The sequence below is a fragment of the Nesoenas mayeri genome, assembly GCF_963082525.1.
Source record: "Nesoenas mayeri genome assembly, chromosome: 27".
Classification (NCBI taxonomy): domain Eukaryota; kingdom Metazoa; phylum Chordata; class Aves; order Columbiformes; family Columbidae; genus Nesoenas; species Nesoenas mayeri.
This window is the reverse complement of record NC_137555.1, coordinates 3,745,986-3,886,646: the sequence shown is the minus strand read 5'-3', so window position 1 is coordinate 3,886,646 and position 140,661 is coordinate 3,745,986. Positions and strand designations below refer to the sequence as shown.

Below are 140,661 nucleotides of genomic sequence, written 5' to 3'. Positions count from 1 at the left end.
TTAGAAAGTTAAATTCCGGTGCAATAAAATACTGAACATGAGCGCTTAGCCCGTGAAGTCAGCCAAGGCTGATCACTCACCCTCGCGATGCCAGGCAGGTTGTGACGCTGGAAAAGCCCTCCCTTGATTCACACCTGCAACTGAACAGCCACAGGATGCTTCCAGAACACACTCTGATACCATCATCACTGAATAGCTTTGAGCTGGCAGCTCCCGAAGGAAGCAAAATGCCACTACGTACGCATGAGATGGCCCTGAGTGTCCGCTCCGGAAGCCAGTTGGTACCCTAGAAATCCCTTGCGTCCAGCCGTGTCTGCAGACAGACATAACAGAGAAAGTCTCGGGAAATATTTCAGTGGATATCTTCAGAATATTAAATTCTAAATGCTCACTGGTTCAAGCAACAGACCTGAGGGATTGCCGTGACGCTCCCGGACAAGAGCTGGTTGAGGAGTTGCAAGGCCATCGGCTACAGGCACATCTGGAATCAAACACATTCCGTTAGATCTTGTCATCTGCTTCTTTCTCAGTGACCTGCGGTGACTGGATGGGAGGTCAGGTAATGATGTGGGACCCAGACGTGGGTGGAGGTTTCCAAAGCTGCAGAGGGTCCATGATGACCTGCTTGCTGGCACCTGGCAGCTCTCAAAATACTGTTTCCAGGCCATGTGCAGCACCCCTCAAGGGCTGGATGGACAAACACACGGATCCTCGGGGATTTCTTACTGGAAATCTTTGTGCTGGGTGCCCACCCCGCCCTCCTGCCTACCAGTTTCCCGTTGCCTGTACGGCGCTGCCCCGACCTCCTGGACTTGCAGAGCCAGGAGGAGGAGGATAAGGAGTGAGGCGACCCCCCACCCCTGCATTGTGGCACTGCCACGAGCTCTGCCACAAATACTGCTGCTGCTGTGGCCACTGCAGCTGCTGCAAATAACTGCTGCTGCTGTGACCACTGCCGCTGCTACAGCAAATGATGCTGCTGCTGTGACCGCTGCTGCTGCAAATGCTGCTGCTGCTTTGGCCACTGCCGCCGCTGCTGTAAATGCTGGCGCTTCCGCTGCTGCCGCTTTCCACAGCACTACACACCAGGGTGTGACACAGAGCGGCTCTGTGACCTCACAGCCCAAGCTGCAGCCCAGGATACCAGGGGCCTTCTGAGCTGCCAGCTCACAATGTGGACTCACTTCCAAATATTCATCCCTCAGGTCTATTCCATGGTCTCAAAAGCCGTGCAGATGGAATGGTTGGAGTCCCTGAGCAGACCAAGAGCCTGCAAGCGCAATGGTCGTGTTGAGATATCTGGAATATATCTGTGATCTTAAATCTGGGCAGTTTTATTACATGGGCTTTACAGTAGTCATGAATTTTCCTTTCTTCACACCTCATTAGAGTATCATATAGATTTATAAATGCCATATTTCAAATGGAGTACAACTTTTAGGAGTTGATGCTCCTTAGTTCATTTACAAGCCATAGGGTGGAATGTCCCATTGTACACAAACGTCTTCATTGCTCTGGCATCCTTAAAAATGGTCTTTTCTTGTGTTGGTAGGTTGGGACTTAAGTCAGACAATACCAGATCCCGTGACCCAAAGGCCTTAGGAAGCAAGGCTGCAAAGTGTCGTATAGATCAGTGTCACGGTATAGATCCACTTCATCCCTGCTTCTTAGAAAGAAATTATTTAAGTATTTTCTGTTAAGCTCAGGAGTTCCGAACTGAAACTTGGGAGGCAAAGGCATGGGAACCTCGGGTGAGGCAGCGGATGTTTTACAGTGTCTTGAGTTTGCACTTGGACACTGGCAGAGGACATGAACTGGAGCTGTCTCGGGCTCCTGCTGCTTGTGCTGCCAGGTTGTACCCATATTTCCAGGTCGTGCGTGCGTTTCCAGGTTGTGCCTCTGTTTCCAGGTCCTGCCTCTGTTTCCAGGTTGTGCCTGTGCACAGTTTGCACAGAGTTTGCTGGCACTTGACGTTGGCTGGGGCTGAAATAATGGCTTCAATGTGCAAATCACCAGTTTCCCCTGCAAACACTTGTCTGTGTCTCCCATCACATATCCCAGGATAAAGCTCTAATGATTGCAAACATGCAGCCTTTTATGAGCTGGTTCAGAGCAAGAGTGCTTTGGACAGGCCTGGTCTGACACCTGAAATGTGTCTCTGGTCGAAGAACGTCCTTCAGTAACATAGGATTAATGACCAAAATCAAAGTGTTACTGTCCAAAGTCATAACTATGTAATTGAGCCTCCAGAACACATCATTGCAAACCTATAGAAAATATCCCATATCACCCAGGAGAAATCCTTGCTGTATCACTATTTTTTGCCTTTTCAAATAGGAATTAGTGATTATTTTTCCTGAGCTGTCCCCAGGATGCTCTGCTCTCTGCTGAGAGCATGCAGGGCAGGACCCGGCTGCTTTTGTGGTGCAGCGTTCAGCTCCAGTCGCACTGTGTGGATTGTATCTGTCCTCAGCCAGGTGTACAGCAGGTTTCAGAGGAGGAACAAGACAAGTCCAGGGTGAAGTGAGCAATCAGGGTCCTCATTTGGTTGTGTTTAGGGCAATCAGGAGAAAATGTGCAGTTAGACCTGTCTGCGTTGCTTCCTCTTAGGATTTCAATGCTCTCCAGGCTGAACTTTGTAGAGTTTTAGCTGCTTGTAGGGTTAAACAGAGCAAGCAGCTCTTCCTCACCCACAGAAGACTCCTCCTCATGTCTCAAGGTGAAGAGAAAACCTCTCGGAGCAACACATTGTTTTATTCAACACATCTCAAATGTCAAGGATCAGGGGAGTGGTGTACACGGAATGGCGCAGTCCAAACGCGGCTGCAGGCGCCTGGGGCTTGATCAGCTCTGTAATAAATTTTGACTCGAAATTAACTTGAATAACAGAAATTTATTCCCGATGGAGTTCAACGCAATAAGCAAAACCAGCGCTGGGGACACGCAGAGTCTCGGCTCCTCCAGTGGCGCGCGCGGGAAAAACGCCTTCCGAACTTTTTGTAGGGCCGACAGTTCCGGGTTCGTTGCTCAGGGTGCTACGTCACTCGTTCTTTCTGCGCATGTGTCCTCTGTTGCCAGTCGGTTAATCTCCTATCTTCTCACCTACCCCTGCCCCCCCCCCAACCTTTAGAGGATCGAACATTTAAGGCAATTGCATAATAAAGGGAAGGGGCTTCCCGTGTTGCACAATAACCCCTGAGCGTTTCCTTTTAAGAAGTTTTAATGAACAAACATCTCTAACTCTTAGAATTGTTTATTACAAGCTCCACCTGGAAGAGGTAAAGGAGAAAAAGCTGACCATGGGCACTTGTCATCGCTTGTCTGGGTATGGCCATGGGCAGCTCCTCCTTGACCGTCTTGTCTCGGAGCTGAGTTCAGGTTCCCATGGTGTACCCGGGAGCTCTGGTTTTGAAAAAGTCCAGCTCGATCTTCGGGAGCGCTGCAGGGCCCGGGGTCTGCAAGAGAGTCAGGGGAGCTGCTGGGTGAAAATGGCCGGTGTTTGTTCTTACCTGCACCCGGCACAGGATGCACCAGTTCAGCGAGCTGGGCAAAGGATTTTGGAACCACACAGCCCTTCTAGTGCAAGTTGGTGGAGGCATGGGCAGTGATTTTTCTCTTTGTGTGTTTTTGCGACCCCTGGATGTGACTCTCACCTTGGCAAGATCAGCATCGTAGCGATCCCACTGACTCCTGCTCTTCATGGAGTGACACGGACAGGCAGACGTGTGCGCCGTGTTGGGGCCCAGCACCCTGGGAAAGGTGTAGGTGCCGGGACCCGGACTGAGATTGGTTTTCACGCCCTGGTTCCAGAAGCCCATGGATTGCTCAGGCGGGCACTTAAAGACATGTCTGTTGGATTTCTCCGGGCTGTAATCGCCTAGGGCAGAGGACAACAGCACAAAAGCGGTGAAGTTCTGACATTTTTCTCAAGCCAAGGAGGCAGTTTCAACAAGAGCTGCTCTCCCTAACAGCTGCAGAAGTGCCAGCTGCTGGAAAACTTCGACAGCTCGTTGAAAGGGTGAGCTGAGCCTTTTGTACCCATCTATCTTTTGTACCCATCTATCTTTTGTACCACTATGGCAGGGAAAGGTGAAAACATATTTGCCTTGTCTGAACAAACAGCTGGAGAAATGTTACTCACTGGGTCCTGGTGTGATCTCTGTCTTTATCCTGGGAAGTCCAGTGGTGGCATAGGCTGGAGCCACGTACTTCCCAGTCCTGGTCATGGATGGCTCCACGTAATAGCGAGGGCCTGGGGAGCAGCTGCCTTCCACAGGAGCTTTTGCCCCTCTGCAGGTGTACGTGGGGGCTTTGACTTTGGTGGGGTTGTGGTTGATGTAACCTAGGAAGAAAAGGAAAGTGGGTTTGTAAATGATTTTACCATGGGTGTGCTCAACGTGCCACACACCACTATGATCTTTGTCTTACCCATTGTCCCCTGGACTGAGTATTTGGGTCCAGGGCTGGTGAACTGGGCCGTGATGAGGCCCCGTGGGCGATGAGGTCTCCAAGTGCCCACGAAAGCTCCGTCCATGTTGGGAGCTGCTTCAAAAGCCTGAGGAAGAAGCAGAATTGTGTCTTGGTTTGTGTCTTAGTAGTTCTGAATTACTGTTCAAATGATTGTGCTGTACATTACTAGTAAACCTTGCCATGGAACTTTGTTAAGTCACACTTTTCTGACATCATATTAAAACCACTTCGGTTAATATCTTTGACAGTGGTTCTTTAAATGATCTCAGTCACCTGTTGGTGACATCTTGGTCCTGTACCAAGTGATTCCTGTCTCACCCAAGAATACAAACACTCTTGTTAGAAGAACAGATTTTATGATGAGGGTCCAGAGCAGTTGTGGATTCCCCACCACTGGATTTGTTCAAAGCCTGGGGATGCAAATCCCACTGGTCACAGGGGAGCTCATGGCCAATGCTGAACCATGGCAGGGAAGCAGGAGTCTCAGGACTTCATCTGTCTCAGCCGCGGCAGTCGAAAGGGATGAGGACGACAATGTCTGCATCTGCTTCATCTCTGCGGCACAGAGCGTGGCGAGCAGTGAGGGCAGCCAGAGATCTGGCAAGAGAGGTTGTGGTGGCAGCAGCCAGAGGACCCTGGGGACAGCCTGGGATCGTCCTGGAAATGCTCTGTGACATCGGGAAGCTGTGCGATGGCATCAGCTGGTGATGCGGGACTGGGGACGTCCAGCCTGCAGGGCCAGACCTTCCTGAGATCTGCTTGTCCTGTCTCCATGTGTATTTTCAGGGTGCACATGAGACAGATTTTGAACATCAGCAGAGACTGGGGGAGCTTTCCAAAGCACCTGGTTTTTACACTGTCTTTACACTCAGTGACAGAGGTGACAAGTGACACAGCGGTCACACAGCACCGCTGGGTACCAGAGGCTTTGCCTGCTGAGGCAAACTAATATTTCCAGATTCGTTACTCTAAGATTGTTGGAGGGGGATTTGGGCTTCAATAGCAGAGGAAAAGCATTTCCACTACAGAACCTCAGCCGCCACATCTCTGATTGTCCATGTCAGGGACCCACAAACACTGTGTTGCAAAAAATGTGACAGCTATAAAAAGTATCGTATCCTCCCCAAATCATTGTTTCCCTCGCACCCTCCGATTACCACAGGAATAATCTTGCTCTAATGACCAAATCCAACTCTCAGCACAGGTGTCTGGATTCTCAGTGCCCTGTGATTCCCAAGATGCAAACTCAGTATTTTCCTTTGCAGTCTGTTCAGTAACTGTGATTACCCCAAAACATGCGTCACTTGGAGATGGGGAACCTGCAAACAGCTCTGATGTAGCGCTGTTTGGTTAAATGAATATTCGGATCTCCCGCAGTTGGTTTTCCCTGGTTTAAGGCACAAATACGTGCACATGTGGCCAGCAGGAGGGAGCAGAGCTGCACAGAGTGAAAGACGCAGCTTTACTGACTGCATTTCACATAATCCTACAAGATTTAAAAATAAATACCATCTGCATCATGGATGTATTTTTATTGCTGCGAGAAGTTTCTTTGGTGTGTAAGTAGATGATGTTTCCTTTGCTTTCACTCATGTACGTTTGGTATTAAAACACACATACTAGTGCTAAAATGTCTCTTTCCAGTTTCTGCTGCAAAGGGAGATAGAGAAATGCCAATACCAAGGCAGAGCAGGGCATGATGAAAGCTGAAGGGTTCTGTTAGGACAGAATCTAGTGACTATCAATAAAGTGAAAATCCTTCCTCAGCTTTGATTCTTGCCTCTTTCTGCCATATTTAGCCTCAGCCTGAGTAGAAGGAGAGCTGAGAGTCCCAGTATTGCCGTCTCTTCAGGTTCGCCAGAGTCTTTGCTGCCATGTCTCTGCTCACCAATCTCCTTTTGAGTCCCCTTCTATTCCTCAGCAGTCTAAATTTGAATCCATTGAAATCTGAATCATTATTATCATTGTGAAATGTCATGAGAGCCCCGTCAGTGCAAGAAACCTGCCAGAATGTGATATGACAATTAAATTCCTGTGGTCTGTAAGCAGCAGACACTTTGCTTCGTTGGTTAGTGCTGGAATATGGGATTTCCTTCTGACAGACCATTCAATGCTCAGAAACTCATTTTGATCCTTATTGTGAATGTATGAGATTTAATCACCAACTATGCCGTTACAAAAGTTCCACTTTCCTGTGGGACCAGTACCCAGCATTCTGACACACGACATTTGACACTTGTCAAAACAAAATAATAAAATATAGTAGTAAATAGCATCAAAAGAATACGTCAAGTCTCCAGGAAGTTACTTTGAAGTAATGGTAACAAAGCCTCTGTGTTTCAGTGAAGCAGAATAGCGTTGAAAAATTAAGAAAATCAGCAGACTGACAGGAAACTACTTTATTTTGATGAAACTCTTTATTTCAATGAAAATGTTTCTGTTAGTGAATAAAGCTGAATAAAGCTCTTCACGCCTGCAGAAATTAGCATGGCCCATGATATAAACATAACTTGGACTTCCTTCATGAGTTTAAAATTTTCACACACAGACATATTTATTGATCTGGAATCTAAGAAAGGCAATTTCTCGGGTCTCTTGCTCCATACATTGCAATTACTGTCAGAAAGAAATGGCAGCTCATACAAAGAAATCGTGGCACGTGTTCAGCAGCACGTGGTTCAGCAGCACGTGGTTCAGCGGTAGTTTCCTGTCTTCTGTAAAGCTTTAATTGTTACTGTAGGACATGTGGTAAATTTAAGCTTTTGCTGGAATAAAAAAGCTGGGAGATGTATTAAGCATCACGATGTGTTATGAGATGGTAAAAGTGGGAATTGATGGACATGAGGTTGAAGTCATTTTGTGAAAAGCCCCAATGTTTCCTGTCTCTGCAGCTCTCCCTCCTGGCCCAGCTCCGCAGGCCGGTCCCACCAGGGTAGCTGTGTCCCCTCAGCCCTACGGAGGGTCCCCCGCCCAGCTCCCTGCCCGCTGGCACCACGGCATCCACTTCCCTGCCTGCCCTGACATGAAGTTCGGCGCAGAACTGGTGAGTTCCCAGACAATTGTGCTGCTCAACTGTGTTTATTGCTGTTACACGTTCCCAGCTGCCATGGCCTTGGCTTCGCGGCGCCTGCGGAGAGAAGAGGCTGCTGAGGCCCTGCCGTGGCCGCGATGGGCGGGGGTGCGAGGCTGCGGGGCAGTGCTGGGCACCCGTGGGGTGCGGGCACCCGGCTGCACGGGGGAGCTGCGGTCGGAGCTGCAGGGACACCCTGGCTGAGGTGAACATCTGGAATTTACAGCAGCACCCAACAGGGTGATTTCTGCGGGTAGGAACACGTCACTATTGTGCTTCTCACTTTCCATGGCACTGTCATCCCTCATTTTTCTTCCTGACCTTGCTCTGCCTATGATTGTTGCTGGGTCAGCTCTTGTCGAGGCAGGGTCACTTTAAGGTAAAACTTGGAAAAGGAAGAGTGGGTTTGGAAAAGAGCACCCAGGAGCTGAGCGGCAGGTTAAGCCATCTTTCAGCAGGAACCTCAGTGGAGTGTGGCCAGTAATTAAGCGGGCACTTCAGAATACCCTGCCTCTAAATGTTTCAAGGCTAATGGCCGCCATCTGATACAGGAGTTTGGCAACACCCCCTGCCCAACAACTCACTTTTGTATTCTCCTCTTGCACAGCCAGCATGCACAAAACAGCACTATCCCAAACAGGATGGAGCCCAAGACCCCCACGACAGCTTCTAAGCAGTGGTTCTTGTAGGTCGCGGTGTCAGTAGTATTGTTCTTATTCTTGACGCTCCAACCTGGATGAACAATTCTGTACTTTATTTTTCCTGCACACTACGGGTGATCTCACGTGAGATCTTACAGCAGTTTGATCAACTGTCCCTTGGAGTGAGACAGACAAAAACCGTCCCTGTGTTGGTCAATGCCACCCCCAGCTCTCCCTCCCCGGGGGACCCACACCCCAGGAGGACAGAGTCCGGCCCATGGGGAGACACCTGAACCTCGCTCCCCGCTTTGCCTTTGCTCCAGCACGGGCACTGCTTGCACGCCCCCAGCCTTCAGGCCTTGTCTCCCACTTCTGGCCCTGCAAGGCTGCTCTATACCTGGAATCTTGTCAAGGAGGCCGTTGATTCCAGCCTGGCGGGCCTCCCCAGGGTTGGGCAGCTCTGCCAAGAATCAGAGAAAGGTAAAGCCTCAGCAGAGGATGCAGGAGTTCGGGGCAGGTTCCTCCGAAGCCGTGCTCGATCTCTCAGTGCATCCCTTTGGACCTGAGTGCACAGGAGGGATCCCCTCTCTTGTGCCTGGGGGGGCACTCAAGGCAAGAGTTTGGCTGCTGAAGAGTCTGCAGACACAGGGGTTTTGGTTCATGACACGAGATGACCAAAGGACAGCAATTACCTGGCATGCCTGGTGATTTCATTGTCCAAGTCCCTTCATCGTAGATCGGCACTACCTGATCGCCTCTCTTCTGAATCGCCACGGTCTCCCCAGTGTCATGGCTCAGATCTTTAGAAAGAAATGGAGTCGGTTTAATGAGAAGTAACCTCTTCAAGAACCAATATCTTCAGGAGGCAATATTTCTCAAAATACATTGATAACACTCAGAAATAAAGTCAGAGCATTTGAGGGTGCCAGTTCAGCTGGAGAAAATGCCTTTCTGAGAACCACTTCAGCTGAAGGACGATATATACCCACCATGTATAACTTTGTCCAGGTCCTTGAGGACTTTGTTAAGGACTGAGGGATGCCGGGAAGCTTTTCGTCTTTCTGCCTTTGGCTTTGCTTTTTGATGACCTTAACGGACAGTATAAAGTTAAATTCCTGAGAATTAAAATACTGAACTGGAGTGCTTAGCGCGTGAAGTCCCCCAAGGCTGAGCACTCACCTTTGTGGCGCCAGGTGAGCTGCGAGGCTGGAAAAGCCCTCCCGGTGTTCACACCTGCACCTGAACACCCACGAGAATTTTCCATCACACACTGTGATGCACACCATCATTGCTGAATAGCTTTGAGCTGGCAGCTCCCCAAAGAGGTTAAAAGCCACGACGTACCCAGGAGGCGGCCCTGAGTGTCCGCTCCGGAAGCCAATTGGTACCCGAGAAATCCCTTGCGTCCAGCTGTGTCTGCAGACAGACATAACAGAGAAGCTCAGTGACCTGCAGTGACTGGAGCGGGGGTCAGATGGGACTCAGACGTGGGTGGAGGTTTCCAAGCTGCCGAGGGGCAGGGGGGACCTGCTTGCTGGCCCCTGGCATCCCTCAAAATAATGTTTCCAGGCCGTGTGCAGCACCCCTAAAGGACTGGATGGACAAACACGTGGATCCTCGGGCATTTCTTACTGGGAGATCTCTGGGCTGGGTGCCCACACCCAGCTACCCAACTACTGAACAGGAGTGCTTAGCCCGTGAAGTCAGCCAAGGCTGAGCACTCACCCTTGCGATGCCAGGCGACCTGCGATGCCGGAAAAGCCCTCCCTTGATTCACGCCTGCAACTGAACAGCCACAAGATGTTTCCAGAACACACTCTGGTACCGTCATCACTGAATAGCTTTGAGCTGGCAGCTCCCGAAAGAAGCAAAAACCCATGACGTACCCATGAGACGGTCCTGAGTGTCCGCTCCGGAAGCCAGTTGGTACCCTAGAAATCCCTTGCGTCCAGCCGTGTCTGCAGACAGACATAACAGAGAAGCTCCCAGGAAATATTTCAATGGACGTCTTCAGAATATTAAACCCTAAATGCTCACTCATTCAAGCAACAGACCTGAGGGATTGCCGTGATGCTTCTGGACAAGAGCCGGCTGAGGAGTGACGAGGCCATCGGCTACAGGCACATCTGGAATCAAGCACATTCCATTAGATCTTGTCATCTGCTTCTTTCTCAGTGACCTGCGGTGACTGGATGGGGGGTCAGATGGGACTCAGACGTGGGTGGAGGTTTCCAAAGCTGCCGAGGGGGGGGGGGTGACCTGCTTGCTGGCCCCTGGCATCTCTCAAAATACTGTTCCCAGGCTGTGTGCAACACCCCTAAAGGACTGGATGGACAAACACATGGATCCTTGGGCATTTCTTACTGGGAGATCTCTGGGCTTGGGTGCCCACACCCAACTACCCAACTACTGAACAGGAGTGCTTAGCCTGTGAAGTCAGCCAAGGCTGAGCACTCACCCTTGCGATGCCAGGCGACCTGCGATGCTGGAAAAGCCCTCCCTTGATTCACGCCTACAACTGAACAGCCACAAGATGTTTCCAGCACACACTCTGGTACCGTCATCACTGAATAGCTTTGAGCTGGCAGCTCCCGAAAGAAGCAAAAACCCATGACGTACCCATGAGACGGTCCTGAGTGTCCGCTCCGGAAGCCAGTTGGTACCCTAGAAATCCCTTGCCTCCAGCCGTGTCTGCAGACAGACATAACAGAGAAAGTCCCAGGAAATATTTAAGTGGGTATCTTCAGAATATTGAACCCTAAATGTTCACTCATTCAAGAACAGACCTGAGGGATTGCCGTGATGCTCCCGGACAAGAGCCGGCTGAGGAGTTGCGAGGCCATCGGCTACAGGCACATCTGGAATCAAACACATTCCATTAGATCTTGTCATCTGCTTCTTTCTCAGTGACCTGCGGTGACTGGAGGGGAGGTCAGGTAATGATGTGGGACCCAGACGTGGGTGGAGGTTTCCAAAGCTGCAGAGGGTCCATGATGACCTGCTTCTGGCACCTGGTAGCTCTCAAAATACTGTTTCCAGGCCATGTGCAGCACCCCTCAAGGGCTGGATGGACAAACACACGGATCCTCGGGGATTTCTTACTGGAAATCTTTGTGCTGGGTGCCCACCCCCGCCCTCCTGCCTACCAGTTTCTCGTTGCCTGCACGGCGCTGCCCCGACCTCCTGGGCTTGCAGAGCCAGGAGGAGGAGGATAAGGAGTGAGGCGACCCCCCACCCCTGCATTGTGGCACTGCCACGAGCTCTGCCACAAATACTGCTGCTGCTGTGGCCACTGCAGCTGCTGCAAATAACTGCTGCTGCTGTGACCACTGCCGCTGCTACTGTAAATGATGCTGCTGCTGTGACCGCTGCTGCTGCAAATGCTGCTGCTGCTTTGGCCACTGCCGCCGCTGCTGTAAATGCTGGCGCTTCCGCTGCTGCCGCTGCAAATGCTGCTGCCGCTGCAGATGCTGCCGCCGCCGCTGCTGCCGCTGCCAGCACTGCCGGAGCGGTGTCCGTGCACAGCACTACACACCAGGGTGTGACACAGAGCGGCTCTGTGACCTCACAGCCCAAGCTGCAGCCCTGGATACCAGGGGCCTTCTGAGCTGCCAGCTCACAATGTCGACTCGCTTCCAAATATTCATCCCCCAGGGCTATTCCATGGTCTCAGAAGCCGTGCAGATGATGGAATGGTTGGAGTCCCTGAGCAGACCAAGAGCCTGCAAGCGCAATGGTCACGTTGAGATATTTGGAATATATCTGTGATCTTAAATCTGGGCAGTTTTATTACATGGGCTTTACAGTAGTCATGAGTTTTCCTTTCTTCACGCCTCATTAGAGTATCATATAGATTTATAGATGCCATATTTCAAATGGAGTAAAACTTATAAGAATTGATACTCCTTAGTTCATATTCCAGCCATAGAGTAGAATGTCCCATGGTACACAAATGTCTTCATTGCTCTGGCATCCTTAAAAATGCTCTTTTCTTGTGTTGGTAGGTTGGGACTTAAGTCAGACAATACCAGATGCAGTGACCCAAAGGCCTTGTTAAGCAGGGCAGCATAGTGTGGTATAGATCAGTGTACCATCTGATGAATTTATTGCTTTTCCCAAGGAACGAGCATCAGGACGAGAGGAAACGGTCTCAGGTTGTGGCAGGGGAGGCTGAGGTTGGATCTTGGGAACAATTTCTTCCCCAAAGTGCTGTCGGGCTTTGGAACAGGCTGGCCAGGGCAGTGGTGGAGTCACCATCCCTGGAGGGGTTGAGCAGCCCAAAAGTGAAAGTCCCTCCTCAGCTTTGATTCTTGCCTCTTTCTGTCATGTTCAGCCTCAGCCTGAGTAGAAGGGGTGCAGATGGTGTATAAGAGGTTTCCAAGAACTTATGTAACAACAAAAGGAAGGAGTTGAGCAGCAACAAACTCCTGTCTGTCTCCTGTGCAAGGACTGGTGTGTGCTAATGCAGGGAAATCAGCTGCTTTGGCCTGAGATTGGCCAAAGTGATCTCTGTCACCTCAACTGCTGCAGAATAAACCTCTGGGGATGGGTGGGAGGGGAAGAGAAACTGCGGGATGTTGCACGGCTGGTGTTCTGAGAGAGAGATTTGTATTCACTGGGTAACCCAGGGCATCCTGTCATTTTCGTTAGAACAGAGGAAATACAGGACTCCACTCTAGGAACACACCAGCTCTCTAAGTCCTACCAATTAGACTCCTTTTCCCTAAGCAAGGTCTGAACTCTGCAGATCTTATTTGTGATGGCCACACTCTGATGCTCGCCCACCTCTGTGGTTGTGCCCTGTGTCAAGATCAGGCTTTTGAACGAGCATTTGAAGGGCTCAAAAGGGGTAGGTACAATCAAACTACGTTTCTGGATGTGCTCATGATGATGGAGGGTACAGCAATGAGAAAGTAGCCAGAGTTAATCCATGCTAAGGCACTTTATTGAAAGTTGTGGTCAACAATTGACCTGTTTCAGCATTAGAATCGTCAGGAAGGGAACTCTTGGCAGAGGAGTGTCAGGGCAGAACAGCATCGGGGTTGGCTTTGTGCAGCAGCGATCGAGCATCCCTACGTGTTTCCAGAAAGGTGAGATTTTCAGACCTTGATGTTGACGTTGGTACGGCAGTAGTTCAGCTGCACAAGGTTCAGGACATTGAGTCTAGTGCAGGCTCCTTCGTTGTAGATGGGTTGGAGTTCTTCAAAAAAAAAGAAAAGCAAAAGCAAATGCCATGAGATAAGGTGTTAAGTGATCTGTGCGCTCTTTGGCAGCCCTTAATACCTGGCACATTGCACTTGTGTTCTAAGCAAATTGAGCCTTCTCAAGTACCAAGGCAATGACGAAAGAAAAATGAACATAAGGGGCTGGAAATGCTGCTGTCTCCAAATGCAACAGCCTGCACCTGATCTGTGGAGCATCTTTGTCGTACAGGGTTTGCAGACAATCAGCCTGCAGTAAGGCTCCGGCTTATACCGGTTAGTTGCAGAGATAATTCATGTGCTTGTACTCACCAGGAACTGGAGAAGCCACTATGGTTGTGGACTCTCTGCACGTGTTGAAGATGTCAGGTCCGTAAATCCTGAGGTCAGGGACAACTCTCTGGCCGAGGACGAATGTGATCACACGTGTCGGTTGTATTTGGCCCTTCAGATCCTGAACATCAAAGAACACAATGCAGCACGATCAGTGCCTTGGCCCATGGGTTGCCGTGCATGTTCCTGTGTCTGGACGGTGTCTCGATGTTTGGTGTTTTCCTCAGCAGTGTATTTACTGTGGGCTTTTCATCCCCTGGGTGACTCTGGGGCCCTTGGCAAGCGCTGAATTCAGCTCCTGCGGCAGATGTTCCTGAGGGAGTCCAGGTGCCGGGAGGCTAAAGAGAGCAACCTGCCAACTAACCCTGCTCAGGGAAAACCGTCCCCGTGGCCAATTCCCAAGCAACGTTGCTGTTCAGAACAACAGTCCTGCCGCTTGGAAAATCTCATCCTCTAACAAAGAAAAAGCACAGGGGCCATGGTAAAGACGTAGGCAGCCGGGATGTCGGGGATTGAGATTGGCTTTAAAATTAGGGTGGGATTTTATCCAAGGATTATCTACAGCGACACAAACCCATGAAAACGCCCCACAGCAAGCATCCTTTCTGATCTCACCTGGAAGCTCTGAACCACTGTGGGGAATGTCTCAAAGGTGGGCAGCACGTTTCTGTCCATTGTGGAAATGAGGCAAATTCCTTCGGACATCAGTTCGGTTGCAACAAAGCCCTGGAAAATAAAGTTATTCACAACTAGGAATTAAGTTTTTCAATAATTAAGAATGGAATTAAAATCGCATTCAAAAAGTCATAAATGCAGAGAGTTGTTTCCAACACACTGGGACTGAAAATGTTGAGACTAAAGAAACAAGTCCTGTATTTTAGTCAGCTTTGGCAGAGCTCGTCTCCCTGTGCATTTTCTGCACAAGCTTGCTCCTTGCCGCTCACCGTGTTGAAGTTCCAAATGGTTTTCCATGTCCCAAATTCGCTCCTTTGCTCGACAATGACCACACGCAATTCCCTGTTGATGCTCAGGATTTGGATGCCGCCATTAACCCTGATTTCCCTGGTGACTTGCTGGTTCTGAAACTAGAATACACAATGGAAAAACACTTTAGACTTGCAAGTTAGTCAGTTCTCTCCCTAAAGCTTTAGAAAATCACTGATATAGCAGAAGAAGTGTGGGTTCACTGTGAGCGCCTACAGTGACCGGAGACAAATGGTCATCTGGAGGTTTTAGAGGTTTATGCATGAAAGAAGGTTCCGATTTCTCTGTGCCCAAGGGATGGGACAGAAGCAAGGAAAGCTCCAGCAGCAGGGCCCAGAGAAACAGCGGCAACGTGTGTGAGAGCTGGTCCCTGTACTCACGTATTCAGCGAGGGCCGGAGTCAGCAAGAGTCCGAGCAGGACGGTGGTCACAACCTGAAAGGAAAAGCAAAACCAAGAGTGTAACTGCAGCTCTGGCTGACACAGCTGCTCAGGAGAATCCGAGGGCCTTTCTCCTTTTTCCTTGCTCCAGGTGTGCAAAAGCATTGACAAAAATGGACATGGCTTAGGCTTCCTGTAGATCGAATAATGTGCAGTTAAACCTTTAACAAAATCCTTACCTACTCGTCTGATTAGTTTAACGGGGTCTGAGTTGCTCAGTGTGGAGGACAAAACCCTCCCCAGAGAATTCCCTTTTCCTAGAGACACTTTGCTAAAGACACTTCAGAGAGAGAAAGGCAAGGGTGTGGAATCAAGGTTGGAGTTTATAAGGAAAAAAGCCGCATACTCACGGTGAGTTTCATCTTGACTGCAGAGCGGATGCTGGTGCAGGTTGAATGAGCAGCGGGAACCATCCACCTTATATATGTTTTCGGCATTAGGTGTGGAGCACTTAAGTGTTGAAATAATTCTGTCATTTGTATCTCTGTCTGCGTGTCACTGAAAATTGTTTCCTGCTGTAAGTACTTCATCAACGTGGGGATTGTACTTGTGCAGATTTTGGCCAGCCAGAGTCTGGTTGTTATCAGATAAGAATCCATTTGCAGTGGATTTTTTTTTAATAGGAACTTTCCGGCCTTTACTAATTACTTTTGAAAATTCACATCAAACTTTAGAGCAGACATAGACTACGGGTTTTTTTGAAAAAAAAAAGCCTTAGAGACAACAAAGTAAATAAAAGCCCTTGTACCTTCCAAAATGTGCTCTAAGGTACCATGTAGCCATAGAGTGCAGCGAAGTAAAGGTGCCAAATATAACATTGCCCCTGGAAATTATTTTACAATAAATAGGCAATTCAATCCTGTGGGTGTCTGTTACTTTAGGTGGCAACAGTAATGTTTTTCACCTTGCCCCAACTTATTTTCTGTGATGTCAATTGTTCTGGAAAGCCGCGCTTGTTCAGTTAGGGAGGGTGATGAATGCTTGGGCTTTTGTGTCCCGTTGGTCAGTTTCCTTTTGTGTGCGAACTGTGGCAGAGAATCACTGTAAAGGTTCCAGAATCACTTGCCAACAGCACATTATTTAGAGAAGAGTGTTTTTCTGTCTAAAGTCCGGCTCGCAGTCCCCGAGCGCGGCGCAGGGCAGGGGCAGCGGCGGCGGGAGACGCTGAGGGGCCGCCGGGCCCTGAGGGGAGAAAAACGGGCGGGACAAAGGGCGGGAAGAGGCGGCGGAGGCGGCGGCGGGGCCGGGGCTGCTGCGCCGCGGGGACCCGCAGGGCAGCCCCGCACGTATCGCGGTCCCGCTTCATTCGCTTACAGTAGTTTAAGTATTTTTGTTCGCAAAAGACTCTTGTTAGATGTCTTCTTGGTGTCTCGAATGAGAATATATCTTCTTCTGCTTAAAACAAAAAAAAATTCCCTCAGAGATCAGGCTGTCTCAGCATCCTGAATGTGAGACAAGCAGCGCAGGGGAACTGAGGAGAGAGTCCTGTGACTTTGTAATGCTAATAGTGGCTTTTGTGTTTAGTGGTAAAGCTTGGGCCTCCTCCTTGGTGAGCAGGATCTTTTCTTGCAAGGTGAGCAGCTCCACATTTCTGCGCCGTTAAGAATATCTATATATCTATGTGCAGACATGGAGAGTTGGAGAGTCCCAGTATTGCCGTCTCTTCAGGTTCACCGGAGTCTTTGCTGCCATGTCTCTGCTCACCAATCTCTTTTTGAGTCCCCTTCTATTCCTCAGCAGTCTAAATTTGAATCCATTGAAATCTGAGTCATTATTATCATTGTGAAATGTCATGAGAGCCCCGTCAGGGCAAGAAACCTGCCAGAATGTGATATGACAATTAAATTCCTGTGGTCTGTAAGCAGCAGACACTTTGCTTCGTTGGTTAGTGCTGGAATATGGGATTTCCTTCTGACAGACCATTCAATGCTCAGAAACTCATTTTGATCCTTATTGTGAATGTATGAGATTTAATCACCAACTATGCCGTTACAAAAGTTCCACTTTCCTGTGGGACCAGTACCCAGCACTCTGACACACGGCATTTGACACTTGTCAAAACAAAATAATAAAATACAGTAGTAAATAGCATCAAATTAATACGTCAAGTCTCCAGGAAGTTACTTTGAAGTAATGGTAACAAAGCCTCTGTGTTTCAGTGAAACAGAATAGCGTTGAAAAATTAAGAAAATCAGCAGACTGACAGGAAATTATTTTGATGAAACTTTATTTCAACAAAAATGTTTCAGTTAGTGAATAAAGCTGAATAAAGCAATCGACGCCTGCAGAAATTAGCATGGCCCGTGAATATAAACATAAATTGGACTTCCTCAATGAGTTTAAACTTTTCACACACAGACATACTAATTGATCTGGAATCTAAGAAAGGCAATTTCTCAGGTCTCTTGCTCCATACATTGCAATTACTGATAGAAAGAAATGGCAGTTCATACAAAGAAATCGTGGCACGTGTTCAGCAGCACGTGGTTCAGCAGCACGTGGTTCAGTGGTAGTTTCCTGTCTTCTGTAAAGCTTTAATTGTTACTGTAGGACATGTGGTAAATTTAAGCTTTTGCTGGAATAAAAAAGCTGGGAGATGTATTAAGCATCACGATGTGTTATGAGATGGTAAAAGTGGGAATTGATGGACATGAGGTTGAAGTCATTTTGTGAAAAGCCCCAATGTTTCCTGTCTCTGCAGCTCTCCCTCCTGGCCCAGCTCCGCAGGCCGGTCCCACCAGGGTAGCTGTGTCCCCCCAGCCCTACGGAGGGTCCCCCGCCCAGCTCCCTGCCCGCTGGCACCACGGCATCCAGCTCCCTGCCTGGCCTGACGTGAAGTTCGGCGCAGAACTGGTGAGTTCCCAGACAATTGTGCTGCTCAACTGTGTTTATTGCTGTTACACGTTCCCAGCTGCCATGGCCTTGGCTTCGCGGCGCCTGCGGAGAGAAGAGGCTGCTGAGGCCCTGCCGTGGCCGCGGTGGGCGGGGGTGCGAGGCTGCGGGGCAGCGCTGGGCGCCCGTGGGGTGCGGGCACCCGGCTGCACGGGGGAGCTGCGGTCGGAGCTGCAGGGACACCCTGGCTGAGGTGAACATCTGGGATTTACAGCAGCACCCAACAGGGTGATTTCTGCGGGTAGGAACACGTCACTATTGTGCTTCTCACTTTCCATGGCACTGTCATCCCTCATTTTTCTTCCTGACCTTGCTCTGCCTATGATTGTTGCTGGGTCAGCTCTTGTCGAGGCAGGGTCACTTTAAGGTAAAACTTGGAAAAGGAAGAGTGGGTTTGGAAAAGAGCACCCAGGAGCTGAGTGGCAGGTTAAGCCATCTTTCAGCAGGAACCTCAGTGGAGTGTGGCCAGTAACTAAGCGGGCACTTCAGAATACCCTGCCTCTAAATGTTTCAAGGCTAATGGCCGCCATCTGATACAGGAGTTTGGCAACACCCCCTGCTCAACAACTCACTTTTGTATTCTCCTCTTGCACAGCCAGCATGCACAAAACAGCACTATCCCAAACAGGATGGAGCCCAAGACCCCCACGACAGCTTCTAAGCAGTGGTTCTTGTAGGTCGCGATGTCAGTAGTATTGTTCTTATTCTTGACGCTCCAACCTGGATGAACAATTCTGTACCTTATTTTTCCTGCACACTACGGGTGATCTCACGTGAGATCTTATAGCAGTTTGTTCAACTGTCCCTTGGAGCGAGACAGACAAAAACCGTCCCTGTGTTGGTCAATGCCACCCCCAGCTCTCCCTCCCCGGGGGACCCACACCCCAGGAGGACAGAGTCCGGCCCATGGGGAGACACCTGAACCTCGCTCCCCCCTTTGCCTTTGCTCCAGCACGGGCACTGCTTGCACGCCCCCAGCCTTCAGGCCTTGTCTCCCACTTCTGGCCCTGCAAGGCTGCTCTGTACCTGGAATCTTGTCAAGGAGGCCGTTGATTCCAGCCTGGCGGGCCTCCCCAGGGTTGGGCAGCTCTGCCAAGAATCAGAGAAAGGTAAAGCCTCAGCAGAGGATGCAGGAGTTCGGGGCAGGTTCCTCCGAAGCCGTGCTCGATCTCTCAGTGCATCCCTTTGGACCTGAGTGCACAGGAGGGATCCCCTCCCTTGTGCCTGGGGGGGCACTCAAGGCAAGAGTTTGGCTGCTGAAGAGTCTGCAGACACAGGGGTTTTGGTTCATGACACGAGATGACCAAAGGACAGCAATTACCTGGCATGCCTGGTGATTTCATTGTCCAAGTCCCTTCATCGTAGATCGGCACTACCTGATCGCCTCTCTTCTGAATCGCCACGGTCTCCCCAGTGTCATGGCTCAGGTCTTTAGAAAGAAATGGAGTCGGTTTAATGAGAAGTAACCTCTTCAAGAACCAATATCTTCAGGAGGCAATATTTCTCAAAATACATTGATAACACTCAGAAATAAAGTCAGAGCATTTGAGGGTGCCAGTTCAGCTGGAGAAAATGCCTTTCTGAGAACCACTTCAGCTGAAGGACGATATATACCCACCATGTATAACTTTGTCCAGGTCCTTGAGGACTTTGTTAAGGACTGAGGGATGCCGGGAAGCTTTACGTCTTTCTGCCTTTGGCTTTGCTTTTTGATGACCTTAACGGACAGTATAAAGTTAAATTCCTGAGAATTAAAATACTGAACTGGAGTGCTTAGCGCGTGAAGTCCCCCAAGGCTGAGCACTCACCTTTGTGGCGCCAGGTGAGCTGCGAGGCTGGAAAAGCCCTCCCGGTGTTCAGACCTGCACCTGAACACCCACGAGAATTTTCCATCACACACTGTGATGCACACCATCATTGCTGAATAGCTTTGAGCTGGCAGCTCCCCAAAGAGGTTAAAAGCCACGACGTACCCAGGAGGCGGCCCTGAGTGTCCGCTCCGGAAGCCAATTGGTACCCGAGAAATCCCTTGCGTCCAGCCGTGTCTGCAGACAGACATAACAGAGAAGCTCAGTGACCTGCAGTGACTGGAGCGGGGGTCACATGGGACTCAGACGTGGGTGGAGGTTTCCAAGCTGCCGAGGGGCAGGGGGGACCTGCTTGCTGGCCCCTGGCATCCCTCAAAATAATGTTTCCAGGCCGTGTGCAGCACCCCTAAAGGACTGGATGGACCAACACGTGGATCCTCAGGCATTTCTTACTGGGAGATCTCTGGGCTGGGTGCCCACACCCAGCTACCCAACTACTGAACAGGAGTGCTTAGCCCGTGAAGTCAGCCAAGGCTGAGCACTCACCCTTGCGATGCCAGGCGACCTGCGATGCCGGAAAAGCCCTCCCTTGATTCATGCCTGCAACTGAACAGCCACAAGATGTTTCCAGAACACACTCTGGTAGCGTCATCACTGAATAGCTTTGAGCTGGCAGCTCCCGAAAGAAGCAAAAACCCATGACGTACCCATGAGACGGTCCTGAGTGTCCGCTCCGGAAGTCAGTTGGTACCCTAGAAATCCCTTGCGTCCAGCCGTGTCTGCAGACGGACATAACAGAGAAGCTCCCAGGAAATATTTCAATGGACGTCTTCAGAATATTAAACCCTAAATGCTCACTCATTCAAGCAACAGACCTGAGGGATTACCGTGATGCTTCTGGACAAGAGCCGGCTGAGGAGTGACGAGGCCATCGGCTACAGGCACATCTGGAATCAAGCACATTCCATTAGATCTTGTCATCTGCTTCTTTCTCAGTGACCTGCGGTGACTGGATGGGGGGTCAGATGGGACTCAGACGTGGGTGGAGGTTTCCAAAGCTGCCGAGGGGGGGGGTGACCTGCTTGCTGGCCCCTGGCATCTCTCAAAATACTGTTCCCAGGCTGTGTGCAACACCCCTAAAGGACTGGATGGACAAACACATGGATCCTTGGGCATTTCTTACTGGGAGATCTCTGGGCTTGGGTGCCCACACCCAACTACCCAACTACTGAACAGGAGTGCTTAGCCTGTGAAGTCAGCCAAGGCTGAGCACTCACCCTTGCGATGCCAGTCGAGCTGCGATGCCGGAAAAGCCCTCCCTTGATTCACGCCTACAACTGAACAGCCACAAGATGTTTCCAGAACACACTCTGGTACCGTCATCACTGAATAGCTTTGAGCTGGCAGCTCCCAAAAGAAGGAAAAACCCATGACGTACCCATGAGACGGTCCTGAGTGTCCGCTCCGGAAGTCAGTTGGTACCCTAGAAATCCCTTGCCTCCAGCCGTGTCTGCAGACAGACATAACAGAGAAAGTATCGGGAAATATTTAAGTGGGTATCTTCAGAATATTGAACCCTAAATGTTCACTCATTCAAGAACAGACCTGAGGGATTGCCGTGATGCTCTCGGACAAGAGCCGGCTGAGGAGTTGCGAGGCCATCGACTACAGGCACATCTGGAATCAAACACATTCCATTAGATCTTGTCATCTGCTTCTTTCTCAGTGACCTGCGGTGACTGGAGGGGAGGTCAGGTAATGATGTGGGACCCAGACGTGGGTGGAGGTTTCCAAAGCTGCAGAGGGTCCATGATGACCTGCTTCTGGCACCTGGTAGCTCTCAAAATACTGTTTCCAGGCCATGTGCAGCACCCCTCAAGGGCTGGATGGACAAACACACGGATCCTCGGGGATTTCTTACTGGAAATCTTTGTGCTGGGTGCCCACCCCCGCCCTCCTGCCTACCAGTTTCTCGTTGCCTGCACGGCGCTGCCCCGACCTCCTGGGCTTGCAGAGCCAGGAGGAGGAGGATAAGGAGTGAGGCGACCCCCCACCCCTGCATTGTGGCACTGCCACGAGCTCTGCCACAAATACTGCTGCTGCTGTGGCCACTGCAGCTGCTGCAAATAACTGCTGCTGCTGTGACCACTGCCGCTGCTACTGTAAATGATGCTGCTGCTGTGACCGCTGCTGCTGCAAATGCTGCTGCTGCTTTGGCCACTGCCGCCGCTGCTGTAAATGCTGGCGCTTCCGCTGCTGCCGCTGCAAATGCTGCTGCCGCTGCAGATGCTGCCGCCGCCGCTGCTGCCGCTGCCAGCACTGCCGGAGCGGTGTCCGTGCACAGCACTACACACCAGGGTGTGACACAGAGCGGCTCTGTGACCTCACAGCCCAAGCTGCAGCCCTGGATACCAGGGGCCTTCTGAGCTGCCAGCTCACAATGTCGACTCGCTTCCAAATATTCATCCCCCAGGGCTATTCCATGGTCTCAGAAGCCGTGCAGATGATGGAATGGTTGGAGTCCCTGAGCAGACCAAGAGCCTGCAAGCGCAATGGTCACGTTGAGATATTTGGAATATATCTGTGATCTTAAATCTGGGCAGTTTTATTACATGGGCTTTACAGTAGTCATGAGTTTTCCTTTCTTCACGCCTCATTAGAGTATCATATAGATTTATAGATGCCATATTTCAAATGGAGTAAAACTTATAAGAATTGATACTCCTTAGTTCATATTCCAGCCATAGAGTAGAATGTCCCATGGTACACAAATGTCTTCATTGCTCTGGCATCCTTAAAAATGCTCTTTTCTTGTGTTGGTAGGTTGGGACTTAAGTCAGACAATACCAGATGCAGTGACCCAAAGGCCTTGTTAAGCAGGGCAGCATAGTGTGGTATAGATCAGTGTACCATCTGATGAATTTATTGCTTTTCCCAAGGAACGAGCATCAGGACGAGAGGAAACGGTCTCAGGTTGTGGCAGGGGAGGCTGAGGTTGGATCTTGGGAACAATTTCTTCCCCAAAGTGCTGTCGGGCTTTGGAACAGGCTGGCCAGGGCAGTGGTGGAGTCACCATCCCTGGAGGGGTTGAGCAGCCCAAAAGTGAAAGTCCCTCCTCAGCTTTGATTCTTGCCTCTTTCTGTCATGTTCAGCCTCAGCCTGAGTAGAAGGGGTGCAGATGGTGTATAAGAGGTTTCCAAGAACTTGTGTAACAGCAAAAGGAAGGAGTTGAGCAGCAACAAACTCCTGTCTGTCTCCTCTACAGGGACTGGTGTGTGCTAATGCAGGGAATTCAGCTGCTTTGGCCTGAGATTGGCCAAAGTGAACTCTGCCTCCTCCCCAACTGCTGCAGAATAAACCTCTGGGGATGGGTGGGAGGGGAAGAGAAACTGCGGGATGTTGCACGGCTGGTGTTCTGAGAGACAGATTTGTATTCACTGGGTAACCCAGGGCATCCTGTCATTTTCGTTAGAACAGAGGAAATACAGGACTCCACTCTAGGAACACACCAACTCTCTAAGTCCTACCAATTAGACTCCTTTTCCCTAAGCAAGGTCTGAACTCTGCAGATCTTATTTGTGATGGCCACACTCTGATGCTCGCCCACCTCTGTGGTTGTGCCCTGTGTCAAGATCAGGCTTTTGAACGAGCATTTGAAGGGCTCAAAAGGGGTAGGTACAATCAAACTACGTTTCTGGATGTGCTCATGATGATGGAGGGTACAGCAATGAGAAAGTAGCCAGAGTTAATCCATGCTAAGGCACTTTATTGAAAGTTGTGGTCAACAATTGACCTGTTTCAGCATTAGAATCGTCAGGAAGGGAACTCTTGGCAGAGGAGATGTCAGGGCAGAACAGCATCGGGGTTGGCTTTGTGCAGCAGCGATCGAGCATCCCTACGTGTTTCCAGAAAGGTGAGATTTTCAGACCTTGATGTTGGCGTTGGTACGGCAGTAGTTCAGCTGCACAAGGTTCAGGACATTGAGTCTAGTGCAGGCTCCTTCGTTGTAGATGGGTTGGAGTTCTTTAAAAACAGAAAAGCAAATGCCATGAGATAAGGTGTTAAGTGATCTGTGTGCTCTTTGGCAGCCCTTAATATCTGGCACATTGCACTTGTGTTCTAAGCAAACTGAGCCTTCTCAAGTACCAAGGCAATGACGAAAGAAAAACCAACATGAGGGGCTGGAAATGCTGCTGTCTCCAAATGCAACAGCCTGCACCTGATCTGTGGAGCATCTTTGTCATACAGGGTTTGCAGACAATCAGCCTGCAGTAAGGCTCCGGCTTATACCGGTTAGTTACAGAGATAATTCATGTGCTTGTACTCACCAGGAACTGGAGAAGCCACTATGGTTGTGGACTCTCTGCACATGTTGAAGATGTCAGGTCCGTAAATCCTGAGGTCAGGGACAACTCTCTGGCCGAGGACGAATGTGATCACACGTGTTGGTTGTATTTGACCCTTCAGACCCTGAACATCAAAGAACACAATGCAGCATGATCAGTGCCTTGGCCCATGGGTTGCCGTGCATGTTCCTGTGTCTGGACGGTGTCTCGGTGTTTGGTGTTTTCCTCAGCAGTGCATTTACTGTGGGCTTTTCATCCCCTGGGTGACTCTGGGGCCCTTGGCAAGCGCTGAATTCAGCTCCTGCGGCAGATGTTCCTGAGGGAGTCCAGGTGCCGGGAGGCTAAAGAGAGCAACCTGCCAACTAACCCTGCTCAGGGAAGACCGTCCCTGTGGCCAATTCCCAAGCAACGTTGCTGTTCAGAACAACAGTCCTGCCGCTTGGAAAATCTCATCCTCTAACAAAGAAAAAGCACAGGGGCCATGGTAAAGACGTAGGCAGCCGGGATGTCGGGGATTGAGATTGGCTTTAAAATTAGGGTGGGATTTTATCCAAGGGTTATCTACAGCGACACAAACCCATGAAAACGCCCCACAGCAAGCATCCTTTCTGATCTCACCTGGAAGCCCTGAACCACTGTGGGGAATGTCTCAAAGGTGGGTATCAGGTTTCTGTTCATTGGAGAAATGAGGCAAATTCCTTCGGACATCAATTCGGTTGCAATAAAGCCCTGGAAAATAAAGTTATTCACAACTAGGAATTGAGCTTTCCAATAATTAAGAATGGAATTAAAATCGCATCCAAGAAGTCAAAAATGCAGAGAGTTGTTTCCAACACATTGGGACTGAAAATGTTGAGACTAAAGAAACAAGTCCTGTATTTTAGTCAGCTTTGGCAGAGCTCGTCTCCCTGTGCATTTTCTGCACAAGCTTGCTCCTTGCCGCTCACCGTGTTGAAGTTCCAAATGGTTTTCCATGTCCCAAATTCGCTCCTTTGCTCGACAATGACCACACGCAATTCCCTGTTGATGCTCAGGATTTGGATGCCGCCATTAACCCTGATTTCCCTGGTGACTTGCTGGTTCTGAAACTAGAACACACAATGGAAAAACACTTTAGACTTGCAAGTTAATCAGTTCTCTCCCCAAAGCTTTAGAAAATCACTGCTATAACAGAAGAAAAGTGGGTTCACTGTGAGCGCCTACAGTGACCAGAGACAGATGGTCGTCTGGAGGTTTTAGAGGTTTATGCATGAAAGAAGGTTCCGATTTCTCTGTGCCCAAGGGATGGGACAGAAGCAAGGAAAGCTCCAGCAGCAGGGCCCAGAGAAACAGCGGCAACGTGTGTGAGAGCTGGTCCCTGTACTCACGTATTCAGCGAGGGCCGGAGTCAGCAAGAGTCCGAGCAGGACGGTGGTCACAACCTGAAAGGAAAAGCAAAACCAAGAGTGTAACTGCAGCTCTGGCTGACACAGCTGCTCAGGAGAATCCGAGGGCCTTTCTCCTTTTTCCTTGCTCCAGGTGTGCAAAAGCGTTGACAAAAATGGACATGGCTTAGGCTTCCTGTAGATCGAATAATGTGCCGTTAAACCTTTAACAAAATTTTTACCTACTTGTCTGATTAGTTTAACGGGGTCTGAGTTGCTCACTGTGGAGGACAAAACCCTCCCCAGAGAATTCCCTTTTCCTAGAGACACTTTGCTAAAGACACTTCAGAGAGAGAAAGGCAAGGGTGTGGAATCAAGGTTGGAGTTTATAAGGAAAAAAGCCGCATACTCACGGTGAGTTTCATCTTGACTGCAGAGCGGATGCTGGTGCAGGTGGAATGAGCAGCGGGAACCATCCACCTTATATATGTTTTCGGCGTTAGGTGTGGAGCACTTAAGTGTTGAAATAATTCTGTCATTTGTATCTCTGTCTGCGTGTCACTGAAAATTGTTTCCTGCTGTAAGTACTTCATCAATGTGGGGATTGTACTTGTGCAGATTTTGGCCAGCCAGAGTCTGGTTGTTATCAGATAAGAATCCATTTGCAGTGGATTTTTTTTTTAATAGGAACTTTCCAGCATTTACTAATTACTTTTGAAAATTCACATCAAACTTTAGAGCAGACATAGACTATGGGTTTTTTTGAAAAAAAAAAGCCTTATAGACGACAAAGTAAATAAAAGCCCTTGTACCTTCCAAAATGTGCTCTAAGGTACCATGTAGCCATAGAGTGCAGCGAAGTAAAGGTGCCAAATATAACATTGCCTCTGCAAATTGTTTTACAATAAATAGGCAATTCAATCCTGTGGGTGTCTGTTACTTTAGGTGGCAACAATAATGTTTTTCACCTTGCCCCAACTTATTTTCTGTGATGTCAATTGTTCTGGAAAGCCGCGCTTGTTCAGTTAGGGAGGGTGATGAATGCTTGGGCTTTTGTGTCCCGTTGGTCAGTTTCCTTTTGTGTGCGAACTGTGGCAGAGAATCACTGTAAAGGTTCCAGAATCACTTGCCAACAGCACATTATTTAGAGAAGAGTGTTTTTCTGTCTAAAGTCCGGCTCGCAGTCCCCGAGCGCGGCGCAGGGCAGGGGCAGCGGCGGCGGGAGACGCTGAGGGGCCGCCGGGCCCTGAGGGGAGAAAAACGGGTGGGACAAAGGGCGGGAAGAGGCGGCGGAGGCGGCCGTGGCACCATGTGTATGATGGTCCAGCTTTATTAGTTTACAGTAATGGAAGTATTTTATTTTTTGTCTAAAGACTCTTCTTAGACCTCGTGTTGGTGTCTTGAATGAGAATATCTATTTATCTCTTTAAAAAAAAAAATTCCTCAGAGATCAGGTTGTCTCAGCATCCTGAATGTGAGAAAAGCAGCCGCAGAACGGAGGAGAAAGTCCTGTGACTTAGTAATGCTAATGGGTGGCCCTCAGAATTGAAATTACAATTGTAATTGAATGAGGAAGGGTGAAGAGCTGTCTTTTCCAGGCAGCCCAAGTTACTGACATGATCGTTGTAGATCATGGGAGTTGTGTTTAGTGGTAAAGCTCAGGTCTCCTTCTTGAGAAAGATCTTTTCTTGCACAGTGAGCAAGACATGGTTCATGTAACTTTTAATGAAATTAAAAAAGCTAGGAGATAAATTAAGCATCGCAATGCGTAATATGATAGTAAAATGGGGATTGATGGACATGCAATTGAATTAGTTTTGTGAAAAGCTGGACCTTGATGCAAATGTTTTCTGCCCTCCCCTCTGGAAATCTTTCACTGGATACTGCAGGGTTATGTTGGAAAAGGAGAGGAGATGTTCTGCAGAAACTCCCCAGCACGTCAGGCTGGAACTTTGTTTAAATACTGAACCATATGGTTGCTTTACATTGCAGGTGTTAAAATATTTTGTACGACATTTTGCTTCGGTTTTCAGGTCAACTAACTATTACAGAACCCAACTTTAGGCTCATCGTTTGACTCCTTGACATTTCCAACTCCACTTTTAATTGGTATGGGTATGCTTTTTTTGCTGCCTGTGTTAAACATTGATCAAGCATTGTGAACTAACATCTATATTCAACTCCAAACTGCATTTAATACACGTATTCTATGATTTGCAGCTTGATTTCTGGGTTGATCAGTGCAACAGTGCATCTGTCTATTTGTAATTGGCCATACTGCATTGCAGTGCTTATTTCGAAAATCACGCCGTGTAGTACCTGGCGTGCTACCAAGAAGTTAAAATATCTCAGCTACACATATTTCTGTAAATCTGGATTTCATATCATCTTACATATGGTTGTGCGGTAGATCCAGCACCGCTTGCTTTGAGTAGCGATGAATAATTGCTTAAAGTAGCATATGAAACATCTCACTGGGAAATTGTACAGGATGAAGTTTAAATGCCAAAATTGGGATTTTGCAAGAACACTAGTTTAGCAACCTGTCTTGGGAATTGTTTCCATGTTTTTAAAGGATTCATAAAAACACAGGGCAGACCAATGTAGGTTGATGATAAATTTTACTGAGACACAAGAGCCTCCTTCACAAGAGACATGTGAATGATTGAGAAAGTGATCAAGAGAAGATTATCAAGGAGAAAAGTCATGTTCATGGGTACAAAGCTCTAAGAATATTCTTCCTCAAAACTTCATCAGGAATAAATAATCACAGTAGTAGATGGGCAGTTTATTAATCTTAACTTTCAAGCAGGAAACATTTTGCTTTGAGAGGTTTGAACCTGAAAGAAAAGGAAAAACTGATTAGACTTGGACTGACACAATAAGAGAACAATGTTGCTTATATAGCCCTACTTCATGTTGGAAGCTGGTATTGTATATGCGGGAAGCTGCCTACAAAACTCAGACTGTCAACAGCTGAATCCCCAAACCTTCCAGCAAAAGCCTGGTCTGCAGTTGGGTGCAGCAGATGGACAGACCTGCTGCTTTTCTTTATGTACGCGTTTGCTGATTGCTGGAAAGTCATAGGGAAACCTCAGGATTTCAATAACAGTATTACAAACAGGGATGTATGATGTTTAAGTGAAGGTGAACAAGTTACTCTTTATTTTGTCACACAAAGCACTGTCACTGGATTACTCACCCACAGTTGGGTAAGCCAGGTAAGTGGGGATTCCTCTGCACAGGGCTTGGATGCGTTTTCCATATCGGCGCAAGCTTTGGAGTCTGTTTCTGGAGATAATGAAGCGATTCTCCCTGGGGAGATATTGGCGAGAACCTGGTCCCTAAGCATCAAAGAAACAAACACATGAAAGTGCATTTAGAAAAATAAAAACTGGCATTCAGTACCTGTACGTGCATCTTTGGGCATGGAGAAGGGGTTATTCAAGTGCAGCACAGCTTTTGAAAGCCTGAACTCAAGTGGCTCAGCCCTGCTGAGAATCGAGAATCTTGTCTTTGGTTCTTGGAGCCTTTTCTCCTCTTGGTGGATCAGGGGGGAGTACTTTGCACATGGAATTGTTTTCTCACTGTTTTGTTCACTGTCGTACCTTGTGTCCTTGAGGCGCTGCAGGAAACCGTCTATCATGTAAAAACCTCCTGCCCATTTTAGCAACGATGCAGGCGTGTTTTGAAAATACCTTGGTTGCAACGTAGCCCTGTTAACATACAAAAAGCTCATTGTTGCGGATAATATACAGCGAAAGATAAGTGGGTTGCCAGATAGAAAGACGGGCTAAAAAAAAAAACCAAAAGCTTTCTACAGTGCAAATAGTCATAGGGAAGGAAAATATTGTTTTTTCAATTATGCTGTCTAGGTAAATGTGTCATGGAGAATGATGAGGGATGTTGGGGACAGGGCAGGTGAATTGTGAATGGCCTTCCTCAGCAGTGCCACGTGTACGATACGTCATCCCGAGACTTGAGTCAGGTGAAGGAATTCACTGCTGGAGGTGCCTGCAGCACAGACAGCGCAGCAACAACAACGAAATGATTAAATGAGAACGCTTTCTGCATCTCCTCTAAAATCCTGTTAGGTTTTGTTGAAGTTTAGGGTTTTTATTTTAAACCATTTAATAGTTTTCCATTTCTGAGCCATGGTGGCCACCACTTACAGTCTTGACGTCCCAGGCAGATTTCCAGCCCTCCAAACCCTCCTCAGAGTCGACGCAGACCCCAGTGTCCATGACGTAGTGGAACGAGTTCTCACCATGGTGCTTCTTAAAGCTTTCCGTGTCATTCTGGTTTGTGAAGAAGTTGAAAGGAGGTGTAAGGATTGAGTTGTGCTCATTCCCCATAGTCTTTCACTGAAGAAATCAATAGTTGTAGTGCCCATGCTTTGCAAAATTATTGTTCTTCAAGAGGAGAGATAATTTCTGGCCACAGAGGGGAGGCTGGGAAGCCACTAGTGCTGTTGGGTCAAACCTCACATTCATGCTTTATCCAGCCCTGGTTTTCCTGTGCCTGCTGCATCCAGCTCAGCAAAACAGAGCAGCTTTAACAGTACGGCTCTATTCCCCTGCAGGCCTGTGAGACCAGGTGGAAAAGAACATGGTTTCATTTAAACTCGGGAGAATTCCCTTTAAAGTTAAGCACTAAATGGGATGTGCAGAGCCAGACTTGCAGAAAAATTTCTGGGAAAATAAAATGCTTCCTTTTTGCTCCTTCCCCAGCAGGACCTTGTAGGCAGAGGGTTATTTACAGTATTTCACTGTATGTTGTGGTCAGATCCTTCATGCTAATAGTATTGTTTCCCTGAACAGAACTATTTTCAGTGTTTATACCAACCTCAAGGCAAGCTTTGATTTCATATCTAGCAAGTGTCTCTTTCCCTTGATCTGTCAAGCACTGAAACATTTTCTGGGGTGTAATAATAACAACCAAAAAAAGGCAGTTTCTTGCTAGGTATCAGTCTTTAAAATCCAGCATCCCTTTCAGAAAAGCTTTTTCAGAGGCCACAGCTAGAGGTTCCTATGGCAGCAGCGTATGAACACACACAGCCCCGGACTTACCCTGTTAGCAAGGGCTGGAGCCAGGAGAACTCGCAGCAGAGAAGCCACCACAATCTGAAATGCACAGTTGAGATTCACAACATTGAATATTGTGACTGCTTGTCTTGCATCCACTTATTTGCTGTCATAACATTTTTATTTCCTGTTTAGCTTTGTGCACATGCTCAGTGGAGACTATTGATTTGCATCTGAGCCGTGAATGAGAGGACATTGCCCTTCCAACGTTCCACGGGTGCGTCCCACCCCGTAACACAGCACTTCTCTCTTGCACGTTTGAGTAGGCACACGGCGTGAGGTCCCTGCCAAAAGTGACATTTCACCCGTGCAGTAACGACCCATTTGTCATTTTTACTCCATAATCCCTACATCAATCAGTAATGGCTCACTAGGCGCCAAGAAAGACTCCAAATACTTTTCCAGCTGTCCACCTTCATGATTTTTATGAGAAAGTGATACAAGTACTTACAGTGAACCTCATTGTGATGGTAGGTGAGGCACGATCTGCTGGCAATTGGTGTGTACTCTTACTTTTTATATAGTAATATCGTAAAGTTAAATCTTGAAATGAGTTTATCTTATTGGCACGTGCGCTGTGTTCACAGAAGCGTGACGGGTTTCCTGGGGAAGTGCTCTGATAAGAGGAGGCTGGATACCGGCCTGATAGAATTCATTACATACAGGAAGAAAATAAAAGAAAAATAACTTGATATAACTTATTATTTATAACTTGTTATAAAAGACACTCCAGTGTCTTTTATAGTAGCTTCTAAATGAAAAAGAACCAGAGAATAGATGCCTACTAAAACCTGTAGCGATGCTTTGTGCCTACGTGGCAAAGGACTTGGCCTGATATTTTATCTAGAGCTGATGCTATCCTTTAAATCAACAGAGGTGGTAACCTTGCTGTGTTAAAAATGTTAAGTCAGTTTGCAGAAATTGTGAAGTTGGCTCTAAATCACAGAAATCACTGAGTTCTTTTGTTAGCCTTCCTTTCTGGGTTTGGTCAGTTGGGATCTGCTCTCCAGTCTTCAGGCGCGGCCTCTGTATCTTCATCAGAGCCGCTTTATGACAATAGTACCTGATTAGGGACTGAGGCTAATTCTAGGAAGGGAACATAAACTAGAGGTGACAAGAAATGAGGAAGGGAGGAGCAGAGCCAACGGGCGTTTTACATCAACTATTCTTTAAAATGTGGAATTTAATATTTCTCCATATTTGGTAATCATATACAGAGCATGAGAGCTTATTTGCCTTGTTTGCTGCAGCAACATTGCAAAACGTTTATTTTTTAAAATTGTCTAGTACAGATGTCTGGGTCTTTTTGCCCAGTTGTCCATTGCTGTTTAACTCTGGCTTTTTTCAGGGCTAGTCCTCTTCATAGGCCTGTCTTAAGAATGTATCTTTATGAGCTGATAATAGCAGCATCATTATTGTGACACTGAGAAAAGCAGCTCCAGAATAAGCTTTTTTAACAAGGGTGCTCACTCTGCATATATTCCTGAAGAGGAATATTATACTAAGTATGCAGGTGGAAATATATTGCTTGTAATGTGCTAAATAAAATACTGGAATAATGTAGGAAATAAAACAGTAGAAAATGTGGTGCAGGGAATAATTTGAGCATAATCTAAGGTAGCCATGCAGTTGATTTCCAAGTGCTGTTTAATTGCTGCCCAAACCTGCCCGGGAGCAGGGGTGCAGTCAGACGAGCTGTTGTCCCCTCTGCTTGGTGCTGTAGGAAACAGGGTTGTATAACAAGGCTGTGTGCTCCTCTGCAGCCGGCCCTCGCTTCTCAGTGCTGCAGGTCTATCATTTTGTTTGCCTTTAATTAAACCATTTCTGAGCACTTTCCTAGGCCTGGAGCAGCCTTGCAGCACCTTTGGTTCGGTTTGTTTGTGGTGTGTGTTGGTTTTGTTTGTTTGTTTTTATGTTCACTTATAGCTGGACGAAATTCAGCCCAGTCTACTCAACGGGACATCTCTTGTTAGTGGCGTCTTTCTCTCTAACTGAATTCAAAGGTGGTCTGCCTGGTTCCCACTGATCTTGAGTTTGGAGCGAATGTTGAGGAAATCATTAGGAGCTTTTGGTTTTCTGCATTTCTGAAAACTGGGTGGCTGAGCTTGACCTCCCGTCTCAAATGACAGCATTCAGTTAAAGCCACGTTCTAGGAACCAGAGCTAAAACTCCAAATGCTCTAGCGACTGAGTCCAACCCTCAGCACAGGTGTCTGGATTCTCATTTCCCTGTGACTCCCAAGATGCAAACTCAGTATTTTCCTTCACAGTCTGTTCAGTCTCATCAGATATTTACACAGCAGAAATTAACACCTTGGAGACATTAAGCTGTGTGAATCCTGAAACAGTTAAGGCTGAAGTAACAGTGATTATCTGGAAACACACATCTAACTTTGAGCAGGGGAACAGGCAAACAGCTCTGATGTAGCGCTGTTTGGTTAAATGAATATTCGGATCTCCTGCAGTTGGGTTTCCCTGGTTTAAGGCACAAGTACGTGCACATGTGGCCAGCAGGAGGGAGCAGAGCTGCATGGAGTGAAAGATGCAGCTTTACCAACTACATTTCACGTAATCCTTCAGGATTTAAAAATAAATCCCATCAGCATCAGAGCTGTATATCTGTTGCTGTGAGAAGTTTCATTGGTTTGTTAAGTAGGTGACATTTCTTTTTCTTTCACTCATGTACGTTTGGCATTAAAACACACATACTAGTGCTAAAATGTCTCTTTCCAGTCTCCGCTAGGAAGGGAGTTCAATAGAGAAATGCCAATACCAAGGCAGAGCAGGGCATGACGAGAGCTGAAGGGTTCTGTTAGGATAGAGTCTAGTGACTATCAATAAAGTGAAAATCCCTCAGCAGCTTTGATTCTTGCCTCTTTCTGTCATATTTAGTGTCAGCTTGAGCAAAAGGAGAACTGATGGTACGTAAGGGGATTTCAAGAATTTGTGTAACAGCAAAAGGAAGGAGTTGAGCAGCAACAAACTCCTGTCTGTCTCCTCTACAGGGACTGGTGTGTGCTAATGCAGGGAATTCAGCTGCTTTGGCCTGAGATTGGCCAAAGTGAACTCTGCCTCCTCCCCAACTGCTGCAGAATAAACCTCTGGGGATGGGTGGGAGGGGAAGAGAAACTGCGGGATGTTGCACGGCTGGTGTTCTGAGAGACAGATTTGTATTCACTGGGTAACCCAGGGCATCCTGCAATTTTTGCTACAACAGAGGAAATAATGATGATGTTAAAGTTTTGAGCTACAGGGACCTTGCCTTACTAAAGCTTTAGGCTTTAATGACCCTGGTGCTTTTTAAAATTGTCCTTTAATTCCCTCTAAACTTCTCTACTTTCAGATCCTTAGCATTGGCTTCGTACTCTCTGAATTGTTGATTCTTGTCTAGGACAGTGGCTTATTTGTGATGGCCACACTGTGACGCTCGCCCACCTCTGTGGTTGTGCCCTGTGTCAAGATCAAGATTTTGAAAGAGCATTTGAAGGGCTCAAAAGGGGTAGGTACAATCAAACTATGTTTCTGGATGTGCTCATAGATGATGGAGGGTACAATAATGAGAAAGTAGCCAGAGTTAATCCATGCTAAGGCGCTTTATTGAAAGTTGTGGTCAACAATTGACCTGTTTCAGCATTAGAATCATCAGGAAGGGAACTCTTGGCAGAGGAGTGTCAGGGCAGAACAGCATCGGGGTTGGCTTTGTGCAGCAGTGATCGGGCATCTGTATGTGGTTCCAGAAAGGTGAGATTTTCAGACCTTGATGTTAGCGTTGGTACGGCAGTAGTTCAGCTGCACAAGGTTCAGGACATTGAGTCTAGTGCAGGCTCCTTCGTTGTAGATGGGTTGGAGTTCTTTAAAAACAAGGAAACCAAAAACAAATACCATGAGATAAGGTGTTAAGTGATCTGTGCGCTCTTTGGCAGCCCTTAATACTTGGAACATTGCACTCGTGTTTTAATCAAATTGAGCCTTCTCAAGTACCAAAGCAATGATTAAAGAAAAACCAACATGAGGGGCTGTGTCTGAATGCAACAGCCTGCACCTGATCTGTGGAGCATCTTTGTCATACAGGGTTTGCAGACAATCAGCCTGCAGTAAGGCTCTGAGTACTTTGCTTCAGGGTTAACTCCTCTGAGTAAAACGTGGTTCCTTTACTTGTACTTTTAAATAATACTTTTTTTCCCCTCCACAATAAAATAAATTCCCTTGCAAGTGATCAAAGTATGCTTATGGCATCCACAGAAACGCAAGTTATTTGTAGTGGTTAATTGCAGAGATAATTAATTTGTACTCACCGGGAACTGGAGTAGCCACCACGCTTGTGACCTCTCTGCACATGTTGAAGATGTCAGGTCCGTAAATCCTGAGGTCAGGGACAAGTCTCTGGCTGAGGACGAATGTGATCACACGTGTCGGTTGTATTTGACCCTTCAGACCCTGCACATCAAAGAAGAGAATTCAGCAAGATCAGTGTCTTGGTCCATTTAATGCTGTGCATGTTCCTGTGTCTGGAAAAATGACTCAGTGTTTGGTCTTTTCCTCGGGAGTGTGTTCTATCCCAGGGTTCCTGAAATCCCAGTGCAATGTGCTGCCCTCTTGCTGGTGAGCAAGGAGTTGAGATGAGCTTCATGGACACAGAGATGGGCCTCACTACAAACCAGCCTGGAACTGCAGCGCGACGGGAATGGTTTTGCTCAGCCTGTACTGATGGAACTCTCCCCTCTTCCTTCCCCACCAGGCCTTCCTGCCCTTCAAAGCCTGGAGTTTTATAAGGACTCAGCTCCCAGACTTCAGGAGAAGCCAGTGTCTACAAAAGCTTATTATGCTGGATGCTGAGATAATTTTTACAATGTCTGTGCTAATTCTGTGGGCTGAACTCATGCTACTGTGGTGCAGAGTTCTTTTCAAAAAGGTTTCAAAGCTTCAAATCTCATTTGGGACCCCTCCTTACTGCATTAGTTGTTCTTCCTCAGCTGGAGCAAAGTGAGATTTTCAGAGTCCAAAATTATGTTAATCTAAATGGTTGGTTTAAAAGCTTATGAGAATTGCAAAGTCTCCGACATCAGTTTACTTTGAGTTGTTGTGGTAACAACTCCTTTATGGTCTTACCTGGAAGCCCTCAACCACTGAGGGGAATGTCTCAAAGGTGGGTATCAGGTTTCTGTTCATTGTGGAAATGAAGCAAGTTCTCTCTGGGAACACTTCAGTTGCAATAAAGCCCTGGAAAATAAAGTTATTGACAACTAAGAATTCAGTTTTTCAATAATTAAGATTGGAATTAAAATTGCATTCAAAAAGTCATAAATGCAGAGAGTTGTTACTGACACACTGGGACTGAAAATGTTGAGACTAAAGAAACAAGTCCTGTATTTTAGTCAGCTTTAGCAGAGCTCGTCTCCCTGTGCATTTTCTGCACAAGCTTGCTCCTTGCCGCTCACCGTGTTGAAGTTCCAAATGGTTTTCCATGTCCCAAATTCGCTCCTTTGCTCGACAATGACCACACGCAATTCCCTGTTGATGCTCAGGATTTGGATGCCGCCATTAACCCTGATTTCCCTGGTGACTTGCTGGTTCTGAAACTAGAACACACAATGGAAAAACACTTTAGACTTGCAAGTTAGTCAGTTCTCTCCCCAAAGCTTTAGAAAATCACTGCTATAACAGAAGAAAAGTGGGTTCACTGTGAGCGCCTACAGTGACCAGAGACAGATGGTCGTCTGGAGGTTTTAGAGGTTTATGCATGAAAGAAGGTTCCGATTTCTCTGTGCCCAAGGGATGGGACAGAAGCAAGGAAAGCTCCAGCAGCAGGGCCCAGAGAAACAGCGGCAACGTGTGTGAGAGCTGGTCCCTGTACTCACGTATTCAGCGAGGGCCGGAGTCAGCAAGAGTCCGAGCAGGACGGTGGTCACAACCTGAAAGGAAAAGCAAAACCAAGAGTGTAACTGCAGCTCTGGCTGACACAGCTGCTCAGGAGAATCCGAGGGCCTTTCTCCTTTTTCCTTGCTCCAGGTGTGCAAAAGCATTGACAAAAATGGACATGGCTTAGGCTTCCTGTAGATCAAATAATGTGCCGTTAAACCTTTAACAAAATCCTTACCTACTCGTCTGATTAGTTTAACGGGGTCTGAGTTGCTCACTGTGGAGGACAAAACCCTCCCCAGAGAATTCCCTTTTGCTAGAGACACTTTGCTAAAGACACTTCAGAGAGAGAAAGGCAAGGGTGTGGAATCAAAGTTGGAGTTTATAAGGAAAAAAGCCGCATACTCACGGTGAGTTTCATCTTGACTGCAGAGCGGATGCTGGTGCAGGTTGAATGAGCAGCGGGAACCATCCACCTTATATATGTTTTCAGCATTAGGTGTGGAGCACTTAAGTGTTGAAATAATTTTATTTTGTCATTTGTATCTCTGTCTGCGTGTCACTGAAAATTGTTTCCTGCTGTAAGTACTTCATCAATATGGGGATTGTACTTGTGCAGATTTTTGGCCAGAGTCAGGTCATTATCAGATAAGAATCCATTTGCAGTGGATTTTTTTTAAATAGGAACTTTCCGGCATTTACTAATTACTTTTGAAAATTCACATCAAACTTTAGACCAGAGATAGACTGGCGTTTAAAAAAAAAGATCTTACAGTAGACAAAATAAATAAGAGTCTTTGTGCCTTCCAAAATGTGCTCTGAGGTACCATGTAACCATAGAGTCCACTAAAATACATGGCCCGAATACAACATTGCCACTGGAAATTGTTTTACAATAAATAAGCAACTCAAGCCTTTTGGTATCTGGCAACAATAATGTTTTTCACCTTGCCTCAGCTGATTTTCTGTGATGTCAATTGTTCTTGAAAGCCGTGCTTGTTCAGTTAGGGAGGGTCATGAACACTTGGGCTTTTGTGTCAATTTCCTCAGTTTTCTTTTGTGTGCAAACTGACCCTGTGGCAGAGAATCACTGTAAAGATTCCAGAATTACTTGTGACCAGCACTTTGTTTTAAAAAAGAGGGTTTTTACTGTATAAAAATCATGGGTGGCGGGAGACACTGAGGGGCCGCTGGGCCCTGAGGGGAGAAGCGCAAGGGGCAGGAAAAATGGCGGGAAGAGGTGGCTTAGGCGACAGCAAGGGCTCCGCACATTTATGTAGCTCCAGCTTCATTAGTTTACAGTTGATGATGCATTTTTTTTCTCAAAAGACTCTTGCTAGGCCTCTTGTTGGTGTCTCGAATGAGAATATCTATTTTTCTGTTTAAAAAAAAAAAAATCCCTGAGAGATCAGGTTGTCTCAGCATCCAGAATGTGAGAAAAGCAGCAGCAGAGCTGAGGAGAAAGTCCTGTGACTTGTGGCCTGGCTGGCCCTCAGGATTTAGATGACAATTGTAATTAAAGGAGGGAAGGTGATGAGACAACTTGAGTTACTGAAGTGATCGTTCTAGATCATAAAGCTCAGGCCTTGTCCTTGTTGAGCAGGATCTTTTCTTGCAAGAAGAGCAAGACACGATTCATGTAAACTTCTAATGGAATAAAAAAAGCTGGGAAATGCATTAAGCGTCACAGAATCCCAGAATGTCAGGGGTTGGAAGGGACCTGGAAAGCTCATCCAGTGCAATCCCCCCATGGAGCAGGAACACCCAGATGAGGTTACACAGGAAGCTGCCACAATCTGAAATGCACAGCTGAGATTCACAACGCTGAACATTGTGGCTGCTTGTCTTGCATCCACTTATTTGCTGTCTTAAAATGATTTTGACTTCCTGTTGAAGTTTGTGTACATGCTCAGGGCTTTTCTGAAGTGAGGTCTAGCTGAAGCTTATTTCCAATATGCAGAAGAATTCTTTATTAATGAGCTTACACTAGATCATCAATTCATATAAATTAGTGTTAACCCCAGTGATTTACTTTGCACAGGTAAGAAGGTCACTGAAAAAACAGTGGGATTGAAAATATGTTCAGCCCCAGTTTAGTAAACTCCTTGGAAAAGGTGTTCTGAAGTATTTTGTATCAAGAGTGAACTCTTCAGCCTGAGGTTTTGATTTTAGATACAGAGCAGATCCAAGCAGTGCCCATGTTAGAATCTGGGTGTGCAGCTCTGTACTTGGAACACAGCAGAAAAGGGCCTTGAGTCCTCAGGGTAGATCTCATGCCTCTGAGTACAAGGCTAATACTACAAGAGTAGACACAACCAGTTTTGTAGATTCAAGTTAAATCTTGAAATGAGTTTATCTTATTGGCACGTGCACTGTGTTCACAGAAGCGTGACGGGTTTCCTGGGGAAGTGCTCTGATAAGAGGAGGCTTGGATACCGGCCTGATTGAACTTACCAGGACAAGTTTTCTTTCATCTTTCTAGTATGTAATTAATTCTGTGTAGTTTATAGTAACTTTTAAACAGAAAAAATAATCAGAATCGGCGAATAGACTCCTACTAAAACTTGTAGCAATGCTCTGTGCCTACGTGGCAAAGGACTCACCCTGGTATTTTATCCAGAGCTGATACCATCTCTTAAATCAACAGAAGTCATAATCTTGCTCTGTTAAAAATGTTAAGTCAGCTCCTTGAAACTGTGAGGTTGGTTCTAAATAATAGAAGTCATTGAGTTACAGAATCACAGAATGTTAGGGATTGGAAGGGACCTCAAAAGATCATCTAGTCTAGTTATTTAGCAAAACCTTTAGGTTTTTTTATTTTAATTGGCCAGTATAGATGTGTGAGTCTTTTTGCTCAGGAATATTGTCCATTGCTGTTTAATAACTGAGAGGTATCTCTAGATAGCCTGAGATAAAGTGGAGTTGTTTCTTAGCTGTGCCCGTTACAGTAGTACTTTCAGAGGTCATCATTTATAAGAGTGCTCAGTACTTTGTCTGTCCCTCTGTATACTAATTGTGCTCTTCACAGGTTTGAACACTGAAGTTCACAGAATCCCAGAATGCTGGTAAAGGCTGAGGGAGCTGGGGCTCTTTAGCTTGGAGAAGCCAGTTCGCTGAAGTGGATTCACCTCACTACCCGCTCATCCAGACCGCACTCCCTCAGTTTAGCTGTGAGGATGCTGTGGGAGACTGTGTCAAATGCCTCACTCAAGTCAAGGTAGATCATGTCCACTGCTCTGCCATCATCCATCCATCTTGTTATGTCCTCATAAAAGTCAATGAGGTTGGTGAAGCACGACTTCCCCTTGGTTGAAGCCATGTTGACTGCCCCTAATGACCCTCTTATCCCTGATGTGCCTTGAGATGGCACCCAGGATAAGTCGTTCCATCAGTTTCCCAGGGATGGAGGTGAGGCTGACCGGTCTAGAGTTACCCAGGTCTTCCTTCCTGCCCTTTTTGAAGACCGGAGTGACATTTGCTTTCCTCCAGTCCTCGGGCACCTCTCCCATTTCCCAAGACTTGGCAAAGATGATGGAGAGCGGTCCAGCAATGACCTCAGCCAGCTCCCTCAGCACCCACGGGTGCATCCCATCCGGACCCATGGATTTGTGGATGTCCAGATTGCCTAACTGCTCCCTAACCCAGTCCTCATCAATCCAGGCAAACTCCTCCACTGTCCTGCGTTCCTGTGGGGCCTCAGTGATATGGGGCTCCTCAGGACAGGCTCCGGCACAGTAGACAGAGACAAAGGCGGCATTCAGTAACTCTGCCTTCTCTGCATCTTCTGTCACCAGGGCACCCACCTCGTTCATCAGTGGCCTACATTGCCTCTGCTGTTAGTTTTATCTGCCACATATTGGAAAAAGCTCTTTCTGTTGTCCTTGACCCCTCTCGCCAGGTTTAATTCTAAGGAGGCCTTAGCTTTCCTAGTTGCCTCCCTGCACCCTCTGACAACAGCCTTAGATTCTCCCCAAGTGGCCAGCCCCTCCTTCTATGATCTATAAACTCTCCTCTTCCACTTGAGCTTACCCAGCAGTTCCCTGTTTAACCACGCAGGTCTCCTGGCTCCCTTCCTTGACTTCCTACGTGTCGGGATGCTCTGATCTCGTCCCCGGTAGAAACAGTCCCTGAACACTAACCAGCTATTTTGGGCCCCTTTACCTTCAAGCAGCCTTGCCCATGGGATTTCCCCCAGCAATTGCCTGAAAAGGCCAAAGTTTGCCCTGCTGAAATCCAGGGTTGCAATTCTGCTTGCTATCCTGCTCCTGCCACATGAGATCCTGAACTCCACCATCTCATGGTCGCTGCAACCAAGGCAGCCCTCAGCCTTTACCGCGTCAACCAGACCCTCCTTGTTAGTGAGGATGAGGTCCAGCAGTGCACCTCTCCTAGTCGGCTCCTCCAACCCTTTGCATCAGAAAGTTATCGTCAAGGCACTGGAGGAACCTCCTAGACTGTGGCTGGCCAGCTGAGTCATCCTTCCAACAGACATCAGGGAAGTTAAAATCTCCCACCACAACCAGGGCCTGTGATTGTGAGGCTGCTCTCAGTTGTTTGTAGAAGTCTCATCAGCTTCCTCAAAGTTTCCTTTTTGTTGCCAGAAAGGCAGGATGGGAACTCAGTGGCTTTATAAACTAATGTCTCTGCACTAACTTCTCCACTGTCAGCGATTGCTGAGCATCATCGTTGCAGCTGTTGTAGGAAAAGCCTGGGAATCTTGTTTTCCAATTCTCATTTATACCAGTTACCCCATCATTCTGCTCCGAAGTGATGTGGTGAGTGTGGAGGTGCCGCAATCTGCCAGCACTGAGTGGAGAGCTCTGCTTTTCATCTCTTTTGCACCCACTCTGCAATTTGCACGAGGTGCAAAATATGGTGAATGAAAGTGATAAATTATGAAGGGAAAATATTTACAGACCTCCTAATCGGCCAGGTTTATGGATGCCAAATGGAGACAGGTATGTCCTTAGCCTCCAAGATCCAAAATACACAGCAAAGTCTTATTTTGTATGTCACGAAATCCTCTCTGGAAACTTAATTAATCATCTAATTCTTAGGAAACTGCACGGTATAATGCTAATCCCTGCGGTGTCGTTAGCGATGAGTTGGCAAGCGCTTTGTCTGCTGCTTCGAACAACCGTAGCCAATTTGGCCATTACAGTAATGAGTCACGCTTGGGATCTTGAATCTCCAAATCTTCCATCAGCTTCTGATTTCTTGAGTAGTTTGTACGGCAAACACAGACAGCTGGAGCGTTTGACATTAAGAATGGCTTAACAAACTAATTATAGTGGTAGAAGCCAGGAAAAGGGGCAGGGAAAGGAGCTTTCACTCTGTGAGACCCTGTTCTTTTTCCAATACAAGTTTGTTTCATTTTTAAAGCTCTTCCATTTCCATCCTAAATTCTTGTACCACTGTACAGCAAACTCCCAAAAGCTGTTCCGGTTTTAACCCTTTTCTCAAATTAATTTTGTACACACATCCATGTTTTTCTAGGCCTTACTCTCCACTAAGAATACAACTGCTGAAATTATCTCTGGATTCATTCTTGAAACTTCGTTTATTATGTAACTACAGAATGTGATTAATTCTGTTTGACCTGTCCTTGTGCCACATATTTTTTATTTTCCTAGACTGTGCCGCCCCATCTTTATCTCGTGTGTGGTGTGAGCAGCTGAATGTGAATGGAAGCATAGAGAACTTTGTTGATTTTGTGAGGTGTTGCTTTATTCTTTACTTTTCTCCCACTACCTGCTCCCTCCCTGATAAAGTAAATACTTCTGAAAAGAAAGTACCTGAAAAAACCCCCATGAGTCACCAGGAGAGTTTGTTATGATTGTATAATCTCACCTTAACTTGCCTGAATCCATCTCCCTTACAAGTTAAAATTACCCGTGGGTGCTGAGGGAGATGTACTATCAGCAAGTTTGCTGATGGCACCAAGCTGGGAGGAGTGGCTGACACGCCAGAGGCTGTGCTGCCATCAGAGACCTGGACAGGCTGGAGAGCTGAGCAGGGAAACATTTAATGAAATAGAACAAGGGCAAGAGTAGAGTCTTGAATCTGGGCAGGAACAACCCCAGGTTCCAGTATAAGTTGGGGAATGACCTATTAGAGAGCAGCGTAGGGGAAAGGGACCTGGGGGTCCTGGGGACAGCAGGGTGACCATGAGCCAGCACTGGGCATTTGTGGCCAGGAAGCCAATGGTATCTGGGGTGGGTTAGAAGGGGGTGGTCAGTAGGCCAGAGAGGTTCTCCTGCCCCTCTGCTCTGCCCTGGGGAGACCACACCTGGAATCTTGTGTCCAGTTGTGGCCCCTCAGTTCCAGCAGGACAGGGAACTGCTGCAGAGAGTCCAGCGCAGGGCAACAAAGATGCTGCAGGGAGTGGAGCATCTCCCGGGTGAGGAAAGGCTGAGGGAGCTGGGGCTCTGGAGCTGGACAAGAGGACACTGAGGGGCGACCTCCTTAATGTTTCCAGATATCTAAAAGGGGAGTGTCAGGAGGATGGAGCCAGGCTCTTCTGGTGACAACCAGTGATAGGACAAGGGGCAATGGGTGCAAACTGGAACACAGGAGGTTCCACTTAAATATGAGAAGAAGCTTGTTCCTGGTGAGGATGGCAGAGCCTGGCCCAGGCTGCCCAGGGGGGTTGTGGAGTCTCCTTCTGTGCAGACATTCCAACCCGCCTGGACACCTTCCTGTGTAACCTCATCTGGCTGTTCCTGCTCCATGGGGGGATTGCACTGGATGAGCTTTCCAGGTCCCTTCCAACCCCTGACATTCTGGGATTCTGGGATTCCTGTTTGGTCGTTAGACTTAAACTGAAATGGTACAATTATTCTCTTCAATTGATGTTCAAGGTTCTTTAGTTTAAATGGTTCCAAGACAGCTCCAAATAATGGGTCAAATTCTTCTGGGAATTTTACTTACATAGATTAGAAGTAATTCTGTAGTTTAACCATGTTTCTTCAGGGTGAATTAGAATGTATTTGAAAATATTTGGCCTTATGACAATAACAAATTAAGTTCACTGTGACAATAAACGTTGTTGTGTTGTAACAATATATTACTTGTTCTGAACATTACTCAAATTCCATTTTCTGTTGGTTTCCCTAATATGACTGATCAAATCAATTTATCAAATGCTTTTTAGAAATTAATCCTGAATTTTTGGCCTTGTCTGATTGGATCAGCAACACTCAGTCCAATGTAAGCTGAAAAACATGAGGTTGTGGCTGTTGTTGTAATTCTCCTCCACTAAATAACTGTCCATTTCAGATATTGCTCTGCTCTTACCTGGGCCTAAACATATTAATGCTTAAGAAAGCAGAAGCTTATGCTTCTTGGGTGTTTTTTCAAAAGAAATGAGTATATGAAGACACAATGACTAGTAGAAAGTTAATTTAACCTTTAGTTTAAAAGCATTTGCAACACGCTAAAGCTTTTTGGGGTGCCTAAACCCTGTTAGACTCCTGCTATGAAAGGTTTGACTGCTGAAATCTACTCTATTTCTGACATATCTGTGATCTTAGAAACAAAGAATCTTTTGAGAAGAAGGGCCAGCACCAGCTTTCGGGAGGAGGGGAGCACCAATCTAATCTGTGTTTGTCACAACTTGATATCTGTTTATACGTATTCTGATACACTGCCTAGTAGCACAGCTTTGTTACACTTGAGATAACATTTTCCACGTGGGCTTAGGTGGAATAAAGCAAATGTGTGCGGTTTCCTTGTTGTTTTCCTTGAGGCCTGTTTGCTGAGAGAGATTTCCATACAATCTCTTTCACCTTTTTTCCGATGCGTGAGATTACAGGAATCACTTGGCTATTAGGTTGAGTTTTTGTTTTATTAGAAGGGAATAAACCTCAATTATTAGTTTCTAGTAGAAAGTAGAACGTGGTTTTTGTCAAGGTTCCGGCACTGGCTGATACAGAGTCACAGATGAGGAGTCCAGGCAAGGTCGTAGACATGGGAGAATAATTCCCATGGCAAAATCATGCAGTTATTATATTTTCACAAAATACAGAACAGTGGTAGCTATAAAGAAGGAATCTCCATCCTGCTCCTTTTGTTGTGTGACCTTGTGTGAACCACACGTCGTCTCAAGTTTCACGTCCCTCCTTTGCGTGCTGAGGAGGGTAGAGGTTGCTTGGCTTGTCTTGTGAAGCACAGTTGTTATTCCTACTTACACCACTCATTTCAGTGCGTGTGTTTTATATGTCAGGGTAACTGATGGAAAACAAGCAGCACTTCTTGTTAAGAGTTCGTGCATGTATTAGATGGAAGAACCAGCATGACGTAGATATTTCTTTCCAGCATTTGTCTGCAGATAATCGAGCTATTAGGGATTATATTTGAGAAAACAAAATGCAGTTTGTGTGAATGAATAGCATAGTTATCCCTGATGTCATTTAATTCTGGACAATATCCTGTTAAATATTTAAAAAAATGGAACCAGAAGAGTGGGAACTCCTCTAAAGTTTAAACCAGTAAATAACAGCCATTTGTGGAGTGATTGATTTTACAAAAGCTGACTTATTGAGTGCTTTTAACATATTGGGGTCAGGTTATCTGTGTCAAGCCAAAATTCAGATATGAGGCTTACGGTAGTGTGGCTTGGAGATATGGGCTTGCTTGAGTCATGAAGAAAAGTTCTGGGAAGTGTTTCCCACACCTCCAGCAAGATATAAAAGTTGAAGGTCTCTGGGCTTTTCTTGCATTCTTCCTTTCCGCAGCCTCTTGTTCTTATCTGAAAGAAAAATGAACGGATTTGTGAGTATATCCATTTTTTTTGCTGAATTTCTGTTATAAAAAGCTCTTTATTTTTAAAAAATAGAGAAGATGCTTGGGGAAGCGGTACAGTACTGGGACTAATATGATCTGTGTATTGTTTCTTTGGGTTGTTCAGTGGGAAACGTGCATTTCCTGGGTGTGCGGAATCCCCTTGTAGTTGGTGGCAGCATCGCTTGAGCAAAGAGTGTAGAGCTTGATTACAATTCAGAAGGGGGCTTTAGTTATAATTCAATAATTACAGTTGTAGAGGCAAATCAAGGAGAAAAAAACACTTTCAAAAAATACAAAAAGCGTAGTGGTTAAGTTATCGTTCTACTTTTTCAGTTACAGACAAAACAGCCGAATAGCAAGAATTTTACAATGAGAATTGTGATAGTTTTTAACTAATATACATGTTTAAGTGGGTGATTTTTCAACCTAATGCTACAGCTGCTTCCCTCAATTAATGAACGGGGTTATTTTTACAGCACTGCCCAGTGTTTCTGTTGAGTGACAATTCTTGTTCCTTTTGCAGGCTGCAGCCGTCGTTCTGCTGGGAGTCCTTTGGGCTCCGATTTCTGCATTGGAGGTAAGTACATTGATAAGCCTCCTAGTGCATGTACTCATTAAAAATATGTTAGATCCTGGGGCCAAGGGCAAATACAGGAAGAAAAGCTTATTGCCAAGTGTAGAGAAAAATAATATTTGCCAAAGGTGACAGTTATATCAGCCAAAGAGGCAGTTGTGTGCAGGTGCACGGTAAAAAGGAAATTTGAAGAGGGTCGGGCCATAGGTCCCCTTAGTTCAAGCTCAAATGTGGAGACTGTTGCTATCTCCTGACAGTCCCTATTGCCACACATAACAACTGGGCTGCTCCACGTTGTTTCTCCTTGGCCTGCAATGTCCCCTCCTCTCTCACTCTGACGAGCTCTTGGATAATTAATCTCCACTTCAAGGGCCTCCCGAGACTGCTAGAGGGCTCTTAAGGGATTTAGTGTTTACATAAAGCAATTGTACTTGTTTCTCTGAGAGAAAGCATTTGTTTATATTCCACCTTTTAGAAGTGCAAGCCAGATGATCAACAATGATTTTGTGTTTTGTTTGCCAAAGGGCTTTTCCCTGCTGGACCCTGTCAATGGCTACGTCACTGGAACTATGACCATTGACGGTGGGAATCGCGTTGTCGATGTCCATGTCCGTTCTGGCGTGTTCTCCTCTGATTCCATTTTTGACTACTCAACTGTAAGTACATCTAAGAATCTACCTAGGCTTTATCTCTAAGGGAGTTTTTAAACTCAGAAATTATTTTAGTATATTCTCACCATGAGTTGCCCTGAAATGCTGTTTCTTTGAAGACTCCATTGCCTTTCCATCTGTTTCACCCATATGATGGTGCAGTTTAAAAGACTTATAATGAAACCTGTGTTGGTGATTCATCAAAGTGAGAAGAATGCCACTGACCTCAATGCGAGAGAGTTGAGAACAGGATAGTAAATGCAGCAGGAAAGATTTTTCCAGTGTTCTGGACTGACATTACTGTGCTCATGCTGCTTCTGTTCCCCAAAGGCAACAGTGTAAATGCAGAGTCATTCCACAGTAGTAGCATGTGTAGCCACTTCATCTTTCTTCTAGATTGTCCTAAACAGTGGAGAATCAACTAATATTAGTGGTAGCCATTTTAAATTAATTAACTCTCTATATTTATTTCTTTTTAATCACAGGGGTATGTTGCAACAAGGTTATTTTCACGGAACGCCTGCTTTATCATGAAACTAGATAAGGACCGCATCCCAGAGCTGGAAAGACTCGGCCGCGTGGCTTTTGAGAGACAGGTGACTTTGTAGCGAAACCTGTACTGTATCCAAGGAACAGCTTGTTCTGAGCAATATCTCTTACTGACAACATAGAACCTCAAGGGTATATCATATAGAACATTGTTTTAAGATTATTAAATGCAATTACGGCATCCTCTGCAGTTTTGTAGTGGGTTGTCATTGTGACTGAAACTGTAAGATCCCTTGTCCCTGGAATTAGCATCATTTAACTGTTTTGAAGTGCTCGCAGTGTGAGTTCAAACAGGCTTTTCCTTTCTTTCATTGTCATGTGGATATTTTGAGCTTGACAGAACTTGAAATTATTTTGTTTGCAGAACAGAATTTAGAAATCAGTTCGTTTTGACCAGACCTTAAGTTGCCTATTCAGGCAAAGGTTTCATGCAGGTGACTGGAAATATTCTCTGCAGTTGAACTTGAGTTCTGACCTGATTTCTGACAGCCTAACAGTAGTGAAGTTACAGCAAAATGTACTTCTAATTAACATAACTTATTGTGATAGTAATACAGCTCAGTTTTGCTATATTGACAGAATTTTTATCTAGTGAACTTTGTTTCTGAATAGATAGAAAATATTTATTTAACAACATGTAGCTTCTTTAGCTCGTGCTTTGTGTGAGGCAAAGGAAGGTGACCTTAGATTTGGGGATTTTCTCAAAGGGTGTCCTAGTAGAATGGAACCAAACCTACATTATTGATGACATCTAACATTTTCTTTTCAGACCATGAGGACAGTATACTCTCCAGACAACGTGTGGGTAGAGTATCAATCTGGCCATTCCAGGTTGGGGGATATGGAAGACTGGCTTCGCTATGGTAAACCCATTGAGCGCCTCTGCGCAGGTCTGCCTATCTACCAGCTTTCAAACACTCAACGTAAGTTCCGTGATCAGAAAGATACATTTCTGTTACAGTGCATGAACACCTTTCCATCCTTTAAACTAAAGTCCACATGGTACCTTTGAGGCAGGAACATATTGCCCTGTTTTAGCAAAGAGGAGTAAACTACCCAGCAGGATTGAAAGGGTAAAGCTCTGGGATGATTTGGAAGATCCAGTAAAGCAGTTTTTCATTGTAAGGCATCTAAATATCTGCAGCAGCTTTTCCCAAGTGGTTTTCCTGGTGTCAGAGGAAGCCACTGTGAGGTGCTGTACCCAGCTTATGCCCCAACGGTATGATGGTCCCACAAGGCATCTATTGTACGGCAGTATATGATACCTGCTGTATGCGGGTTATGGGAAAGGAGGAGCACAGAGCTAATTTAAGCCCATACAGACATTTCCTCCCTTTGAGTTACACCACAGACGTTTTCCATGGTATCCATCGAGACCAACAGAAGCTTCCAATAGGACCATAATTGGAGATTTGAAATCTGTGTATTTAACAGACTTGCTGGATACAGGAATCTTGTAGCTTGATAATATCTTCATTTTCTTGGTTCTTTTAGCACCAACGAATACTAGCGCCTGTGCCAGTGCAGGAATTCCAAGCATTCTGGGCGTTAATATCTGTGAAAACCTCACTGCGGAGGGATATTGAAAATTCCACTGCATGGAAACAGCTTGTTTCTTTGCGTGCTCTTATGATGCCTTGGTCTCCATCTGGAACAACACTTGGTGTTGTACTCAACTTGTCTGTCCTAAGCTTTGAGTGCAACACACCTATGATACACAAATAAAGTTGATGCAGTAATTAAAATGCCTTATCCTTTTTCTTCATTCAAAAGCAGAAGTAAAATGTCCCTTGCTAGTTTTCACAGAATCCCAGAACGTCAGGGGTTGGAAGGGACCTGGAAAGCTCATCCAGTGCAATCCCCCCATGGAGCAGGAACACCCAGATGAGGTTACACAGGAAGGTGTCCAGGTGGGCTGGAATGTCTGCACAGAAGGAGACTCCACAACCCCCCTGGGCAGCCTGGGCCAGGCTCTGCCACCCTCACCAGGAAGAAGTTTCTTCTCAAATTTAAGTGGAACCTCTTGTGTTCCAATTTGAACCCATTACCCCTTGTCCTATCACTGGTTGTCACTGAGAAGAGCCTGGCTCCATCCTCCTGACACTGCCCCTTTAGATATCTGTAAACATGAATGAGTCCCCCCTCAGACTCCTCTTGTCCAGCTCCAGAGCCCCAGCTCCCTCAGCCTTTCCTCACCCGAGAGATGCTCCACTCCCTTCAGCATCTTTGTTGCCCTGCGCTGGACTCTCTGCAGCAGTTCCCTGTCCTGCTGGAACTGAGGGGCCACAACTGGACACAAGATTCCAGGTGTGGTCTCCCCAGGGCAGAGCAGAGGGGCAGGAGAACCTCTCTGGCCTACTGACCACCCCCTTCTAACCCACCCCAGGTCCCATTGGCTTCCTGGCCACAAGGGCCCAGTGCTGGCTCATGGTCACCCTGCTGTCCCCAGGACCCCCAGGTCCCTTTCCCCTACGCTGCTCTCTAATAGGTCATTCCCCAGCTTACACTGGAACCTGGGGTTGTTCCGGCCCAGATTCAAGACTCTACACCTGCCCTTGTTCTATTTCATGAAATGTTTCCCTGCCCAACTCTCCAGCCTGTCCAGGTCTCTGATGGCAGCACAGCCTCTGGCGTGTCAGCCACTCCTCCCAGCTTGCTGTCATCAGCAAACTTGCTGACAGTCACTCTATTCCCTCGTCCAAATCATTGATGAATATATTGAATAATACCGGCTCCAGCACTGCCCCTGAGGCACTGCACTGGATACAGGCCTCAACCGGACTCTGCCCATTGACCACAACTCTCTGGCTTCTTCCCTTCAGCCAGTTCACAGTCACCTCACTGCCCGCTCATCCAGCCCGCACTCCCTCAGTTCAGCTGTGAGGATGCTGTGGGAGACTGTGTCAAATGCCTCACTCAAGTCAAGGTAAATCACGTCCACCGCTCTGCCATCATCCATCCATCTTGTTATGTCCTCATAAAAGTCAATGAGGTTGGTCAAGCACGACTTCCCCTTGGTGAAGCCATGTTGACTGCCTCTAATGACCCTCTTATCCCTGCAATCTGTTTTTCTGTCTAATTGCACTATAGATGAATCTGAACCTTTACTGTGTGTGCAGTATAGTGATGATCGGTCCTTTGGGACTCTCATCCTGTCACTACAAGTTTAATCAGAAGTAGTTACTTTCAAGCAACATTCATATCACATTCATTTTATTAATTGAACAGTGTTATTTATGACACGTGTGGTGAGAGCTGAATAAAACAGAGTGGTGATACGTGGTTATAAAGAAAGCAGGGCTAAACTTTTCCATTGACCCAGGGATAAAGAGTGTTGCTCGTGTGAAGAGTCTTGTTCTCCTCTTGTATAGCTGATTACAGATCCTGAGGACTCTTCTGAACTGACAAAATAAGGGATGTGTTGCTGCCCTGACACTGTCAATGGGAAACTGAAGCATAATCTACTTTGTGTGGTTTGACAGCTGTCATGGAAATTGTCTGTGACCGAGGCAGGAACTCAGTCCAGCTCTTCAGTCTTCCCCGATAGCTTAAAAAAATCCCTTTCTGCGGTTTGACTGAATTCCATTTAAATTATAAACATATCTGAGGTTTTATACTTTGTGCATAGCAGGTATTGCACATACATCTAAAAGCTTACCAATAAACTTCTAGTGTTTACTACCTACTAATTCTGCAGGCAGTGTTACGAGCTCAGTTTGATTCACACTCAATACTAGAGCAAATATTGCTACAAAGGACTCTGAAACACCTCAATACCATATTATCTGCTATTTAATTTTGTTTGAGCTAGGGAGGTAGTGTTTCTGCCCTTCGTGTACTCAAACAAGGAAGAAAATTGTTCCTTGCTTTTTAGTTTGCAATTTCATTGTATCAGTGAGGCCTGTTAGCAACGTATTTGCGTTTTGACTCCTGTGTTTAGAGTTTGATAACCAGTGCCTCCAATCCAGGGTGTGCAGCTGACAGGAAACTGTTCTGGATGGAGCACCCTGGAGGCAAATCTCTTGTGACATTGCTGCCCCTTTTGGGGTGCAGGTCACAACAAAGAGAAAAGGAAGCACAGGAGGAATCATGTACCGCTTGCCCCATACACCCACCCTCTCCTTCCCCCTGGTTTTCAGATAACGGTTTGTTTTCACATGAGCACATGGATGGATGCATTGCAGCTCTGAATTTACAGGCCTTGAGCCCAGGTCTATTGCTATCACCCACATATTGCTGGTTTCAAAGATCATGCTAGAAATAACCACAGTGCAAAAGAAGTATATTCTGAATTTAGTAACTAACCACAGGACAAACAGGAACGTACACCCAGCTCTGAACAAAAACAGAGACAAGGACCTATACAGGAGAAAGAATTTTAATATTTTATCTATTTGATTCAGTGCTTGGCTGGTGCTATTTCCTTCTTTGCTGACTTTGCCACAGTTTACTTCATGTTTTACCTGCGTGCCTTGGACTATAATAAACCTATTCTTCTTATCATTTAAGGTGACGGATGTTATTTGTGGAAAAGGACCAATGAAGTAAAAAACCGCAACAGCAGGTAAAGTGTTTCTGAATATATGCTCCATTTGTCACCTTAAATAACTGTAGTCTGAAAATGTTTGCAATCTTGAAATCCATGGCCTGTCAGCAGAGGGTCTGGAATGAAAGTTCGTGATCTGAAGGAAATATATAGTTTTCCTCCTATTTATGACTTAATTCAGACATGTATATGAAGCATCTGCTGTCATAGAGCTCGTGGGGCATCTGTGGCCTTACGGGTTGTTGGTCAGTAAGGATCTTTTTATATTATGATCCATGGAATGGGTGGAAAATTCCCACAGATTGCCACAGTTGGGGCCTGCGGAGGCTTCCTAAGTGGAAAGCAGCCAGTGCCTGTTCCCAGAAACAATGGGAGAGTCAACAGAGCTTATCCTAGTAACAACCGCTTAAGGTTAATATGCAGAGTGGGTTGTCCATGTTATTAGCCTTAAGCCTGAGATTAACACCTTGAAAATAGCACGGGCCATTGGTGTATCTGCATCGGGAGAGGGGCAGGGCTGTGGTGATCGTACCCAGCTCTATCACAAAAATAAAGAAAGGAGCCAGTGTACAAGCTTAGATCCTGAAGATATATTGGCAGGAAGAGTCTAGAAAGGAAGAGAGTATCAGGATGTGACTCTTACTGTCTTGAAAGTTACCTGATCTTTCCAAGAGTTTCCATCAGAGTAATATACACATTTTGGAAGTTAAGCCAGCTTCACAGCTAGGCTTGTTCTATAAAAGGTAGGGAATTTGTTTTGTGTGGAAGAGGGCACGTTGGGAGGGTGTCCGGGTGTGCCTGAGTATCTGTGCGTGCATTGGCAGCTCTTGTGAGTTAAAACAATATTTATCCTAGGCTGGGATATCAGAATAATGCTTATTATTTGCTCCCAGCTTTTTTAAAAAAGCCTGAAAGGTGTTTAAAGACATGCCTGGAATCCAAACAATGGTATCATTGGATGCACACTGACAGGCAGCTAAAATATGCGGAGCATTTTGGGGAGGGCAGAATTAGCACACATTCCAGTCACATCTCCAGCTCTGCTGCAATTAACCTTTCCTGATCCCTGCGCATATCAGTAGGCAGGAAGCCTCGATGCCCCCTCACTGCCAAGGACACCAGTTGATCCAGTCACCTGTGCTGCACAGTCACCCAAGATCTTTTTGGTGTGGAACCCATCCCACTGAGAACCTCCCCAAAATTCCCAGTGTACAAGACTACCAAGGGCACTGAACGACGCCCTTGCCTGTTGTGATCATTTTGAAATCAGAGATTAACCTGGAAACTCTTACCCTGGTGAGCAATACCATTTAAATAAGAGAGACTGCTTAAATTAGGAGTGGCAGATTTTCATATATCTTGTCTGATATGAGCAAACAAGCTTTGCAGTGTCTATCAAGTAACAGAAAGGGACAGCTATTAACATTAGCAAATTTTCACTTAGAGGGAGAATTTCCACTAGCAGAGAAAAACAACATCAGACTTGGAGAGTGGCTGTTTGAAACAAAAATGGTGCAGTCTGGGCAAAGGTGTGAATGAGTGTCCTCATTTCATGGGTCTTCCCACCATTTCTGCACTAACAGTGCATAATAGTGGGAGAAAAATAACCCCTTAAGTTTAGAAGACAAAAACTTGCCCCTTGAGTGTGTCTTTATAACCACTAAGCACTCAGGAGCAAATTGCTGTGGTCAGGCACTGAACACCATGGCAAGATCCACGTGCAAGAAGATAAGAGGACACATCCCAGTAAAGGGAAAGTACGTGCTCGGTTTAAAACAAGGTGCCTAATCTTAAATCCTCAGGTTTTAAATGATTGTCTGGAGAGCTGGGTTTTGCACGGTTACTTGTTTAAAACGAGTAAATGCCTTGACCAGTGAGCCATCCCAGATTTTCTAAGATACATAATAATAATAATAATAATAATAAGAATAAGAATAAGAATAAGAATAAGAAGAAGAAGAAGAAGAACAACAACAACAACAACAACAACAACAAGAATCCAGTCCTGTTGGTACATTTTTGCTTTCTATTGGAGCTGAGAACAGTGTGATGTCCATTGACCACTAGATGGCAAATTGTTACAGCAACCTCAGCAGTTTTTGTCTTATTATTGCAAACCAAGTCGAGGGTTGTTATTAAATCAGATCTTACTGTCACTAGGCTACTAAAAAGACTGTCTAGGAGGAAACCATCACTCTAAAATTAAATGAATCCCTGTCAACCTGAGACCTGTTCCCCGGGAAGTAAAAGCTGAGTCAGGATGCAGAGGACTGGAATTCTTTCAGATTTCCAAACCAGTAGGATATTTGTTTCACATGTAATTCCGGTGACTAATGGAAATATTTTTGATCCTTTAATATAGTTGTCATTTTTTTTCATTAATTTAAGTATACATGCTCCATTATCTAATAAGGCATTACATTTGCACAAGGTTTATTAATGAAAGATTTCGAAAAGTTCTAGAAACATAGGTAGCAAAGATTCACAAGATCTAACATGAATCATAGAATGGTTTGGGTTGGAAGGGACCTTAAAGATCATCTAGTTCCACCCCCCTGCCACGGGCAGGGACACCTTCCACTAAACCAGGTTGCTAGAGCCTGGTCCAGTGCAGCCTTGAACCTTCCAGGGATGGGGCATCCACAGCAGCCGATTCCAGTGTCTCACCACCCTCCTGGAGAAGACTGAGTGAAATGTTTTCTCTTTCAGAAAAGGGATGCAGCAAGAGATGAAAAATCAATCTAACAAAGGCCAATCGCACACCAACCGTGAGCACCGGTAAGGGGGGAAGCCCCAACACTTTGGCATTTTTCTTATCTCCCTCTCCTTATCATGACCCTGTTGCCACCAAGTGAAATCTAACCAGCCTCAACTGTCTCTGCCTCTGCCCAGTCCTGCTGATCCAGGCTCTTCCCTCAGGAGTATCTCACAGAGTCACTTGGCTTGTTGTTTGTTTTGCGGAATTTTTGGGAGAAATGGGGCCGGAGTTTTGTAGCGAGGTCGCTTGTCTCTTGCTGGCAGGTCCTGCTCTTCTTACTTCTCATCATGGCCACATCCTCTGCAGGTTTTAGCATCTCTCTTCCTATTCCCCACGTTCTTTTAATTGCTCTTTCAGCTCAGTAAGAGGCAGCCAGACTCATGTGACTTGGTGGTTCCCACTTTATTTAATTTTCTGAGGGCGCATATAGAGGGAGGTGATTCAGACCTGTTGAATGGGGTTCTCGAGTCACTCCAGCCATTTCTCATTGGGTAGAAGAGCGAATGTAGCATAAAACAAACCCTTTTATGACTATGCTCAGGTTGGAGAAAACATCCTTTAAAAATCACTTAATAATTACTGGTATAATGAGAGCTGATATAAAGCTGAGCTGTGTTTTCTGAGCAGGTTCTTGTAATTCCGAGAGCTTCCAGGACAACCCAGACTATGAAGGTGGCTGAAGCCTTTATCTGTTTGCAGGCTGTAAATCCTGCCTGGCACTTCCCAGGTAGGACACAGCACATCCCGTCCATCCCATGATAGTCAGGATGCCAACTGACGCAGAGTTTCCCCTTTCTCATGTCGGCACCACTATACAGATGGTCATGTAAAGATTGGTAAGCATTTGAAAATATATTTAAATTGAGACCTAGGACGTTAAGGCTCGAGCCAACAATGGCAGCCAAGAACCTTTCCGACCCCCTGCGATAGGCAGCAGGGGCTGTTTTCACCTAAAGAAGCTCCCTGATTAAGAAATTTGCCCTGAGCACACCCAGAGGTGTTTGACAGCAGCACATTAAGCAATGTCCCTGGGTACGACACGGGGAGCTGAGCCAGGCCACTCTGCCACTCATTCCAGATAAGTCGAGCCCTTTAACACTATGGACTGCGAGGGGCTTGTTCCGTGCTCTCAGTGAGATAAGCTGCCATCCGCGCTTCACGAGACACTCCGATCTGCCAAGCTGCTCTGAGAAAAACTGGGAGATGTGCAGCGTGATTTAAAGCACGTTACAGACCCCCCTCTCAAGCCACAATCCTAAATGGGGGGGTCTTGCTAATTAAAATTACTAGAGGGGTGGAATCCTGCAGATAGGGGGGTGTTCATGCACAGCTTACAGGTGTTAAACAGCTGGGGAGGAGATAACTGCAACACAACTGGAATGATGGAGCTAGCAGAAATTGAGGCTAAAAAGTGGGAAAGTGATTACAAATTCTCCAATTAATATGTGTTTTCACGATCCTGAGCCTCACAAATGTTAACAATGTATAAATAGTACCTGAGACTAGTCTCTGTATGCATACGCTGCCACTAAAATGGTCTCAAACTGATGTGACAGCTAATCAGAAACCAAATCTGTGCATCACTGAGGTGAGTTTCCTGGCTGTAGAGCTCTTACCTCTGGACTCTCATTTTCCCTGCCTGTTGTGATATTGTTTTTAAAGCTGCCAAGATAAAGTACCATCTTTTATGCGCTATTTAAATTTGGAGTGCAATTAGTCCTTCAGTTTGTTGGTCTTGGATATATTTAAGACTCTTTCAGGCAAGGAGAGTTCAGTAGTTGCCTTGTGAAGTGAGCTCTTAACAGCGTTTATCAAATTCCTCAGTAATTCTGACCTATATGTAAGTGTTCTGAACATCCTAAACAAAGCTGCAGAAACCAGACTAAGGGGGCCAGGCCATCTTTGGAATTCTTGCTGTAATTGAAGCCAAAATTAGCGAGAAGTTCTGTACAGTTTCCCTTAAAAACAGACAAAATTTGATACTCAGTTTCACTGCAAACATAAATGAGAGAAGCTGCTGACAACTCTAATTTATCCAGTATCATTCAAATCATCAAGTTACAGAAACTGAAATGCAACACATTTTAATCTTTGCATTTTTAAAGCTGTGCTTAACCAGTATTTGTTACTGAATCAATCTCTTCTGCTGTTATGTACAACTTGCTTTCCCTTTTTGATCCCAGCCCTAACATCAAATAAACAGAGCAAATATTAGACATGCTTGTCTAATTTTTCCTCATGTTTTGTTGATATGATTACAAGCTGTTGGCTTTGTAATTACTATCTCGTGCTGAGATATCAGGTAACACTGCCAGAAAATATTCCACCTCTGCTTAGTACTCAACTTGTCAATTAAATAATTGCAAGCTATTAATCAAAATTGTCAACAAAATAATTTGCAGTGAACAGAGCCTGTTTTCTTCCAACCCGTCATTCAAGATTCAGAATCCACAGTTCTAAAAACCAAAGACACGATACATTTAGTAATTGTTCCCAAGAACTTTGTGCTTTAAGGGCTGTGGGAGTATTTAAATGGAGTTCTCATTATGAAAAATAATGGTATTGTGCAAACAGCCCATTCAGAGGTAGGTGACAAAGAATGAGGAACAAGTTGGGAGGTTTCTGTCAAGTTTTGTTCAGGACTCTTGGTTTTGTCAATGTCACTGGAGCTGCTCAGAGCTGCGCGAAGTTTAACACACACACATGAATGCCAAAGCTCCATAAAATAACTAGATGATGAAAGAATTTCAAAAATGTAAAATTAGAACTCTCTCTTGACCTCGTTCTGTGAAGCAAGGATGATAAGAAGCCCGCGGAGTCAAACCTCCTGGTATTAACAGCATGGCTACCCTGCTGTTCATTAGTGCTGCAGCACAATCGCTTTCTGTGTCGAGCTCTCAAATAGTAATTGATTGCTTTTTGACCATGTTTGAATTGTTAGACTGAATACATTGGGTCACCTTTAAGGGTACTAAATTTTAATATTATTTCAGGCCTCTGTCTGCATGGAGGTAATGGGAGTGGAGACAAACCCATCGATTTCTTGGGACATCTCCCATTCCCTGTAGGCAAATATTTATTTCCAGGAGCAGTAAGGTGCTTGCACTAAATATAAGCATTTTGATTGCCTGTTTCAATTCATTTTGAGGCCTAGCAAGAAAAAAGACAGGTTATATGTGGAATGTACAGAAGCAGATACAAAACCAAGAGTCTGCTTTGTCTTCCTCAGAAAGAAAGATTGAAGAATTTTCTGTGTAAGGTTCTCTGAGTGTAGGACTGAGCGATGTATGCGAGCACGTGCTAGAAATTTCCCAATGAAATACAAAGCCAACCCAATCATGCTAGAAAACAGCACCTCTTCCAAACAGCTGCTCGCACAATGAGCACACAGGGATCTGGGACTCACGGTAACAACGAAGCCATGAGCTCGTCATGAATTTGCCGCACGTGGCCATGAGAACACAGCCAGGAAGGCAATTCCCAGCTATCTCCAGCTCTTTTATTTCTGTTTCAGTTCCACTGGCTTAAAAATCTCTGCTTATCATTATTTATCTGTAACGCTGCGTGGCCGGAGACCTGCAGCTGTGGCCGGGTTGCGCTTGTACAAATGTGATGGGGTCCCTGCTTGGACCTTTTGCCACCTCAGCGGGGAAAAAAGACGACAGGAAAGGGAATTACCAGTAATAGCGCAGGTCGTTTGTGTGCTCTGCTCATTAGTGTGTCCTCCGTCCTTGTCACTTGCCTGGAAATCGCTGGTGAAGACGACGTGCCGCTGGCTTCCCATGTAACGCTATCGATGGCATTTGTGTTGTCTCTGTTATACCCTTTAAGTAGTTCTTTAAGTAGTTCCCTGCCCTTGCTGCTGCACAGCGACTTTCCTTCTCCCTAATTTCTTTTGTTTTTCCCAATCACACTGTTTGTAATGTGTTCCTACACTTCCCTCCCTGCTCTTTCATTCAATACCATCTTCTAATTTTCCAGTGACACCCGAAATCAGAACACGGAGCTGCTGGGAGCAGCCCATTTATGGAAGGGGAATCCAGAGCAGCCACGAACCGAGGGACGCAGGAATAAGGACTCAGGCAGATGCAGGAATGGAAACTAATTTTAGTTATTCCATTGCAAGCTCATCACACTGTCAGTATCACACTGTCAGTGTCACACTCGTCCTTATCTCCCGTATCACATCCAGCAGTTACCTCATGCCACAGTTATCTCCTGACAGACACCGTTGTGGGGCATTTTTGTAATAATTTCATCCCCGTATTTTGGAAAACTTGGAATCACATGCCGTGATGGTTGCTAGAGCACATTAGCTTGCATCACTCCTGCTCCTCTGAAATCACACGTACATCCCATGTACAGCTGCAGATTCACTGGGGAAATGAACACAAACTTCCTAGGAGTGAGTTCTATAAGTCTGCCTGCCTCGTTAGCGAAATGGGCTCATTTTTATGCTGCAGATTTAATAATAATTAATCAGCGATGCTTATTAATGGTCCCTCTCCAGCTACCTCAGTTAATCTATTTAGCATACCTCTTCAATTCAGTAACATGGTATAAATCTCCTCTGTTATACATTTTAATTCAGAAAAAAAATAAATGTATATGTTAAATTGCTCAGCCTGCAGCTAAGGAAACAGGAAACTGCTTTTGTATCCGATGTACTCCATGGTTATTCCTCATCTGGCAAATCCTCAGCAGGCTCTAAATGGAATAAGCGAGGAAACTCGGCAAAGCTGGTTTGGATATAGCCCAGCGGGCTGCAGTGCCCTTCGGTACACGATTGTTCAAGGAGTTATCAAACCCCGAGCGGAAACACAAAGGCAGTTGGAATGTCTGGGCGGTAATTGTGTTCCTAATGAGCCGCTGAATCAAGATGACATATTTGTGGGTTAGGAAATTTATGTCAGATCGCTGTGCGCGCACTACGTTTTACTTTACATATTTATATCTGCAGACTGCGAAATTACAGATTCATAGAAATTATGTCTGGACTTAGCGGGGCTTGGAGAGGTCACTGGCCCGGCCTCTGCTCGAAGGCACGGTCAATGCTGCTTATGTTATTTGGAGCAGTCGCAATAACGCTGTTCAGTTTTGTCACCCAGTGAACCAGAGTTGCACAGCAGTTTTAGTACATAGGAAAGAGGAGTGAACCTAGAAAAGCTCCTCTAGAATCCTTCTTTTGGATTAACAGAGTTACAGACAGAAGAATTTCATTCGATGTCTGATGGGCGGCCGGGTTCAGTCCTCAAAACAGCCAGTGTGTTCATAGGGAGGGAGGAGATTCAGCTAAAAGCCTTGGAGCCATACAAGTGCTAAAGAAATCCTTTAAAATTCTAAACCTCCAGCTCTGAATCTCATCAAAACCCCCAAACCCTCAGAAAAAAAAGACATTTAATACCATAGATCTCAGTGCTTACAAGCTCTGCAAGGCTGTTGCCTGTGCAATGAAGCCATTATTTGTGTTTGCCTGAGAAGCAAAACCAAAAATGAGCAAGGACTGAGGATAAGGCCATGTGCTGGGAGGTGCTGAGAGGGTAGCAAGCAGGAGGTCTTACAATATCTGTCTATATATGAAATAATTGCATTTCTGAAATTAATACTTAAGCATAAAAAGGGGAAACCACTATGGCTCTCATGACAAATCCAGTCCCTGCACAGCTGGCTGGGCCAAACCACCCCGAGGACTTTCCTTTACAGTCCCCAGCGTTGTGCTGCATGAAAGAGTTAAGCCTAAGTCTGTTCTCATGGCTTTTAATGTTAATCTCACTTCCTATGGTCGTAAGGACCTTAGTTCAGCATAGTCAGGTGATGAATCACCAACAAAAAGAAGATTGCGCTTTTCTTTTTAAGTTAATTAAGAGAAGCGGCCTGAACTCAGCTCCAAAATTTCCCCAAGTTTTCTGTGCTTGGCTCTGCAAAGCCACAATATTCGGGGATGAGCCTCCGACAAGGCTGCAGAGGACTTATAGATAAACTTGCACAGATAACCATGAACCCCACAATGACATCTAAATTAATCTTCCTGAGCTCAAACATCTACTTCTAATGTAGTGTAGCAATAACAAGGATATTGGTAATGAACTTAGCGTTTATTGTCAAGTTCCCCATGGTGCGAAGGAGAAAAGTTGAATAGAACGAGGTTTAAAGGCTGTGCCAAAGTCTGGCTCCGTGACATCAACACCGAACAAGATTTTCACAAAGATACTGATATTTACTTAAAAAAACAACAAACAAACAACAATTAAACCAGGCATGGCTTGAGTGTCACTCTAATCAAGAATAACTGTAGCCTGCCAAGTCACATATACAAGATAAAGAAGGAGGAAAGAGTTTTCTGAGCCGTTTGCAAGTATTCCAGTCCTCTGTCTCTGAGCATTTACACGACACGCAGCACCGAGCACCAGCATTCAACTAGTGGCGATGTTTGGGTCAAGAAAGAGCGGTTTAGAGCAAAAATAAGCACCGAACCAAAGAAAATCAAGTCCTTTGGGTGGTGCCAATGCAGGTGTATTGTACCTGCACGAAAAATCTGGGGGTCGCCCTTGATGAATGGATCTTTTCCCAAAGAGGTTCCTTTGTAAGTCCAATATCAAGATTAAGCTCTAAAATAGTTTTGAGAAGGGCAGAGTTGTTACCTTAAGGGAGTTATTGTTTGCTGTTCACGCAAAATCTATAAGTTTGGATAGAGGCTGTATAGAATCTGCGTGTTATTACAGCTTCAAATCTGCGCGGATCAAAGCCGCTCGCACACAGCAGAGGAAGTCGGCTACCAGGAGGCAGAAAGAAGAGACAGTTCTTCTCGGAGGAGAAACTCATCCTATCTGAGTGTCCTAGTGCAGAATGTTTACAAAACGCTCATTAAGGGAAAGGGGATTGCGAGATAGCAACAAATCTGGTGAACAGCTTACACTACCCGAGATAAGAGGGAAGGCGACCATAGAAGAGAACGAGCCATATCCAATTACTGAGACCTGCTTTTGGGGAGGGGGAAGGGGGGAGACAGACAGGACGGATCACAAGTTTCAAGACAAGAGCTTCCAAACTTGTCATCTCTCTGTGACACGAGCCGCCTACAACCCAGGGGATAAAACCGCCACTTAGCCCTCACGAGAGCTATTGCTTGTTGAGTGCGGTTGGAGGCTTGAGCAAAGCCATGGATTCCGTGGTCCTCCAGCTGGGGGCTGCCCTCTGTCTCTTGGGTCACCTTGCCACTTGTAGCCCCATCCTGAGCCTGGAACACTCTTCCTTGGAGGAAGACGTGCCTCTTTTCGATGAGATTCTCTCCGAGCAGGATGGCGTTGATTTCAACACGCTGCTTCAGAATATGAAAAATGAGTTTTTGAAGACCTTGAACCTCTCGGACATTCCCCTGCACGAAACGGCCAAGGTGGATCCGCCAGAGTACATGCTAGAGCTGTACAACAGGTTTGCTACGGATAGGACGTCTATGCCATCCGCAAATATTATTAGGAGCTTCAAAAATGAAGGTAAGATATGTGCATCTTGAGAAGTAAATAGAAATAAGCGTCCTTATAGTCAGTGTGAAATGTATTTACCTGGCGTGGAGCGTGAACAGCACTAGGGGAAAAAAGGCCTTTCAGCGAGGATGGCGTTGGAAACCGGCAGCTAACGCTGCTGGTCCCAGCGCCACCCAGATCCCACCTCTGCGAGACAGATCCCTCGTCCTTCCCTTTCAGACTATGAGATTTTGGAGGAAGGTGTTTCTTTAATGTTTGGACAGCACCAGCTATAATTTGGGTGCGTAGTTCTCATTATCCCCATGATGACACACATCATTTGCAATCACCTGATTGATTTTTTCAAATGGATACCTTAAGTAAAATTTGAAATTAAAGCAATGGAGGTTCTCTCATCATATAATTAATGAAGTATAGAAGTCATAATTGCTTTTTTCTTACATTTGCAGTTTCAGAGATGAGCTGTAGGGAGAGGCTACATGCAAGTCTCCTCGGTTTTGCAGCGCAGTGAGATGAAAGGAGAGAATCTACCAGGCCCTCACACTCAACCAGCAAAGTGTTTCTGGTTTGAAGAGGCACTTGTGGTTTAAATCTTATTTTCTCCAGTGTAATTTGTTGATGCCAAACCAGTTACACCCACTAGTGACCAGTCACTCATCCCAAAGCCGTGCCTGTCACTGCCCCTCAGTATCAATGAACACACGAGCAGGAATGCGTGCTGCTCTTTGCTCATTTTGCACTATTTGGAAAAAAGAAACTAGATAAAAATTGCCAAGTACAATGTGCTGAAGAATAGAATACGGTGCGGTTTAGTGACATAAATCTGAAGTGATGCCAGTGGTAAAACCAAAATTCTTTCAGGTTAGCAGATGGTACAGATTGACCTTTCGCCATAAAACACTCGTTGGTTCGCAGTTCTGGGCTTTTCTGTAACCATGATGTTCGCTGCCTGTTTCATCACTGCAGAAGTTCTGCACCCATTGGGTTAAATGTAACTTTCTGTGCTTTGACTATTTCTCACCTTTTCCTACCCAAACCAGCAGGATGCAGAGTGAGACTGTTGGTGTTCAGACAGCCTCAGAATCACACGCACTGAGAGGGTCCGTGCAATTAATGTTTGTTATGTGTCTGTAGAACTATGAACCATCCATTACATGCTAAAGAGCTCTTTTGATAGAGAAATTAATTACTTGCAATAATCAGGACAGTAGAAACAGATCATACTATGGTATTTTTTCTTTCTACCGATAATCGGCAGTAGTGATAGTTTCATTACTATCCACTGCAGCTTTTATTAAACTTGAACGTTCTAGAAATATAATGTGCTGCATGGCTGGAATTAGCTCTTTGTTTTAACCCACGGACCGGAACGTCTCCATTGTAAACGGACTGTAATCAGCTCTTAAAACCTGAATAAAGGTCTGAAGGGAAAGTTTTCTTTCCCTCCAGACTTCGGCGCTCCCTTCCCGACCCTGCCAGGGCTGCACTGGTAACAGCAGGAGATATTTCACCCTCCAGACCTTCTAGCTAAAGAGCAGAGTCACATCCTGACCTAGAAATAAACATTTCTCATGCCCTGGTAGTGCCCACCCGGCTTCTCACATACGGCGTGGCCTTCCCCTGCCTCCTGATTAATGACTTGTGCTCATCTTCTGTGTGCTCAGGTGGTTTTTCTCCACCCTGTCATTATATGTGATCGCTGCAGACTTGCTTTAGCATCTCAGCGTCTAGGAAATCCCAAAGATTAGTTCCAGTACGGAGATTATAGCTGAGCTTTAATGGCTTGTGTTTCAGCTCACAGTCCGCTCCTACTGATGCTGTGCAGCGCATATTCAGCTCCCACCTTTATCAGTTGACAAGTAGGGAAATGCAAGCAGACTCACCCCTCATTTTTTATTTATCAACAGATGAAAGTGCAAAATGGGGGGGGAAAAAAAAAAAAAAAGGCAGATGCCTTAAAACCTCAAAACTGGAATTAAATAAGACAAGTCACGTGCTTAAGTGAACTGCTCGCTGAAGTGCACTGATGGAGCACGGCCAGTACTTGCAGCTTTATCAGTGTCATTTTTCTACAAACATATCAAAATGGGAGAGGTCAGAGATGAAGACAGTAACAGGTTGGAAGCAGTTTGCCTTCGCAGAAATGTTACCTGTCGTCTTGATGCCCAACTCTGTCCTATCTGTCTTCTGACGGAGCAGACAGCGCGGTAATTCAGCAACCAACACACGATTGTTAGCTAAGATCCCTGCATTGTGTGGAGAAGTGCATTTTCCTATGTATAAACAAACAGCGCAGATAGGACAGAGCCTGACTGACAAGCAGATATCACGTCCTTCTTATATGTTTTATTAAGTAAAGTTGCCAAAAGTGCCTGGCTGGGTCCAGCTGTTTGCTCCCTGGAAGCCTGTTGAGTCCGTGGTAGGATTCCTGTGGACTGGTGGTTCATGCTGGGTGTTCATCGCCTGCTCTTCCTAACCAGGAGCCTTTACATCTTCCAAAAGCACTTTTCCTCCCTTTCTGAGGGCTGTTTCTGCAGAAGGGAACACTGTCTAGCACAGAAGCACTAAGCAAACCCAGATACAGCCTGCTGTTCTTGCCTATGCAGATGTATCACCCATCCCATATTCACTCCAGTGTCATAACTTTCTTCCCTTCCTCTCTTATGCTGTTGTTTTCCCTCATTTCTTAAATAGTTGCTGTGCAGCAACCTAGAAGTGATTTCAGTATTAGGCAACGCTTTTAATATGCAATCAGGTGACAAGAAAGTCCCTGGAAAGCACAGGAGAGGAGAATCTATAAATCCGCATTTATGGTCTTTATTGTGTCTGGGATCTTGCTGTCCTTAGACATGTAAGTTAAAGTCAGCCTTTTTTACAAGTACTGTTTTGGGAAATGATGCAAAACCATTGTCCTGGAACTGTTCAGCTGAAGCAATGCAACACGTCAGATGAACTTCAGTGCATGTCTTGCTGGATGTATTGACCCTTCTAAAATATTTGATCTTTGTCATTTCCAGACTTGGCTTCCCACCCCGTTGGTGTTACAGGAATTCGGAAATACCCTCTTCTGTTCAATGTTTCCATCCCTCACCATGAAGAAATCACAATGGCAGAGCTGAGGCTCTACACCTTGGTGGAGCGGGACCAGAGGCTCTACGATGGGCTTGACCGGAAGGTCACGATTTTTGAAGTGCTGGAAAACAACCATATGGGAGTAGGAGAAGAGAGAAAGACGGTGGCACTGGCATCCAGGCAGATCTACGGCACGAGCAGCGAGTGGGAGAGCTTTGAGGTCACTGAAGCCATCAGGCGCTGGCGAAGGGCCGGGCTGACCACACACCGGCTGGAAGTTCACATAGAGAGCAGGGAAGGGGAGGAGCAGAACGGCGAGGGAAAACTCGATATCGACATCAACTCGGAGGCGAAGCACGTGCCCCTCTTGATTGTGTTCTCTGACGACCAAAGCAACGACAAAAAAGAGGAGAAGCAAGAGCTGAACGAGATGATCGACCACGAGCAGCTCCTGGACTTGGAGAACCTGGAGGTTGGCAATTTCCACGGCCAGCCTGGCGAGGAGGCGCTGCTCCAGATGCGCTCCAACATCATCTACGACTCCACTGCCCGCATCCGGAGGAACGCGAAAGGCAACTACTGCAAAAAGACTCCGCTCTACATAGATTTCAAGGAGATCGGCTGGGATTCCTGGATCATCGCCCCGGCGGGATACGAAGCTTATGAGTGCCACGGGGTGTGCGCCTACCCCTTGACGGAGCACGTCACGCCCACGAAACATGCCATTGTCCAGACTTTGGTTCACCTGAAGAATCCCCAGAAAGCCTCCAAGGCCTGCTGCGTGCCCACCAAACTTGATCCCATCTCCATTCTCTACTTAGATGCTGGAGTGGTTACCTACAAGTTCAAATATGAAGGCATGGTGGTATCAGAGTGCGGCTGCAGATAGTAACAGGGAACACGCGCACAGGGGAGTGCACAGGGGGAGTATTTAATGATTCAGTCTGTAAATTTGTACATTTCAGATTTCCTATTTAATAAGGTTATTTAATGAGGCATGTACAGATAATTGTATGTTTCCTGTTACGGGGAATGGGCAAGTCGTGCGACTGTAGGGAATGTATATTTTGTTCCATTGCTTGCTTCTTGCTGTTCTTCGCTGTCCAAATTATGACCGAGTCTCTCTTCCTATAAGGGCGTAGAGCAGATCACTGGATTACTTGGGAGGGCATTTCGTGCCAAAGGGGCACATTCAAATTCACAGAAATAAAGGCTTATTTTTGTACTTTAGAAATGTCGATTGGCATCTCTAGGGCTTTCCAGAGCTACTCAAGACAGCTGAAGTATGGGCAATACACACCTAGATTGTCTAGTTTTGTGTAAAATCTTTATAAAGATCTTTTCATGCTCAGATTTCTTTTTTTTAATGTAGATCTTATGTCATGATAATTCTCAGGCTCCTAAATCACTAAGACACAACGAGGTGTTAGATTTTTCCCTTTTTGCTTAACCCTTTCTTTACTCTTTCCCTGTCCCAGGGATGATTTGGCACCATTCCCTTTCCTATTTTTCTTAGTAAAGCAACATGCCCAGGAGCAACCTGCGATGGCAAGAAATTCCCCCTGTGCGTGTTTATTACCAAGCACCCTGGATAAAGCAGCGCTGGCTTTGTTGCCTTAGCCTTGCGTTGTCTCTCAAGGGCCAGAGCTTCAGGTGGCAGAAATAAGTGCAGTAAATCTCCTGAACCCTCGAAATTGTACCAGTTTAGACCACTTAAGAAACTTGTCTCCCTACCCAGTCCAGTACATCACCTACAATCCAGCTGTGTAATCCAGTTCCAATGGCCAAGCGGTCGTGTTGCATTTAGTCTGCATAGGTAGAGAAGGATCTTTCCTTTATTTATGTGCTGAAGTTGTCAATTCATAAAGATCTTGCCCCCCCATGTAAACTCCATAGGATGGAGTCACATGCCATGTTTCCGCCACTCTTCTACAACAAATCCTGCTGATAAGAAGGTGTCGGAGCTGAGAAACAATAGACCCGTCACTTTATTTATACTAAGCTGCAAATTTGTCAGATTCTTGGGAAAGTGTAAGTGACGTTGACTCTTTTAGCCTGTCCCTGAGCCTCCTGTACTGTCCCTGCATCGGTTTTACACTTTTAAGGGAAAGTTATCTTCCCTGGAAGTGATAAGGGCCTTTGAAAGAATCACTCTAACACTTCATGGGAATGAACACAAAAGTCTTTATCATGCACCAACTAAAACCAGTTTCACTGATTTTTCACACATACTCTTCTGTGCTTCCCATAATTTATTGACCTATTTATTGACTGCCTGCTTTTGTAATATAATGTAGAATACAGAACGTTTTATTTTTGTGCTTGTATGTAATCCCGCTTGGATCAAACCTTGTACCGCTCCTATTCCACGTGGAATCCCTCTGTTGAGTTGTGCTGTACAGAGATCAGGGTTGCTGATTCATTTTCTCCCCTAGATACTTGTAAATAGCGTATGTCACATTTATCTCCCTTGCTTACAGAAACATCTGCTCGCCGCAGTGATTTAAATAGTATAGTATAGTCTTGTCCAATGTATAACCACTCTTGCAAGGGTATCTCTGCCTTAAGTGCTCAGCCGTGTAGTTTATTGTTGAGTTACGCAGTCTCCACTCGTGCTGCGTGTTTCCAGATAGCTGCGCCGTGGGGCTGTATCACTACAGATGTCACCCTGCGAGTGAGTGACACGGCTCGCATGCAATCTCAATCTGCAGTTAATGGCACGCTAAAAGAATCCGTGAGAGGTGCGATATTTCCCCCTGCTGACATGAACTGCGGCAGCCAACGGTTGAAGTGTGACCGCTCAGATCCTTTCACAACCATCCACGATTCTTCTGAAGCCATTTGCCAAGACAAACCACTCACCTTGTTAGGAGCGATAATCCAGCGTTAGGGAGATAATCCGACATTTGCTTTTATCATCTCTTTTCCGCGACTGTTGCTGGGCGGTGATCTGACCCGCGTACTCTTTGCACCGCTGCCCTTTGCCCAACAGCACCAACATTTCTGAACAGCGTGGAGAACCTGTGCCTTAAATATAATAAATAACCCACTCTGATCGCCCATAACCACCATACATTTTCAAAGCAGAACGGCTGCCTCGGTGCTCCCTTGTTGCCAGAGCTTTGTTGTATTGGAACAGATGGGATACAGTAACAGAGCAATGCAGACATGGGTAGGCAGGGGATTTCATCAGTTAGTAAAGCGGCATGTGTGAATTAAAAGACCCAGAATTAGGGGCCAGCCAGCCTTTTGATATTAGTAACTTTTTTTCACAAAGAAATAAGGACTGTACTGATACAAGGAGATGTCAGCCGGAGTTTGTGGTGAAAAACCATAAAGCACGAGATGAATCCTACAGTGCTATTTGGGAGGAAAACTGAGCATCTCTTGAATCCTTCAGCAGCACCTGTACCATTCATAACCTGAGATCAGAGAGTATTTCACTTCATTGTGTGTCTGCTAGGATTGCATGGCTGCTTTGTGAGCAAAACCTCACCTGAATTCTGCCCCACCTTTGGCTAGAACTGTGCAAAGACATTCGCTGGGTGTTCATGCAATTAGATGGCGGAGATCAGGCAAAATAGCACTGAAAAAAATGAAGGTAGTTATTTTCTGAAGAGCTTGACCTATGTAGTAAATTAAGGTTGCCTCTGCAAACTCAGAAGTGCTTGGCTTTGAATGCACCTATCCGTATAGATACAACACACACAAATAACGTGGTGAGTGCACAACAAGAGCCGGTGCTGCGAGCTCTCAGTGCTGGCAACGTCAGCAAGAGGGCCCTGCAAAATTCTTCCACTGCATGTTTTCATTTTCTTTATTTCTTTACTCCCTTCCTTCCATCCACATCCGTACTGTGACTTCTGTTTCTTAAAGAATTGATTTTTCACATTAAATAGTAGCGTGCATTGATTTTCCTTTCATTTCTGATCTGTTTTTTCTCGACATGCTGGCAGATGCTTGACTTAAATCTTAAAAGCAGTTTCAGTATGGAAATCTCTGTCTTTCTATCCATCCACCCATCCATCTCTGAATTATTGCATGCGCCTAAAGGAGGCAGCAACCCTGTCTCACTGAAACCAGCAACACCAGTTGGGTTTTTGCAGAAATAAATGATAGGAAGGGATAACATATCAACGACGGAGCTGAGGGAAGAGCTTTGGTCTTGGATTGCTGCTCTTAAATCAACACACATGATGCTCCAGAAGGGCCTGAACTTCTGAAGGAACCTCTGAACGAATCCCCACCTGTGTCTCCTGTGCAAACACTCAGCACCGGATTTCACAAAACACTTGGAAACGTGGGGTTCCCTGAACCGATCCGTGATCTCTCAGCTCTCTGTGCATGGACTAAAATGCCTCAAATTGATTTTTCCCCAAAGCTTTCTGGTGTTAACCCATTTTTGGGTGTGATCTCTGGGGTCCGGGCTCGCTCTGTGGTGCCCTGTGTAGCTGAAAATACAGATTCCCAGCTTTTTGAACTTGACGTTTCCTGCCAGGGCTGCCGCAGCCCCCTTGCTCTGAGGGGACAAGGCTGTTTGGGGTGGTTTGGGGAGCTGGGGGGAGGGACAAAGCCCCACGTTGTTCTGGGAGGAAAGTGGGGACCCCCTCTCCCTACCAGCTCCTGCTTCTCCCCTTTGCAGGGGCCCAAATACCAGTTTTTAGGGGGGAGAGGGAGGAAATCATTCCTGACTATTGTGGCCACATCTCCCTTCCAACGGCAGGTGAGCAGCAACTCTGGAGCTAAAAGCATGAGGGTCAACCACCCCATAAATGAGGAGAAATCATCTCCCAAAGCAACTGTCACCCAAAGCAGCCGCAAAAATCTGTGCCCAGCTCCTCATCCCGAGCTCCAGCTACTGCGCTGCCCTTTTAACACGGCCCGGAGAGCAAAGGGAACAAAACCCACCAGCAGCCCAGAAACATCAAAGGATCCCGCAGTTTTTAACGTGGACAGTTTGTCATCTACGGCATAACAGGAGAGGTTCAGTTCAGAATTGTCTGTGAAACACACTGAGCCAAACCCCAGCAAAATCTATCTTTTTTTAAGAAAAAAAAAAAAGAGAGGAAGATTTCCTGGCACTTGAACATCTGCTTCAAGCGTTTGAAAAACTACAGCCCAGTGTTAATTTAAACTTCCTTATAACCCAGTTCAACATTTGGAGTGCAAACACTGTTAATAGGCTGGGAACCGGGGTGGTGGTGCTTTCCTTACTATATTGGGAAACAAAGCCAGAACCAAACTAGCCTGAGATAGAGCTTTTGTTTATACTGCTGACCCATCTGTCTTCATTAATGCACTATTTACAGGAAAAGTTCAAAAAATTAGCTTCTGCCCCTTCTTCAATTGCGACAGCAACAAATAAAGGCTGAATAGTTCAGTTGCCCTTGGCTAAAAATGGAAATTCTTATCAGCACCCCTTGGGAGAAGAGGTTTATTATATAGAGGGAATTATTACTGAATATTAGTGCTGCGAGAGGCATTTTGGCCAGAGCTCTGTATTTCTAGCACAGGCAATGTTGGGAGTGAAGAATGGTCAGGGAGGTGCCCGTGTTGCAAAAAGCAGAAACCAGCTGCAAAACGTGCCCTGTGTCTTACTCTAAACGCCTCTGCAGGAGGAATAATGTGGGTTTTCTCCTGTATTGACTCACACAGGTGACTGTGATTTCCCTGGGTGGGCAAAGGGACACGTTGGGGGCAAAGCCTCGAACTTCTCGCTCTCTGAGCTGCCTGAAAGGAGCTTGGAGCCAGGGGGGTCGGGCTCTGCTCCCCAGGAACAAGCGCCAGGAGCAGAGGAAACGGCCTCAAGTTGCACCAGGGGAGGTTGAGGTTGGATGTGGGAACAATTTCTTCCCCAAAGGGCTGTGGGGCATTGGAACAGGCTGCCCAGGGCAGTGCTGGAGTTACCATCCCCGGAGGGTTGGACAGACGGACATGAGGTTCTCAGGACGTGGAGCAGTGCCGGGGGTGGGTTATGGGTGGACTCCATCTCAAGGGGCTTTTCCATTCAAAACGATTCTGTGATTTGCACATCCCACCACTAATGACCTCAGAACCATGGGCACGTTTTGGCAACAACTCAGGTGTTTTGTCTCACTCCGACTCTTGTTCTCCTCCATCCCTTCATCTCCCTCCATCCGCTTTCGCTCGGGCAAGAGACGTTATTCGTCAGGCCATGGCCGGGAAGCGGGACAGGAGCCACGTAGCGTGTACATCCCTTCCCCAGAGGAGCAGCTTGCGGGGCAAACGCAAAGCTGCTGGAAGCAGTAGAAGGGGCAGCAGCCGTCAGGAATTCCGCTGCTTTTCCCAGATAAGAGTAGAGGGGAAAATCCCCCTTTTGATACCCTTGTCAAGAAGATGAATAGTGGCCAGGGGTCCAGCTCTCCATGCCGACCCCTTGGTAACATCTCCTGCAGCAACTGAGCACGTTTGCATTCAGATGCGTGTTAGTAAATCCCAATTTACTGCCTTGCAAGGAGTCACTTCAGATGTCAGCAAGAGCAGAATTTGAGCCAGTAATTAGCTGTGAAAACTTCTGCTTCTAACCCCATCTCAGTATTGCTGCCAAAACTCGTTAGGACGTGGCTGCATTATTCCAGAAAAATTCATTACTTTTTAGAGTGGATAATACCGGAAAAATAGAAGAGTGCTGCCAACATATATGCCACATATATCCAGCTCAGGGCAAACGAGTATACGTTGGAAATAGGAAGTTTACTTACCTGTTTTACACTGTTGGGTATGTGCCCAATGCAATTCTGTTCACAGCACAAATTGATCAGCCTCCTGCTCAGCATTTCCAGGGCTTAGCGGGACCTTTGATTGCATTTTTTTAAGCAAACCAATGAAATATGAGGCATAAAAGCAATCAACACCGCTGCAATAAAAGAAATTCTATGGGAGGAATGGATTTCCACGACAGAGCAATGCTGGTTTTTTTTCTTAGCTCCAAATCTTACAGTTTCTGTGGTGGCCCAAGATGTCACCAACAAAGACAATACGCTATTTTTCATTTCAAACGGGCAGCTGCAGTACCATTAATTCAATATTAGCAGGACTGTATTTCACAGAAGCCACTGCCTGTGGTATCTGCAGCAATTTGGGACAAGGGGACGCTCCCCAAACAACGTCCTTCAGCTCGTGCAGCTGAGCCTGTCCAGGGTCCGAGCCTCAGATGGTGTTGAAAAGATATGTGTCGAGTTAAGTGAGAAGGTTTCAATACAGGGTGGTCTCTGCAATCAAGTACAGTAGCTAACTAGCAACGGCAGCTAAACAACAGCCTGGCCTTCCGTGGCTCGCAGGTTTATGTTGGCTTTGCTGTAGCAACTCCTTATCTTTCCAGAGATTAGAGCGGTTTAGATCGGTTGTTGTGAGATTGGGTGGAATCCGTTTCCTGAGCTGTCACCACTGGCTAATCAGGCAAAGGCACAATGCGAAGCTTTGAGAGGACAGGGCAGCAAACCCCATTATCCTACGATACTAAACATGCTCTGTTTGCTTTTATCATTACCAGATCTTAGATGCCCAGCTCAAGATACTGATACAGAAAAGCCTACGACCTGAAACGTGAGCCAGCTGAACTGTAAGCAGAGCAAATATTATAGGAAGAATGCACCATGTTACCGTTTTTACAAGTACTGGGAGCTGGTATAACTGTTCCCCAGTTAGTGCTGGCTGTGCTTGCCCTTCACCAGGTGTGCACGATGGAACCCCAACCTGGAGCAAGGAAACAAGGCAACACTGCCATAAAGAGGAAAAATTTACCTCTCACATGCTCAGAAAGCAGACGCCAACCTGATGCTTATCCTCACTTCTTTAATTGGAGGTGAAAACCTGGCCCTGGCCTCGCTGCCCGGTTTTAAACCGCTCTCATTTGGAAATAGCTCCTTGGACGCAGCAAAGACCATTTTGGCTGGTGAGATTAAAGGAACGTTGCCCTGTTCCCAGTTCCTGTTATCGGTACATTGTGTTAAGAGGGCCCAAATATCACATCGTGTTTTTACGCGTGATAAAGCGAATTTTCACGAGCCGCACCAGCGGCCGCTGACGGGAGCGTCGGTCCCTCGGCAGGGCTGGCTGGGCACGGGGACCTTTGGGACAGGGTCGTGCTTGACGGGCTTTGTGTGGAGCTGCCTTACACGGTGGATTCGAGCGGTAAACAGGGTGTTTCCTTCTTGCTGAGCTCTTGGATTTTCAGCTTGGTGAATTCTCTGCTGTTTGCTAAAGGTTGAGCACACCCTGCAGACAGGCAGCAGCAGCACCACCGAGGTCTCTACTCTGCACCCAAATTCATATCGCGCACCTGGTTGCTGGTTTGGACTGAAGCTCTAAGCCTTATATTTTTTACAAAAAATAAGTTCCTAATTAACCTCTGAGCACTTCTGTTTATGGGAATTACCTAGTGAGAAAACTCTTGTAAAGGGAAACACCTAGAAGGGTAAATTATTATTAAATTATTAAAAAATTATTGAATTATCTCAGCAGAGATCATGCACACAGCGAGCTGTTGGCAATGGAATTATCCACGGAAGAATCTCTCCCAGCTCAGGCCTTTCTGCAGGCTCACCACGCATTTATCTGCTTGAATAGTTGGAATTCCTAAACTTGCAGGTGTTTTGTGCCACAATAGACGAGCATTTTCACCGAAAGACTTCTTATTCAATCAACTCCTGTGGCTGCTATCCCTTTGGCTTCCTCTTGCCAATACATTCCCTCTCGCTTTACCAGGCTGCTCCTTTTTTGCCAGCTTATTTCTCCTCCAAGCCAGTTTAAGTCTGGCTTTGTAGCATCGCTGTGCTGCAGCAAGGTGGCAGGAAAACTCCGAGAAATGGTGACATCAGGACTGCACCCACGGACGGTTCGCCTGAAAGTTCGAGGACGGTTGTTTTCTCCCTACCTTCATACAATAAATCTCAACTTGGCACCTTTTTCTTCTTAAAAACAGTCTGGTTTGGGAGGATCTTTTCAGCTTGCATGTAAAGAAAAAGGCTGGACTGCATCACAGAATCCCAGGATGTCAGGGGTTGGAAGGGACCTGGAAAGCTCATCCAGTGCAATCCCCCCATGGAGCAGGAACACCCAGATGAGGTTACACAGGAAGGTGTCCAGGCGGGTTGGAATGTCTGCACAGAAGGAGACTCCACAACCCCCTGGGCAGCCTGGGCCAGGCTCTGACACCCTCACCAGGAACAAGTTTCTTCTCATATTTAAGCAGAACCTCCTGTGATCCAGTTTGCACCCATTACCCCTTGTCCTATCACTGGTTGTCACTGAGAAGAGCCTGGCTCCATCCTCCTGACACTGCCCCTTTAGATATCTGTAAACATGAATGAGTCCCCCCTCAGTGTCCTCTTGTCCAGCTCCAGAGCCCCAGCTCCCTCAGCCTTTCCTCACCCGGGAGATGCTCCACTCCCTTCAGCATCTTTGTTGCCCTGCGCTGGACTCTCTGCAGCAGTTCCCTGTCCTGCTGGAGCTGAGGGGCCACAACTGGACACAAGATTTCAGGTGTGGTCTCCCCAGGGCAGAGCAGAGGGGCAGGAGAACCTCTCTGACCTACTGACCACCCCCTTCTAACCCACCCCAGGTCCCATTGGCTTCCTGGCCACAAGGGCCCAGTGCTGGCTCATGGTCACCCTGCTGTCCCCAGGACCCCCAGGTCCCTTTCCCCTACGCTGCTCTCTAATAGCTCATTCCCCAACTTACACTGGACCCTGGGGCTGTTCCTGCCCAGATTCAAGACTCTACACTTGCCCTTGTTCCATTTCATCACATTTTTCCCCACCCAGCTCTCCAGCCTGTCCAGGTCTCTGGATGGCAGCACAGTCTGCCAATGACAATTACTCTGTCATTCCTGGGGAGAACAACATGTTCTCACTGCTTTGCTTTTGAATTTTATTTATTTTATTTGTATAAGCCATCCCAAATAGTGGCTGGACACTTTTCCGGCACGTCCACCTCGCCTCCCACAACAACTCGCTGTTTTATGCAGTAGCCGAGCTAAAAAAGGAAAGTTATTCTCATGCCAAAAATGCAACTTTGATAAAATGTGAGGGGATAAGTCAGCATAAGCGTGACTGGCTTGGGATCCAAATAGAGTAATGTGGGAAAGATAATTTTACTTTCTTGCCTCTCACGCCTACCGAGTGCCTGGATGTAATGAACTGAATTCCTAAACGAATGCAGTAAATACCTAAGCAGAGCAAACCAGATTTTTTGCTCTAATGCAAAGAATGATAGACAATAAAGTAGGGCTAAAATATGTCATATTTTCACCCCACAACGCATGGTTTAACAGTTGTAGATGCATTCAGACCTGTGGGTTTAATTGTTCTAATTTGGACAGCCATATCACATTTAAAGGGAGGGGAAAATCCTCAGTATGTTTTGTGTGTTATCCTACACACTCTCCTGTCACCTCGAAGAAGATGCTCTTGTGTCCTCTGGGTTAAATGGGGTGAAAACTGCTTTTTTTGGGGTTTCCAAACCTACAGTGCCCAGGACAGGCCTGAAAAGGATCCTTCTACAGGCTTTATTATTTCTTATAGACAGCCTGTTGTGCTTTTGTGTGATTACTATTACACTATTGTGTTATTAAGAGTAGTTCCACACTCTAGGGTATCCGGAATTAATGCTTAGAGCTGTCTGAGCTGAAAAGCAGCCACCAAACAACCAAAAAATGAGTTGATAATATCCCTTTGCAGCACAGCAAACCAGCAACTGCCGCTTCAGGAACAGGAGAGACTTTCTTGCTGCTCCTTCCCCAAAACACTTCCAGGCTTGGCTGCAAAAACGAGAGAGGAAGGAAATATAGGTGGTGTTTTCAGGGATCTCATGTTCTGGTGTCTCCAACAGAAGATCTGAAAGTGGCATTAAATCCAGAGTAGGATTTGGGCATCGCCAGGATTCAGGTTATAACCTTGGGGCTGAAAAGGATGTAAAGTTTCCATAGGTCTGGCATGGGCAGATCCATGATCTTCTGTCTCTGGAAAAAGCTCACTTTTTATAAAAGGAAAACTCAACTTACATCACCCAACAAAATACCAGCTCATAATATGCCCACATTGTTCTCTGGGGCTGCTCATCCCCTCCATGCACTTCGGAATTTCCAGCCCACCTGACCTCTATTGGAAAGTCTTATCTTTTAAACACAACCGCTATAAACACTCCACATTTTAATGGGCAGAATATCTTCAAAGAAGTGGCTCTGATCTCCAGAAACAGTCATGGTTCGATGGAGGTTGTTCTGCCTATCTGCAGCGGAAGCGGAGGAATGCGCAGTTTATACTAAAACAACGCGCACTTGTCCTAATCACAGAGGCTTCTGAGCCTCGGCCAAGCCTTTTCGCGTCATCCCGCTCTGCTGCGGAGGAATTATTGTTTTATTTTCAGGGAATACTGTTTAATTTAATTGTCCTGATTTTTTCACACTTTTGATCTTTGCAGGAAGGAGCGTGTGGCATTTCCAGCCCAGATGTTCACGACGTTTCCCTAAGACTTGATGGAGAAATTTCTCCCTAAATGACTCATGAGCCTGATGCCCAGATTAGTAATGAGGTCCTTGTAAAGGTAAAACACTGAATAAACTCTGGCAAGGTCAGATTGTTCTCCTTGGAGCTCCTTTCTGTGATGTCCATCCCTCTGCAAGGGGGATGCAAAGGGCTACTGAGATTTTAAATTCCCACGTTGTTTCTGATTTGAGACATTTAAATCAGATTTGAAACATTCAAATCAAATTGGGTCATTGCCAGAGCAGAGGACCTTGGCTGTGGGTCCTCTGGAAAGTGCTGTGATTTTGTACTAACCTCATACATCCCTCCAGAACAAATTAACTCACTAGTGTGAAGGTTTGTGGCAGGACAGTGAGGGGCTGTGGGGTCTCTGTGGATCCTCTGGAAAGGAAAATCCCCTCGAATCAGAGTCTGCAGGTCGAATGAGCAGTTTATGGGTCAGATTCTGAAACGCAGTTCAACTTCCACAAACCTTTATATCCACAGCTGAGCAAAGGTGGATTCAACACACCAAACTGAATCCAAGTTTGAATCTAAGGAGTCTGGGCTTAGTTTTAGGGCTAAACAAGCCCACTCCGCCACCAAAGCTCGTACCAGTAAGAGCTATATACCCACTATTGACTTTTATCCTCTGATAACATTTTCCCACTCCCATCTCCCTTTTTGTCACAGTTTGTGTCCCTTTCCCCAACCAGTTCATTTTTCTCTGCAGCCTCTGCCATGCAGATCCACAGCCTGTCTTAAGCTGGACTTTTCTATTACCAAGGCCGAGTCCTCCCTAGCACTAATCCAGTGTTGTTTCATCAGCTCTGCTCAGCACAGAGGCACGTGTTTGATCCTAAACATCTCGCTTGAAAACTCTTGTTTGTCCCTTTTTTGTTCCCACAAAGGCTCTAGGCTGGGCTGAGCCTACGTGCTGTTGTTCCCCCTTCTGAACAGAAATAAAGAGTGGAAGGTTTTCTTGCAGAGTCTTACTATTTTCTTTCCAACACCAAAACCTTCAGCAGCATCGTGGTACCGCTGGAAGGGTGATGTGCTGGCAGTGGGAAAATAAGACAAGTTTACAAAGACCCACAATAGCACCGTGAAACCTTCGGGTCTGACGGCAGCAAGTGACCCCGGTATCATCATTGGGGTGCAAACTCAGGTTTCCACCAAGGTGGCCGAGCAAATCCTGTTCTGCACCGATGAAATGATGAAATAAGTCCAGATCTGTTATTCTTTGAAAGCCATTCTTCAGGAAAAATGCAGAAGCCCCGTTTTGTGTACTGGGTAGAGCTCTGCACAAAGAGCTCCGTGTACAGACGCATGGACGTGCTCTCCAAAGCCTCATCAGCAGCTGCGCTGGATTCGTATGCACGTGGCTACAAGGAACAGTGATTTAAACTAACAAAACAGCCACTTAAATGAAGAGGTTTTTGCAATATTGTGATTTTATACCGGAGCCTTGATATCCATGACTCTGGCACAGCACAGCCAGTGATGCTCTTCTCAGTGGACCTAATGGGTTGTCTGGGTTTCTCTTGCTCTATAAGAGCAATAATTAATGTGAACATCTCAACCGTGGTGCTGACGGCGTTTGCAGCCCACCATCCGTCGTACTGTGCCACCCCAGACCTTTTGGGGCTTCTCTGTCTCCCCAGATCCAAGATTTAAGGAGTTTTTGGTATCTCCAGCAAGGAGCCCGCTGGCTGCCAGAGGGGATGCTTGCTAGTTGATTTTATTAAAGGCATAATATATCCTTAACTTGAACTCCTGAGTGCAAGCAATTCTGATTGAGCAGCAAGAAGTGTCAGCCTGTTCTACAGGCAACTTGAGCAGCTGAAAGAGGAGTTGAAATAAACACTGAAAAAGAAAAACGCTAAAGAATATTTGTGAAATTTCCTGTTTCAGAGCACAAACCAGCCTCTGACTTCTGGACTCCTTCCTCCAAACCAGCCGGTGGTCGGTACCAGAACACGGGACGGTGCGAGTCCCTGGCACTGACCCGCTTGGCAATTCCTGTGGGTTCACGCAGCTGCTTTTTAGTCTGTGCACAGCTGGGTGGCTTCTAGTTGGTTTTGGTATCGGTTTTGCTTGTGGATTTGGCCAATTTTTTAATCTCCTCCTCAAGCATCTTGTTTTTCTTCTCCATGTCCTCCCGTGACCGCTCCACGTTCTTCAGCCTCAGCTCCAGCTCCTCAGACTTCTTCTTCTCCCTCTCGATGTCCTGATTCAGCCTCACCACTTTGGCCCAGACGTCATAGTTCTCCTTCTCAAGGCTGCAAAGAGAAACAGACCATGAATGGATTGGATCAGAAGAGTGCTGAGAAGTCATCGTTTGGCCCTTAAGGTGTCTACCCTCTGCATCATTAAGCAATAAAATAAGTTAGAGGTGCTGTCCTGACCCCCTGACCCTCAGCGGCCACATAACATAATGCAATAAATCATTACACGTGATATATAATAACATGATTGATAACATGTGAATCTATATAATGCTGATGGTTACAACTAATAACATAATAATGCTACTACTGAATTCTGGATAGCACAGTGATACAATATTGCAATAAGAACAAGAATTACGACAATGTAATTATTGCAGAAACAATACAGTGCCATAGAATAGTGTAGTAGCAATAGTGTAGTAGCAATATTAATATTATAGTAATATAACATTAGCAACTATGTCATGAGAGTGCAGCACATCAGCATTGACTTTTAGATACCTGCTATAATACTATATTTTATCATTAGTTGTTACTATTATATACTGTATAGTATTAGTGGGAAATAAATCTGTGCAGCACTAGTGTGGTAATAACACGAGCTGCAGACTTCATACTCTCCAGAAAGCAGCACTCTGCAGCCCGTTACCTTTTAATCTGTTCCTCGAAGTCGTTTTTCTGCACCTCCATTTCTTTTTCCAGCTTCAGGACCATGTTTTGCAGGAACTCCCTGCTCTCCAGCCCGGGCTCGGACACCTCGGCCGTGCTGCTGGTGGGACTGGCCAGTTCCTTTGGCTGCTGGCTGGGACTGGGGCAGGGCAGGAATTCCTTTTCGGAGCCGCTGCTGGAGGGGCTGGAGCCGCCGCCTTCCCCACCTTCAGCCTGGGAGGTGGGAACATTATCATAGTTCGAAGCCCGGTGGAGGTCGAGCAGCTTAAAAAGATCATGAGACAACGTTCTCTTGTGTCCGTCGGGAACCACAGAGCGCACGCTGCTCCCAGGGGCGTTTTTCCAAAAGTCGGGGGCAAATATGTAACTTTTGTCACTGCTGCCTTTCTCCCCGGATGAAGCAGCTGTCAGGAAAGATTTCCTGTTAGGTAACGTCTGAGTTCTTTTCCTTGCCTGGGTTTTCCACATTCCCAATGTATCTTTGGACCTGTTATCTTCTCCGGGTGCGCTTGAGCTTGCAGCTGGTCCGAGGGCGCTGCTGGAATTGAGGTCGTCTCTCTGTAAAACAAACCTGCGGCGTTAGGACAGGCTTGTCCTGCGAGCAGAGCCAGGCTGCAGCCACCGCCTTTACAAAAGGCACATCTTAACCTGCTGACAGCAACGGCCACACATTTCCCATAAATATTATTTCGAGTTGCACTATGTTTTCCATGAAAAAGAACATTTTGCAGAGATTCTTTAATTCTGAGAAAGGACTTTAATCCTCAATGTTTTCACTTCACCAGCCTGAACTGAAAAGGTTTTACCTATTCTGAGAAGGCTTTACCTATTCTGAAAAGCTTTTACCTATTCTGCCTTTTAGCTAAAAAACTTTAGGAGATTTTATTTTTTCCCAGAACAGCAGATTTTCCACTGGAAAGTGGAAAGTTGATCTCCATCATTTTCCTGATGTAGATATTCCAGGGATGATCATTATTAATAGCAAGTACTCTTAGTGGCTTGCTGACCTGTTAGATCCCATCATAATTAATCATACATTTATTAAATGTACGTGTTGTTGTTTCTCTGAGGATCTGGCCTTACCATTTGCCTTTGGATGGAGCTCTTGGCGCTGGGTGCCGCGGGGTCCTCTGCAGCGTCCCAGCCCACGGAGCTGCGCGGGACGGGGGTCTTCTTGTCATTTTTGTGGGTGGGTGGGGACGGTGGCACATCCTTGGATGCGGGAAAGAGCTCAGCGTGGTCACTGATCATCACAGTCATCACCTTCTGGATCTGTGGCGTGCCTGGAGGAGATTAGAGATCTGTCAGTGGCAAACTCAACGGAACAGGCTTTCTTCTACCCACACTTGCATTTTCTTTTTGGTCTTTCTGGTGTCCGAAATGAGGGTGTACGTAGAAATGCAGGTGAAGACGAGTAGCAGGATCATCAAACCAAATAAAAGGAGAGATTTATAAATCATCCTAGAAAAGCAGGAGCAGACTATTGAGCAACCAACACGGAAGTCTGCTCAGCTGCACCAAGCCATAAATCGGGCTTTTTTTGGCTTGACAAGCAAGCTACAGGTATTAGTTATACAAAGAACATCTGGACCATTTGTATGTGACATCTGTTGGGCAGAGCAGCCTTTCTGTGAAAGCATTTCTTCTGTTAGCTGTGCTGCGTCTGTCCTTGCCCGCAGGGTTCCAGCTTGGCTCAACTTCATTGAGTTTGCTTTGTTTCTCTAAGAAGCATTTGGCACCTTCCTGCGCTAAGCAAAAGAAATACGACTTCAGCAAAGTCCTGAATTGTTCGAGATCTATGGAGGGAACACACAGTGCAACTCCTAAGGGGTTTTTGTCACTGCAAACCCATTTATAGCTGAAATAACACATGGCTTTACTCCACCCTGCTGTACTTACTGTGCCCAGGCATGTGTCTGCCTTATATCCAGGGGTCTAATTGCAAGATTGTGGATGCAATTGCATATCAGGTGCTCCTGTGCCAGTTATCCCAGGAGCCCCTTTTACCTCTCATAATAATGGCAGGATCCTCTATCTTGGGTCTGATGAGGTTCACTCCAATCACTGTTGCCAGGTTATCCACACTCATCTTGTTGACACCAGAGTTCAACTGTATTTCATGTAGAAACCTGGCAGAATCCAGAGGCAAATATTGCAGGTCAGGGGGAAAGGGAAAGGGAAAGGGAAAGGGAAAGGGAAAGGGAAAGGGAAGGAAAGGAAAGGGAAGGAAAGGGAAGGAAAGGGAAGGAAAGGGAAGGAAAGGGAAGGAAAGGGAAGGAAAGGAAAGGGAAAGGGAAGGAAAGGAAAGGAAAGGAAAGGAAAGGAAAGGAAAGGAAAGGAAAGGAAAGGAAAGGAAAGGAAAGGAAAGGAAAGGAAAGGAAAGGAAAGGAAAGGAAAAACTACACTTGATTTTAATTCTCAGGGATGCGTAAGTGAGTTTGAGGGTGGGCACTGATGCTCAGACATTGCCAAGGTGTTTATCTCCATGGCTGAAATTCTCCCTTTACAAAAGATGCCCCAAGGGGAACCAAAACCCGGGTCAGAGGGCTCCCTAGTGGGGCCAGCCTCAGTCTCTGGGATGATATTTCAACTCACCAACCCCAAATCCGAGCCGTTTCTACCTTGTGCACAGCACTGACCTGCAGATGTAGCTGAGGAGGTTGTAGTTGTCTCTGGGAAGGAGGGACAGTTGCTTCAGGAGTTCCTGGTGGCCCTAAATGCAAGTTAAGTAATACCTTGATAAATACACACAGATCTTCATGGACCCGCTCTTCAGATAGAGCTCATCGTGCCTAATCTTGCATTTCTTGTAAACATTTAGGACATTCTTAATCCCAAAGATCTTCAAGTGAAACAACCTACAAGAAACATTTTCCCCGAAACCCAGGGCTGAACGCTGCAGTTCCCAAACCTCCTGCTACTGAGGATATCTGCCTCATCTTGTGTATAGCAACAGCATCCCTGAGTGGGTTTTTTGCAGTGGGGAGGCAAAAGATGAGACAGTTCCCATCTGTTTCTCACTTGTCCCTCTCCCAAATTCCCACTCCCTTCCTCGGTGCCACCTTGAGCCCTCTGTTCTCAGCACAGGACCTTGTGCTTCCCACACCTCTCCCTTTACACACTCGCTGTTGCTGCGAGAGCTCAATGAAAAGAGATGCAGCTCTGAGCTCTGCTCTGGAAATTCAAGCTTTAAAATGGACAAACCCTTGTTGTCAAGTTGGGAAACCTCATTGGCTTTGGGAAATTTTATATATATATATATTATTTTTTTCAGATTTCAAAGCTCGATAATTACACAGCTTATAACACACAAATAAATCTGCACCCGATATCTCCAGCTGGCACTAAAACACAGCTACCCTGTTTCCCCGAAAATAAGACAGGGGCTCATATTAATCTTTGCTCCAAAAGATGCGTTAGGGCTTATTTTCAGGGGGTGTCTTATTTTTCCATGGATAACAATCTACATTTATTCTTGAAAACAAATCAATGTTCATTCAAATATAGTCATGTCATCTCATTCTGGAACACCATCATAACTCTCCAAACCCTGAATGTCATCATTAATTTCTTGTGACTCTCTTTCTTCTTTCCATGTACAACAGTGGATATGTAGCAATATTCATGAATATCAACATTTATTCAAATACAGTCACGTCACCATCTTCTGGAATATCACAACTCTCCAAACGCTATCTGTCCCACTGCATTCTATTGCCAATTAATTTTACCTTTTTACATGTACAGCTGCCTGAGCACTGTTTAAATTGACTTTTTTTAATGAACTGTAACTAGGCCTTATTTTTTGAGTAGGGCTTATATTTGGAGCATCCTCAAAAACCCTGAAAAATCACACTAGGGCTTATTTTGGGGTAAGTCTTATTTTTTGGGTAGGTCTTATTTTCAGGGTAGGTCTTATTTTCGGGGGAAGTCTTATTTTCGGGGAAATGCCATAATTTTAAGGCCAGAAGGAGATAAATTAATACATATCTACCTTTCTCTCATCCGCCTCCAGCGCCTGCCCGCACAGCAGGAAATCCTCGTACTGCGTCCAGGGCACGACGGGCTCGGGGAGCTCCCGCAGGTAGAGTTTGAACAGAGAGGCCACGGTGTGCACATCCGTATCCCTGCGACGGGGAAAAAGAGTCGCTCGTGACACTCGCACCCAGCTGGTGAGCAAACCCCACCCCACTCCGGCAGTGGGAAATTGCATTTAGTTGCATTTTATAGACGCAAGATATATAAATAGAGAAGCCAAAGCAAGCTGGGGAGAATCCATAGGGCACCCCAAGGGTGGCAATGGCCCCAGCTGGCAGGAAAATAAATATGTGGTGGAGATTTTCCCCCATCCTGTGGGTCCGGCAGGTCCGCAGGGCTCATCCCCAGCCTGCGTTTGGCTCCTGAGGGTTCGCCTCCAAATTTTGTCCGGTGTCCCTGTGTTTTGCAAATGCAGAGCTTGCCTGGGGATTGTAAGATTAACAGCAATTACTGAAGATGTTCTGCCGGGCCAAATGTTTGCAGCTTTGCATACCATGTAGTTTACATTCTTACATTAAAAAGGACACTGTCAAGATCGTAAGCCTCTAATTTGACCTACCTAATGCTCCCCACTGAATCCCACCCTGCTTGTGTGCACAAGTGTGCCCGTGCAAACACAAACGGGCTGTGAAGATGACACCAAAGATCAAACCAGCATCCTGCAGCATTCAGGTCACTGGAAACCCCGTTATTGGCCTTTTCCTCGCTAAGAAAATGCTTCGGTTGAAGCGCGTGGGGGTCGCAATCCCATTGAGATCAGCACAGCAACGCTCACAGCGAACGCTGCAGCACAGGGTTAACGTGGCACAGTGCTGGGAAAAGGGCCAAACTGCTGCAAAATGCAGTTCTGAAAAGAAAAAACATAACAAAAGGCTTCACCTTCCTATGACCCCCGTACAGGTTACAACAGGAAAGCTTGCAGCAGGACTCTGGCATCCAGAAAGCAAGAAATATTCAGCTGCAAACCAACAGCTGGGATGGTTACACCTCCAGAATGGCCGTGGCTCTGCCTCGCACAGCACAGTGATTATTTAGGTTAAAGTGCTGTGTTTTTTCCCTAAGAAAACTGCACAAAGCTAGGTAAAAATATGTGAAGTTTTGCAGTTAGGGACAGAGCTGCAAATACAGAGACAAGGCACTTCACTTAGGCAAACTGCTTTGCTTACAAGTCCGGGGAAGCTCCTGGTTTTGAGTGCTCCCCTTCCACAAGCACCCCAAATTTGCACAGATAGGGCATCACCCCAGCCAGGATCAAGCACCTTCAAACACATGCAGCAGCCTGAACACTCCGTGTCTCGTTACAGCGGACAGGGCTGCGAAAAGGCAGGACCCTGTTTAATTTATCCCAGCACAGGGGTCATTGCTTACACCAGTACAGACCAGTAACTAAAGCCCCAAAACAACATGCATGAGCAAGCAGGGGACACTGGGCAATGCTTCATGTAACTGGGGCCAAAAGCAAGAGGATAAACTCTGACTTGGGGTGTGAACAGGTGGGAAACCTCATTAGACATAATGAAGCACCTGCAGACTATCAAGGCAGGGCTTTATAAAGAGGTGCACAGGAGGTTTATATTTTCTCTCACATTTGGCACAGGACATGGGAAAGGTAGTAACAGCAAAAGACCTCAGAATCCCAGAATGTCATGGATTGGAAGGGACCTGGAAAGCTCATCCAGTGCAATCCCCCCATGGAGCAGGAACACCCAGATGAGGTTACACAGGAACATGTCCAGGTGGGTTGGAATGTCTGCAGAGAAGGAGACTCCACAACCCCCCTGGGCAGCCTGGGCCAGGCTCTGACACCCTCACTGAGAAGAAGTTTCTTCTCAATTTAAGTGGAACCTCTTGTGTTCCAGCTTGAACTCATTACCCCTTGTCCTGTCACTGGTTGCCACCGAGAAGAGCCTGGCTCCATCCTCCTGACACCCCCCCTTTAGATATCTGTAACCATGAATGAGTCCCCCCTCAGTGTCCTCTTGTCCAGCTCCAGAGCCCCAGCTCCCTCAGCCTTTCCTCACCCGGGAGATGCTCCACTCCCTTCAGCATCTTTGTTGCCCTGCGCTGGACTCTCTGCAGCAGTTCCCTGTCCTGCTGGAGCTGAGGGGCCACAACTGGACACAAGATTCCAGGTGTGGTCTCCCCAGGGCAGAGCAGAGGGGCAGGAGAACCTCTCTGACCTACTGACCACCCCCTTCTAACCCACCCCAGGTCCCATTGGCTTCCTGGCCACAAGGGCCCAGTGCTGGCTCATGGTCACCCTGCTGTCCCCAGGACCCCCAGGTCCCTTTCCCCTACGCTGCTCTCTAATAGGTCATTCCCCAACTTACACTGGAACTTGGGGTTGTTCCTGCCCAGATTCAAGACTCTATACTTGCCCTTGTTCTATTTCATTAGGTTTTTCCTGCCCAGCTCTCCAGCCTGTCCAGGTCTCTGCATGGCAGCACAGCTTCCAGTGTCACCACTCCTCCCAGCTTGCTGTCACCAGCAAACTTGCTGATAGTCACTCTATTCCCTCGTCCAAATCATTGATGACTATATTGAATAATATCAGCCCCAGCACTGCCCCTGAGACACTGCACTGGGCTGCTCCAGGCAGCTCTCACAGCGTTAGGGGTTTGTGATTTTCTCTTAGCCCTGCAGAGGAAGGGGCTCAGGAGGACGCAGCCTCGCAGCTGCCAAAATCTCTGTCTCATCTCTTTCTTCTGTAGCAGGGAAGTGCAACAGGAGGAAAGTGTCACGGCTGTGGGCTGGCAGGGAAAGAAATAACTTCTGCTGCCTGCACTGGGGTGTTCTCTGAGCTTATCAGTGCTCTTCTACTTGCTCTCTACCCTTAACTGATGGGCTACATGGGCTCTTTGCTTCCTTCCTCGGCTGCTCCTGCAAATGATAATCAGTGTGTGGGGCCAGGATTTTTCTAAATGCTTTTCTTTATTTCCATGTGTCTCATCTCAGCGCCTTCTGATTCTGCTTTTGCCTCCATTTGGGGTTTCTGCTGAATCCCCTCAACTTGTCAAGCCCTTCTAGAGGCTCCAAGTTTCCTGCTGGACTCTCTGGAGCTGCTTTTCCCCACATTTTGGGGTGTATGAGACCTGGTTGAGTAGGAGAGGGGGGGATCCAGCGTTACCGGTCAAACGATGGCCTTTCCCCGGCGTCGAACGCGTCCCTGAGCTGTTTCACCAGGTTGTCTTGGCCAGGGAGCCTGAAGATGCCCTCCTCGCTCACGCCGTGCTCGCGGATGAACTCAGCACACTCCTGCACCAGGATGGGCACCTGGTGCTGCCCAAATTTCTGCTCATAGGCCATGGTCTCTGCCAAGCGCTGGCCGAACACCACTGGGGAAAGGACAGAGAGGTTAGAGGAGCCCGAAAGCTTTGCTGAAGGCACATTACCTGCCAATGCTTTGTGCAAATGTGACAGCAGACCTTGCTTTTTTGATAGCTACAAGGACCCTGCAGACTGGGTGAAAGCAGAACTTCTTCCAAATAAATGATTAACAGCTCTCAAAATAATTTAAATGAAGCAGTGGGTCTTGTTGTGTGCTTGAAGCAGGGCGCTGATCCAGAGGGAGACAGGACCAGCAAAAAGGCTGATGGCACAGGGAGAGAAGGCAAGTTTATCACTCAAACTTGATATAGAAAGCACAGGAGACCACCACGAAACAAGAAAAGCAGCCTTGCAGAGATTTGGGGCAGGAAGTCTTACTGACTGTATTGTTTTCTTGCCTCTCACCCTCCAGAAACCCTGCTGTGCGAAGCGGAGCGGTGTTTTGCAGCGGGCGGTACCTTTCCTTTGGAGCAATGGCTTTTTCCTCCTGAATTCACAGCAAAACAAGAGCTCAGCGGTGGGAAGGCAGCAACCTGCATCCCAGCTCTTCCTCCTTGCAGCCTGCGGCATGGTAAGAGCAGACAAATCCTGACTCAAACTGGCTCTGAGATGTTTTTAGCAAAGGGTGCTATGGTCCTCTACCATATTTTTGCCCTGGGATGTGTTCACCTTGTGCTCTGAAGGCTGAAATAATTCCTGTGTGTCTTCCAGACCAGGAAAATACAAGTAAACGCTCTCATCTGGAGCTATGAGGCTTGTTGGCACTTGCCTGATCGTGGGGGTTTTTCATTTATAACTTTTAAACAATGAGTATAAACCTGTTGTGCACAGTAAAGACAAATAGCACTTTATTTTTCCTCCTCCCTCTGCTTTGGGAGCTGATACTGAAATGTTTATTTAACTGCAAGCTGGCAGATCTGTTAATCTGGGGATAAGTCCCCAGGGCCAACGCGGTGCCCACCCAGCAGGCAGCTGCTCTCGTGGGGTGGCAGCCAGACCCGCTGAGATTTTGGAGATGCCTTTGCTGTTGTTTCACGCTTTGCAGCTGTTCTGATTGTTTGATGTGCAACAAGCTCACGAGTAGCTGGGTCTCCTGGGGCTGCTTCCAGGTGGGCTCTTGGCACAACCTCCACTGTGCAGTGTGTTGATTTAAAAGCACATGTTGCCTCAGCTTGTATTGAAGCCAAAAACCTAAACTGCGATGTTTTAGCGTACATTTATCTGTGTATTGACATAAAGTGCAGCTCCGTAGTATCTGACTTCTCCGTTATCCTCGGGGCTCTCTGTACTACTATACATTTACATTTTGTATCACATAAGGTCTCTTTATCTAGCTGGAAGAAACTGGCAGCCTCTTAAGTTTAAGCAAGACTCAGATGCAGAGTTGTTATTAAATATTAGAGCCAGGTGAGGCGATAGCCTGAGCATTTCTGGCTCGTGCAATCCTAATTTCAGGTGGGTGATGCTGCCACCCCCAGGGCACAACGTGTTTGGTTTCAGAGGCAGAAAATACCTGGGTTGCAGACAAAAATCATCATTTAGGTGAAGCTCCTCCGTGCCTATGGCAGGGTGATGGTGAAAGAGCTTGAACTGGCAGCATCTGCTTGTGAACTGCTGGGATTTGTATTAACACAGGTGCTATGGGAGACCAGAGCTCCATTGTGCTTGTGTGATACAGCTGAAGGGCGTGAACTCTATAAAAATATCATATAAATAGTTAGGGCAAAGAACAGAGGGAGGAAGGAGAGGCTCAGGATGATTGTCCAGGTTGGCGCTCTTCTGGAAAAGGGCTAAAGAGACTCCCAGCTGTGTTTTATTGTTGAATCTTATAGGAGAAGTCTGGATATGAATAGTTCATCCTTATGGGAAAGTGGCTGGAGTGACCTTTGCTGCTTCCTTTGTGGTGGCCGATTTCTGATGTGCTCCTTTCTGATTAATTCGTGTTTTATACTTCCCTGTCCACAATGTTGTAATGACATAAACACACGTCTGAGGTGGCTGGGGAGTAGGATGCTGCCATTGTGTGGCCAAAGCAAAAGGGCTGGGCTGAGCAAGAAAAGCTGGAAGGAAAGCAAAGCAAAGCAACTGGCAGGTTGAAAGGCTTTTTACAATGCTTTATCCCTGACTATGAGTTGTTTTCAAGAACAACATCTTCTGCGTTCAATAAGTCAATGTGGAGGTTTGCAAAAGAGGTTGAAACCAGCGCAGAAATCTTGGCTGCTGTTTCCTTAACGCTGCCCGTGTTTGCAGCAAACCCAACACCGCGGGGGCCGCGATGGGAGTAGGTTTCTAAGACATTACAAGTTACGGTCGCATTGCAGCTCCATTTTCAAGGACTTATGAGTCCAGCTTTGAAATCCTCACACTGAAGTGCTGCGGAGGGTGAGACGGTAGGAAATCACCTCTCCAAGAGCCGTCCCTGCTCCCCTTTACCTCCTGATGGTGACCCCAGCACTCGCCGAATGCATTTAACCCATTCCTCCATCTCCGACTGGGAATTAGCCATGAGCACGCAGGTGTCCTGCCCTGTTCGGTTCTGCTCTCCGGACACTCCTAAAACATAAAGATTATGCGTTGTTTATAGAGAGGACTAGAGGCAAAAAACAAACCCACACTCTTGTTTTCTTTGCTAAATGCTTTTGGTTCCAGTTTTCCCCAATAATGTCAATTTGGCTGTAAAATGAAGCAGCGCTCTTACTAAAGGTTTGCAGGAAAGCAGCAGAAATGGCTTAATGCTGCACCTTGGCAAAGCTCCTCATGGGACCTGGACACTGAGACGGTGGGAACACTGAAAGCAAAACGCTAATTTTCATGTGCAATGCAGCGCTGTGGGCACCTTGAAAATAAATGGGGGCAAAATGACCTCACCAAATGATTTTTGGGTGAACAGTCCAGCCCAGAAGTGTGAAACGTCCTCACCTGGGATGATTTCGAAGATGAATTTCCCTCCTTCCTCTGGGTTGCTGGCGACCTCCTTGATGGTGCTTCCCAGGAGAGCCAGGCAGCCCTAGGACAGAGCAGGAGCTGCAAACACCCGCAACGAACACACCCTGCAAATACATCCCTGCGAGGCTGATGCTGCCAGCACTGAGGACTGAAGCCCTTCTTTCAAACAAATTTCAGGACCTGATGGCCTTTATATTATATATATCGGCTAAAAATAACTTTTCAAACAATAAGGGACACTTCTTAATGCCAGTTTTTCTCATGAAGTGATTCCCAGAATAAGAAAACTGGTTGTTTTGCTCTTTCCTTTTATTTCCCCCCTCCCTTTTTATTTTTTTCTTTAACCCCTGCTGGGGCTGGAAGAAGAAAGTACAAAGGAGAAGAGACTTGAGAAAACACCCAACTTGGCCCGTGGGGGCCGAGCAGGCGCGTGAGTCAGCCCAGAGGCCTCCCAGGGCAGGAAACGAGCCTGCGCCACAGAAATTAATAGGTTTTTCAGCAATTTCAGCCTCCTGAAAAGCCCTTGGGCTCCCGTGAGCGCTCCAAAGGTCCGAATTGCAGCTCTGTCAGTCGGAATCGTCGATGGGATCAGAGAAGCTTGAAACGAAATGACGGTGCGTTGAGAGCTGCCCAAAGCGCTGTGACCAGCAATAAGCTTTTTATTATACAGCACTTTCTGTTTCTACATCCTATTTGCAACCGGGGAGGCTGCTCTGCTCAGTCACCCCTGAGATGAGGCAAAGCCTCATAGGACCTGGGTCCCGCTGGGCTCAGCCTTCGGTGTCACCCTGAGGATCCACTGATCACTGTCCCCTTAGGAGCGCTTTCTATCTTGAGATCCATTTTGGTACCAGTAACAATACAGAGAACGCTTTTTCCGGCAATGGGGAGGAGCTTTCCCTGGAATTTCTCAAAACAACAATATTGAAAAAGTAAACTATGATATGGAGAAAATGGTTGAAAAAACTAAAGTTATCCATGTAAACTGGGGAAAAGAAGGAGTAATTTCTTCCTGGCAAGTGTTCTGTAATGCGTACCCTGAGAAATAGTTGAGACAGATAAGCCGGGGATTGTTATAACCCGGAGGGGCTGCAGATAGGGGTGGTGCTGCAGATGTTGGGTGCTGGTGCAGATGTTTAAATCCAGCCCAAGTGGGTGATCACACTTGTGTTTTGTGCAAAGGTTTGGGTAATCCTCTGGGGATCTCAAAAATGACTGAACCGGAGCGTTCAGCAGATTTCAAACCGTTTCCCTTAGGGGAAAAGGCAGCGGGCATGTTTCCTCTGGCCGCGCAGGGTGGACCATGGTGGCAGCCAAATAACACAAACTGCAGCCAAATAACACAAATTGCATCCGTACCGTGGAGCCTTCTGCAAAGGATGGGCTGGGATACAAACTCGGACTTCGGAGAGAGAAAGGCAAGAGGTCCTAAGGCAGCAGCTGCCCTCTGCTGTCACCTGCCCAGCCCACAGCCCTGCCTTGGGCACATCCACCCAGGCTGCGCTCAAAGTCCTGCTTGGTTGTTTCCTAAAAACACCCTGGAAGATGCTTTTCCCACCAAGGGCATGGCTGAAACCTCTCGCAAAGCTCCTGTCATCTTGTGCTGCACCTGCTGTCACAGAAATGCTGCTGTACTGAGCTCTTTTTCTCCTTGTTGTCTTGGAGAGTTATAGCAACCTTTTAGTTGGTAACTGGTTTTCTTTCCAGCACTGTGTGGTTTGGGCATAGAGACACTTTGAGTGCATAGAGGATCCTGATCAGGATATCTCATGTGTTACTGTTAACCTCTTTAATAACCTACTCCGTAGAATTGTTTTGGATGGAAGAGACTCTCCAAATCGAGTCCAACCATTAATCCCCCATGTCCCTGAGAACCTCATGTCCGTCTGTCCAACCCTCCAGGGATGGTGACTCCAGCACTGCCCTGGGCAGCCTATCCCAACGCCCCCATCCCAAATCATTTCCCTACAAGCAAAGCTGCAAGAAGATGGAGACTGAGCATCAGCAAAGCCCAGCGCCTTCATCCTACCTGTGGTTTGGCATCGTCCTCGTCCTTGTAGTAGAAAAGCTGCTGGCCCTTGAGCACAAAGTAGCGCTGCTGCCAGTTCTTGACGATGGAGCGCTGCTTCTTCAGCCAGCCCGTCTTCAGGGGCCGCTCCAGCGGGTTGGGGGAGCCCGGCCGGGCGCCTGCGGGCTCCCCGCTCATCACGCTCTTGGACCGCGCTGCCAAGGAAAGAGAGGGCTGGGCTGGTGGGACGCGCGGGGACACGGCGCCAGCAGCCCTGGCCGTCCCCAGGGCCCCTTTGGGGTACAACGGCGAGCGCGGTTCCCTGCCCCTGAGCCGAGCAAACTGGCTATGAGTTTGTAAAGGAAGTGGCCGCAGTATCTGTCAGTGTGTGCTTCCTTTTTCCTGCGTGGGAGTAATTGTCTTGCAAGTGAGAAGAAAATCATTAGCTTTTTAAATGGGAGTGTATGTTATTTTTTATACTCACCCCAAACAGCTTGCAGCAGCGATAGCAGAATGACCCAGCCCGGCTTGGAAAAAGACCAAACAACCAAACCTATTTGGAAAGTGCAGTTTTGCTATGGGAGAGCTTCGCCTGATGTCTCCAACGGGGCAGCTCTCACACAATGAGGCTGGAAAGCCTCCAAAAAGTGCCAGTGTGGATTGCAGCATCCCCTCTCTCCTGTTTTATCATGTAGATGAGTCCCACCGCTTCCAGGGACCAGCAGCATGGCCCTGCGGCACCTCTAAGTGCTTCTGTGACAATAAATGCCTTGGGAAAGATCATTTCCAGAAGGGACACTTTGATTTTTGCCTCTGGACCGGGCACTGCAGGACCCCGGTGCCAATCTGCTTGGCAAGAATTAGCATTTGTGCTCGCAGGGCAAAAATAATATGACTCCAGGGGAATTCAGCATCACTGATCGCTGCGTGTTTTGGACTCAGTGCTGAGCAGTTGATTTAGAGGTCAGAGTGCTGCAGTTGAAAAGTGTGTCCAGCTTCCCCTTCTGAAATCCCCTGGAGCAAGAAATCCCGCTGCATTTTGCCTCCATCCTTCGGAGTCAGGTTTGGGTACAGCACTCCGAGCTCGCTCCTCCACTACAAACCCATTACAGGATTGCAAGTCATGGTCCAAAAATCCAGAAGGATCGCGAATCCAAAAACTCAGCCTTGGAAAGGCAGTGAGGACGCTGCCTGTGTCTCGGTGTGGGCTGATGCGCGTTGTCCCTGCGCTGGATGTGGTTGTAAGGAAGGACCTTCGAAAGGGATTTGCCAGCCAGCTCCCCTGCAAAATGCTGCTACTGGGGATTACCCTGATGCAAAAACCAACATGAGGTTTCCAAACTGCACCTCAAGCTCCAGGCAGCTCCTTTGCTCTTTGCTGGAACATCTGCATTACTCAAATCTCATAAATATTAATGCGATTGCTCACGAACGTCATCGCTCCTCTCTGTAAATCATGTTCCTTCGTGTCTTGCAGCTGCTGTGAGCTCCTTGGGGCTTTTTCCAAGCACCGATGACAACAAGGGCTGAATCTGAAGTGAAGCTGTTGCGTTGCAGCTCGCAGGGTCCATTCTCACACTCAAATGGGTGGGAATCAGGGATGTGTCTCCATCCATCAGCTTCCCCAAAGGGCTCAGCCCAGCAACACTGATATTCCAGCGGCACAAGACTTTAAGGGAGAAATATTGTCTTTTATGACCTTTTATTGGAGATATTAATCTCACTCAAATCCCATCACAGCCGCACTGTGGAAAGGAAGCGACCCGCAGGTGCTGCTACCCAGGGGGTTCCTCCTGCTCTCATTTTTGAGCTTAAATTGTCCGGTCCTTGCTGGAAATCATGTTTATTCTCCCTCTCTGCAGCCTCTCCTGGGTGGATAAAGACTGTGCATTCAGATGGGTGCCCTTGGGTCCCCATTCTGCACCATCAGCCCTTCTGAAACACCAAACCTGAGGCGCAACCAGAGGCTGGTGCTTCGCCGTGGCTTAACCACATCCATGCACGTACATATACCCCAGCGCGAACATGCAGATTTATCTTCTCTCTGCCCAAACCAGCTCTCCCTGTGCTATGGGCTCATTTAAGGCCAAAATAACTACTTGCGGGATCATTCTTACCCACGGAGCGAGCGCTCCCAAGTCACTGTCCCCACCAGTGCGGAGGTGTGGGGAGAGAGCTGCTGTGGGCAGCTTGGCTTTGCTAATTTCAGGTCTATTTTTGCCCAGTGGAAAGTTTTCTGCCTTCACCAAACCAGAATTACCGAGGCTGCGGCTCCCTCCTTTACCACCTTTCCAAATTTCTGCCTTTTGTGGCCGGTTCAGCGTCCGGCTCGTGTGCTGAAAATGTTATATGCGGCTGGGGCGAAGCTTTTCCCTGCCTCTCACCATTGGCAATCACCTCCTTCACCAGCACGTCGCTGCTGCGTTCGTCCCTGCTCCTCCTCACCGCTCTCGCACCCACTGAAAGAGCGAACATGGTGCCTCCCAAAGTGTTTCCTGTGGTAACCGCCTCTGAAGCTGAATATTTCCTCCAAAACATCCTTGCTCTTCCTCCAGCCCCGCGGAGTGCCTGTGTCCCGCTCCCCAAAAAGAGGAGCCCTGCCAAAGCGTGACTTGCAGGAGAAACTCCATTGGGTGCCACATCAGCGCTGTTTACTGCTCCAAATCCTGCCACCCCCTTTGCTCCTGCACCACAGGGCGTTGGGTACTCGCAATAAAAACCAGCAAAAGCGCCACGAGAGGTGTTGCAGCGAAGATTGCAAACGCAGTTTTCTCTTTCATGGAAATAAATAGCTTTGCGTTTTTCTCAGCGTGAGGAAGCACATGGGATCCCAGCCCCTCACCAGCCTCATCGCCTCCTCTGCACCCTCTCCAGCACCTCAACATCCTTCTTATGATGAGGGGCCCAAAACTGAACAGAGAATTCAAGGTGTGGCCTCACCAGCACCAAGTACAGGAGGAGGATCGCTGCCCTAGTCCTGCTGGCCACGCTATTCCTGATACAAGCCAGGACAGCTGCTGTCACAGAAACATGGTGGGGTGACTCCCACAGCTGGAATGCTGCAATGGGTGGCTATAAACTCTTCAAAAGGGACAGGCAAGGAGGAAGAGGCAGTGTTGTACCAGGGAGGGTTTAGACTGGATATCAGGAAACTGGTTTAGTGGTGGACTCAGCAACGTTAGGCTTACAGACGGACTCAATCTTAAAGGTCTTAGCAAGCTTAACAATTCTACGATTACATTGAGTATCACTTGAAACCTAACGCATTCTTCAGGGTTTTTTGTGTTTTTTTTTTTACTTATCAAAAGGAAAAGAGCCAATTTAGCTCCCTGGGCTTGTTGATTGACTATGTTCAATTCCAGATCTGTGCCCCCCCCCAGGGTCACAGAAGCTGCTTGTGCCATGGTCACAGCTGGGCCCGAGGAGGGGAAGTGTCCCGAAGCCGGGAGGAGCCAGACGGGGTGGTGGTGACTAATATGCAAGTGTTTTCGGCAAGCAAGTGGCGTCCCCGCTGCACCCCCAGAGATGGCAGCGACCAGTCCCTGCAGCCAGAAGCCCCAAAACACGAGAAGGGTCAATGCACCGAGCTCAGGTCTCTGCACAGGCACACAAACCCCTCATCTCGTGGGCTCGCAGCAGCTGCAAAATGCACCCAGGATTTCATCACAGGCAGATTGTCTTGAAAAACTAAAACCAATTCCTGGTGCCAATGCAGGTTCAAGCGTGTGTCCCATCTCTGCTTCCCAGCAGCCAGCGGGCTCAGTGCCTTGTTTTCCGAGCTACCGATTGAATTTACCCACTACTTCACAGCATCTATGCAAAAAATTATCCTAATTATCCTAAGAGTGCAATGCAGGAATCCAGGATGCTTCTGTGATAACTCTGTGGGGATTTCTCCTCCACCCTCCTGCAAGCTGATGAGTGCAGATGCTGGTGTTGCTTCCTCCATCTGCCTGCAAAACTGCTGGACCAACTGGGGTCTCATCCTGTACATCACCGAGCATCACAGGGACCAGCAGCACTTCAGCTGGGGCCTTGTGAAGAAAACAGTTTGGCCACGCCAACAAAAGCAGCTTCAGATAAAAGTCCAAATTGCCTTTGTAAGAAAATCCAACCAGGACGGCTTTGCGAGCTGACGCGAGGCACGGGGAGGAAGAGCTCAGCACACAGGGACCAGCTTGGCCAAATCTCTCCGCTGCAGAGAGAAATCAAGTTGCCAATTTGTGCCTTGACCGTGTTTCGGCACCAATTTTGGGACAGCGAGGGACTTTGTGTCAGTGTGCGCGCAAGGCTGGGCTTGTCCAGCCCTTCCTGGACCGCAGCATCCGTGTTCCAAATCCCTGCCCTGATTGTTTGACCCAAAAATAGGTATTGGCTCCGCTGGGAGATTTTGGCCACACAGGGATCTCTCACCCCTTCCCAAAGGTGACCTCCAGTGTTTTCCGTGCTGGCGACAGATCCCATGGTGGAGCAGAGCCGTGTGAAGCCTTGGGCAGATAAGTCAGGACATTGCATGGTGACGCCGTCCCAGGGCACGTGGGTGTCCGAGACCACCGGACAGGAAACCAGTGACCTCGGGGTGGACAAAGAAACCTGAGCAAGAGCGAGATTTGCTTCCTCCAGCCTGCGCCTCTCCAACCACCTCTTGGCCTGCGCTTCGCCTCCTGCAAGTCTCGCACCAGCAGAATGAACCCGTGCGGATAAATCCCCCCAAACCTGCATTTTGGGTGGGCAGCAGCCACCAGGCCCCCTGTCCCCCAGCCCACCATGATAACCACAGCCCTGCCTGTGCGTCCCTCCCTCCGTGACGACTTTGCAAATCACTTCTTGCAAATCATTTGCAAACCATCTGCTGTCTCGAAAGCGGTAGCTGGGGGCCAGATACCCCCAGCGAGGCCAGAAGCGGGTTTGGGGCTGAGCCGTAGCCGAAATCGCAGTGGGACTTGGCCACGGCCACCCCGGCAGCCCCGCTGGCACCTGGAAGGCTCAATCAGAAACAGAAGCACAAAAAGAATCAATCACGATACCTATTTTTGCAGCGTCCATTCTCAGGTTGAAATCCCAGTTCCGTGGCAGCTTGAGGGACATTTTGGATCAGGAGGAGCTTGTTTTATTCCCAAGGGGGTCTTGCTTAGGAGATGGGCTGAGACGAAGCTCCGATGGTCCCGTGGGAACCGTGCACCCGGGGTGCGATCCCCCCCGCGACAAACGCTGGCTCGCAAGGGTCGATTCACCAATGTACTTCCTCCTCCCTCCTCCGCGAGCGGCCGCGAACAACCCCATAAAAGTACTTTCCCGCCCTGCTTGCCTGCAAAGCTCTCGCCTTGCTGCCCCGATGATGCCGAGGTGATGCCACCTGGTTTTCGCTCCCCTTTTCGCTCCCCGCTTTGGCCGCTGCCCGGCCCAGCCCGCACCGCAGCGCGGCCGCCCAGCGTTGCTCTCCGTACCGCCCGTCGTGTTTGAGGAAGTGGGTGTCCTTCTGGGGCCCTTGCCGCACCAGAAAAGCACTTTACCAAAGGACACGGAGTTTCGGGAAATGTTTTGCTGGGCAGCAAAGCAGAGCCGGTTATGGCTCGGGTGGCCACGGCCAAACACGGCAGGACGGCATCCCCAGATGTCTTAGGGCATCCCGGTGTGCACGGCCAGGGTGGCTTTTGCGTTTTGTTATTGCGGATGCTGGTTTAAGGTTTTTACACCCCCTTTCTAACGGCTGCGTGAGCAAAATGGGGATGAAGTGAGGCTGCTCTTGGAGGAAAAGCTCTGTGTACCAGTGGGGGCTGGGGGACGTGGGCACAGACCCCACCAGGACCAAGAAAATCCCATTTCCCTGCTCACAACAGCGAGTGGATCCTGTTTCACATCATTTAATAGTGTTTTTCCTCAAAAGAAAGCCGACCGCAATGCAATCAGATTGTGATGCATCTTGCGAGACGCAGGATAAACGCAAGGAGAGTTCGTTGCGTTCACAAACACCCAAATGGAGCAAAATGCAACAAAAGTGGCTGCGAGACAGGGTAACATGTCCCGAGGGGCCAACGGGGCATCCAGCCCGGTCCCCCCATCCTGGGCAAGCAGAGGGAAGTTGCCCTGAACAGAAGCAGAAGCAGCGATGTGCGGATGCTGCGCCGAGCCGCTCGCAAAGGGGATTTTTATAGCGCAGTTGCATACATTGAGGATGTGCCTCTGCGGGGAGGAGCTGGAGCCTGCGCTGACTGCCCCGGGGGATAATTTGGGTGAATCACAGCTGAAAAAATAGATGTGTTGCTTTGAGCGGTGACCGGGGCCAGCTCAGAGGTCCCCGGCTCACATGTTCCGCTGCCGAAAGCTCAGGGGACGTGACAGCGTGGAAAACGGAGTTAATCCGGGCGCTTTGGGTGCAGAGGATTGGGGTTAATGTCGTTCAGGTTTGGGCTGCTCCATTGTGACAGCACCATTTCTGCTCCACCCCGAGCAAAGGGCCATGAATGAGCCCTGAATTTAGCGTCATTTTTTCACCATCTTAATAACATCTGCAGAAAGCTCTGGGAAATAATGCGTTTTGAGGCTTGTTTTTCTCTTCAACCTGTGTTGTTTTCTCTTTGTCTTTAAGAGAGCAGCTTGTGAACAGCCGCCTTGCCCCACCTGCCCCGAACAGGATGTCACACGGCACCTTCCCCTCCTCCAGGAAGGAAATAGCAAACGTTTGAGCCCCAAATCACGTCATTTATACCCTCTAGCACCCCAAACCAGCCCTTCCGAAGCTGAACCGAATGCCCCAGGGGAACTTAAAAAGGACAAATCTCAGCCCATAAAGTTCGTTTTGTTTTTACATCCCTTTGCTCTCAGGATCTGCGAATTGGCTGAAGGGAAGAAGCCAGAGAGTCGTGGTCAATGGGCAGAGTCCAGTTGAAGCCTGGATCCAGTGCAGTGCCTCAGGGGCAGTGCTGGGGCCGGGATTATTCAATATAGTCATCAATGATTTGGACGAGGGAATAGTGACTGTCAGCAAGTTTGCTGATGACACCAAGCTGGGAGGAGTGGTGACACTGGAAGCTGTGCTGCCATCAGAGACCTGGACAGGCTGGAGAGTTGGCCAGGGAAAAATTGAATTAAATAGAACAAGTGTAGAGTGTTGAATCTGGGCAGGAACAACCCCAGGTTCCAGTGTAAATTGGGGGATGACCTATTAGAGAGCAGCGTAGGGGAAAGGGACCTGGGGGTCCTGGGGACAGCAGGGTGACCATAAGCCAGCACTGGGCCCTTGTGGCCAGGGAGCCAATGGGACCTGGGGTGGGTTAGAAGGGGGTGGTCAGTAGGTCAGAGAGGTTCTCCTGCCCCTCTGCTCTGCCCTGGGGAGACCACACCTGGAATCTTGTGTCCAGTTGTGGCCCCTCAGTTCCAGCAGGACAGGGAACTGCTGCAGAGAGTCCAGCGCAGGGCAACAAAGATGCTGAAGGGAGTGGAGCATCTCCCGGGTGAGGAAAGGCTGAGGGAGCTGGGGCTCTGGAGCTGGACAAGAGGACACTGAGGGGGGACTCATTCATGGTTACAGATATCTAAAGGGGGAGTGTCAGGAGGATGGAGCCAGGCTCTTCTCAGTGACAACCAGTGATAGGACAAGGGGTAATGGGTTCAAACTGGAACACAAGAGGTTCCACTTAAATTTGAGAAGAAACTTGTTCCCGGTGAGGGTGGCAGAGCCTGGCCCAGGCTGCCCAGGGGGGTTGTGGAGTCTCCTTCTGTGCAGACATTCCAACCCGCCTGGACACCTTCCTGTGTAACCTCATCTGGGTGTTCCTGCTCCATGGGGGGATTGCACTGGATGGGCTTTCCAGGTCCCTTCCAACCCCTGAAACTCTGGGATTCTGTGATCTCACGTCCGGATGGTTGCGTGAGACCTCATGCAGATGTCTTGGTTTGAGTTGAGTGTGGAGCACAGCCGGGGTTTCCCCTGGGAATCTGCAGTTTGTGATGGTTGATTTAATTAAACCAGCACAGGATGGGGATGAAAATGAAGAGGAAAAGGAGGGATCTTCAGCTGAACAGCGATACAGACTCAGCGGCCGCAGAGCCCGTCAGATGATGTGTCTGACTCACGCTGCTGGCCGGAGATTTCAGAGTTCTTGTTGCAAAAGATACAACACCGAGGGGTTTTTAAAGCTCTCTCAGTAACATCTACTCGCTTGATAGGACGGCTGAATATTGCACGGTGCCGCTCAGCGATTTTCTGCTTAACTGGCCGAGTCCTGCGAGGGCAATGGGAGATTTGGGGCTTTAATTTCGCAAGGTTGCTATAGGGAAAGAGAGGGCATCGTGTTTTGTTGTTGTTGGAGGATGGATTTGTCTGGAAATGCACACGCGGTGTCACAGGAAGCAAAGCGAGGGCTGGTTGGGCTGAACTGATAAGTCAAAACCAGTCAAAATATCACGAGAGCTAAAAATAGGACGTTTTGCTGGGTAAACAGAAGGATTCTGCTCTCCTAACCCTATGCAAGTCAAGAGAAACGGCTCAAATGAAGGAATAATTTATCCCAAGTGGGATTCCAGCAGTTTTTCAGGTTTCCAGTGAAATCTTTAGGGCAAAACGAGGTGATTCGGTGTGATTCTGTGATTTGCAGGGTGCGGCGGTGCCAACACTTGATCAGTATGGGCAGATGTGATCCCATCACAGCTTCCACAACAAACCACCCTGGAAACGCAGCCGGTTTTGTTCCTCGTGCAGGTCACAGATGGTCCCATCTTTGCCACAACCAGGAATATCCCTGAGCAAGGACAGTGACAGGGCAAGGAACGGGGGAATCTAAGTTTAAAATAGACCGATCTGCATTACAGAGCACGGAAAGGAGCTTTTCAGCATTTCCCCCGCTCACCAGCAGCGCTGAATAGAACTCCACTACCATAATGGAATTTATATTTATTTAACAGTAACATATAGTATATAAATAGGGTAAATACTTTAAAATATACAATATATCACATTCAGACATTCGGTCAAAGAAAGGCAACTCTACATGTGTAGCTAAACCATGAATCAAAAGAACAATGCACAGAGAAAGAAGCGGGTGGTAGAAACACACGGGGGCTGGAGAACAGGAGCACGCCAAGGTTACAGTGGTACAAACGCATCTCCGGGGTCGTTACAGAGGCAGGAACCACGGGAGCTTTCACCCGGTGCTTTTTGTGACAAACGCCTGTCCCAGGAGGGGCTGGATGGACCAGATGGGTGTTTTCCATAAAGCTTTGCCCTCCTCATCTCATCCAAAGCCGGTTGGAGGAGGTGGGGAAGGGACAGATGCTCCCCCGTGCTCGGGGAACTCGCTGAGCACATCGCTAACAGGAGACATGACTTGGAATATCAGATATTCCCAACCTGGTGCCAAGCGTTAGCGGATGATTTCCAGCTTCAGGAGCTGCACAGGTACCAGAAACCCCCTTGGGATCAGTGTCAGCGGACTCGAGCCCATCACCCTGCAGAATATCTACATGATACACGCACAAGATATTGTACCCTATGCAGAAACTAGGTTTTGATGTTTTGCAGGCTGTGCGTCCCATCTGCAAATGAATTTGGGCTACAACCAGACTTGGAGAAACCAATTCGCATTGGAGCGTTGCTGAGTTGCTCGTCCGCACAGCCCTGACCCCGCCATGCCGGCTCCAACCACGACCAAACCAGCGCCCGGCCCGTATCGCTCATCACCCACCAGCAAATCAACGTCGTCAACATTCAGAGTCTCTCACGCCATGCAAAAGCAGCTTTCTAGCCACGTGCCGTCCCTTTGCTTGTTAAATATGCTCAGGTAAATAACACTCTTGCTTGGCACAAGCAGGAGGGGTTTTGTTGCTTGTGGAGCCCACCATGAAAAGAATCTCTTGTGCAATGCTGAGCTTGAGCCCTGCAGCTGGAAAACCTCCCTGTGAACATCCCTGTGTCCCCCCCCGAGATGTCCCGCGGGCATCTGGCTTATCCAGCAGCTGGAAAAACTCCCCATGAGCATCCCCACATCCCTCACCGAAATACCCCTGGGGTGTCTGCCCCCTCCAGCAACGCTGGCTACATCCACCGAAATTCTGGTGAGAGCTGCAGCATCACCAAGGTCCTGCAAGGCTTAATGCAACAAAAAGAGGTGCAATGTGTTTTGCTTCACGTCCCTTGGCATGACATTTAGGGACAGTCAGAGCTGGTAACGTCAGCTTTTCATCTCCTCTTAACTTTCTAAGTCTAACTTGAAATATCTCCAGCAAACCAAAGCCGCTCCCAGGCTGGGCCAATGGGGACAACCCAATGGAGGACACGCCATGGTGCTCACCTGCATTTCTCAGCAAATTCAGCTGTGCCGCTCGCAAATCATCTTCACAACCCTCATCTCCTCCCCTCCCTCCTCCCGTGTCTCAAATGCAGCTCCCGGTCACTTCACCAAACTCCAGTGCGGGACGTTAAATCCTTTCCACGGAGCTTTACCCTTCAGGATCAAAACAGGCTTGGAAATCCCTCCTTTAACAGGGAAGGAAGCAAGAATAAAGCTGCGGGGAAAGCCACCCACAGGCATTATTGCTGCTGCTTCTCTCCCAGCCCCAAGAAGCTGCTAAATGCAGCTGCTTTGCCCTCCAGTGTCCACATCCAGCACTGCACTCTGCCAAAAGGCCCAAACGCTACTCGAAAAGCAGGCAGAAAAAGCTTCGAGTTTGAGTTTTGCCCCGCTAATTACAACTAAAGAGGTACAAAAGGTATAAAGCAAGAGGAGCAGGGCGCTAAAGACCCATATGAAAAATTTCTTAATATAAAGAGCAGGACACTTGTGCCATATTTATCAATGCTGTAGCCTCTCCTGACGACTGATTCACGATCCTATTTTACTTCTGACCCTCCCAGGGATTTTGGCAGATGTTGGCAACGGGCAGGGAGGATCCAGCAAAGCACCAGCTTGTCCGACCCCCAGGACAAACAGCTTCCCAGACGCTGCCACATCCAGGCCGGTGCTGTGCAGAGGTGCCCTCGCTTTGCCCAGCTCAACTCAGCCAAACTGTCGTGAAACGCCACCCGAATATTCTCCTTGTGAGCAGCAAGACGGCAGCACCTTAATTCTCCCCTTCCATTTTCAAATTAGGGGGTTGGGCTGATATCCTCTGCATCGATAGAAAAGAAATCCCTGCCTAAGTCAAGCTGGAAAAGTCTCAACAACTAGTCCAGGAAGGACTCTACGTCCATCCATGGATCACAAAGCGGCTCCTTCACCGTGGTCCTGAAACACCAACCTTCCCAGCACCACACTGGAAATATTTGTGGGAATGGCCCCTTCTCCTCCGCAATCTGTGCTTTCCATCAAATACCTGTATTGGCAGCGCAACGGGCACAAACTTCACCCCAAGGTTCCTGTTTAGGGGGACGAAGCGGAGCTTACGACACAAAGAGTCCTAGAAGAGAGAGGTCGGTATCTATTAATGTATTTACACGCGCGCTCTCTTGCTCACTCGGGGTAAATGAAAGCAGTGGCAGAACCAGAATGCGGAGTATAAGCTACGAAATGCTTCCAGGTGGTTTATTTTCCGGCAATGCTCAGCTTGCCTGCAGCGTTTACACGTCTCCATACGGGGGTGTCTCTGTATAAGGTTTATGGCAGCGACTGCTTGAAAACACCACGTACTTGTGTATTATCTTTCCCTGTCACTCGTTCCCCAGGTTACAACAAGGTAAAGTTTCTCTCTCCCATACACAAGCTACGGAAAGAAGTAAAATCGGAGTCATCATGTGTTTGGGAACACTGAAGAAGGTGGAAACCGGGGGATATTTTCACTATCTGATCACCAAGAGAAAAGTTTTGCAATCTTGAGGGCTTTCATTTTTAAATAACCAAAAAAGCGTGACAAAAGAAAGGAAAAGCAGCTATTAAGTACAAACTATTTATGAGAAGATTGAGTAAGCGAAGCAGGACAGAAACCTGCAGGTAAATGAACCTGGACTGAAATGCGACGCAGACCATGATCAACTCAGCAGCACGACATCTAGAACTCAAGTAACAAACAGGTGATAGACGTGATCCCTGAAAGAAAAACAAAATACCCGGCGGGCGCTGGAGCCCCAACCAGCAAACTTCAGAAAAACAATTAAATAAACCAACAAGACAAGTTGGAAACCGCTCTCTCCATTAAAATACCCCAGTGCAGCATTTCCAACCATCGATAAATGAAAACGCGTGGGTCAATGTTTCTTAAAGGTTATTGAGGGGGTAAAAAAGAACTAAGTTATTTAAAGGGTTGTTCTTACTTGGCAGGAATTACTCGATGAAATGTCAATGTTCTCGAAAACCTATTTATGTGATGCAGTTTTTGAACCTCCCACATTCCCACAGGTAACGACCGGTTTTTGACTCCTTGTCCTCAGTCTGTTTCTAGTTTAATTGGTTACAAAAATCTTATTTGCCAAAAAATCAGCCGTAAGTTCAAGGCCGTAAGCTCTGCCCAAGCTTAAGAACAGAGCACGAGGACAGTCGTACCCTCCCGCTTCACCCAACGCCCCTTCCGAGCCTTAATTCTTACTGTTCTTTTCAGCTACAAACCCAAGATTTCGCTCATTTGAACCAACGCTATATAAATATATTTAAAAACAAAAAAAAATAAATCCACAAATGCAAACATTTACCAAGAAAGGAAGAAAAGTTACAGTGAAATGAGGCCTTGTTATTGTCTTCAGGATTTTCCTCGAGGGGTTTTGTCTGTTTGCAGTCCTATTCCCATTGCCCGGCTGCCTACGCGTCCTCCGGGTTCCCCAACACCCCCTTGTCGACCAGATGCGCTTTTAGCGTGTTGAAGATGTGGATCTGCTGGTCCGGCCGCAAGGTTAAGAACTGCTGGATCAGTTTGCTCGGGTTCGGGCCCCTGGAACGCAAAAACACGGCGAGCGGTGAGTCACGTCATTAAGTCACAACGACTTGGGAACCCATGTGCAATTTAATCAAAATAATAGGCTTAAAGTAATAATTATGTCGCCCGTTTCTTCTACCCAGGGAGCTGAACTCCATGTGAGATGTGGGAATGGATCCAAAAGGCGTGGGATGCTGAGCTTTAAACACAAAAACCACCCCAAACCAAATCTGTTTCAAGAGGTTTGGGCGTTTTCCCTTAGTAGCAAATGCTCCCCCTCAAAAATCAAAGCAGCCACAGAAAGGCAGTTCCTCGACTCCTTCTGTACATCTTTTATGCGCTTACGGCTTTTCTTCTACGCTTGGCTACAGAATACTTGTTAATACTATAAAATGAGAGTTTTCTGCTCGTTCGGCTCTGGAATCCCTGCTTGAGATTGACAGGGATGCAGGAGGGACACAGAGGAGCTTCTGAGGGGAATAACAGACCCTGGAAAATGGGGGTTGTGTTTCCAGCTCTGCACGACCCTGCTGAAAGACGCTTCCCTTCCTCAAACCTCCATTTCACCTCTTTATCTTGTATTTTCCAGGTTAATGTACCAGGGATAACAACTATCTCACATTACAAGCCTGCACGTCACTTGGCCCCCAAACTTCACTGCAAAGCAAGAAATTACCTGATGAAACTTGCGATGTAGACGTTAACGAAGGTAGCCATCAGGTACTGGCAGTCGAAGCGGTCCATGATCCCTCCGTGCCCTGGGATCGTGTTGGCAAAGTCCTGCGCAAAGCAGAAGGGATTGGATTTTGCAGCCTGAAATGCCCATGACCTGTTCTTGCTTTATGCCCGACGTCCATACCCTTGCTCTACATCTTCCCAGGAGGCAAAAGTCAAGACTAAGAAGACATGTTGTTTAATCTCTCCCTGGTTTTCAACGTTTCTCCTTGACGATGACTACCAGGGCCTGAGGGACATCAAGGCTTAACACACATCTGTCACCCAAAGGCTGATGTTTATCTCCTGCAACCCCATCTTGCCTTTCAAGGCATCTTAACCAAACAGTTTATACATAAAACCAGCCTGCAAGACATCAAGGGAAGCCTCAGATTGCAAAATTTCCTGACTTGAGTCTTTCTTCATCTACCTCAAGGTCTGTGCCAAAGCGCAGTTTAGAATATCCCAGAATATCTCCGCATTCAGTGAAAAAAACTGGATCCTGCCCCAGGATTTGATCTGTGACCAAACAAACCTTCCCCAGAGCTCCCAGCCTTGGAGCACAGGAACTGTTTGGAGTAGTTGCAAACATTCAGTCTGTCTTGTTTAAAATGGCAATGGCCTTCAGCATCCTCACCTTGATTTTGAAGGCCCTCTTGAACCCGCTGGCAAAGAAGCCTCCGAAGGGCCCGATGAGGGAGGCGAAGGTGGAGAGCGCGATGCTGTGGATTTGGAAGGGGTACATCCGCACCGTCTTCTGCACGAGGAAAAACGGGTCAGAGACGGATTTTCAAAGAGAACAGCGCATTCCACCTGTCTTTCTGTGCTCTCCAGGCTTTAGATGAGTTGGTTTTCAAGTGGGTTAATGTCTCACCAAACCTGGGACAGTTCTTTTGAGTCTCCAACCAACGCGGAGCTAAATTCCCCCTTTTTATGGATGTACCACCAATCCCTTGTTGTGTTCCTTTGAAGGCCATACAAATAGAGCCCTGATCTCTTTGCTTGGTGTTCCTATCCTGCCCAGGGGGGTTGTGGAGTCTCCTTCTGTGCAGACATTCCAACCCGCCTGGACACCTTCCTGTGTAACCTCATCTGGGTGTTCCTGCTCCATGGGGGGATTGCACTGCATGAGCTTTTGATGGCCCTTCCAACCCCTGACATTGTGTGATTCTGTGGAAGTGACAGAGTCACCATCCCTGGAGGTGTTTAAAAGACATTTAGATGAGGTTCTTAGGAACATGGTTTAGTGCTAGAGTTAGAATAGGTTATGGTTGGACTTGATGATCCTGAGGGTCTCTTCCAACTGAAATGATTCTATGATTCTATAAATGAGCTCCAATAAAGAGGAAAGTCCTACCCAGCCCAGCATGGACTGCAGCACAGCGGGGATGTTGTACTCCTGCAGCTGGAACAGCTCGGACGGCTCACAGTCCACCGTGAAGCTGTTGGTGTCGTTGTTGAACTCCACGGGGCAGGTGAAGCACCGGTACCCGGACATCACGTAGGAAAGCTGCCAGGAGAGACACATGTGCGAGAGAAAACGGGATTAATATTTCCCCGAGCGACGTGGCGGAGCCGTTGCAAAGCGAAAAGGCCACTCAAGGAGACGCAGCTTCATTAAGAAGATTAATCTCCCGAGAAGCGCTAATTGGCTAAAGGCAGAGTAAGCATTTTCGTTTGGTAAGTGCGTATGTTCGGCAAGCAGCGATCAGAGCCGCGTACAAACAGGCCGAGACGATGGAAACAACCAGACACAGATCATCATAAAAATAGATAAGAATATTCCAAGAGCGAATTCCCCGCACAGCCCGTGAAATGATGCCCAGCGTTCATCCAACAGCAGCAGGAGAAAGTTTCGAGGGTAATTATTGCAATGAACACAATGCAGGGTCTAACAGGGAGTAAAAACTTTGTCTATCTGCGGGGTCAGCACAACAAAGCCCAACCAGTTCAAATCCTGGTCGGTGAGGAAAACGTGAAGTCTCTGACAAGTGACAAAGCATTTTCTAGACAAAATTCTGTCATCCTACAAAGGGAAAAGAGCAAAGAAATAAGCACTATGATTGCTACTTACTTACCAGCAATCCAAACAGAACGGTGGCAAAAAATCCTCCGATAAAACCCTCCCAGGTCTTCTTTGGGGAGAGCTGCCAGGGAGAGAGCAGAGATTACAAACCAGCCATCTCCGCAGGGCTGTGCAGCCTTTTTCTGCTCGGGAATTGCCGAGGCAAATAAAAATTGGTGCAAACACCCAATAAATAAGTGTTTGGTTGGAACGTGACACGAACATCTCGATGTGAAATGATTAATTTCACTTCACAGCCTTGAACGTTGGGATGTGCACGGAGTTGAATTTGGAGCCTTGCTCCAGACCCACAAAAAGCCACAGAACCGGAGATGAGGGAACATAGCGCTAAGAGCCCAAAGGAGCCAAAATGTGGGGTTTGTTCACCAAAGCGTTACGAACCTTGATAAGCGGAGTGCGGCCGAAGAAGAACCCGAACATGTAGGCCATGATGTCATTGCAGATCACACAGGAAATCGGGACGATGAACCTGGATGGGAGAAGAGTCAAAGCATTCAAAGTGCCAAGATCAGACAACCCCAAGACTTAAATAAATGAGCAATTGCTTCATAAGATGCTTAGTGGGGCCACCACATCAACATCCCACCCTCTAATGTGATACAAGGAGCACAGAACAAGTACTAAGTTGCTGAGCTATCACTCGATATTTTGCTTTTCTATTCTGAACAGGCTGGTCCCTCCAAGGAAGCACCTTTTCCTCGGCCATTTGTTTTTTTATAACCTAACAGTTTTAACTCAAAATATGGTTTTGAGGCTGCAGAAATCAAGCGACTCGCAACATGGGCCAACTCACCAAATCATCCCTTCGAAGAGGTTGTGGATGATGAGGTGCGACTGGGTGACGACAATGAGCAACGTGACGTGGGTCCAGCCGAACTGGAAGAGAAGACAACCCCGAGATGCCACCCGCACGCGGCGTGGCAGAAATCTGATGTGTTAACCACCCCTCGCACACCAAAGGGCTCACGCATCTTTACCGCAATGAACACTGAGAGTCACCAGGAGCAAGAACAGTCACCTGTAGTGATTTCTGGGCATATTCTTCAGCTCAAGCCCTTCACTGGGGAGAATTCCGCTGGGCCCAATGCTCTTTAGCTCCCTCATCCCATACATCTCAGCCTTCTGACTATATAAGAAGACTGCCAGATACCCAAGCTGTATCCCAAGCTGAATATACTGGAAAGCAAAACTAGCTGCGTCGATGGTTAAACACGAGCAATGTTTGGGAAAAGGACAAGAGTCAATTAGCTTTGGGCAGCGCTCTCAGCTTGCAGGATGTTTCTTAAAAGCAACCGCAAGTGCAGAGAGAAGAAAACACGTTTGTAGGGGAACTCGGTCAGAGCCGCCTTCCTAAAAACACAGTTTGCTCAGAGTAACTTTCCTTCAGGCAGCATTACAACACACAACCAGCACAGGAGAATCTATGGACACGGAATTCTCTATGCAACACTTTCACACAGCCTGTGGTACTCATGCGGTTGTCCTTACCATGTAGAACTGGAGGCGATAGTGTTTCTTCACCAGGCTCAAGACGAACATGCAGAAACCTGACGAGAAATGGAAGAAAAAGTAAACGGTGGGAACGTATCTTCAACAGTAAGAAGGACTTTTTTACCATGACATTGCACAGCTCCTTAGGATTTGACTTGAGTAAAGCAGCAACGTGGGGTGGACTTTGGAAGCCACAAAATACCATTGGAAAGATGAACAATCAACATATAAATTACAGAGTTTATTCCACAGAAATTTGCCACCTGACTCTAACACACAACCACGTTACAGCATCAGCAAAGAGCAGAAATAATTTGCTATGGATGCAGCATTGGACACAATACTGAGGGCAAGAGTAGTCCAAGGAGATTTCTTCCCTCCAACGCAGACAAGAACCAACAGAAAATGTGGTCTCTACCTGTTAAGTACAGGGCGAAAGAAATGAAGCGGTGGTATTTGCTGAGAATTCGCAGGGGCTCCTCTCTCTGAACCAGCGTGAAGAAATAATCCGTCACGGTCTCACCATAGAAAAAGTAGTTTACGCAGAGCAGGAAGTACCTGGGAGGATGGAGACGCCGTTAGCAGGAACCCTGACCGGCTGCTGGACAAACACACAACGTGACTGATCCCGAAGGGCTTTCTTCAAGTGACAGCCAGAGCTTTACGACCCCTGGTTTAGCAACGTCACCTTCATTCCAACAAGCGGCTGCATCACTCAGCTCCACCTGGAGAACCCACTACCCAGGTCCTGTTCTGCCCTTCTGATGCACAGGGACTTTCTGCCTGTAGTTGACTCTCCTCAATGAGCTTGGGCACCCTAAAAACACCCGCTCTGTGCATTCTGAAAACGCTGCTCCTGCCCTTTCCCCAGCCCTGGGTCCCAACATCCAACCCTGTTCCACAACCACCTAAAAACTCCCATCCTGCCCACGCAACCACGTTGTTTGGTGACACCCGTCGATCATGGGATTCCAAACTCTGCGGTTCATTAACAACAGGAAAAACTTGATCAATATGGGCTCTTGCAAGATATTCATCTATCGGGATCAGGGTATCTGGTTTGGAGGCAGCCAGATGAGATGCAGCATTACAAGCCTGGGGAGGGGAGCAGCCCCCACACTCACCAGCTGAGTGTCCTGAACCAGGGCAGGTCGTACGAGTGGTACACGTTGTAGCCGATCGTGATAATCTCGTGGAAACATTTGATCTGGACACACATCACCTGCACAAAAAGACACCCAGAAGCTGCAATACCTGGTGGTTAAACATCTCGTTCCTCAAGGAGATAAAAACCATGCATGGGCAGAGCAAAAGTCTGGCAGGAGTCTCCTAATCCAACATGGGATGCTCAGCACATTGTTCTTCCCTCCCCTTTCCTCTGCAGGAGGTTTCTAACAACCTCTTTTATTAGTTTTGATTGCAGCGCAACACTGACCGCCAAGGCAGGTGGTCACAGATTCCTTCCAGGTTTCCCCCATGGAGAGAGAAATCCAGAAAGCTGAATAAGAACCTCTGAAAAATGAGGCTCTGAGCTGCAACATTCCCCAGTATCGCTGTGAACGTCAGGGTGTCTCCCCGGAGCACTTACAATCGTCATTAACACCATGGGTCCCAAGTAGATGATGATGAAGAAGAAGGTGATCATTGCCAGCGTGAGGATGCCTCTGACCCACCAGTTCTTCCATCTGGGCCGCAGAGAAGGAAAGATGTTAGAGAAAGTCAAAACAAAGCTCTTTGCACATCACAGGAGATCTGGAAACCCCAAGTTTCCTTCTGGTGCTGCAGAGAGATCTTGATACACTGGCAAAGGCCTTGTTGGCTATGGATCAGCTCAGTTTTCCTTGCCATGAGCCTCACCGAACGCAGAAAGCATCAGCCAGGTGCACAGCATCTCCAAGGGTGCCGAAACAAGACAGGAGAGCGTCTGCTACAGCTTTCCCACACCTTGGACACGCTGCAGGGTAAATTCAAATAAAATGGGGACCGTGGCCCTTCTCTGCACCCCTTTTCTAGAGGAGACACAGTATTATACCCGGGCTCATCACCAGCAGATCCTGCCGTGAGCCTCTCCTGTCCTCGCAGCACGTCCAGCAGAGACTTTTGTGATAGGAATAAGATGCTTCCCCCCAAGCAGCCTGCAGAGAACATCCCCAGTGTGCTCTGAAACCCTGTCCCTGCCAGCCTGCTTTTCTCAAGCATCCCTGCAGAAGCAGGTCACACCAATGGTTAAATCCCACCGCAGCTGCAGTCTGCGCGCTGTCAAAGCAAAACGCAACCGTCTTGTGTCCCGCCCGTCCCCTCCCACGCACAGCGGCCCCAGCGCTGCTCTCCTGCCACCGTCACCGTGTCACTGTGTCACTGTCACCTTCCTGTGGCCTCGGGCCACCTTCCTGCTCGCACAGCAGGGAATGAGAGCAAAGCACTTCAAGAGCTGCTTATCGAGCCTCCAGCCGGGGCCAAGGAAGCCCTGGAATGGTGCATGGGAGGGGAGGATGCTCAGCGTGTCCCACCTTGAGGACAGGTTGGAAAGCGCTCGGTTCAGGACCTCTGGGGTGTCATCCGACGTCGGCACCGGGGGCGAGCCTCCAAATTCCGATTTGCTTTCGCTGTCTGACGCTGTCTCTCCGTCCAGCTTGTTCTCAGACTCCGATTCCTGCAAGGTAAAGAGAGATAAAGAGCTTTACTAGACACAGTGCTGGCACTTTTTGAAGAAACTCAGACCTATTACTGCTTCTGCAGAAATGAAAGAGGAGAAAATATTCTGGGTATTAGTGGGGTTATACCCATGAGAAACAATATCAAGTGTTTTTAGGTGACATACACAAGGTTTCCTCCCCATCCATCTCACAGCTACAGAAAAGGATTTATTCCCTCTGAACAGCTAAAGACACCTCGCGGTTGATTAATAACCATCTCCAAGTGCTTCAGGGACACGGGCTCGTTAGCAGGAATTTTTCCGTCGTCTCCTGTTGCCCAGGCAGATCTCCAAGTATGAAACGTCACCCGAGTTAGGCAGAAATAACAACCTCCGAGTAGACAAGCTCAAGGCTTCCAGACGGATTTTTCGAGCGCTGACTTTCCAGGCGGGCACTATAAATAACGCTGAGCGCATCCTCAAATAGCTGGAGAGGAAGAGCGCGGCTTATCGCTCCGGCCCAACTGGCCTCTGCGGCCAAGCGAAGAAACCTGAGGTACTGGCTGGAAATCCACGTGTTTTCCCCGATCCTTGTTGTGCTGCGGCGCTCAGCTCCGAGCACAGCCCTGGATTTGGGGGGTGAATCAATGCAGGTGGGTTACTGAAGGCTCCGCAACAGGGCAGTGATGGAAAAAGGACCATAAAGCCCCGTGCCCTGTCCCCAGCAGCGGTTTCCCTCCCATCCAGCTTCTGAATAGAGAACAAACCCGAATTCCCACGTTTTGCTGCTCATTCCAGCAGCAGCTTCATCTCGCTCCATGGAGCAAGGAAGGAAAAGGTGATTCCACAGGGATTGCTCATCCTCAGACCACAGGCTGCTTTAAAACCCCGCAAAAGACGGCAAATTGGCAGGAAAAGCACAATGAAACACCTCCACTGGGTTTGGAGAGCCGGCAACTTGGCTTATCTGTTTTCGCTGTCCTGTAAGATCTACTTGTCCCTTGGGCTTCGGAGATTTAGTGCCGTGTAGCTGGGAACACACAAAAGATCGAATCCATAAGGCGGCTGCAAATGGCAGAAGGGGAAAAGATTGGAAATTATACAATTCCCTGAAGACTGTGCGTTTGGCGTCCTAGAGCAGGGCCCTGTTCTTGAGGAGCTTTTGGGAAATCAGTGCCCCCTATTCAGTTCCAGTCCGTGGTTCCTATTGCAATGTCTTCTCCAAGATCCTCCTGTGATCTATCAGAATAACAGAGAAAAACTCCAGCCTGACCCAACTCCATTTCTCCTCCTGGTCTTCCCGATTACATTTAGGAAATTGGAGCTTTGCTTCTGTTGTTGTGCATTTCTACAAATGGGAAATGAAGTGCTTATGGACTTAGGGCAACCACCATCATCTGTACGGGCTAAAACCAAAAGCCTTCAGCAGAACTTCTGCTGTAATCCCATCATCTCATGCGAGTCCCAGGCTTGTGATAAAAGGACTAAGCACTGAAATGAGGGAGCGGATCCAAGCCTGCAACCCTGTATTTTATTCCCCAAAGCGCACGAGGCTCAGTGCAAAACGGGCAAAATTATGTCTGAAATTATTATCTGAAATTTCACAAAGTTCTCAGAGGCCCAAAGGAAGGGAAAGATCACGAAGGATGGACACAACTGCACCCAAGAGATGGAAAAAATGGATGTTGCAACCCAGCTAATCCAGAGTACAAAGCCGGGAATCGAAAGGTTTGTCAAGATAAAGGGATGATGTCAGGGTTCAGTATTAAATGTAGGACTCATTGCCACCACGTGTCTTGCTTACTCAATTTAAGCCTGATGGGAAGTGGAAAAACACCTATTTTCCCTGATGGAATAAATGGCCAGTCCAAGTGAGACCAAACGTACATTTTAATATATTTGTTTATTTAAAACAAATGAGCAGCGTCAGGACTCAGCTCGTGTCCCTGCCTGGATCCCTCCCAGAAACAGGGTTTGAGATTCTATAGGACGTTGTGCCAGATACAGGATCCAGAGCGGACTCGGTAATTGACACTATTTTTATACCTTTTATGCAAATTGCACCCATCAGCCCACAAATCACCAGTTTAAGCAGCTGAGCGAGATGCTAAAGAACTCGTTTAAGCCTGAGCGTGATGCAGCTTGGGCTGGGCTACTTAATCCAGCGGTGGCTTTGCCTCCGTACCGACCTGCCCAAGCCGGACACGTCCCCGTCCCCGAAGGATAATCACCAAATAACGATGTATTCCACAAAGCAGCTTGCAGCAGCGAGCAAAGGGCGCAAAGTAGCACTGACGTGATGCTCGCCGAGGCTGTCCCGGTGCACATTTAAGCTCTATGAATTGGTGATTCTGCAAAGAGCTCGTGGTTTGGGCCGGCTTAAGGCTCAGACTGCAAACGCCACGTCCCGCGGTGCCGGTGTGTCCTGGTTTTGTTATAAAACAAGTTTCTCTTGTAGTGAATTTGCCTGTCAGCTAAAGCTTCATATTAGCTGCATTTTCCTGGAGAATCAGATACATGTTTTGGTAACATAGCAATGGAATGCGAAGTTATTGATAAGCATGGATGGACATCTGGCGAGAGGGGCAACGAGAAACAGGTGACCAAGAAACCGAACAAGTGTGTATAACATCCCATTCATGTGATACTTCATATAAAAGTGGGAGATCACGAGGATCTCGTCCCTTTTCCTTATGGCAACATTAGGAGAGGACCTTGCGAGTCGTCCCTGTGAACTGAGGCCTAGAGAGTGACTGAATCCAGCTCCGGTTGGCTGCAGAGTCCAGTCCAGGACTTTGGGTGCCGGTTCCGCAGTTGCTGAGACTTTCAAGATTGGTTTTGTATATTTTGTATTATTTTCTCTATTCTTATTAGTAGCATTAGTAAAACAGCTTCTCTCTGTCCTTCTTTCCCTCCCAATCGCCTGTCCTTAGTGGGAAGGGGGGAGAGGGAGGGGTAAAAGGGGGAGAGGAGGTTAACAATACATCTGCCAGGGTTTTATTGTCACCCCGCAATCTAAACCCTTGACACGGTGCAACGAGGGTTCAGGGAAGCTGGGTCTAAGAGGTGCCGTCCTGCCATTAATCCACATTTCCAACGCCTCTTGTGCACTGTTCGCTCCCATTTCTGCCCTTGAAACAAAACCCTGGAGAGACCCAGACTTGCAGAGTATCAACCCAAAACGTGTGAGCGGTCTCTCCTCCCGACCACCGGACCACACTTTACCCTTCCATGGACCTTTTCTCTGCCTTTTTTTGTTGGTTTTTGTTTAGGTTCTTCCTAAAACTGAAGCAAAGCGCCCACGTGAAATCTGTGCGTGATGCGGAGCCGGGAAACAATTCCAACCCATTAGCAAAGAGCAAAGCAAACGTCCCCTCCGGTCACCTTGGAGTCCGGCTTTATCTTCTCGTTTATTTTACAGGGTAAGCATCAAGTCTATTAAAACACAATCAGATGCGGTAGCTTTTATTGGCTTTTGTTACCAACGCGGAGTTATTAAATTGAAAGGCTCTTTTTTTGTGCAAATCTGCCATTCCAGCACTGTAGGCAAACCCAGCGCTGCTTCATTTTATCATATTGATATTGAAGGCTCTTTAATCAAGGGAATAAGTAATGCGGGAATAAAATCAAAACAGCAACGTGCATTTTATCCTCATTCATTCCTTTCTACACAGGTCACGATGAGAAAAACCTCCAGATTGGGATGTTTGTCTCCATAAACGAACCAGAGCAAATGGAGATAAAACAGCCAGAACCTACTTATTTGTTATATTTGTGAAATCAGTCAATCTACGCAACACTGTGGAGAAATATTTTATCATCCTAAAGGAAGATATATGGAGAAATGCGTTGTCTTAGCTCGTTTTCAACAACTTAACTCCTGCAAACATGAGGTAAGAAATCTGTGCTCACATCTCACGTTATTTTCTCGCAGCGGAAGCTGTTTTGTTTTAATTTTACCCGGTATCCATGACATGATCTCAGTTGTCATAGAAACAAGTCGCTTATCTCCCTGCCAAAAATGTTCTGCCCGATACAGAGATACGGTTACATATTCGATGCTGGTAGATTAAATTAGTTGAAGAAATCCCGTTATTTGTGCACCTTTCGTGCAGCAAGGCGGTTTAATTGAGGCTCCCCAATGGATCTGAACAAAAAGCAGTGACGGAAAATGCTCGAGAGAAGAACAGAGTTGCTTTTGCAAGCAATAAAACTGGCAGCGAGAACAGCGACCAATGGTAAACGCTCCACAATTCTCACCCCTGAGCGCATTTGCAGGATCAAGGCCAATATAATGAGTCTATTATAGGATATTCTCTTTTAGAGGTTTACGAGCTCGGAAGGGTGAAAAAAGAGCGTTTTGGAGACCTTTAACACAAGAAGCAATCTAGTTGGCATCTAGTTGGTGGCTGCCTGTTTGTTGTCTCAACCAACTCACCAAAAGGTTATGTATACACAGGAATCCATTTCCCATCCTAAAAAAACCCCATATTGTAGTTGAAAGCACGCACGGTAATTAGGCCATGCTTAAAAATGGAGAGCGTTAGCAGATAACATCACAAAAAGCATAAATGTTTGCACAGTGGCTGAAAGGATTAAGAAAACTCCCAGTCTGGGGTCTGTTTATTCCAGGAAATCGAGGAGGTAAATGGCTCCAATTCCTTTTTAGAAGCTGTTGTATACAAAAGAGTAAAAATAGGCTGGTGGTGCTGGCGTGCGCCCAGAGTTTCCTGCGGCTAAGGAAGGAACCTGCGTCCCCCTCCGAAACTGCAGAGATGGGCTGGACATGGGATCAGGGCCCGGAATCCGAATCTGAATACAGAATCCAGGTCAGAATCCAGAATCTGAATCCAAATATAGAATACCAGTCAGAATCCCAATCAGGATCCAGAATAAAAATACTAATCCGAATCCTGATCAGAATCCAGAATACAAATCAGAATCCAGAATCTGAATACTAATCCGAATCCAGACTCTGAATCAGAATCCAGACTGCAAATCCAAAACCAAACCTAAATCAGAATCCAGAATCCGGATCAGAATCCAAAACAGAATCCAGAACCCCGATCAGAATCCAGAATAAAAATACAACTCCGAATCCTGATCAGAATCCAGATCAGAATCAGAATCCAGAATCATAATCCGAATCCAGAAGCCGAGACCAGAATCCAACTCCTAAGCCAAATCCAAATCCAGAATACAAATCAGAATCCAGAATCTGAATCCGAATACTAATCCTAATCCAGACTCTGAATCAGAATCCAGAATGCAAATCCAAAACCAAATCTAAATCAGAATCCAGAATCCGGATCAGAATCCAAATCAGAATCCAGAATCCAAAATGCAAATCAGATTTTGCTTTGTGCCAACGCCATTGGCTTCTGCCCCTCAGTTCTTCTGGATTTACACATATTTTCCCCAAAACCTAATCAGGAAAAAATTTTACCACTCTTTAATTTGCTGATTTTATGGCGGTCCCACAATGTTCACATTTCTCTACCAGTCAATCCCATTGGCTTTATTTGAACTGATCGAGGAAAGGAGCCACGTGAGCCTTGGACCAGGATGTTTAGATGTAAACCTGATGAACCCAAATCAGTATTTTTCTCAAGTCACAGCTACCCTGTTTCCCCCCAAATAAGAAAGGGTCTTCTATTAATTTTTGCTCCAAAAGACACCTTTTTTTTTACACGTACAGCTGCCTGGACACTATTTAAATTGACTTTTTTAATGAATTGGAGCTTATCGCAACTCGGCACCAAACATCCCTCTGTTCACAAGAACCACCCCAGCACGTCGTCCCAAGCTTCAGAACGGCGAGGAGATACATCGTTTGAGGACAAAACAGCCCGTTTGAGCGACGAGGAAGAGCCCTGACCTCAACCTGCAATGCAAGGAGGACAAAACCATCAGGAATATCCATTGGGAGCAGCGGATGAGCCGCGTTCTCCCTCCATGATCTTATTGCACACGGTAACGAGGTGCGGTCGGGAGCCAACGAGGGAGCTCAGGAAGAAGCACCAGCCCCACCAAGATGCACGGGGACAATTTGGAAACCAACTGAATGCTAACGGTGGCTTTTCTGATACTGCCAAGAGAGGCAGAAGAGGGGAACGCAGCCAGAAATAAATCATCGAGTCATTAAGTAAGGATTGGGAAGAGCTCTGAGCCATCCAAAGAGCCGAGTAACACAAGAGCAATGTGTATTTAGGGGGTTCAACCTGAGCATTGGGAGTCTCCGTGCTCGCACAAGTGGGAAGGAAAGAACCTCCTCACAGCTCCAACCCTTGAAATCTTCCCAGGATCAAACTTCTCCGGCATCGCTATAAATGCACAAAGAAACAGGCAATTCATGTGCGTTTTGCAAAAGCAACAGCGGTCAAGTCAAACGCCAGCCCAAGGAAACAACGAGCAGCCTGCGGCGCTCTCACCAAGCCTTCAATTCGCTTGTAATGAGCTCCATTAGAAACACAGTCCAATTTCTCATCGCCATAATTAACAGGAACAGAGAACAACACGCTTCTATTGGCAGGAAGACGTAAAGCCGAGCATCAAACAGCAAGGGAGCCTGAAATGCGTTCTCACATTGGACCCAAGATTGCAACCGTCCATCAAGAACAAATGAGGCTCAAGCTTCAGCAGAAGCCAAGCAGACTGATGCTTGGTATCAAGCCTAAAATAGCATTAAGAGCTATTAAAAAATAAGGTTTTGGGGTGGGTATGAAAATGGACTTGTATTTCTGCCTCTCTTAATCGCGGCTGAAGATGGAGAGAGGCGCCACTGCGGGGGTTTAGTGGCTTCGGTGCTACAAGAACCTCATCTTGGCATCACAAACTCCCAACTACGAGCAGCTCGGTTACTTGTCAGCAGCAGCATTCAAACACGTGGCAGGTACTTAGCTCAGCATCTTCAAAGCGCTTTGCACGGCTAGAGAAGTCTCGCAAAATGCCTGGAAGCACAAGAAATCACGAGGCTCGGGGGCCAGTCTCGCACTTTTTGTACCGCAGGATACAGATGTGGCCAGATAAAAAGTCACGTTGCTCGTCCACCGCAAAGCTGGGCTGGAAAATACAAATGCCTTCATTTGAATCTTTTGTAAATGCATCAATATTCCACTTTTGCACCCCTCATGCCTGCTCTTCGAGGCAGAATCAGTGAAGTGACGCTCCTGCAATCACCATCACTTTTTTCCCCATAAAAATGAGCATCCTCAGCTGCTGGGGGAGCAAAAAGGTGAACGGTGGAAAAATCCATTGCACAGAACTGCTGCCACCTGCTCTTGCAGCTGCCACCTCTCTGGAAAGGGACGGTATTTTCCAGTGACAAAAGGTATTTTCCAGTGCCAGAGGGGTCGGTAAATAAAGGCACAAGTGACACAGCGGTGTGACCCGCAGCCCGGCTAAGCCGGCCTCTAAATAGACCTGCCCTCCAGCCCTTCCATGGGATGTCCAGGATTCCCCCTGGGTTTCAAAGTATTAGCGCAACGTCTTAAAAAAGGACAGAAAAGGAAGAAACCCTCTGTCCTTAATGTGAAGTCACACAAAGTACAAACCACTCTTGAGAAATAGTCTTAAAATGCCAGCAAACCAGCAGAAGCGTTCAGGAGCTCCGCGTGCATCGCAAAACAATTGCATTTTGCACTTTTCCTGCTCTCTTTGGAAGCTGGAAGAGAAAATGTGATTTAATGGGATGCACACAACACAGGAGAGAAGGGATCGACCTCTGGTTTTAGATAATTAAGGAGTCTACAAAGCAAAGCAACAAGCCTTGAAAGACCATGGGATCTGTAAGGTAACAGCTAGAACTTGTTTCAATCATCTGACCTCAGATCTCTGCACACTAACAGCAACAGTTTGGAGCATCCGAGTCGTTTGGGCTAAGAAAAAGGGTACCCAGCACAAAGAACATCAGGGCATCCTTGTTTTTGCACTGCAGAGATCAGAGGGAGTTCACTGATCAGAGCAAACAGACGTTGCCTTGTTCCCTCCGAGACCAAGACTGTGTGTTGCACAACAGCTTGAACGCAAATCGATTGGAAAAGGTTCTGGCAGGCCGGGCTCAACGAAAGCCGCACGGTTTGAGCTGCAAGCAGGAAAACATCAAAGCTGCAACGCTGAGCAAGGGTGAGAGGACCAGAAAGCGAAACCAGCCCCTCGCTTTCCTTTATCAAAACAGCAAAGCAGGAACAAGTACAAAATGCAACTTCCCGCGGTCTAATCTTAAACCCAGCCTTGGTGTTTATATTTCCTTCTCGCTTGGTTCTTTTAATTTGCTGAGAGCTCTTTTCAGAAAACACGAGGGTTTCGTAGAGCACCATATGTATTAATAAATGATTTTTCTTGGCAAGGCTAACTGAATGACAAGGCAGAAACAGGACTCTCTCCTCTCGACAGCGGGAAACACGCCGGGTGGGTTCCGACCCCCAATAAACGGGACACACACACACAAGAGCAATTTGGCTGCGTTGGCTTTATCCCCATGTTATTCCCAGGCTCTGCCAAGCGTTTCCCGAGCGCTAAAAGCACAACGGCTCGATCTCAGGGGAGGAAAGAGAAAAGTGCCACGGAAAGCGCGATGCCGTAGGGTTTTGCTAATAACCTCCTCCCAGGCTTGATTTTAACAGTTTCGGGAAATTCTCTGCCTCCTGTAACTGCTTTCTGTTGTTAAGAGACATTGCATTCAGCACCTCTGCTTGGAAATGTCTTTATTTCCTTTTCTTTTCTATTGTAATTCATCTGAGCTGCTTTAGGCCAAGCAGCACGACGCAAACGTTCCCTCTCTCTACTAAAGGCCACTCGAAGCCATCGACTCCAAGGTAATACCAGAGTGGTCCTTCAGAAGGCTCGTCCTATCTAAAAAGCAAACTTGCCCGGAGATAAGGAGATCGCACTCAAAATAGCGGCCCTCTGACCTTCTTTAGGAACACAGCACGAGGAGCTCAAGCGAGATTGCAGCTTTGTTTGCCGGGACGTCTTCCAACTCCTACAAAAGTTCTGGATCATAAAAAGTCCCTGAAGATTGAGGGTTTTTTGCTGCTGCTGCAAAATAAATTCCAAGCGAGACAAATGTACTTATCGAGAGGATAACGGCTTTGCCCGAGGCACAACAACAACAACATTGGAGCCATCTTATTGCTGGGCAGTAAATCTGGACGTGTGAGAACTTCATGTGATCTACAAAAAAGGCAGAAATTTCACCGAGGCGGTTTGGTCAGCACTTTGTGTCCCAGTTCTCTCTCTAATCACATCAGGACAATAAATCTTCCTCAAACCTGACCGTGCAGCTCCCGGCAGGTGCCGAACTGCTATTCAAAGCAGCGTTTAATGTGACATTTAAATTGCAAGGGACGTTTTGGCTGATGATTTCACGCTTCTCTGAACTGCGTACCTCACGCATTAGCAGACAAAACATCGATATGATGCTGCTAATGGCAAAGGGATGAGCACGGGGTCGCTCCCAAGACACCACAATAAACACCAACACAGCGCAGAACGGCTTTTCCCTCCCGTTTTCGCTCTCTGTCACCCTGCAAGTATTATTTATAAAGTTTTTCTTCGCTGCTCATTCCTCCTGTTCCTCCCAACGATGACGAGGGTGACAACAGGACGCACGGAGCGACTGCTGAGATCAGAGCATCCAGCTGGGCTCGGGTTTGGAACAGAAGAGACGTTATAGGAGAATAAGAGTTGGGTTTTCTTTTCGCAGCTCTTCTTTGGAGAAATGGAACCGTTAAACCTCATTAAACCTCCTTAATTGATGGAGACCCCGTGCCCCGCTGCAGGGATGACTTAGGAGGTACCAAAGTCCTGCCTAAGGGAACCTGCGGGGTTTGTAACCCCGACTTGAGATGCCACATAAAACCGGTTTACGCCCCGACCTCCGGGGGATCCGGGGCCGGTTGTGCAGCCCCGGACACAAACTCCCCCCGGGGCGGGTTTTGCTCATTCGGCGCCGGTTTTAGGGCTGAGGAGGGAGACGCAAATAAACCAAGCGACGGTTCCGGAGGGCACGGGCAGCCCCGCACGGTGCGGGCGGGACGGGGGTGGTGACGGCGGAGGATCCGCGGGTCCCCCCGCGCTCTGCAGGCCGCAGGCCCCGCACCCCCCCGCCGATCCCCGCGCAGCGGCACCGCCCCGCTCGCCGGCCTCCCCTCGCGCCGCCCCGCAGCCCACCTTCTCCTCGGGCTCCCGCGCCCCGCCGGGCTCCCGGCCGAGCCGCTGCCGCAGGTCGCTCATCCCGGCCCCGCGCCCGCGGCCGCTCCGCCGCCGATGCCGCTGACACCCCAACCGGAGCCACCAGGGGGCGGGCGAGGGCAGCGCGCCACCGCCGGCCAATCGGCGGCGCGGGATGGGCGAGGGGGCGGAGTTGGGTCACACTTGGCTCCGCCCAGGTGTACCCGGATGTGCGCCTGCCGGCGCCATGATGGGTGGGTGCAAGTGCGCAGCTGTCGCCATGGGGAGGGAGGGAGCGCGGCCGCGTCGCTCCGCGATCGGGAGAGCGCCGGGCGCTGGGAGCATCGTGACAGATTTGTGTTAAAGAGGAGAGTGCCGCTGGGTTTCACTCAGGAAGGAGTTCCTGCGAGCAACCGGCGGCTGAGCTGTCCTGACGGACAGGCCCGTGTGGCACCGGCGCTGCGGGGCAGGCGGAGGACGGGCTGCGGGGATCCGAGAGCCCCGGTACCGCCATCCCGCTAGGCCCCACCGGCCAGTACCGCCCGGCGCGCGCCTCGGGGAGTGCGTAACTCGCGTGGTGATTGGCTCCCGCCGAACGAGGGGGCGGGATTAGGGGGCGAAGCTGTGTCGGGATTGGCCGGAGTGCGCGGGGATCTGTCATGTGAGCCTGAATTGGCTGTCGCTGAGGGAGGGGAGAGCCGCAGGCGATTGGCTGTGGTGCGGCGGTGGGCGGGGCGCAGAAGACTATAAAAGGGAGCTCTTGTGGGGCCAGCGCTAGTTTGGGGGCCGGTTGTGTTGTGGGGTGTTGTTTGTGCCCTTATCGCTGCTGCGAGGATGTTCGAGGCGCGGCTGGTACAGGGCTCGGTGCTCAAGCGGGTGCTGGAGGCCCTCAAGGACCTCATCACCGAGGCCTGCTGGGACCTGGGCTCGGGCGGCATCAGCCTGCAGAGCATGGACTCCTCGCACGTGTCCCTGGTGCAGCTCACGCTGCGCTCCGAGGGCTTCGACACCTACCGCTGCGACCGCAACATCGCCATGGGCGTCAACCTCTCCAGGTGCGGGCGGCGGGGCCTTTCCGAGCGCTGGGACTGGGGGTGGGGGGGCCCGGGCCCGAGGGCTGCGGGGTGTGTGGGGGGAGGGGGTGAGGCGAGCGGGCGCCTTCACTCCCGCCGTCCCTGGGGAGCGGTTTCTGGGGCGGACGGAACCGTTGGGATCCCCCCATCGCCCGTCCCCCCTATTCTCCTCAGAGCTCTCGCGCCGTTTTTTCGCGGGGCCTGTCGGCGGCGCTGACGTCACTGCCGGGCGCGCCATGGCGGGAAAGGCTGGCGGGAGAGGGGCGGCCATGGCGCGTAACCGCCCGGCCCGGGGATGGGGTGGGGGGAACCTGGGCTCTGCTCACAGAATCCTGAGTGTCAGGGGTTGGGAGGGACCTGGAAAGCTCATCCAGTGCAATCCCCCCATGGAGCAGGAACACCCAGATGAGGTTACACAGGAAGGTGTCCAGGCGGGTTGGAATGTCTGCACAGAAGGAGACTCCACAACCCCCCTGGGCAGCCTGGGCCAGGCTCTGACACCCTCACTGTGAAACAGCTCCCTACGAGGCTGCTGTTCGCCAGCTTTGTTTTCATTCAGTAGCAGACAATGGGCTGGCATTTCTGACATGTCTTTATAATACTGTGAGTAACCAGCCTTTCCCCCCCCAGTATGTCCAAAATACTGAAGTGTGCTGGCAACGAAGACATCATCACTCTGCGAGCAGAAGACAATGCGGATACGTTGGCTCTAGTGTTTGAAGCACCAAGTGAGTGTTAGATTTGGGAGCAAATTTTTCTACTGTGATATTTTTGGGTAATTTTCATAAACCGTCCAGGTGGGGGGGAAGGAAGTGACAATAAATAGTTCAGAAATGAGAGGGGCCACCTGGTAATTCTGAATTTGGCTGGAGATGTAAGCTTAGCCAACTTGACAAATGTTCTCTTTGTAAGAGACTCTTCTTTAGGCCACAAAAAGATGCCCTTGGCAGGTTCCCATCTTAGAGCCTACAAAAGGCTGTTGGGGTCACTTCCAGATTTCAAGCTCTAATTAAACAAGATGTATCTTATTGTCATAACTGAACTGTTTTTACCTGGAGGGAGGAAAGGGGCAAAAGTTAAATTCAGGATGAAAACTTCGAGAAAACACTGGCTCAAACTATGTTTTATTTCTTTAGATCAGGAAAAGGTTTCTGATTATGAGATGAAGCTTATGGACCTCGACGTGGAGCAGCTTGGAATTCCAGTAAGTAGCGGCTCAAGTGACTGTACTGTCTCAGAAATGGGCATTTTCCCATTTTCACATCAAACTTTGAGCTTGTGATGTAATTTCCTTTGGAAAGACAAAGTCAAGCATAGGGAGTAGACCAACCTTCTTAGTCGGAGTTTAATTCTGACGCTTCTTTCGCAGGAACAAGAATACAGTTGCGTGGTGAAAATGCCTTCTGCTGAATTCGCGCGCATCTGCAGAGATCTCAGCCACATTGGCGATGCAGTTGTCATCTCCTGCGCAAAAGACGGCGTGAAGTTCTCAGCTAACGGAGAGCTGGGCAACGGAAACATCAAACTGTCGCAGACCAGTAACGTGGATAAGGAGGAAGAAGCTGTAAGTTAAACCTTCGTGGTGACTGTGGTGTCCTCTGTGTTGAGGTTTTTACTAATATGAATAATTCTCTGACATGTTGAGGGTTAAAGTTGGGTCACTGGATTATGTATTTTTCTAATTTATAGTTAAGAGCTGTTGCCAACTGTGAGTCCCTACCCTGGCGCCTGTGGGCAGAATAGAGTGGGGAGCACTTCTGGCTGCCTTTGCATGAGGTTGCTGGATCTGGAATCAGAGAATCATTTTGGTTGGAAAAGCCCCTCAAGATCAAGTCCACCCATAACCCACCCCCGGCACTGCCCCATGTCCTGAGAACCTCATGTCCGTCTGTCCAACCCTCCAGGGCTGGTGACTCCAGCACTGCCCTGGGCAGCCTGTTCCAATGCCCCACAACCCTTTGGGGAAGAAATTGTTCCCACATCCAACCTCAACCTCCCCTGGCGCAACTTGAGGCCGTTTCCTCTGCTCCTGGCGCTTGTTCCTGGGGAGCAGAGCCCGACCCCCCTGGCTCCAAGCTCCTTTCAGGCAGTTCAGAGATCAGAAGGTCTCCCCTCAGCTCCTGTTCTCCAGCTGAACCCCCAGGTCCCTCAGCCGCTCCATCACACTTGTGCTCCAGCCCCTCACCAGCTCCGTTCCCTTCTCTCCACTCGCTCCAGCACCTCAAGGGCTTTCATGAGCTGATCCCGCCACCCCTGGGGCTGCCATTTTGTGTTTTGAGGTGATTTTGGTCCCACCATTTTGAGCCCTGAGGTGATTTTGGTGCTGCCATTTTGAGCCCTGAGCTGAGGAGCCCAAAACTGCCCCAGGGATTCGCAGTGTGGCCTCAAGGGGAGGCCCCTGGAGAGGCCTGAGGGACCCTGTTGCACTTACTGACATTGAACCTTGCTGCTGGTTTTCCAGGTTGCAATAGAGATGAATGAGCCTGTCCAACTGACCTTTGCTCTGAGGTACCTCAACTTCTTTACCAAAGCCACCCCCCTGTCCCCCACAGTGACACTCAGCATGTCTGCAGACGTTCCTCTTGGTAAGTAGAAACATCTTGCCTTGTAAAATCTCATGGAACTGCATTAAGAGCACTTGACTTTTCTGAAAAACCTTCTAAATCGATTTGTTTTTCATCTCCCCAGTTGTGGAGTACAAGATTGCCGACATGGGACACTTAAAATATTACCTGGCTCCAAAGATCGAAGACCAGCAAGAAGGCTCTTAATAGGAGCGGGACTGAGGGGAGACGACAACCAACTTTGAGGAGGAAATGGTGTTTTTAGCAATTCCAGTGCGTTGCAGCATCGTATGAGCACCGTTAGGCATTTGTGTAGATATCTTTGTAAATATTTTTCGCCTTACTCTTTTGCTATACCCTTGTCATTGGAAATAGGAAATTTTGTGTTGGTTTTGTTAGGTTTTTTTTCTAGTCTGTTCCTATACGTCCAATAATCTCTTTAGATGTTGCCTTAAGGTGAGATATCTTACTCCTCTCAACCCATGTTAGAGAAGGGGGGCAATATTTAAAAAGCTGTTTCCTAGACTTTCACCTGTGGAATTAGTTGACTGTAGGGTTGCTGTTCAATTATGCCACGACTTTATTTGTCCTTCATCCGTTTATTTTTGGAGCCGGTATTCTGCAACTTGGAAAATAAAGACTATAATTTCATGGGGTTTATCCTGTTTAAATGTGGTTGGGTGAATCAGTGCTTTGTCAAACTCTGCTTTTTCGAAGGAACGTGGCTTGTTTTGCGCTGGGGTTACCGGTGCGTGCTGGGATGGTTTAGGTGCTGAAATGAGGAGTGTGGATAATTCATTGCCCTGTGATGCTGTTTCCTTTAAGCAGAGGTTTGCGGAGCAGCTTTTCCCGATGGTGCAGCAGCTTTGGCTGATGCCACCTCTAATTCTTGGTGAACTCGGGGTGTGTGGACACACATGCGGTGATTTGGTGACCAACGAGCTGTGTGAACCTTCTGGGTTTGGTTCCATTTCTGGCTGATCCATGTGAAGCCATGTGGTTGTTTTTGTCCCCACCTTACACAATCCTGGTGACAAGTGTTACCTGTTCCACCAGTGATTCTTCTTCATTGAGGAGCTTTGTGATCATGGTTGTATTGTTGATGGAGAGGTAAGGTTTACACCACATTTCACCTGGAAAATGTGAAGGAAAAGTAGGATTTTAAAACCATTTCAGGCACCTTCTGGGGTTTTTCTTCACTTTATTGCTGCCAGCCATAAATCCTTTCCTGCTGTCTGAAATGAGCAACTCCACTTTGTCACAAATGAAGAAACACTAAAAACCAATGACAAAATTACAGTTGTGCTGTGGTGAATTGTCTGGCCAGGCTCTCAAGTGCTGTGGAGATGCTGATTTTTTAGGAGGCTGTGAGCAAACCAAGAACATCCTGAGCACAAACTGCCTGTGGACTTGAACAGATGGAGCAGAATTTCACAAGGTGGCAGCACCGATCAAGAGACAAATTCTGCTGTGTCAGAATGATGCAGCTACCAGAGGAGGAGCTGGTCCTGCTCAGGCTGGGGACAAGACTTGACATGTCCCTGCCCTGGATTCCCCATTGCTGCTTGTGCTGCTTTATTAGCACAGATGCTTTGCTTGAACCTCGGGGTTTCTGCTGCTTTAAACCCTGGGTTTCCTGCTGCTTGAACTCTGGTTTGCTGCGGTGCAGGTGGTTGTGCAGTTTCAGTTCCCATACAGAGTTTTGTGTCACGTTTTCAGAGCGTACCCCAATTTATTCTCTCGAACTCGGCTTCCTGAGCCATTCAGCGATGTTAAGAAAACATCTCGAAAGCGAGATCTGACCCAGCTGCACTCAAGTTTTTTGGCAATTACTGGGTTGTTGCCCTTAGTAAAATTGCCCAGAACAGGAGCGGTGGATGCCCTGGGTAACCAGGAGGCTTTTTTCCCCCCAAATATGATTCTTCTTGGATTGTATCACCATTGAACCCACAAGTCCAGTGAGCAAATCAGTGAACAATCAAAGATTCCTGGTGTTGAGAATAACTCTGGTTTCCAATTATGTGCATAAAGCTGGGCTGGGGATTGTAGCAAATTCCTGTAGTGGCGATCACCAAACTCATTATTTGTCCTATTCCGCTCATAAGCACATTGTAAACCATGGTTTAATTGCTTATTTTTACAGCCATAACGACCTAATTGAGCGGCCTCATGTCGCAAGAAGCATCCTTCAGCATCAGTATCTACGCACTTGCGCGGTCTGTGTTATGGAGAGATCCTTAAAGAAGCTGAATGTTTATTTTGCCGTTGCCAAACCCTAATACTCACAATTAATATATTAATTTAACAATAAAAGCTGGGGAGGCTTAGTAAATGCTACGTTTCTCCACGTTCGAGAGCGCAAGCTTTGGAAGTTTATATCTTGAATATATTTATATATTGAGGTTTTTTACCAAGGAGCAAAGGAATAAGAAAAGGGGAGGGAGAATGCTTTGAAACTTTGAAGATTAGGTGTTCGAGGCTCAATATGGTGTGTACTTTATTAATTTATAGGAACCAGAACAACAGCAATTCCCTCAGGTCCAGGTTTGGAGTGATGGGAAGCGAATCCCCCACTATATTCCATCTGATGGGTTAATATTGCTCCAGGTGTTCCAAACAATTTTCTGGGTTTAGCTTTTGATGCAGCGCCTGTCAGTTTAATTACATCCGGATCTTCCCGTAGAAAATGAGCTTTATTTGTGTAGGAGGGATGTGTAAGATGGTTCACAAACCACCGACAAAACGCAGCCATGAGGTGACCGATCCACTCGGGACGATTAAATTAATGGTTCACAACCCACCAACAAACGCCGCCAAGGTGGCTGATCCACTCTGGTGTGACAGGATGTGGTCTGAGGATAATTAACTTTAATTCCAGCTGCTGATCTGGCCCATGAGGCTGAAAACCGGAGGCTCAGAAGCGGCCCGGAGGCCGCGGCCTTAACCTGGAAGGAAACGGCGGCGGCGGAGAATAAACTTCCTGGGTTGTCGGGCGGCCGGGGAAGAAGAGACGTGAAGGGAGAGATGGAGCAGCGGCGCAAATAGCGGGTGAGCGTCTTCATGGGGGGGGTTTATTCATGTTTTGGAGCCCTTGAGGGGTTTTGGGGGGAGTTCCAGATATTGGGAACTTGCTGCGTCGCAGCAGAGAAACCATTTGGAGTTCGGAGGGGGGATCGGTGTGTTTTTTGTTAGATGTGACGTTTGAGCTCCCAAAAGGGTTAAAAAATCACATCCCCTTTCCTTTTTTCTCCCTTCTCTTCCCAGGGATAACAATATATTGCTGTTATTTAGGGGATAAATAGGATTTTGTCTTGAAATGTCATGTTTGTATTTATTGATGAGCTTATAGGCCTGCGCTCTGCCCTGGAAACCTTTCCCCGGCTTCTGATGGTGTTTAAAACACAACTGTAGCGCAGCATGTTAAAATAATTGAATTATAAGCATGATTCAGTATTTATTTGCCTCTTGAAGTGCACAGCACGTCTTATTTCTGACCTGGAACCAATGTAGAGTGTGAGTGAAGCTCAGTGGACTTTGTACCCGGCCCTTAAACATGAGGTCTGAGAGGGTGTTTTTTATTATTAATCTTTAATAACCTCTTTCTTCTTGATAAGCAAATTAATAAGAAGGGCAGGGCAGTTTCTGCAAGTGTAAATTGGAAATAATTCCTCGGAATAGCCTGGTAAATAAATCAGGAGTAAATCCCACGATCCTTAAGGGTGAAATGGGGCAGAGTCGGGGAATTGGCCACATTTCAGATGCGCTTGTTTGGTTTTGGCTTTTCCCCCCCTGCACATCAACCCCTGAGGATGCGACTGTTACCACCCCATAGGTGGGTGGTATTTCCATTATCGATGGGGCTTGAAATGTGTTTAGTCTGTGCTTGGGTTTTGCTATGGTGGGGGGGAATTCAAGTTGAAAGTGCAGCTGAGGGGGTTTAAGCTCAGAGGGTTTATATAAAAGATCATGGTTTGTTCTTTTTTTTTTCCTTATAAAAGTCAAATTTACCGTAGGAGGAACTAATTCCACCAGCGTGGGGGAATTGCAGGGTACAGCTCTGGCGTAACTAAATAAAGCTCAGCCTAAACTCTGCCTCCCTAGGGCCGGACAGACAGTGACCTGCACTTTAGCTTCCTGTGGGTTTTTTGGTCACCTCATGCACCAGCCACCCCGTCCCCTCGTCACGTTCCTCTGAGTCATCACTCAGGCCGTCTCAGTTATGACAGCTCCACTTTGTTCGAGTTTTTAGTGGTGTTAGTTATTTATTTTTAATGGATCTGTTGCAAAACAGCGGGTTGAAAAGCCGCTTTGTTTAGTCCTGGTTTGGCTTTATTTTCTAGTGTCCCTGTGTAGAAATAGCTGGACCTCTGACATCTCCTTGCGAAATGAGAGCTGCTTATACATTGTGTGTTATTCTGGAAGTTCTATCTTGTTTTAAATACAGTTCCTTTGCTTTCAAATATTAGCAGCTATGTTCATACTTGTGCATTTTAGGCGTAGATACGAAGCTTTGTTTGGACAGATTGAATTGATGAAAAAGAACTAAGATTTATGAGCAAAGATTTATGAATTTTATACACAAAGATTTATGAATTTTATACGCAAAGATTTATGAATTTTATGCACGTCCACCTTGCTCTGATTTTCCTCTTCTCGCTGTTTTTTGTCTTCCAGGTTCCAGCTGATGCTCCAGCTTCTATGTAATGATGCCGTCACGTACCAATCTGACTGCTGGCATTCCCAGTAGCAAAGTCAAATATTCCAAGCTCTCCAGCACTGACGATGGATATATTGACCTGCAGGTACCAAAATGGGCAAGAAAACCTCTTTCTGCTATTTCCGTGGGCAGGATTCCTCGCAGAAGGGCCGTTTCAGAGCCCTGCTGCAATGATCTGTTCTGTGTCATCTGCTTTATTTTGTCTTTCATAATTTACACACTCAAGGGGTTGAAAACCATCAGCAGATGTAGCTGAATTAACTCACCTTCTGTACTTGAAGGCCAAATGCTGTCAGTTTGCCTGCTCATATCATTTTAGAGTCCTGTTTCTAGCTTTCATTTACTCTTGTTAAATAAAGCAGCTGGAGCTGTGGCCTCCAAAGTAAGAAACTGCTCAGAATTACCCAGTTTGCATAAATTTTGCCAAAGAAACACCACCGTGCTTTTTCACATGTGGCTTTGCAGTTTGAAGTCTGTTCAGAACAAGGCCTACAGACAGCAGTGCCGTATTGCATAACGATCTTACTTGAGAATCGTTTAAAAACCCAACATAACGAAAGCAAAGATCAGGTCGGCATCAATATCTGAGTGTTTCTTATGTACCCACATTTAGAAGTTTTCATGAATGAATTAATGGCAGGTCATTCTTGATATAGAAATCATAAGAGGTGTTATACACACGAAGAAAATAGGTAACCAACTCCGTAATGCTGGTGTAACAGCTTTAATTGCTCTGGTTCCAGCTGTACCAAAAATCAGTGATGGAGAAAAGTAACTACATGACTGTCCTGTAAGGAACAGGGACTTGGACTCAATGATGTTTATGGGTCCCATCCAACTGGAGATAGAATCACAGAATCCCAGAATATCTGCTGGTATGGGAGGGGAATTGTTGGGTTAAACTCATTAATGCTTGTTTGTTTTCCATCCAGTTCAAGAAGAGCCCACCAAAAATCCCCTACAAGGCCATCGCGCTGGCGATCGTGCTCTTCATGATCGGGACCTTCCTCATCATCATCGGCGCCCTCCTCTTGGCTGGATACATTAGCAAAGGCGTAAGTGCTTTAATTACGCTTCTGGTAGGAGTTTTGCGCTGCTTGCCCATTCCTCAAAGCCAGCCGTGAACCGAAATGTTGCATTTCAAAGTTCCGAGCGAGGAAGTGATGCCCCGCGCTGCCCCGCTGCTGCGACAGCCTCCGGTGTCCCCTCTAATGTCTCCTGTGATGGCCTGAGCGGGTTTGTAGCCGGAGATTTGCCCAGGAGGGCTGAGTTTCTTTGTCCTACCTGGGCTACAGTTTCATTTTAATGCTATTATACATCCCCGCTCGCTGTCCTGGCGAAACTTAACACTGGGATCATCGCTCTCCTAGTGAAGATCTGGTACCTTCTCTGTAGGAGATTCCAGACACAGCCCCACTTTGCTCATCCCTCTGCGTTTATGATCCATTGAAATGGGATCTGTGGTTTATATCAGACTCGGTGCTGCTCTGTGGCACGTTTCTCCTTTTACCCCGTGCCGTATGGAATGACTTTACGACCGGCAGCTGCTGCTTATCCTGGAATCGGCAGCATTTTGGGTGGATCGGCAGCAATCCAGGTGCAGATAGGAGAGCCGCCCCTCTTATCCGAAGGAGAAATTGAGTTGAGGGTTTCCTGTAGCAAGCAGGAGCTGCCACACCAGCGAGAGGAATTTTTGCTTAACCTGAAGATAACATATTTCTGATTTGAATGACATTTTTGGCCGCTAACCATAGGGATGAATAATTGTGGTAATTTGCTCAGCGAGGCAGGGCTGAAAAAGGAAAGGCTCCCCTATGTATGTTTGCTTTTTGCGCTCACATCTCTCTCTGTGCCGTAGGGAACCGACCGCGCCATCCCCGTCCTCATCATTGGGATCCTGGTGTTTCTCCCAGGCTTCTACCACCTGCGCATCGCCTACTACGCATCCAAAGGCTACCGGGGCTATTCCTATGACGACATCCCGGATTTTGACGATTGAACGATGTATTAAATTCCATTTCTAATTAGGTTGGCGGTAAGAGCTGTTAGTTCCCCGGATCTCAGCGCCTGTAAGGTTGTATATGAAGCAAATCGGTCACAAGACGCCAGTTCCTGGGTTTGAGGTGTTGCAGGTTTTTCCATTGGGGGGCGGGGGTTTTGAACGTGGACATGACCAAAAAGATTTTGCAACGTTAGGTGGGAAGAACATGTGATTTGTTGTGTTTTCCTCTCTTGGTTACATCATGCTGGTTACTCATAAGTTGTTCTTTTTGGGCAAGGCAATTCTAGCAATTTTCCAAAAACAGATGAGCCAGTTTCAGCAGCAAAGGTATTTTTTATTTCTTTATAGAGTTTATTTCAGTTTCCAGTGAGATTGTGGTTATCACTGGGTTTATCTTTGCAGACAAACACCGTGGTGAAATTCTATTGCTCTTTGCCCATCAGAAATGCTTCCGATCTACTTGTCCTGTGCTCATCTGGAGTGACAAAGTCAGACGTGTGCAAGAGGGGAGGAAACTGCATTTGCATTAAACAGTTTACACACAGTGCATTTGCACAACTGCTCTTGTCCCACTGACAAAGGTTATTTACTCAAACACATTTTTTCTGTTGCCCACGGCACTGTTGATGTTGGCAAAATCTGCTTCTCCTTTAAAAGGCCTGTTGTTGAATTTTGTTTATTATTTTAAACCAAACGGATACAGGCAGAAGAGTTGGAATCCGGACTAGGACTCAAGTGTCTAAATACCAAAAAGCTTCGTTTGGACTAGTGTGGATATCAGAGACACTTGAATTCCATCTGTTCTATGTATATTTGGAATCATTTTGTCCTTGTCTAGATATGCTGTGCATAACTCCCTAGACTGGTCAAAAGAAAATCTCTGTGTAGTTTGCACTGAACAAATCCTGTTCGTATTGTTTGCTAGCTTCAGTGATATGTTATTCAGGGCAAACAGATAGCAGCTCTATTTTATGTAAAATAAAACCCGTCTGTCTCCTGAAGCGGGAATGAACTCAGTGTCCTGGACAAGTGACAAGTAGTGATGCAAGTATATGCATTTAATATGAATAAACCTCGCTATATTCTGTGTACAAACCATAAGTTTCTCCTTTTCACGTTCGCAGATCTCGCTGTGCACTAGAAACTGTTCTGGGCAACCACATTAAGGCTTTAGCTGCGTGTGCTGCTGCCCGATGCAGCCGCTGCCATCAGCGCTGGGCTGTGCTGAGCTTTGGATCGGCAGAGCCGGGGATGAGGCTTAACCTCGCCAGGTCAGGATTCGCTTGTTGAACCTCACACTCAGCCCTCCTTAAACATACCAAGACCCCGGACTTGTAATCGCTTTGTTTCAGGGTCCAAACAGCCGTTTCCTTTTGTTGCGCGGTGTGACCGTGTCTGTTTGAACGTGGCCTGCGCTGATACTCCAGAATTATCACGTGCGCCTTGTGGACTGGGCGTTTTTGTCAGGAAGAGGGGTGGGTTATCACCGCCTGCGCAGAGCAGGTCTGTGGAGATGCTGAGATGAGAACGGCGCTCGATAAAAGCCTCGCTCTGAAAGTCCTCTGAAAATCGCCCATTTTCCTCCTCCGACGTTCTCTGTTAAACCCAAACCCTGAGCTAAGGTCTTTTTTTAACCTACATCTCACCCTCATTTGGCTTAATTGGCTGCGCTCTGAGGAACGGCTGATTGAATTTGGGATCTCCCTCCGCACGTTCTCTGCTGCGTCACGTCAGCCTCACGTTCCCGGCACCGACTCTTCCCACATGTTGTCACGTCCTTGGCAGCAGCTGAAATGCGGCAATTAAAGCCGGGTCTGGGCCGGGAGAGCGGCTGCTGACGCAAACGGTGAATCAGCCGCTATTAGGGGATAAGAATGTGGGGTTTGTTTGGGTTTTGGGAAAGGGGAGAGGAAGTGGAAGGGAAGTTTAGATGGCAAAAGAAAAGCGGGAGGGAGAAGATGCTTTCCAGTGGGGCTGAGAAGATGCGGAAAGCTGGGTTGGCTCAAGGATAAGGAAATGCAGGGGGTAGGAGAGGAACACGCTGACATTTCTGGAGGAAAGGCAATTAATAAGTGTGGTTGTTATTTGACAGAAGCAAAGTCCTCAGGCAGCACAGTGTATAAATACAAACAGTCTCTGCCCTGATGCTCAGGGCTGTCTGCATGAGGGATGGCCAAAGGGAAATCTTCCTCTCTACAGGGATTGTTTTATGTCTAATTTGGGAAAAAAAGAGGCACTTTGGGGAAAGAAAAAACCTCTGGGGACCCCTGGAAAAATGTAGATCCAGATGACTTCATTTGTTGAGCTGACATCTTGCATTCTAAGCATGGTTTTCCTCCAGAGTTGGTCTCTAGATGTTCTGATGTCGATTAATTGCCAGGGTTCAATTTTCTCTCGCAAAGTAGTTTACATTTATTTCAAGAGATTGGAAAATTCGACTGCAAACACTTGGTTTCTCTGAGCCCGATCAGCGCTGCTCTGGTGTAGGTTTGAGTGGAATCGGTGCCGTCAGCATTTGTATTTGCTAATATATTAGATGCTTGGTTCCCCTCCTGTAAAATCACAACTGTTGTGGGTTTGGGACGAACTGAGTCACTACAGTGATGTGGGGAAGAGGAAAACGCCTGGGAAGAGGTTTCTGGTTCTAGAGCAGGACTTGAATGATAAATAAGGCACCGTCTGAACGCTGATGAATGAGGATAATACTGAATAGCTGATTTCTTTATTGAGCATCACCCACTCTGGGCAGCTGTCTACCAGAAATAAATAGTTGGCATTTATATAGCTCCATGGAGTATTGTGATGCACAGAAGCTCTGGAGAAAGAACATGCACCCAGATTTTCGGCTTTTCTCTAGGAGTGCTTGAATTTGGGTATTCTCAGTGATGCTCTTCTGTGGTAGATTTATATGATTATGTATTTAATACCATAAAGTTCCTGGGAAGACATTTGGAAATGTGATTCTAGAGTCCTTTGGCCAGCAGTCCCACGAAAATCTCCCCCAATGTATTATTTATAAAAGCAAAGACGCATTTGAAGTAAACGTCTTGATTTTATGTGTGGGGTGGCTTTGTGGGTTGTTTGGGAGGGTTTTTGTGGGTTTTTTTGGCTGTCTGGGTGAACAAAGCTAAAGAAAGTTCCCAAGCATCATCCCATCAGAGGAAACTTCCCTGATGTAGAGAAGCCGTTTGAAACATCCAGGTGAACAAACAAGGCGGCCGTGGAGACTCTGGGGTGGCTGCAGCCATGAACTCCAAGCCCTGGAGGTGGCTGCAAGATCCAGAGCGGCTCTTTCTCTGCTCCTCGTTAGCAGTGGCTCATCGTTAAGAGCTCATTGTGCTCCCTGAGGCGGTGGGACCTGTTCTTGTCCTCTCCAGGAGGCTCCTGCCCACCGTTGGTGGTGCAAATGCCACCAGCTGACAGAGGTGGCCACCCCGCATACCTCATTTTCTAACACTTCCCACAGCGTTTCCCTTGAGGAGGGGAATCTCGCAGCAGATTTGTACCGAGCGCTGACATTCGAATGTCGAGCTAAGGAGTGAACCCGCTGCCCACGCGCTGGCTGAGGGACCTTGGTGGGTTTCCAGGAGAGGCTGCACGCCCGGAGATGCTGCTGGGAGCACCATGATGGGCTCTGCGAGGGTTTATCGCAAATATCGCATCAGTGCTGCATCTCTAGGTCGCGGTCAGTGCCTCTGTTGGGATATCGTGTAGAACGCCTGCCCAAAAGGGGCTCTGTATCATAGGAGGGATGGAGATAAGGGGCGATAGGAAAAGCCAGACAGCCAAAGTGTTGTGCAAATGGTTCTGCTAAACCCTTGAAAAAAGAGGCAGAAATTGTGCTTGCGTCGGTTGCTTGATGCAGTGGAGCAGTGAGAAGTTTTACCAGCATGGAGACTGTGCGTGAGTCTGAGTCCAGGTGGAGCCACAGCCCTGAAGGCTCAGCCCGCTACCCTGGTCTCTCAGTTCTTTGTTTTAAGGCTTGTGGAGCCGGCAATGTTGTGATTCTTACAGGATCGTGATTTTGCATCTGTCCGCACAGCCAGGCTTGTGAGGGACGTCCTTCCCTCTGCAGGTGCTGCAGCCTGATCCTGGAAAAGGGGCTGGAAGTACCAAAATGATGCGAGGCTGGAGCAGCTCTGCTGTGGGACAGGCTGAGTGAGTTGAGGTGTCCAGCTGGAGAAGAGAAGCTCCGGGGACACCTTATTGCTGCATTTCTGTGCTTAAAAGGGGATGATAAGAAAGATGGGGAGAGACTTTTGAGCAGGGCCTGTTGCGATAGGACAGGAGGTGATGGTTTTAAACTAAACGAGGGAGATTCAGGCTGGATATAATGAAATTGTTGCTCATGAGGGTGGTGAGAGCCTGGCCCAGGTTCCCAGAGAGGTGGTGGATGAGCCATCCCTGGAGACATCCCAGGCCAGGCTGGACGGGGCTCTGAGCAACCTGAGCGGGTGAAGATGTCCCTGCTCATGGCAGGGGGGGCTCTGGGGGAGCTGGGGAGGTCCCTTCAACCCCCAACTGTTCTATGATACTCCAGGTAGCAACTTTCTATGTGTTCTACATATTTCTCAGCATCACTGTTGATCATTAGGCAAGTGATGAGCAAGGCCCATCACTAGTCCCGTGGTGATGCTACAAGAAGAAAATTGAGTTTCTAACAGCTTTTCTCACTGGTGGTTTGTATTTCCTCACCCCCAAGGCCTGGCTGGAGGTTGGTTGTCCACAGAGCCAGGTGAGGAATCTGGGCTGGCCAGCAAGTTCCCGATCTTAGTCCTGAAAATACTCTACTAAAGTTGTGTGAAACATCTGCAGAGATGGAGAGAGAACGCGATGACTCAGAGCACGCAGGCTACGACCCCCGTGCTATAAATACAGCCCTAAACCAAATCATTTCTTGAACAAACAGCACAATCTGCAACAGCATCTCCGGTGCTTTTCTGGTACCCGTCGTGCAGGAACACTCAGCCCAGCCCCACAGTCAGGATTTGCTTTCTTTCTGTCAACTGCAATTAGCCAAATTTAGCGACATTTGCCACCGAGAGGCTCCATGCTCTGCTGCTGCTCTTCCAGCACTATGGATTTTTTCGCTTAGCACAAAAGACGACGTCAAAGCCCCGTGGGGCAGGAAGAAATGACTCGGCACAACAGTTCTGTCCCTTCTAATCAGATTTGTGCTTCACTCCACTTACGCTGTGGTCCAAACCGGTTTCTCTGCGCTCTCTGCATCCTCCTCCCCCTTGTGCCTGGTCCTTAAAGCTCCCAAGGCTCAGCTCATTCATACAATTGCATCTTCTCCCTCGGCCGTTCCTCCTGGCCGTTCCCTCAGGGTGTTTCTCCTGTTCTCCCCAGTGAGATTTCTACCTCCAGGTCTCCTCCTGCCGTCCCACTTGGCCCTTTCCTCATTGCTGAACCCCAGAGCTCATCAGCTTAGCAGGTAAGCGCAAACCGAACCTTTGCTTTGCCTCTTCCAGCTCAGAGTCATCAGCAACCCCGGCCTCATTTTCTGCCTTCTCCACCTGCTGAAATGAAAACGTTCTTTGCCTTTTTCCTGCAGCTCTGTGTTCATCCCCGGCTGTGTTTTCATGCCGTGTGAAACGCGGATATGCACGTTCACAGGGTTCCTTTCCTCTACCCTCAAGCTGCTTGTGTCTTAATGTTTTTAGGAATGCTGGATTTAACTAAAAATAGCCCAGACAGTTCAGTGGGCCACAGCAGTTTCCTCCCTCCCAAGAGAACCGGCTTTGTTCTGGGAAGCAGCCAAGGGTCAAGGGAAGATAAAATCTTAGGAAAAAAGCTTAATTGTGGATTAGAAATGATTGTTTCCAAAATATTTCAGGGACTGTTTTGCTTCTCCAGGCTCAGGCAGACTTTGCTTTGTGCTGATTAGGTACTTGTTACCGTAAGGCTTTTCCTTCTGCGGTTCTGCCCATATCTAGGAAGGTTTTAATTGGAAGCAAGACAATTATTAGGTCCTTTTTGTGGGCTGCATGGGCAGAGCTGACTTGTGACAAGGATCAGGAAGCGAATGTTTCCTTCCCTGCCGCTGTCCTTGTGTTGGAGACTGAGCTGTGATGTTGTGTCTTGTATCACAGACTTGGGAGAATCACACGGAGCTTTCCCAGCCCTGCTGCACTTACCCTAAGGAACAAAATCGCAATGAATCTTCTCCGAGACGGCTCTTTCCGCTCCTGTGAAATAGCGATTTTGGCTCTGAAAGCGCAAGTTCTGTGGAGGAATCGCCGCTTCAGCCTGGGCTGTTAAAGAAAACAAGAAGGAAAAACACCCACTAGTCACCACTAATTAATTTTATTTTGAAATATTTACTCGGACTGATGTTGTAGCTGCTTTTAAGTCTTTAAAGGATTAGCTGCCTGCTTGTCTTTCATGCCTGCAACCATTTATTTAAGCTGTTGTTGCAAATCATGCTATTAACCTGTCATGCGAGGCTTTAACCATTCTTTGCTTGGCAGCGGGAGATGCGTGGTACAGAGTCTCGCTGACGTGACAGTGAGAAGTTAAAACATCCACAGTGGGGTCTTGGGGATTCTTCTCCCAGCTTGAAAAGCTCCCTGAAGTGGGGGAAAGATACAAGATGAATATAGCAAGAATTGCTGAAATATTGCAAAGCCTAATGCGGGGCTGTAAAAACTTCACCGTGTTGCGTCACATTTAACACAAGTGGTCAAACCAAGAGACCAAAACGCAGCTGCCAGGGGAGGGTTCGCTCATTTAAGAGCATCAGTTTCTGAGCTAAAAGCTGCATTGAGCAAAGGAAATGTCAGGCGGATCTAGAAAGAATCCTTGAATAAGAGATTAGTTCTTACTCTTATGCATTTAGTGTAAAAGAGAAAGATTTCAGATCCCTAAACCTACAAATAGTAGTTAGCATCACTACATCATTTTCTAGCAGTTGCTTTCATTAATATGTCATTAGAAAACCTACCAGCTCCTACAGTATTAATTTTCCTTGTCTCTCAACACTAACAGTTCACATCCCAGCGTGACTTCTCTACTGCTATTTTGGGCAGTTCTTTTCCAGACAAACGTCTTATTTTCTCTGTATTGGCTACTGCAGGTCAAGTGAATCCTCTCCGCCTTTTCTTGCATGAGAACAGAGGCAGGATTGTAACATGGCCGGTTCAAATGCGTGCCTAAAAATAGCCCAGCGGATGGTCTCCAACTTCAAACATCAAAAAGATGCTCTTGCAAAGGTTTCTCTTTGTTGGGTGGCCGCATTTCAAATCGCTGAGGAGACGCGTCGAAGTTCAGCTCCCAAACAGTTTCAATCCTCCTCGCAGAACAAAGGGGATGGTTTTCACTCAGTTGAGATGCTGAACGCCTGGAGCTGTCAGCCTGGGTTATAAAATTGCGGGAGGTGGGTTTAACATCCCTTGGGCAGGGTCAGCACAGGGGACACTGTCCTGGTCCCTGTCACAGGTTCACGTCCCTTCTCCCATCTCTGCTGCATGTAGGGACAATTAACAGTGGCAAGAGGGGCCGGAGCTTGCAGAACACATTGGTGACAGCGAATCGGAGTGTCTGGCGCTAATTATGAGCAGCGGAGAGGTGGCACTTTGGGCAGGGAAGGAGTTAACAAAATAAAGGGCAGTTTGTGGGGGAGAAGTTTGGAGTTCATTGTTCCAGGCTCTGCTGTGGATTTGCTTTTTTATCTTTGCATCTCTGAGTCTTGGCTCTCACACAGGGTCTGCTAGGCCTTGCTGCTTCTGGTTTTATGTAGGCTGAGCCCACTAAGGCCTGGGCTTTACCCTTACCGGTGCGCAGTGGGAAAGCTCTGCCGGTGGAGAACTATAAATAGCGAGTCTGGCCAGCCGTGTGGCATCCACGCTCGCTATAACTGCCTGGTTTGCGCTTCCATGACAAGCATTAGTTCAGCTGTTGGGGAAAGAAGGAACCGAAAAGCATTGCTGCAGCTTCCAGCTCTCGAGTTGAGCTTTGGTTTAAGCCCAATTCTCCCTCCCACCCCAGGGAGTTCTTTTCTCTATGTGTGAGAATGATGATTCCCAGTGTGATTCAAACAGTTTCACTTCAGAAGCGGGTTTGTGGTGCTGCTATTTTGATCTTTAACTTGTGTGCAAGTTTATTTTGCCTTTTGCCCCTTGCTAGAGGAGGTTGGTTCTGCAGCGCTCATTTTTCTGTCATTCCTGACATTGCCGCGTGCTTTTGTTACTTAAGTTTGCATGAGGAATTAAATGAGTCACGGAGAGACAGCGGAGAAAAGTAATGACAACACCCAGACCATCCTTCCTCTCTGAACAGATTGTGGATGTTCTTTCGGAATTGTTTGCAAGTGGGTTCAGGCGATGAAAGGTTAAAACGGGGCTGTTCTCCCTCGCTGGTATCACTTCTATGCTGAGATATGAGTAAGAACCGTGAGGATGCTGCTGCCTGTTCTTTGCAGAGCAAAGGAGCTTCATTTGTACTCCCAGGGGAGGTAGCTTAAGAAAACCTGGTTTATTCTGTGCTACAAAATTCCTCTAATGGACCTAAAAAGGATTTTGTGCACCAGGTCCACACCATTTTGGATGTAGATTAAGTGGAAGTAAGTTGCTCTGCTCCTGCCTGCATACATCTGCCACCGGAAACTGTTGTTTATCGCTGCGGTTTTGAGCAACGTCCACACGTGAGCTTGATGCGAGGTGGCAAAATCTGGTTTTGAGACTCTCTCCAAATGACAAATGTCTCGCCCGGTGGGTGGCTGCAAGCAAAACGCCAGCGTGAATGTGTAATAA

At 47.5% G+C, this 140,661-nt stretch overlaps 8 protein-coding genes across 17 annotated transcripts; 4 read left to right on the top strand and 4 right to left on the bottom strand.

Moving 5' to 3' along the window:
- Positions 1 to 2,767: 2,767 nt before the first annotated feature.
- LOC308050258 (ciliary microtubule associated protein 1A-like) lies at positions 2,768 to 4,534 on the bottom strand (the record flags this gene model as incomplete). Its single annotated transcript, XM_080360276.1, has 5 exons — positions 2,768 to 2,850; positions 3,380 to 3,455; positions 3,654 to 3,877; positions 4,142 to 4,342; positions 4,429 to 4,534. The coding sequence occupies 5 exons, from the start codon at positions 4,532 to 4,534 to the stop codon at positions 2,768 to 2,770; spliced, it is 690 nt and encodes a 229-aa protein (XP_080216402.1).
- Positions 4,535 to 11,837: 7,303 nt separating this feature from the next.
- GKN1 (gastrokine 1) lies at positions 11,838 to 15,501 on the bottom strand (the record flags this gene model as incomplete). Its single annotated transcript, XM_080360275.1, has 7 exons — positions 11,838 to 11,903; positions 13,287 to 13,381; positions 13,695 to 13,836; positions 14,331 to 14,441; positions 14,660 to 14,800; positions 15,080 to 15,133; positions 15,490 to 15,501. 7 exons carry the CDS (start codon positions 15,499 to 15,501, stop codon positions 11,838 to 11,840), a joined length of 621 nt encoding a protein of 206 aa, XP_080216401.1.
- A 29,283-nt stretch (positions 15,502 to 44,784) lies between these two features.
- GKN2 (gastrokine 2) lies at positions 44,785 to 55,032 on the top strand (the record flags this gene model as incomplete). Its single annotated transcript, XM_080360274.1, has 6 exons — positions 44,785 to 44,789; positions 45,799 to 45,852; positions 46,325 to 46,505; positions 46,985 to 47,095; positions 47,818 to 47,971; positions 54,980 to 55,032. 6 exons carry the CDS (start codon positions 44,785 to 44,787, stop codon positions 55,030 to 55,032), a joined length of 558 nt encoding a protein of 185 aa, XP_080216400.1.
- A 6,479-nt stretch (positions 55,033 to 61,511) lies between these two features.
- BMP10 (bone morphogenetic protein 10) lies at positions 61,512 to 65,797 on the top strand (the record flags this gene model as incomplete). Its single annotated transcript, XM_080360380.1, has 2 exons — positions 61,512 to 61,845; positions 64,854 to 65,797. The coding sequence occupies 2 exons, from the start codon at positions 61,512 to 61,514 to the stop codon at positions 65,795 to 65,797; spliced, it is 1,278 nt and encodes a 425-aa protein (XP_080216506.1).
- An 11,061-nt stretch (positions 65,798 to 76,858) lies between these two features.
- ARHGAP25 (Rho GTPase activating protein 25) lies at positions 76,859 to 96,701 on the bottom strand (the record flags this gene model as incomplete). The annotated part of the gene is made up of 11 exons (XM_080360350.1): positions 76,859 to 78,676; positions 79,275 to 79,852; positions 80,378 to 80,577; positions 81,302 to 81,423; positions 81,934 to 82,007; positions 83,289 to 83,421; positions 86,460 to 86,667; positions 89,093 to 89,212; positions 89,579 to 89,666; positions 91,635 to 91,828; positions 96,641 to 96,701. The coding sequence occupies 11 exons, from the start codon at positions 96,699 to 96,701 to the stop codon at positions 78,466 to 78,468; spliced, it is 1,989 nt and encodes a 662-aa protein (XP_080216476.1). The 3' UTR covers positions 76,859 to 78,465.
- A 3,796-nt stretch (positions 96,702 to 100,497) lies between these two features.
- On the bottom strand, positions 100,498 to 121,675 carry CDS2 (CDP-diacylglycerol synthase 2). Of its 5 annotated transcripts, none has more exons than XR_013923385.1 (14): positions 121,553 to 121,675; positions 111,255 to 111,397; positions 110,333 to 110,429; positions 109,869 to 109,966; positions 109,163 to 109,302; positions 108,742 to 108,800; positions 108,047 to 108,129; positions 107,635 to 107,722; positions 107,246 to 107,314; positions 106,525 to 106,677; positions 105,805 to 105,924; positions 105,130 to 105,233; positions 101,903 to 104,468; positions 100,498 to 101,071 (listed from the first exon to the last, which is right to left on the bottom strand). XR_013923385.1 is itself a non-coding variant. In XM_080360305.1 (13 exons), exons 1-13 carry the CDS (start codon positions 121,613 to 121,615, stop codon positions 104,339 to 104,341), a joined length of 1,347 nt encoding a protein of 448 aa, XP_080216431.1. In that variant the 5' UTR covers positions 121,616 to 121,675; the 3' UTR covers positions 100,498 to 104,338. The 5 variants fall into 5 exon arrangements, 1 of the variants encoding a protein (XP_080216431.1); XR_013923386.1 differs by having other exon boundaries at positions 100,498 to 102,719; positions 102,849 to 104,468; XR_013923387.1 differs by having other exon boundaries at positions 100,498 to 103,633; positions 104,233 to 104,468.
- A 640-nt stretch (positions 121,676 to 122,315) lies between these two features.
- On the top strand, positions 122,316 to 125,840 carry PCNA (proliferating cell nuclear antigen). The gene is made up of 6 exons (XM_080360371.1): positions 122,316 to 122,607; positions 123,256 to 123,353; positions 123,762 to 123,829; positions 123,995 to 124,189; positions 125,087 to 125,210; positions 125,314 to 125,840. The coding sequence occupies exons 1-6, from the start codon at positions 122,387 to 122,389 to the stop codon at positions 125,394 to 125,396; spliced, it is 789 nt and encodes a 262-aa protein (XP_080216497.1). The 5' UTR covers positions 122,316 to 122,386; the 3' UTR covers positions 125,397 to 125,840.
- Positions 125,841 to 125,975: 135 nt separating this feature from the next.
- Positions 125,976 to 134,940, top strand: TMEM230 (transmembrane protein 230). Of its 6 annotated transcripts, XR_013923397.1 has the most exons (6): positions 125,976 to 128,237; positions 129,864 to 129,991; positions 130,839 to 130,961; positions 131,765 to 132,489; positions 133,033 to 133,179; positions 133,261 to 134,939. XR_013923397.1 is itself a non-coding variant. In XM_080360375.1 (5 exons), the coding sequence occupies exons 2-4, from the start codon at positions 129,893 to 129,895 to the stop codon at positions 131,903 to 131,905; spliced, it is 363 nt and encodes a 120-aa protein (XP_080216501.1). In that variant the 5' UTR covers positions 125,976 to 128,237; positions 129,864 to 129,892; the 3' UTR covers positions 131,906 to 131,941; positions 133,033 to 134,940. The 6 variants fall into 6 exon arrangements, 4 of the variants coding, with proteins under 4 accessions (XP_080216501.1, XP_080216499.1, XP_080216500.1 ...); XR_013923398.1 differs by having other exon boundaries at positions 133,033 to 134,939; XM_080360375.1 differs by having other exon boundaries at positions 131,765 to 131,941; positions 133,033 to 134,940.
- The last annotated feature ends 5,721 nt before the right edge of the window (positions 134,941 to 140,661 follow it).

Bases quoted from the DNA above. Each gene is read 5' to 3' on its own strand.
- CDS2 (XM_080360305.1), bottom strand. From the start codon at position 121,615: ATGAGCGACCTGCGGCAGCGGCTCGGCCGGGAGCCCGGCGGGGCGCGG. The intron at 110,430-111,254 runs GTGGGACACGCT...TCTGCGGCCCAG, and splicing joins CTTTCCAACCTGTCCTCAAG to ATGGAAGAACTGGTGGGTCA. The intron at 107,315-107,634 runs GTTCGTAACGCT...TCTCCCTGGCAG, and splicing joins GCCGCACTCCGCTTATCAAG to CTCTCCCCAAAGAAGACCTG.
- PCNA (XM_080360371.1), top strand. From the start codon at position 122,387: ATGTTCGAGGCGCGGCTGGTACAGGGCTCGGTGCTCAAGCGGGTGCTG. The intron at 123,354-123,761 runs GTGAGTGTTAGA...TTATTTCTTTAG, and splicing joins TCTAGTGTTTGAAGCACCAA to ATCAGGAAAAGGTTTCTGAT. The intron at 124,190-125,086 runs GTAAGTTAAACC...CTGGTTTTCCAG, and splicing joins TGGATAAGGAGGAAGAAGCT to GTTGCAATAGAGATGAATGA.
- TMEM230 (XM_080360375.1), top strand. From the start codon at position 129,893: ATGATGCCGTCACGTACCAATCTGACTGCTGGCATTCCCAGTAGCAAA. The intron at 129,992-130,838 runs GTACCAAAATGG...TTTTCCATCCAG, and splicing joins ATGGATATATTGACCTGCAG to TTCAAGAAGAGCCCACCAAA. The intron at 130,962-131,764 runs GTAAGTGCTTTA...TCTGTGCCGTAG, and splicing joins CTGGATACATTAGCAAAGGC to GGAACCGACCGCGCCATCCC.